The 144,179-nt window shown below is 41.7% G+C and overlaps 1 long non-coding RNA gene across 1 annotated transcript; it reads right to left on the bottom strand.

Annotated features, from left to right (window-relative positions):
- Nucleotides 1-13,731: 13,731 nt before the first annotated feature.
- Nucleotides 13,732-120,560, bottom strand: LOC136793306 (uncharacterized). Its single transcript, XR_010838436.1, has 3 exons — nt 120,501-120,560; nt 80,489-80,657; nt 13,732-13,818 (listed from the first exon to the last, which is right to left on the bottom strand). It is a non-coding gene; the product is annotated as an uncharacterized lncRNA (long non-coding RNA).
- Nucleotides 120,561-144,179: the final 23,619 nt, after the last annotated feature.

The following is a 144,179-nucleotide window of genomic DNA, read 5'->3' on the forward strand; positions in this document are numbered from 1 at the left end:
AAGAGAGATAGAGTTCCAGCTACCTTTCACCAAGACTGAAAAATTAAAGCTCATCTCCATAGTGTCTACTTTAGTGGACAGCAGTTTTTTTCCTGGCACACTAGTCACTAAGTTATGCTAAATGTTTAAGAAGTTATTAATTTCTGGCTTCTATGCCACCAATCTACTGAAACTATTCTTCTGAAATTGCATCCTAGTATCCTCCATGTTGTCAAAATCAATCACGGGAAGTTTTCTACTTGTTCTCTCTATTACACTTGACATGTTGATGTTACCTATTAAAATATCCTACTTCTTTTTCTCCCATTAGCAGCTTTTATCTTGAATCATGTACACAGCCTTTCCTGGTTTTCTAGGCTTTGTGCTTCTTTCCTACCCCTTTCATTGCTGTGTTTTGCTATTTTTCCCATCTCTTAAAATGAGCATGCTTGGACATTTCATCGATACTTGTAGTTTTCAGCAATGATCTCACACTCTTTACTCTTCATCCACCCGTATTCTGACCTCTAGGCTCACATGCTGATAAGAAGCTTCACATGCATATTGGGAAGATCTAATGGAATGACCCACAGCTCCCTAAGCTCAGTATGTTCTTAAAGGAGCTCTGCACTTGTCTCTCAGTATCTCTCATCTGCTTCGTTGCAAATGCCTCTTACTGGTGAGCTTGACCACTGAGTTGCTCCACTCAGATCTCCACAGTTCAATGTGATTTTGCTAAAATACACGTAGGTCTCTGCTATTTCTCTGACTGAAATGATTCAGTGGCTCCCTGTTGCCTATAGCAGAAATCACAAGTGCCTTGTCTTGGTCTACTGAGTAGGATTATAGTGAGTTGTAAGAAACAGACACCTATAACGACGTGAGATTTCCTGCCCTGATGAATATGGAATCACATGGCCTTTAGTGTTTGGCCTATCATGTCTATGACTTTTATTATCAAGGGGACTTCATGGTCTGGGATGTGTGCTCCAGCTGCAGCCATCAGTTCCAATCCCGGCAGCAAGAAAACAGGAAGTGGAGAAAGGAACGGGCTTCGCCTGTAAAGGACACTTCTCAGGAAGCACCGATCCCATCTGTGTCTGTCCCATTGACCAGAAATTGGTTCCATGGACTAAATATTCAGAAGGAAGGCTCAAAGTGTCATCTTTATTGTGAAATCCATGCACCCGGCAGACTTTTGGAAGTCCTTTCACTGTGGAAGGAGAGGAGAGTGGGTAGCGGTGGATGGCTGGCAACCTTGGGTGCTGTCCCCACACTTTGGCCACTTCACTGTGTAAATGGTTCTGTCCACGAAAGGAACACCTGTCTCCTCAAAACCACTTGGTCGTTGCATACAATTCAGCTGGCGTCTCAGTGACGGGCTTATATGAGCTCCTCATGGCTGGTTGTGGCTACTTATGGTCTAAAAATCTAAATCTTAAGTACAATTTTGTTTAGCCCCACTAGTGGTGTCTGAATAAGATAACTACAATAGCAATTCTCTTTTTGGAAGATGAAACTAGGAAACATAACAGTAGTCTTTTGTCAACAGGAACAATCAAGAGTCTTAATCCTGTCTCCTCCAGTGGGCTCCTGGCTACCATAAGGCTATTTTATTAAATGAAATTCTTTTAAGTTATTCTCTAGAATAAATCAAAGAGGTTGAATTTTTTTCCCATGGGTTATGTTTTTGGCTAGACTGGATTTTCTGGGTTTTGCTCGGATCCTTCATTACCTTTTAATTACATCATTTTTTCATATATGCCACACCATTTAAAAATGAACAAGCATTGGAAAATGGAATATTATTCAGAGGTGAAAGAAATGAGCCATCAAGCCATGAAAAGACATGAAGGAAACTCAAATGCATATTCCTAAGTGAAAGAAGGAAATCTGAGAAGGCTACATACTGTATGATTCCAACTATACGACATTTTGGAAGAGGCAAAACTATAGTGACGGTAAAAAAGATCCATGGTGGCCAGAGGTTCAGGGATAGGAGATGGCTAGGTGGAGCACACAGGATTTTTAGGGCAGTGAATCTACCCTGTATGGTGGATACGTGTCATTATACAATACCTTTGTCCAAACCCACAGAATGAATACCAACAGTGAGTCCCAATGTAAACTATGGACTTTGGGTGATTATGACGGATCAATGTAGGTTCATCAATTATAAGAAATGTACCACTTTCATTTGAAAAAAATTACCTGATTTGTGTTTAATTTTCATCAGTTTCTTTTGCTATGTGTTCACATTCAATAATATGTTCCTCTTCAACATCTAATCTGCCACATATCCTAACCAGAATATTTTTATGGCATACATTATTGTTTTTAATCTTTTGAATTATGATTTAAATGTTTTCTTTTCCATGATTCTATCTCATTTTAAAATACGTGAGATATAATTACAGTAACTATTTTAATATTCCTTTTTGCTAAATGACGTCTGTATGAATTCTAGATTGGTTTTGATTGTTTTTTTCTCCTCTTTAAGGATTACATTTTCTGCTTCTTTCCACGCCTGGTAATCTTTTATAGCATGTCAATTATTGTGAATTTTACTTTGTTGTTGGCTGTATATTTTGGTATTCCTATAAATATTCTTGAGCCTTGTTAGAGAACGCATTTAAATTACTTGCAATGAGTTTGATCCTTGTTGTTACCGCTTTTAATATTTCTTTAGGCATTACCAGAGCAGAGTTTAGTCTAGGGATAATTATTCCCCAGCGCTGAGCCAAGGCTGGTCTGTGCATTCTACTGAACGCCCCATGAATCAAGCAGTCTTCCAATGTGACTGGGGGCAGCAGGCACTGTCCTCAGCCCTGTGTTTGTGCCGAATGACTGCTGTTCCCACTCAGTCCTTCAGGTGGTTCTTACTCTGGCTTTCAGTACTTTTCTCACATGCATGTGCTTTACAGCCTTCCGCTGAATCTTCCAAAGGACCATCTGCAGAGCTGCATATTTCTTTCTCCCCGTACCTCTCTCCCTTCCTTTGCTCGGTTCTGTGAATTTTAGCTGCCTTGTTCTCTTTGGACTCTCAGCTCTGCCCATTTCCTCCCTCCCTGTGCTATGGGGCTGGAGACTCACTCAAGACGGCTCCTGGGGGGACCATACGGCCCAACTGATTTGTTTCCCATCCCTCAGGGATCACTGACCTACATTGCCTGGCATCCAGTGTCTTGAAAGCTCATGTTTCATATTTTTTTGCAAAAAATATTCATATATTTTGTGGTATTTGGCTTGCCTGATTTAATTTGCAGACTGCCATTAGCTTCTTGATCACCTATCATTGATGTTTTTAGTTTTGGTGGAACAAATTTAATAATACCCATGTTGCTGGCCCAAAGCTTTAGCACTAGGGATACTACGTTTTACTACCCCACCCCTGACTCCTCTGGCTCAGGTCTCCCTGGCAGCAGCAGCAGAAGTCAGGCTGTGATTCAGGCCCAGTAATCACCTGAAGCAAACCCACGGGAAGTTCTGGAATTATAATGGCCTTTCATAATTGCCTACAGTTGCAGGCTACCCAAGCCTTTATACTTCCATATTGATCAACAGCAGATGTGAAATGCTCTGCGAAGGGGCATGATCTTGGGAAACATGGATCTCAGCAGTTGAGGCAATATCAACAGTCTGTCTTATGTTCTTCGGCAACTTCTCTCTCTCTGACCATTCTTCCTATGTTACCATTTCACTCTCTTAAATCTCGGTCATTTGACTTAACACTGACCTGTTTGTCTGTATTTTAAATCAATGCTAATTTATCTGGCATAAATAAGTCATATAGTTAAACCAAAAAACTACTGGAATAGAGGAAATAGTATTTTCAAATACAATGAAATCCTCTCACTAGCTTCAAAATGTAACTGGTAGTCAGGTTAATATATAATAAGCACACTTTGAAGTTACCTCATATAATAAATCCTCTTAAAATAAGGTTTCTCTGTATTGACAAAAGAGTTATATTTGAAAGTTCTATCTTAAAAAGTCCATCTTTTATAAAGAAACTGAATTTGATTTTGTTTATAATATATAGAGAATAGTGAAAATGGTTAACTTTCTGTTAATTTCACATAATTTCCAATGTGATTCATCTCAAAGCAAAATATAATTTCCTATCCACAAGACATAATAAACACCTAATAAAATTTAATGAAAAACATTATTTCCTATCACCATATGATAACTGCCAAATTAACTGGTATTACCACTAAAAGCATTTTCTTCATTTTCTTTTTACATGTTTTTATGGCTGATACTTGTTGGAGCTTGACAATTTATAGGTCAGATTTAAAATCTCAGGAACTAGTTGACAGAAATTCAATTTTTAGTTTACAATAGTTCAAACTGAGCTTATATATTATCAGAGCGGTAAAGATTATAAAGTTAGGTCTCAAACTTCTGTGACCTACAAAATGACTTATGCTAATACATGAATTATAAATAATAGTGTTTGGGGGAAAGGCTTTATAAATCAAAGTTTGGAATAGGTTTTAATAAGGTCGCATTCATATGTACCATTATTGTGAGAGAAGAAAAATTAATATTTTTCATAGAGATGGAAATATACTTGAGAAAATAATTTTGTTATGATTAGTTAATGGTTCACAGAGACATAGAGAAAGAGAGACAGGTTGATAGAGAGACAAGGAATGTAGCTGACCTCCACTTCCACCCAGGAAATAAGACGGGGCATCACCTAATGTCTTCTGTCAGACACAGCAGACACAGACCCTTCTACTCACATACCACGCTTATTGTCAGTTTTGTTAGGTTGAATGCACATTTCAATATTTAAAGCACATGAATAGCTGTGACTCTATTCTATTTTTTGTTTGTTTCCAAGTCTACTCCTTCAGGCCTAAGAAATATCTTATTCCCCCTCTATATCTCAAATAAACTTTCAACATTTTTTTCTAATCTTTTTTTTCTTCTCAAAGTCCATCTTTCACCCCTTCAACTTTTCTAGCCCTTCCAACATGGTGTCAACAAGAACCTAAATTAAATCTCCTCTCTTGGAAACCTAGAGTGGTCTTCTTTATCCTGACTGGACCCCTGATGCAGTAAACTGTAACAGAAATGGTCTTGGGAGATAGGATTCTGGCATACTGTTGCTTGTTGTCTGAACCCACATGGCAGTGGAACACGGAACAGAGTAAACCCTGGCCAGAAGCAGCCTCCTGGTAATTTGAAGTAGGACTTGTGGCCACTTAGGTTGAGTGGCCTATTGAAGGCACTGGGAGGGCAGAAGGGTAGTGGTGTTTATAACTCTCAGGACTGCGGAGTGGAAGACGTATGTCCACCTGCTCTAGACAACTACAGACAGATCATGAGAAACACAACTCCCAGGTCAAAGCACAATCAGAACCAGAGAGTTTCTATGGAGGAGCTCAAGAATTTCTTCTTATTATTTTTTAGCTCTTAGGAAGACATGGATTAAAACAAGACTCCAAAACTAAGTGTGTGTTTTGCAGAATTATAATGTGAACTAAATTTGCAGTGTCTCAATAGGTCACATAAAAATTATGGCATTATTTGAGCAGTACCAGGCCAGCAAGCTTTAGAATGAAGCTGTTGAGTGAACTCAGACATTTTTTGGATCCATGTCCTGAAATTCCTTCCCAAGCCTTCCGTACCAGCAGAAGCAGTTCTTTTTCTATCTTAGGAGACAATCCCTCTCTTGGTGGGAGACTGCACGATAAGCTGCCTGAAGTCGTTGGGTAGAATGTTCGATAAGCTTCCTGAAGTCGTTGGGTAGAATGTTCGGGGAATTGAAAGAACAACAGTATAGAATTCATCCCGGAGAGTTCTGTGGGAGAAGGGTGTGGACAGACCCCTTGGGATGGGCATTTGTGTTTCATTCCTGTGAATATTCAACAAAGGACACCCATGCAGAGGAAGCTCTCAGAATCTGGTAGACAAGAGGAACCATTGTGTGGGTGTCAGTCTGCCTCTTAGAATTTAGTTCTGATTTTTTTTTTTTGCTTGTTTTATCTTAGGAAGGTTTTGCTGGCATAAAAATGAACTGAGGAGTTTTCCACTTCCCCTGCATCTGAAATAGCAGACACAAGAACCTAACTGTGAGTAATGAAACTAATGAAACTAATCTCCCTTTTAATGATATATCTTTAATCACCTTTCCAGAATTTTCAGTAGTACTTCCAGTGAAATATGCAAATTTTCTATTAAGTCTAGAGTCAATTCTGGTAGTATACAACCTGTGTAGAAAATTATCTAATTTGTCCAGGCCTCCAAATTAAATGATACAATACAGTTGCATAAAATATTAGCCTATAATATTTAATCTCTTTTATATCTGGGTTACATTATAATTATATTTTCCTCATTCCTAATTACATTTTATGTCTTTTTATATTACCTTGTCAGTGTTAAAAACATTCTCTGCTTTGATTTATTTTATTTTTTTAAAGAACCAGGTTTTATATTTACTTATTATTTATATATTTTGCTTCCTACTTTATTAAGTTAAACTTTTTCCTTATTACTTTCATCTTTCTATTTCTCTTTGGTTTATTCTGGTGATCACTGTTCTAATGTTTTATGTTAACAAAATCACTAAAGTCTTAGCACTGTTTTAGCAAGAGGTATTCTGTTATTCATTGAATTCTGTGCAATTTACAATTTCAGCTTGATTTTTTTAAAATTTTGATCCAAGGATATTTAGAAGAGCCTTTCTCAATTTAACAGTAGCTAAAGATTTATTTGTATTTTTTCATTAAAATATTTGTATTTTTATTTTAGTTCAATTTTTAATGCAATCTCTAACATTTCAACATTTTAGTTTGTCATCATTTGAAAAAATTTCTAATTCTTCATACATGTATAAATATTTTCATTATTTGTAGGATATATCATTTTGCATACATTTACTAACCCAAGTGCATCTATTTTATGTTTCAGAGTTTCAATATTCTTGCTGATTTTTGGTTTATTATCTATTAGATATACCTACTAGATTCTAAAAGAGATATATGGCTATAGTCTACTAAAATAATAAATTATAAAATTCCCTCAGAATTTACAACAATTTTTGCTTTATAAATTAGGCTGCTATTTTCTTTGACCCAAAGTGGTCAGTTTCCTATGTCATTTCACTGTACCATTAACACCATAAGAAACTGCTGTATAGGTTTGCCTTTAACTGACTTCATGAATCAGCATTTCAATTTTAAATTTTACCTTATCTGATATTTCCATTCCCATTTTCTTTTTGTTTGGATTTGATCAATCTCTGTTTATCATTTTATTTTCAAACATTCTTAATCTTTGTTCGAATATAGAGTGTGTATACGTTTATGTGTGTGTGTGCATGTACGCACTAAATTTGTTTTGTTTTCATTTCAACACTGTTCTTTAATGTAGTAATTGAACTTTTTCACATTTAATGCAACCATTTATATACTTGATATTAGTCATTGCATCTTGCTTTCTGGTCACTTCCTTAGAAATTATTTCCTTATTTTTTTTACTGGCTTGGTTTTGTGTCTTTCGTTCCTTTTATTTAATTGCTTATATGTTTTGCTTGTTTCCTTGCTTACCCCCTCTTCATATTTGGCAGTTTTTCTGCAATATTTCTTGTTACTAGTGGTTGTCTTTCATTTTCAACACTCATAATAATATGTTTTACTTGTATGTAAGAGACACCAGGCATTTCCCCCACTGAGACCCACTCTAATCCCAATAAAAACAGAACATGTAACCGCTGTTTTATCCGCTCTGTCACCCAGCAAATGAAGTATTTATTAAACTTTGTTTTTCCCATTCTCTGTCCCTCACCCCATCCAATTCCTACATTTTCCTAAAGTAGTTCTTTAGTAACAAACTGTTAATGCAATTTTTATTTTATTTTTGTTAAATGTTTTTTCTCAGATAGATTACTAGGATTATTTCAATACTTGAATATATGATTAAAACTTTTCATCTCATATATGTCATGGTTGTTTATAGATGTTAATGTTCAACTCCTTTTCTAAAAGTAGTCTCTAAATTATTTCATTATATAAAGGTTCAAATTTTGCCCATGGGAAGCCTATTTCGTATGCAGCCAGATTTAACAAATAAAAACACAGAATGCTCAGTTAAATCTGAATTTCCAATCAACCACAAGTTTTTTGGTATAAATATGTCTCAAAAATTATACTGGATACACTTATATGAAAAATGTATTATTTCTTTGTCTCATACAATATTTGGAACAGACGTATACTGAAAATATATCCATTCTTTATGTGAATTTCAAATTTAACTGGTATCCTGTATTTTATCTGGCCACCCTACTACTGTTAGTCTGATTCAGTTTTTTTCTCTTTGTATGGTCAGGCCATTCAGGATGGCTGTTCTCTTGCTTTCTGTCATCCCCTGCCTGACCAGTCCCTGCTTCAATCACAGGACTATCCAATCTCCTTAATTATAGGGCTTTAATTAGTCCCTGGAAACGGATGAGCCCATCTGATGTCAATTCCCCCTATAACTGGTAACCTCCTTCTCCCGAGTAGTGAAGACTGCTGGCTGCCATGTCCTGTCTGCCCTCTGCTGCAAGTGGTGGGGTATCGCTCCAGGAACCTTTTGTGTAAGATCCCCTAGTCTAAGCCACTGATGTCTCCGTCGCTGCCTCTGGACTCTTTCTTTGGTCTCCAAGCAGGGCAACTACGAGGCTTGCAGGCCTGCGGGGTGCAGCCCAACACTCTTGTATATAACTTTTTTTTCACTGTTTGAAATCTCATTAGAAATTCTACTCAGCTTTGGAGGTATTAACATTTATCATAATATCCCTGGGTGTGTGAAGCTTGTGTTTTGTTTTGTTGTGGCTTTGTTGCTTTCTTTTGTTTTTGATCACTAATCTCGATAAGAATTACAAAGCAAAGACCGGCAATTGTTCACCTCCGGTAAACCTCAGATCCAAAGGTCCCTGGGGATCAGGAAAGCCAACCCTGTAGACCTACTCATTCAGGTGGGTGAATCACCTCCCATTCCAGCCTGTGACCTCTGCTGTTGAGGGTTTCTCCGAAATACGCTACGTTTCTCCTAATCCTCAACTTTGATGCCTCTGCCACTGACCAGCAAGCCCTCTGAGCTCTCAGAGACCCTTCAGGCAACATTTGATCTTCTGAGTTGTAAAGCTCAAGAAGCAGAACCCCTTACAGGACAGCCTTCTTTGCTTTGGGTTCTACTCAAATCTGAAAGTTTTGTGAATTAGGTAGTAAATGGGTTGAGAGGCGATTTCAAAAGTGGTAAATGATGGTTCCATCATCCAAAGGGACACCATCATGTGTGCCTAATTGCAGGAGATGCAAGGGAGAACAACTCTTCTATAACTTTGGAGAAATATTGCCACAAGCCACGATTGTCTTGTAAACATAATTAAAAGACATGAGTAACTCCTGCGGACCTCAAATCAAGTCAGGTCTTGCTCATCAGCATGTTCGTTTTTGTTTCTTATCGCGTCCTTTGGAGTACAATCAGGAAACAAATAATGCACTTGGAATTAGGATTACTCAAGAAGAGTTAATCTTCAAAAGGACTCTTTTATACAAACCTGATATTCCTTCTCATACTACTTTGATTAGTCCTTTGGGGCACTCAGGAATAAGGGTGACCCTCACCTTTCACATATGGATAAAGCATGACACAATAATGAATGGCGGCTGGCTTTCTGTGTGAACAGGGGCCAGATGAGAAGTGTGTGTAAATAGGAACCAATTCGTGGTGTGACTTGGGGAAACGGAATGTTAGGGTGATCTAATCAGATCAATTCCCCCTCTTTCCTCTCTTTGGGACTGAGGTTTTGTTGCTCCCTGCATCCCCTCAGGATAATCCCTGCTCTCCAAAACCCAAGACGACACAGCCTATGACTGAGAGCTCCGCCTTAGTCTCTTCCTCAATTCTCAGTCCCTGGCACTCACTACGTGGTGCTTGTACCTTTGCAATGAAGTTAACCCCCAACCTGTGCCTCCCACACTGCTTTCTAGAGGATCTTGGCTAGGGCAGGGACTATTTAAAAACGAGTGGGTAGGATGTGGGTGATGTTCAAGGAGAGTTCAGGAATCCAAGGCCCACAGCTGCAGAGCAATCATCTCGTTTAGTTCTGGCACAATGGGGGGAAAGTTTGGATTCGAGAAAAAAGTACATATTCACTTAGTGTCTTTTTCACTGAGGGGACCAGTTATGATTAATCAAAAGCTCAGCCATCCTAAATGGACTTTGCTGGTCGGGATTTTGAGGGAATATATACACTGAAGTAACTATATTCTTTAACCCCCATTTTCCTCCATTAGTCAGGTATCCTTGCTGAACAAAATGAGCTGAAGACAACAGCGAGGAAGTCTTGCTGATTCTGACCAAGAACACGACAGAAAAAATAAAAACTCTGTCTAGGAGAGTAAATAAAAGATGCCAACCACAGCTTAAAACATCAAGCCAAGCTTTAAGTTGTTGTGTCCCTGTTACATTCCTAGGATAACATCATCAATTGGCTGCAGCTTCCCTACTAACATTCTAAGAATACAAGCACATATTAGCTACGGCTCCGTTTTGCATTCACAATAGTACCACCATCAGTTAGCTGCTGTTTGCTATTTACATACCTAAAAATACCATAATCAATTGGCTACAGCTAACCATGTGCATTTTCTATGATGACATCAGCAATTAGCAGCAGATTCCCATTTTAATTCCTAAAGATACTATCATCAATTGGACACAGCATCTGCAACAGATTTCCGATGATACCACCACCAATTAGCAGTAGCTTTCCCTTCACAGTCTTAGAATACCATCATAAACTGCCCACACTTTCCTTGGCATTCCCTTGATGACATCATGAATTAGCGTCAGATTTCTTTTACATTCTTAAGGAAAACATGATCATGTGACCTCAGTATCCTCTTCTGAATTCCCAGTAATAAATTCATTAATTAGCTGCAGCTTCCCTTTTGAATTCCCTCCTTTGATATCACCAATTTGAGGCAGCTTCCCATTTATTTCTAAGGATACATCACCAATTATCCACAGCTTTCCCTTTGCTTTCTCAGTGATACCATCATCATTCAGCAGCAGCTTCCCATTTACATTCCCAAGGGCACCTTCATCAATGGGCTACAGCTTCACCTTTCAATTCCCCATGATGATATCAATCAGCTGCAGCTTCCCATTTACATTCCCAAGGATACCATCACCAATGGGCCACAGCTTCCCTTTGCTTTGCCAATGATATCAGCATCAATTGGCTGCAGCTTCCCATTTACATTCCCAAGGATACCATCATCAATTGGCTGCAGCCTTCCATTTATATAACCAAGGATACCATCATCAATGGGCACAGTTTCCCATTTAGATTTCTAAGGATGCGTCAAAAATTAGCTGCAGCTTCTGTTTTACATTCCTAAGGAGACCATCATCAACCGGGCCCAGCATCCTCTTTGCATTCCCGATAATACCATCAGCAACTGGCTGCAGCTCTCCTTGAACATCCCTAAGGAAAACGCCATCCGTTGGCTCCAGCTCCCTTCTGCACGCCCACGCTAACCACCAGAAACGGGCTGCAGCTTCCCATTTATAAGCCTAAGCACACCACCATTAATGGGCCACAACTTCTCTCCGGCATTTCTAAGGATGCCATCATATCTGGATGCTGCTTTCCTCTTCCATTCCTAAGGGTATCTATCAATTAGCTGCAGCTTCCCTTCTGCATTTTTAAGGATATCATCATAATTAGTTGCAGCTTCCATTTACATTCCTAAGGATAGCACCATTGACTGGCTGCAGCCCCCCTTTGAACATTGCTAAGGAGATCATCATCAATTAGCTCACCTTCTCTTTTACACTTCTTAGGACCCATCATTAATTAAGTCAACAGGTAGCTCCTCACAGGTCACAACATTAAAACTGCCATCTAACTTTATTATCTGCTGCGGTATCCATGTCCACCTCTTTCCTGGACTGTAAGACTACCTTTCCTCTCCCTGTCTGCAGTGCCATCATACCTACTAAAACCCAGGAGCCTTTTTCAAGTGTCACTTCCCTCATCATCACCAGCCTTCAGAGTCCTGGTACTGCTCTGCTCTTTCAGGATCTTGTGGTTCCCTGCACCAACGTATGGTGATGAAAGAAGTGACCACTGTACTGTCCTTGAGATGTCATGAGACGTGGCCGGTGGGCATTGAACATGATGATCCATTCCAACATTTCTCTCTTTTAAGTCTTTAAGTGCCTTTTTCTACCTCATATCAGGGATGTTCTCTTAATTCAAAGATATTTGATATAGGCCATCAATTAGACATGAAAAAGTAAGTTGCATCCGTAATCCAGCTAACAGGGAATTTGGTGGAATGTAATTTCTATACATCAAACTAAACCAACAGAGAGGACCACATAGAAAGCAGTGCATTGGGTAGGGTGCCAAGAGAAACATGTAGCACAGATGAAATATGCATAACCTAGCGCTTCAAACAGGGTGCTCCCCCTAGGAAGGGACACTTGACCACTGAGGTTAATCCCACAATTAAATGGTATCTTGTAAGTATGGACAAAAAAGTTTCTGTTTATCTTATACATCACATGACAAGGTCTCCATAGGCTGTCTTTATGTTCTTTGATCCTTACGCAGGAAAAGTAAATTTATCTACTGATCAAATATTTGTAATTATCGACACAAAGCATTTCTCAGGCTTGAGTTCGGTATTTGGAATAGAGTGATTCACAAGATAGATGTGGACATGACCCTCACGGTGATCAGTGCGATATGCACTGTTTTGCAGGTAACAGAGGGCACCACAAGGAAGAACATGGGCTCGAGATTTAGATTTGGAATTTGAAGGACATAAAACTTGAAAGCAACACAATTTTCTGCTCCTGATTTAAACAGTTACGCAACTTGGAATAATTTCCTGTTTCTATTAGTATAATTTCCTGTATCTGTGTTAAAATAAAACAAACAAAACAAAATTTTAAAAACCCACCAAGGCCAATCAAAAGTAACTTAGCTGCTTTCTCCACAAAATAGTTCATCTAGGAGGATAAGACTGCATAAAAACCGCACAGAACTAAAACAGCTTACAGAGAGACAGCTTGTTTATCAAGCCTGACTTTGGAATGGCTGGGGTGGTTGAAAGAAGAAATCCACATCTGAAGTCTCTCAGGAAGTTTAACTGGAGGACCTTCATGTCTGCCTGTATGTTTAGCGTGAGGACAGCAACTTGTATTTTATACACCACACTGAGTTAGATGCAATATGCTCCCCTAGTGAAATAGCCGGAGGCCCCTACTGGGATCCACAATGCATTCCTCGGATAGATTTGTCTCTGATGATGCAAGTGTTAGTCTCAGTTTTTATTTTTCCCATACTTCTAGCTTAGACAAGTTATATTTATCATTGGATTTTTATCTACCCGAAAAATAACAATGGCTTTTTCTTTTAATCAAGTATTGTAAATTCAGCAAAGAAAACCTCACATGACATTAGAGAAAAACAACATTGATAAATACTATTCCAGAGTTCAATTTCGTATAAGACTGTTGTTTTTCTCTGCAAGTTTAAGTTGTGTAATTTAAAAACCACTTCAAACCATTTTAAAACGTTTTACCTCATTGAACTCCTCACAGCTGATCCACATGCTAAAAGATGCGCCATGTCCATCATACCTGCTGCCGTCATCAAGCCAGGGTTTCTTAGGAGTTTTAACACTGGGTACAATCCACATAAGGTGCCTCCTGGGCCTTCTCCTTTCCCTCTGCTAAGTTGTGCTGAATTACTCGAGTAGAACCTCCATACAATTTCCTGATGGGATTTTCCTTTTGTAATTTATACATGTGAACCTGTAAAAACAAGATAGAGATTCACATGGACTGACATTATTTATGAAAAAGGGAAAATGGAAACAGAACTTGCATTACCTGGAGACCATAAACATTGTACAGTTTTTTGCACATTTTGATGCTAATTAGATCCGGTGCTTTCCTAAAATAAAGATTGAATTTGTTCACATCACTCACAGAGACGTTTTGCTCTATGGATTTTAAAACTACAATGAAGGGGATTCCCACAGATGGTAATGATGTTTTATACACATATACAAGCCAGTTCATTCAGCTGTCTGATATAAATAATGGACACAAAGAGACTTGCTTTGTCTTGCTTGACTTGCTTGGTCTATTGAAAACAGTGATTTAAAAATACAGAGATAACCAACTGTTACAAGAGATATATAAATTGAGAACAGTTTCCATAATTATAATTATGGGTACCATGCATTGCATATATATTTTGTGCTAAGGGCTTTTTAACATTTTGCATTTAAATAAAGATCAAAAGTAATATATGTAAACACATGTTCTAGTGCCTGGCGCGTTTTAAGGACTCCATAAATGAAGTTTTTATTAGGATAATAGATGCTATCGTTTAATCTACACAAGAACCCTGTGAAATAAGACTTTTAATGCCTCTGTTTTACTGATGGAGGAACTGGACTGAGTGTTCTGACGGGTGACACAGAAATGGTGTGAGAGGCAATTTGATGAAACACCTATAGGGCAGGTGGATCTTATGTGCTGTTCTTTCTTCAGGGAGTAGAGCTAGAGCCCAGGAGAAGCAGGGACCAGAATGCAGTCACTACCTCTTGTCTCTTACCTCCCTGCCTCGCCTCCCATCGGGAGGGCCCCAGCCGACAGAGGCTGCCAGGGCCCTCACGCTGCTGCAGCCACTCGCATCTCTCTGCCCAGGACACACCCTCTAAGGCTCCCAAGGACAGGTTTGTTTTCCTTCTCTTTGTTCTTCTGTCTTTTACCTTTTTCTCTCCCTCACCCCTCTCCTCCTCCTCCTTCATTTTTAAGTTCCCAGAGCTCAGTACATAGTAAGGGCTTCACTTAAAGCAACAACTAAATTAGCTTTCCCTCAAAATTGTACTGGGACTAGCAATCTCCACCTCTGTGTGGTCCTCGGGGACTATACAGCCACATTCCTCCGAGAGTATCGCCACGGGTCACAGAGTGTTACAGCTGGACACTGCAGGGTAAGCCAGGAAGGGACAATGCTGATAGAATGTGTCAAGTCTTTTGGCCCAAATGACCTAACTCTGGTCTTAAGACTGAATAAGCCTCTGTAAGTCCACAGGAATATCTACACTACAGAAAGCCAGAGAGGGAGGCAAAAGAGGGAAAAAACACCTCTTTACAGAGGAATGCCAGCAAATAAATATACAAGGAGTAAAATAATTAGAAAGACCACCATTTTGCAACCACCACTGTAACTGATTGTTTTAAGGAGTGTCAACTGATGCTAAAATCATTCAGTGAAGAATGCTTGCTGGAGAATGGACTATTCACATAATATCAACATATCACAGAACAGAATAATTATTAACTACAAATGGAAAAGGCACTCTTTCAGTAGATAAATCGGGTGGAGAGCACCTTAACAGAGCCATCCAGTGGGACAAACTGACCTTGTCTGTCTCCTGATGAAGACACACTGGGAAGGAGACCAAACATTACCTGTCTAGTTTTATTTCCAAATGTTAGACCAGAACTTACTCATGAGGAAGTAATCAAACAAATGCAGATGTCTAAATATTATAACAGACAAAACTTCCCAGTCTGTTTAGAAACACCGACTCATGAAAGACAAGGAGAGACAGGGGTGGTCTGTAGATAAAAGTTTAAGAAGACTTAATCACAAAACTTAGATAGGATGCTTCACTTCTACAAAAGCACATGTAACAGTCATTACTAGTACAATAGGGAAAATTAGGTTATGAATTCTATATCTTGTAATATTAATATTTAACTTATTAATATTAAATAAAATTAAAATAATGTTAGTGTTGATATCAAGTTTATTGTCTTTGATAATAATATTGGGGGTATGCAGAATGTTTTGTCCTTGGAAAATATATGCTACAGTGTTTGGGGGAAATATGTCATGATATCTGATCATATTTTCAAATGGTTAAGCAAAAGCTGCAAAGTGATAACCGCTGGATCGAGGTAAGGTCACATGGATGTCCACTGTGCCATCCTATCAGGATGGGAGTAGACTGAAAATTTTAATACTTAAAGGATGGAAAATTTTACTGGGGTCATAAGAGGGAGGCATGTTACCGACAAGGAGAAAAAACGTTTAAATAGAACTGAGTTAATGATGTTAACATGATGATGATGTTAGACATGATGTTAATAGATTTCAAATAAAATTTTTTTTAAAATAACAGTTGTATACCTACTAGTATGCAAACATATTCAGATATACTTTAATGTAAAAGGGAAAAAGGAAAGAATGTTGTAGTCAGAATGCTTGTATTTATGTGTAGAAAATAAAACTAACTTTACAATATACTTTTATTTTTCCTCCCAAATAGCCTTCCTCCCAAAGAATCTTCCAAAACCAGCAAAGAGCTCATGAGTCTGGTAAAGGGAAATGGATTTTTAGGGAGAGACAGGAGGGAGAACTTTGATTTTTGTAACTTGTTCATTTTTATCAGATTCCTGTATTCAAATAAATTAAAATTTAAATGATTATTTTGGTATAATTATTATGATACCTTTCAGGACACTTTAAAATAAATCCATACATAAATCTGTTGGGTACAAACTTCAGAAAATCATCAATAAAAATAAACAATATGCAAAGTTTGACAAAGGACTCACAGACTGAAAGCAGGTTTCTGATCAAGAAAAATGATTTTCAAAGTGCATAAGAAAAATAACTGAAAAACTAGAACTTTCTAACCAGCTAAGCTGCTATTCAAGAGGGAAGGTAAAACAGATGTTTTCAAACCAGCGACTCAACACCACACAGGCCTCTCCAGTAAAGACAGTGTCTTACTTCAGCAAGAGATACAAACACAAAAAGGTGTGGGTACAGATTGAAAGAAGTACCTGAAACTGTCCAAGAAAAGTCTGTTAATTTAACTAATACTATGAAAAATGAGAAGGGGGCTGTAAAGCCAACCAAAAAAGGAAAAATATTGTAAACAAATATAAGCAGATAAACTACAAATTTTAATAAACAAGGAAAGCATGCAAGCCCTGGTGTTTGTCCTGAGAGAAAAGCTTAATACATTTATATGTGGTAAGATAATTTTTTGGTAAGTTTATTTGTCAAAAAGTTAAACGTATCCAAAGAATTGTTATACTGGGTTTGCCTGTTCAGTACCACAGCCCTGCCACAAATGCTGCTTGGGGCACTTCCAGTGTGGCCGGTCCAAACGCAGAGGTGCCTTAAATGTAAAATACACACGATTTCAAAGACTTGGTGAGGTGAAAATAGCAACCTGGAAGATCAGTTTTATAAAATTTATTTGTCTCTGAGTTCTTAGAATAGACAAACTATTGTTCCCTGAATGTGAAGGGTAAATTTACTAATAGATTGATGCAATGCTTCTCAAATTGTTTGGATTCAAGACCCCTTTCCAGCTTTAAAGTTTATTAAGGACCTCACAGAGTTCTGTTTATGTTGCCCTATCTATCAACATCGGCTATATTGAAGGTTAAAGAAAATTTTAAAATATGTATTTATGTATTATGTATTTATATACAAATGCATCCATATATGCTATGTTACATATTAACATCAATATATGTTTATAAAAACTGTATTTTTTTTTTCAAAATAAAATAAATGGTGCTGCTTGATTTTGCAACTCTCTTTAACGCTCTTTAATTCCTGGTTGAAGAGAAGACAGCTGTGTTCTCCTATCAACTTCTGCATTCTATCTGCTGTCACACGTTCTGTAGCCTTTGGAAAACTCCATTGTACTTTATGAAAACATGAAGGTAAGAAAGGCAAAGCATATTTTAATTTTATGGTTAGAACTATTTTGACGTCGTGACTCCCTGGAAGGGTTAGAGTGACTCCTGCATGTCGATGAGCCACTTTAAGGGTCACTGACTGTTAGAGTTAAAAATATTCATATTTGGAAACATGTTGGTGTTAAGCCAGCCCTTGGGCAAAACAAAAATGACAGGTTGACTTTATCAGTATTTATTATGCTTCCTTTGATCTCACAGGGATTTGAATAACAAAGTTGAAACCAAAAAGTGTTTTCTCTCCCACAGCCGAAATACAATTGCTTATTGTATAGCAATAAATAACTGGTCTACTTTTTTTCTGTGAGAAATACTCACAAAATTTGAAGGTGAATGTTCTTGAAAATTCCTACTGAAATATTGCCTGTCAACAGGAGGAATATATTTTATTACAAGATGCAACAATGAGCTAAATAATAAAAATAATAACATGATTATAGCATTAGAGTAAAATGAAACAGTAAGTTAACTCAATATAAAACAAAGGCTGCTCACTAAAAAGACTTTCCTTTCTGCATGTTCTTTTTGATAAAATTAAAAAGGTATTTTCCTTTGTATTATTATGCATTTCTAGGAAAATATAGTAAATTTTTATAATCTGCTTAGTCTTGAACATAGGCAATCACATAAAGGTTTAAAAGCAAAAATAAATCAGTCTGGAAAACTATAAAACATTTAAGAATCATAGTTCCAACTTGTGCTTTTTTTTTCCATTTAAAAACTATTAAGAAGGTTAAAAAAAGGCACTTGGTAAATTTTGAGTCTAACATTTGTGCTAATCTGCACCATAACACGGGCAGTACAAAGCATGTTTCATTTGTAAAGAGGAAGCAATTCTTCTTGTCAACTTGGATTTCAATCAATGAACTATAAACATGTGGTGGTACATAACTATCGGCATTTAAAATCATATTCTCCTTTTCAGCCCTTTTTTTCTCTCAAATTTCCACATGGTCACAGAATTTCTGCCATAAAAATATCCTGACTTGCTATTAATACTGCTTAAGAAATGGAGAAAAATGGTACAATGCTTTGGAAAGAGAATAATGCGTGTGCCTCACTAGCTGTTATAGTTTAGTGGTTTCTGCATACAGTAAGGTGTATGTCTCTTCCACCAGTTAGCACATAGCCCTTAAAACATATAAAATGTGATTCCTTTGTTCATATCCTGCTTTAAATTGCTACTGTGCATCATTAATTTTTTAAATATTGTAGAGTACCATGAAAATATTAATAGAAACTCTGTTTTAGAGCTTGATCAACTGGAATGCTTTTCAAATGAGGTTTTCTTATTTATTCTCTGTTCTGTTCTATTCTGAGTTAAACAGCAAATTGAATATTTTTAAAAGATGTGCCTAAATAAATTAAATGAAAAAAATCACATTGGATTGAAAATAACTTATAAATATTGCTGACAGAGCTAGTGTAGTATATTAGGAAAGCATGGTTTCCATGGCCAGGGGTAAGCTGGATTAAACTCTTGGTTTGACACTTCACAGTTCCTGGTGTTTGGCGTTAGCCGCAGTTGCTTAAAGGACAGATCATGCTAATTATCTCATAGGAGAGTCGGAATTAAATGAGGTGACCCACACCGAGTGTCTAGTATATAGTTAACAGTGAATAAAACTACCTCCTCTTTTGTTTTCTCCTTAGTTGACGTCGAAGTAGTTGGGTGAGGATGCCAGAAATCGTGATTAGAGATTGTCTCTTTTTACTAATTAGAGCAAACATAAGAATTTTTAGTTTGCACATAATGACCAGGATTCAATTTAAGCCCTGTTTCAGAAATGTACCTTGAACTTTCTCATTCCCTAAAAAGGCATTTTCCACTAGAACTGGGGGAATTCCACGCTCCTAGACCTAACAAGAGATTTGCATCTCTGAGTCAGATTCTGAACGCATATGGTGGGTGGTCACTCAGTCATCACTTCAGAGAAGCACAAACCCAGAGGCTGAGAACCCAGTAGGGCAGCAGCATCTCCACACAAACCAGGGGGCATTGGATGTTGGCCTCAGAACCACACAGGAGAACCACTGGGGATTGTTCTAATTTGACCATCTTCAGGCAAAAAAGGAGATGATATAGAGAGAGAAAGGGGAAAGGATGAAGTCTTAAGTTGAGGTGAAGAGTAATTTTCAAGGATTCACAGACATTTTTTACAGGATCATTCTGTCCCGTCAGAACTCACCGTCTTTAGCCAACTCATAGTTTGAACAATCAGCAGTCCTGCAGAACGAGTGTGTCGTGTGTGTGTGTATGTGTGACATTCAGTGCTTCCACCTTGCCCACCAGGTAGAGCACAGTCCCTGTGTGAGGCCACCTGAGAGGGTGGCCCTCACCCCCCTCCACCCGGCCAACCTCTCGTGCTGCCACGGTGACCGCCTCACTCTTCAGGATCTATAGGAGCATCTTGTGTGATTCGAGGTGCCCAATCTGTCCCACCACCGAACATTCAACCCTCACCTGCATGTCAGAAAGGGGCCCTAATCTCTAGGTTTACTTAATCACTTTGTGCAAACCTACAATAACATTTTTCACATCAGAGTTAACTCAGCTGACCCAGACTTCTGTCTCCTCACTGGACTGCACATTCTTTAAGGGTCGAGGGCTTCAAATGATCATTCCTGTATCTTCTGTCACAAGGTAGGAGCTCAGAAAGATTAAAAAAAAAAATTCCATTGAATTGAAAGGATAAGCATAATAACAGAGAAACACATACTGTGATGTCTTTGACTACGTCCCTCAGGTTGAGAGCACTGAGTCTGTGCAGGTTTGGAGAGGATGGAGGGGCTACTAGTAAGCAAACCCTGAGCCAAGCGCTCCATGGACCACGTGTCGTGGACTTATCGCCAACAGCCCATGAAGCGGGCACTGCTGCCTTCAGTGCACATGTAGATACATGACGGCGGAACCTGAGGCCAGATGGGTTACTTGCCAAAGGCTCTACACCCTGTGAAGTGGCTGAAACCACGTGGAGACCCAGATCTGTGGGGCTCCAGCATCCGTGCTCTGACGGTTACGCTGTCAGAGTCGCGTGAGCGCTGCCATCCTGAAAGTCTTGGTTGACTCCCAGTCTGCAGTTAACCGCCTTTTCAGCACTGCAATTCATTAACGAATTATGAAGACGGGGCAATTGTCTGCAGCATTAAGTCCTTAATTCATTCCCTCTGCCATCGATTTGTTTCTGCTGTACCTCAAAGTCTCCTCCAGCTGTGAACTGCTTTGACGGTGCATTCAAAGATAGATAAGCTCACTGGGCTGTTAAGGACTGCAGAAGCGCTGTCCTACACAGAAATCTCAGTGCTCACATCCACGCCTGAAATGCACTGTGACATTGCTAGGTCTAGGTCTCAAAGGCAAAGTCATATTAAGGTGATTAGGATAATCGAATGCATTTTACATATATATATGTAAGTATGTATGTGTATATACATATATATGTATATGTACTCCACATTCAATGAAAGAGACAAATCCTGATTATCACAAATATTACCTAAAAAAGAAAATACATTTTTAAAGGACAAAAACATAGAATATAAATGATGCATACAAAACACTGTATTTATGCTTTAGTGAGTGAGCACGTCTTAAGAGTATGTAATGCTATAAAAGACTTTTCTACCCTATTTCTACCCTGTTTAAAACAGTACCTTTGAGAAAACTTCTGAGAGGAAAATAATTTGTCTCTCAAAAACAGTTTCTTAGCATTGCCATAGTTTGCATATTTGGATGCTAGGTGCTTTTGCACATTATGTAAAGCCAAGAATAATTTACTGTATCATTGTCATATTCTTTTCCATATTGTGTTTCAGCTTTATAGGATTACCAAAAAAATACAAATGAATACAAAGAAGAATATATTTCATATGAAAATATTTATTTTTAAAATCTGGATCTTTCTTTTTAAAATGAGCAAAAAAGCAAACCCATTTTTCTGTTTCTATAAGCCTGTGAGAGAGAGAAAGAGGGAGGGGTTCAGCCTGAGAAGGGCGATGATGACTTCGGTGAGGTTCCCACTTGCCGATCTCCTGACCACTTCTGATACATCATCTCAATCGAACCATATTGCAAACATATAGCATATTTTATTAAATAAGTAAAATTAACTATCCTTTCAATAGATTATGCCATCAGATTCAAGACAGCCTATGAAATGTGCTCAAATATTAGCCTGAAGTATTAGCCTGAAGTTTAAAGCTCATACTCTTAACCACTACTTTATATTAAAACCAGTTTTGCCTTATGGGTTTCACCTCAAGAAACTGAACATGTTAGATTAGGTTATCCTTTAACTGATATGTCCATATGGAAAAACCAAAGTCAATAGACCAGGTACATCGTTTGTTCCAATAAAAATGGTACTTTTATATAGTTCAGTTAAATATAACACAGAAAAATGCTTAATGATTTCTAATCTTCCAACTTTTCTCTACCACTTCTGAATTTAATAGACATTAGTCTTAAAATATTCGTGGTTCTCCCACACACACTCTTGGACCATGCAGATCTGCCCTTTCCCCGCAGCTTCCTCACCACGGGCCTCACCCTCCCCTTCAGACATTCCAAAGCCATGCCAGTCTCCCATCAGGAAGCGGGGTCTTTGCCCACCTTCACCTCAAGCTACAGCATCCTGAACGCCCCCGAGGCTAACCCACCTGTTTAGACAGCACTGGACGTGTCGGACCCTCCTCCGCGCTGCAGCCAGTCACGGACAACACCATATGTGACAGAGCTCTCAGTGCCCAGTACAGTGGCTGGATGGAAGGATCTCACAAAAGTATTTCTTTAACTGAACTAGTTAATGAAAAAAATCATCTGGAGATTTTTGGGGACTCTGGAGAAATAGTTTCTATTTGTAAATCTTCCACACATTTTTCTATGAATTTAGATAAGCCAATTGATTTAAATTATATAAATCCTTGATTTAATTGTTATCAAACTAATACATGTCTAAAATGAAGAACTCAATTAGTAGTGAAATTGATTTATCATTAAAAAACACACCTGGGGCTTCCCTGGTGGCGCAGTGGTTGGGAATCCGCCTGCCAATGAAGGGGACACGGGTTCGATCCCTCGTCTGGGAAGATCCCACATGCCACGGAGCAACTAAGCCCATGAGCCACAGCTACTGAGCCCACGTGCCACAACTACTGAAGCCCTTGCACCTAGAGCCGGTGCTCTGCAACAAGACTAGCCACCCCAATGAGAATCCCTCACACTGCAACGAAGAGTGGCCCCCGCTGGCTGCAATTAAAGAAAGCCCGTGCGCAGCAAAGATCCAACGCAGCCAAAACTAAAATAAATAAATAAATTTATAAAAAACAAAACAAAAACCACACCTAACCACAGTTCTTCCTGTTATTTCTCACCACTCCAGCTTACCAGACACAACTGTATTTAATTCTCTTAGCTGAATCGTCCAGTGATTACTCTGTATTTACTTTTTTAAGAGACTTATACTATTCTTTATAGATTCATCAATTTGGGGACATGAATTTCTTTTAAAGAGAGTGACAATGTGGCTCTTTCATGTGCTCTTTGTTTTTGCCATCCTCCTAGTTGAAGCAGATCACTCCATTAGTTAAAACCAGGGTGACTTTTCACTGTGGAGTCTAGTAGTGTATTAAAATTGCATTCACCTTCCTGCAGTTATTTTTCTTGCATTAATAACTACCTTATTTTATTTGCATATTTTCTCATACACATCTTCATGTTCTGTGTATTCCATCTATTCCACTATTTTCTGAGTAAAACATCTTCTTTTCCTGGGAATTCCACATTTTCCATTTTTTTTGCATGAAGCCTTTCTCCAGAATTCTCCAGCTCCCTGCTTCCATATGGAAAGGTCACTCCAAACAGCTACTGCATGGCCGGCAGGGCTCTGCTGAATCCAATTTTCCTGGAACCAATATCTTTCTCTTTCTTGGATTACATCTTTGTTTTGAAAGAGCACATCTTCCAGGGGTTTGTAAATGCCCATACTCAGTCCTGAAGTTTTACTGGAAAATCCTATTCATTTCAATTTCAAAGGATCTGAATAAATCACATTAGTCAGCTCCAGGAAAAGGGAAAGCCATCATCTGGGGACAGAAAGTGCAGCATCTGAAGCACCTGTTCCTGGTCAGCACCATCGTGATCGTTGATGAGAGGATCTGACACCCTTCCTGGAGATGTCCCCCCACCTGACAACCCCACCCTGACAAGCCCCAACACTGAGCAGTTCACACAGGGAAGTCACTACGGTGTGGATGGATTTAGGCTGCAATCATGGTGGCTTGGGTCCATGTGGAGAAAGGAGGCCCATTATATAATGGAAAAAGTACTGTCCGCAGTGTAGATAGACTGGATTTGAATTTGGACTCTTCCTTATTGGCACATACCTTAAACAGGTTTATTCACCTTTCTCCTCAGTTTCTCCACCTTTTAAATCAGTCAACTATACCTATCTCAAAAGTGTGGCAAGGATTAAATAACAGTATATTACATATAGCATAACACCAGCCAGGAACAGGCAGGACTGATGCACTGCAGTCAGTAAGTTAGAGTGTAAGTTCAATGAGGGCAGGTGTTTGGTTTTTTTTAAATTACTGTTATCTCCAGCACCAAGAACAATGTTCAAATTATGCATTTTTTGGTCAAAAGAGTACATTGTTTCACTCTCCTCAGCTTCTTTATCTGTAGAAGATTACATTAGATTATGTTAGGTTAGACTACTGTCTCTAATGGTGAGCCTTCAGGTATTCTAGAAAAGAAGCTTCTTTGTATTCTGGGAGAGTTAATTTAGGATATTGTTTGTCACAGTATCCTAAATTTTAATATTTTTCAAAATAAAATCTCATTTGCTTTTAATTAATTTATTTAAATTTGAATACTGTGCAATTTTTTTAAAGTTAGCTGTTTGAATAACTGGTATAACTACTATAATCATTTAAAAAATCAAAGAAACCAGAGTCAGGGGCTATGCAAAAAATCTTTCTTCACAGACTGCCAACATCTGACAAAAACAACACCTCACACTTGCTCTAAACATATTTGGAATTTATTTTGGAAGTTAATGATCTCTCTTCTATTGAGAAATAATTGTTTAGCTGTGATATCAGTGTAAGACGCAGAATAAAAATAGAGTGCTAAAAGAAGAAACTGCATAAGCTTGAGCATAGCTAGTCATAACCTTTCCATCACTTGTTTAATACTTAAACATGCTATTCTAAGTTATTCAGCTGCTTTAAATTCTGTAATCGTTGTGGTCAAGAAAAGTGATTTGTCACTCCGTGAGGCTGCAAATTATCAACGTATCTCTGTGGTATTTAATCCATCAGGACTACCAGTGATTAACATTAAATCTAGCCCCTATTAATAGTTATGATGATATTGAAAATGTTAATTTAAAGAAGGAATCAGAATTGGAAGCTTTGCTCACTATTGCAAAGCGAATACAGCTGCTCTGCTGAGACACACGCTCCAGAAGTATGTCAGAAACCCAGTGCTGAGAAGTGGGAAGTGTGCTTCAGTGACTGACTGGACCCTGGGAGAAGAGAAACTTCTGGGGTAAAGTAACTTAACTGACTCCAGAGGGAACGGATGGAGAAAGGCCAACTGCTGACAGACCTGTAGGGGACGAGCAGAAACGTCTCAGAGAAAACAGGCTTGCTGTGAGTTTCTGCACGATGCCTGCTGGATCTGGCAGCGTTTGGTTCAAAGCCTTCCAGGACTAAAATGGATTCGCCTTCCCCAGGGCAGTCCCATACAAGAAACACGCAAGCCAGGTGTGCTTCTGACATGAGTCCTGAGCCAAGACTGCCTCCGCCACGGGCCAGGGCTCAGAGGAGGCCTAGGGCGTGGAGCAGGGCTCTAGGAGAGACAGGTTTTATATAGCCACTTGGCATATTTAGACACACCATTCCAGTATCCATGCTATTATTTACTCTCTTCTATTTTCAAAATGCTGATTGCCACCCATACAGTCGTCTGAAAAGCGATGACATAAAAGCTGGCATCCAAATAGCCTTCTCCAAGTGGCGCCCAGGAAGGGCAGCGCCAGTCTGCTGGACTGGTGAAGAAGCACCAGCTGTGGCAGGACGTATCCGAAGTATGTGTCTCAACTTCCCGCGGTCACGAAGGTCACCAGCTTTGACACTATCAAAAGTCCTACTGTCCATATGTTCTCCACTTTATGATCCTAATCCAGATGACCTCTTAGTACCACTTTTTAACAGGTCCCACTCAGGAAAGAACGCACCAAACGCATTCACATTATATTCATCTTTTTTAAAGCAAGTGACAAAGACCCAGAAGTTACTAGTTTCCAGCATTCATGAAAACTCAAGAACATCCTCAGTTTATGTTAAGCCAGAGATGTATTACCGTTAACACATTAACATCTTTCACTACTAAATACTGAAAAAAATTCAAAGTGTTTTTGGGGAAGGTTCGTCCTGGCAATGCTAACTTCCCAGCAGCCTGACACTACTTGTCTTCCATTTCAAACGCAATGGAAAAGCAGACCCATGCCAGGGACCCACCAGGATCCCACAGGAAAGTCATTACCCGATTCAGAGACCTTGACTGTGACACAATGTGGATGGACTACACCCAAAAGGTGGTTTGACGGGTGAACAAATCAAAGAAGGACAACACAGGTGCTGTAGTAGATACGGCTCAGACACCTGAGAAGTGGTGAGGTAAGAGCCAGAGGCCAAGCTGGGGCAGAGGGAGGCCTGAGGGGAACCCCCAGCCCCCAGTGGGGCAGCTGGCTGTTTCTTCGTGTCAGTTACCTGAATCTTATGGCTGGGATGTTGTAGCAAGTGATCCCAGTAGGTTTCATCCCCGGTGTGAGGGAGTGCGACACAGGAGAGTGACTTAGAATCTCACTGAGCCACAGGAAGAGTGGTTTAGGATCGCCCTGGTCTGCCTGCCTGCTAACAAAAAATGTGTATACGTGGTGTGACAGATCTTATGGCTTTCATTTTAAAACTTCAGCCCTGAGACAGGTATGATAATGCAAACTCACTAGTCTATAAAAGAACAAGCTGGATGCAAATTTTGCTTCTGGACACTGAATAAGTTAAAGTTACCTGCTGAGATGTCTAAAGCTTTTAACCAAAATCTGTGGAAGAGATTTTAAGATTTTTCATAGGCCTAGTTTCCAAACTAGCCTTTCTTTTTAATTTCTTTCTGATAAGATTTATCTTGGTTGCTGAAGACCAGGTAGGATGCTTATTTGATAGGGTTTGTTCAAATGGCAAAGAGAAAGAATCCAAGTTCTACCCAGAAGGACTTTTGCTCTGGAAGTCCAGATTTTTACAATATCTGCAAGCCTTTTGACATGAATAGGGGGAAGATTGGTAGAAAGGATAGGCAGGCGGGTGTTGAATTGTTTCTAGAGCTTAATTTCTGTTCTTGTAAAGACTCCATTTGTGAGACAATACAGTTGTTTTTATTTCCTCAAAGAACTGGGCGGCAACCTGAATGGTATGGAGGCTGCCCCATCCAACTATATAATCTTCAATTTGCTTCTTTATACTAGGGAAGATCTTCAACTAAGATGGAAAATTCCCAATTGATCGGTTTAAGATTCTATTTCTGGGAAAGGCAAAACTGTACTTAAGTCCCAGGTTGGTGACTATCCTGGCTTCTTCTTGTTCCCAGAGCCCCAGACTCCGGGCATGTGGCAGCATCCCTCCCAGCTTCACATGGCTTCTCTTCGTTTCTTCACATCATCTTCTTACCGTGCGTGTCTGGGTCCAAATTCTCCCTTTTATAAGGACATCAGTCATATTGAAATAGGGTCCACCCAAAGACCTCATTTTTATCTTGATAATCTCTGTAAAGATCCTATAAAGGTCCAATAAGATCACATTCTGAGGTGCTGGGGGTTAAGATTCCAACACAGCTCTTTGCGAGGAATACAACTGAACCAAACATAGCAATGAGATTTAATTCTGAAAACAGGAATATAAAGGTTAATTTATACATTGTTTGCCTCAGACGTTTCTGCAAGTTAAAAATAAATGTCTTATTATGAACCATTTTAATTTAACTGATGTGTCTCTAATCTTTGTGTTAAATAGACAGAAGCAGGAAATAACAGTTCTTTCCTAAGGTACACATTTGAACAATAACCACATTGCTAAATGTTTTTAATTTTCCCAATTTTCCATCCTTGCTTTTATTTAATATGAAGCATTTCAGCCAACACATCTTCATTGATGTGCCAGGATTTTTTTTAATTTGTGGCATAAAATTATCATACTCAATTACCAAAAGTTAAAGAGACAACTTGAATAGAGATGCAAAATTGAAAAAGAAAAGGCCCACAGAAGCATTTTGTATTTTTAGTCCCCACATTAATTAAAAGCATATTTCTGTTCTCTTAAACACTGCTCTTCTGCCTTAGAGCTACCTGAACTCTTTCTTAGGCTTTTCCATAAGGACCGTATTTCAAAACCTATCATCTCAAATTTCTAGTTGAAATGATTTGTTCCACTAGTATCAGTCATAGTCTCCTGGTCTATATTTAACTGTCTCCAGTCTGACTATCCAATTCTGTCAAGCTCTGTGCTTCACAAAACTATATTTATACTTTCAAGGTTATTAAGGCTTATTTTATATGCCCTGATTTAAACTGACTTTCCCCCAAATCCTAAAGGCAAACGTTCTCGAGAGAATGATTCACTTCCAGACACCTGCCTGGTGTCCAGACGTGAGCTGAGGCATGCTAGAGTGACTCCATTTCTGGAAAGGATGGAAGAGAGAAGGTGTCTGCTGCCTAGCAACACTGTCCTCAGGACCACAGGAGAAAAGCCTCTATGTCAGAGGGACAGTGTCAGTAATTCTGCCGTGCTAGGGACACAGAAGGAAAAATCTACTTTAGCTACCTGGTACAAATCCAGGACATGTAGGTATGTTTGTAGCTATCATGGATTAGACAGTCATATGCCTTCTCAATTGTATGAAGTTTGTAGATGGAAAACAATTTGTATAGTCAAGTTACTTAAAATTGAAATTATCAGGCTCTTCTCTTCTGCTTCTAGCTCCTCATCTTCAAGTTATTTCAGGAGATATTAACTCATTATTAGTAGGTACAGTATGAGGAGTGAAATGCAAATGCTTTTCTCTTACTGAAAGATGTCCTGAAAACAGAACTAATGAAATCCCCAATTTTAGCTAAAATTGGCTGAGTATTTGCATGGTCTGTGGGTGTCATTCAGTTGTGACTGTCACCCAGTACCTCACATAATGCATCAAGATTGTGAAGTAGATGAGGCATAACAAGCCATAATCTTTCCCCTGTTAACACTTTACTCAAAAGCTTGAGTTGAAAACAAACCCATCCAAAATCTTGAAAATTATTTAAATGCATAGACTATACAAGCAGAAGCCTTGACACCCACTGGCTATTAAAAAAAAAGTATGTAAAAAAGAGCTTCTTTATGTAAAGCTTGTTTTCAGACCTTAAGAATGGCTCCAACATAAAAGTTTAGTTTACTGATAAACAACAAGGTCCTACTGTATAGCACAATGATAAATCTGTGCTATACCATATGGAAAAGAATTTTGCAAGAACATATGAATATGTATAGTTGAAGCACTTTCCTGTACAGCAGAAATTAACACAACACTGTAAATCAACGATCCATCCTTCAATTAAAAAAAGAAAAAAGTTTAGTTTACTAATAAATCACATCCATAAACAATTTTTCCCAATAAATAAATGTCACTGAATTTGCCTAATTCTTCTTTTGAAGAACAACAGATTTTGCCTTCTCTTCCTTTGTAGCCTGAGATACAATTAATTAAGGCATTAGGACTTGAATACTTTGAAAGTATTCAATGGTTTCCAATGCAGATTGATTACCCCCTCTTTTTTTGTAAAGCTAATGTAGCAGGAACAAGAATGCCTGCCCTTCCGACCCATTTCAAAGTAATTCCGTGTTGACAATGGCCAGTCACATTCAGTAGGAAGGGCTGCAGTTATCCAGGTGTGCCCCTTAATTGTTCTGAGGTCAGAAACACTACACAGGTGGCTAGGATTATTAATATGTAATTTCTAAGTTATAGACTAGCAGCAACAGTTTAATTCTTCAGAGGAACAGAGGAAGGGAGGAAGAATGCTGTCCTTAAACTCAGGACGTGCGGATATGAGCTGTGGACTGTGTAAATCAATTTACCTGGGTTTTGAGGGGTAAAACAAAGACTGTCACCCACCGTTCAGTTCTACAAGATCAAGTCATTAGCCACTGCAGTCACTGCCACGAGACAGAACAGCCTGAAAGGAATTCAGGACGAAAAACAGGATAAGGCACACTGTGCTTTGGAAAAACAGGCCCCTTAGAGAGTTAGAGATATCTCAGGAAAAAAATGGCAATGACCCCAGATTCTTGCACCTTCCCATGCACAGAAAAGCACTAAAATCATTACCTGGGATACCTGTCCCTGGGGACTAGCAGTGGCCTTTGACTGAGATGTATGTGTGCTAGACTGAAAGCAGCGCTCTGGCCAAAATCACTTACATCCTGGCTCCTCCCTTTCCTCTTGGGAGCATTTCCTCAGAGCTACTGAAAGGCCCTTTCCCTGGCAGTAGCCCCAGTACGGGCCCTGAGTAAGACACAGCTCTTAGGTTGGGTGTTTTTATTTCAGGGGACAGAAGGTAATTTAAATTAATGAGGCTCCTCATTCTGTCCTTTCAGTGCTCCTGGTCTGTGTTTCCTTCCCTCAGACAGGCTTAGATCCTGGAAAAATAGGAGGAGAAAACCAAAGGACTTCTACCTTCAGATGCTTCCCCATCTTTCTGCTGTATCCCGAGAGGACAGGCATCTGTTCCCCCCAAACCCCCTATCTGTTCTAATGGCAGGTAACTAAGACCGTTTGGGCACAAGACCATCTGATTTAGATCATTTAGGAGGCTCCTTTTTTCTCTATTAGGGATCTTTACCAGCAAGCACCTCTGAAAAAGGCATTTTTTTAGGCAGAAAACACTCATCGGAAATACAGTTCACCCAGTTGGCCTATTATACGCTATAGTATTTTCTTACAGGGAAACGGGCAAAGAATACCTATAATCACCTGAAATGCTCACCAAGCAGTAAAATAAAACTTCCACTATCTTTCTGATTGAAACTTTTGTACTTTCGTAAAATTGTACAGCCCATGCAACCTGTGAGGACAAATACAAACTATGAATAACGGGCTTAATTCTCCTCCATCAAATAATGAGAGAGGTTTCCACCTCCACCCTTTGCTCAGAGCAATTATTTTAGAAAACTTGTCATTAAGTACTTTCTCCTCTTTTTTGAAGTGTGTATAAATCTTTCTGATAGGACTTTTCTCAGCTTTGTGACCCAGGAGTGTCCTTCTCAAGGACCTGGGGACTATGTCTTTGAAACAAAACCAGGAAGGGAGAGGGGGCCCATCTCCCAGGCTCTGTGGGAGGTGAGGGGCTGAGCTTCTGTGGGCTCCTGGCCCCAACTTGCAAACCTAAGTCTTCTCATCACAAAGACAGGAGCAGTTCGTCTTTCCTCTAAACGAAGCTGATTAACTACCACAGCCGGTCCCCACAATTCGCAGGTGAACTCAGGATGGCTGTGTATATGTATAGTACATGCTGCTGCCAGGTCTTGCTGAGGCCTAGTCAGTGCTCATCTTGACAACATTCATAGAAGGGGTTCTAGCTGCCTGACCACGTAAAAGGGTGAAATTTTCTTCTGTCTTTGCCTCTCTTGGCGAATTCCCTGTGGTGTGCACCACATTCTGATTTAATGCTTATCTGATAACAAAACTGCTTTCTTTCTCTTCTTCCTTTGTGGAGAGGTTTTCTGGGCTGGGAGGAGATTTGGGTTTTAAGTATATTTCCCAAATGAACCTCAAATCCTTTGTGGAATAGGTGAAATACAGAAACATAAGCTACTATACATATATAAACACTGACTATATCTACGTACACTCAGATATTCTTTGAAAGAGTCAAAATCATATTTCTTATTGCTAATTTCATTTTTATCTACTGCAATGAAAACTGTTAAATTTTTATAGCATATGCTATTTGTTAAATTTCCACTGGCTATATCATCTATTCTCTATGCTACAAAAAATTCTATAGTAATTTATTGACAGATAAAAGTGTGGAGCAATTGTATTACATATTTGACACTAATGGAACTATTATTGCCTTTTCGCCACACAAATTCATCCCAGGAACTCCACCATCTGAATTCTAGGGTTTCCAGGAGCTTAGCCTTGTTAATTACATTCACAAATTGTGCCCCCATCTGTGCCTTTAATATAGATTTAGAAAAACATAGCTGTATTATAAATCTTCAAAACATGGCTTCTTATTCTCTTTGTGTAAAATGCTACGAGCAAAGGAGAAATACTTTCAAAATGATGGAGTGAATTCATCCATTTGTTCATTTATTTTAAAATATGTATAAAGGTTACTAGGCATTAGGAGTAACAAGAGGAAATGTCTCCTCAGAGTGACCACAATTCCTTGGGGGCAAAGGCAAACTCTAAAGTGTCAACTAAAATTGATGTGATCTATGGGAAGTAGAGGAAGAATCCAGCCTGGTTAAGTGAGGGAAGCCTGTGCAATTTCAGATGGAATAATTGTAAAGTGACCCTAATAGTATGAAGGGGTTTTACTTGAATGAAACAGAGGGAAGACCCTCTCTGTTAAAATTCTGTTCTTACAATACAAACAGAAAGGTGAACGAGGTTATTTATAGTGGTGCTCTGAAGGACAGTCTTATTCCGAGTGTTCCACACTGACTTGCACTTCAACTCCTGTCTGCAAGGCTCTCTGGGGAGGGGGGGTGCTCACCGTGCCCAGGGGGCTGCCCCCAGATGCGGGACCACCCGGCTCCTCCGTCTTCCTTGGGAAAGCCTGGCCTTCACCTCGGAATCCCACACTGCTCAGATACTTTGTGCCCATTAACTTCTTAACCTGGTCCATTCTAATAATGCAAAGCAGTTTTACTTAATGATTATTCTGAAAGTCCAGTTAAGAATTTAATCATTTCTCATCAAATCACTTAAATACTAGTGGGACTAACAATGGTGCAGCACTTACGAATTACTTGGTCTCTCTCTGTAGGAATATTATTTAGTCAGAATTGGACATCTCCTTTCTCTCAGCCAGTCCTCCTCTTAAACGACGATGGTTTTAAAATTCCAATTTTATGAGGTAGTTTACCACTCTGCACTGGCATTAAAAGAGTCATTTTCTAAATTAAGTGTCTGAGGTCTTTTCCATGCCTCTCAACTCGGAGACTCAGAGTTAGAGCTTATGGGTAGATGTAAGATTGTATACTGGATATTTCAGAGAGACAGTCCTCCAAGATTTCTATGAAAGTGCACCTGTTTCTTTTGACAACTGGAATTGCCCTCCTCTACTTCTGACAAGTACTACACCCTATTAATTTTATTTATTTTTAAAAAATTTTCCTCCTATACTGAATGTTAGCTGGAAGGTAGGAAACTTGCTCCTGATTTAGGAAAAGCAGACATTCTAGTCCTATTCAGTGCTCTATAACATGTCCTAAAGTTTCCATCTCTTTATCTATCTGCCTTTCTATCTACCTACCTATTTATCTATTTTTTTTTCCTTTTCCTCCTTCTTCTCCTCTTCCTCCTTCTTATCTCTGTCTCTGTCTCTGTCTCTGTCTCTCTCTCTCTCTCACACACACACACACACACACACACACACACACACACACACACTCCTCATGTATATCTGGGGAAGATGCTGATGATATTGCTATTCTTTACAATCCCTGAGTCTGTAGAGATGTCAAACTTTAAAAGACAGTTTGTAATCTCTTCTTTGAGAACCTGTTAGCCTTCTGGGAAAACAAGATACTTGCTGTTTACCAGTGATGAGATGTCCCAGGAGCTACTAAAACCTAACTACCATATTTTTTTGAGAAATGTAATCATCAACACAATTTCTAATTCAAACCCTGTAAGTTGTCCTCCATTTTATGTTACAAAAATGTTCAAAGCCAATAAATTGAAGTCGCAAGTGCTCCACTCTCAGAGTTATTAAACATAAAAACTCTTTTATGTCCCCAAACAGTCTGCTGAATTCATTGTACTAAGTACTTGCTTGCATTCCTGGAAATTAAGGGCAAAATTGTGTGAATTGGTGGGTGTGGATTTATGTGTCTAAGTCCATTTATCTGGTACAAAACTGATCCTGTCTTTATTTAAAATCTTAATATCTTGTTCATCATGTATTTTGCATCACTTTTGAGTTTTTTAAATATTGCATTAAATATTATTCACCTCGATTACTGAATTTTTTGGGTGCACCCCTAAATTTTGTATCCAACTTAACAGCCTCACTTGCCACCCTGTCCCAGTCCTGGCAAGACCGCCTGACGTTAGTTTAAGCTCTGAAGTGATTGAGGACTTCACTCTTGTTTTGCTTTTTCTTTGTTTTTTTATATAGTAAGTAGTGTTAAGGGTAAGAACGAGATAAATCGCCACTAACAGAGAAATATCAATAGAGACATAAAGTGTGTCCTTCCTTTATGTGCAAAATATCCAAACCCTGGTTTATTCTGAGCCATCTCAGTTTTTTGGTGTTGATTTAAGTTTAACGACATTAAAATATTGATAAAAAGTAGCAGGTTGTGATAAAATATAAATGAAGTGAGTCAATGCATTAAGGGCATAGTCCAGCTTTATCGCACACTATCCACATAACCCCAATGCCTTTAAACCTCAGCCGCGCCGCCCCCTTTTGGGGACAATACATATCAATTTTGTGAAGAAGCTTTTCACTCACGATAAAATAAAAGCAAGCGTAATGAGGTAGAAAGCGTGGACTAGGTTATATTTAAGAAGAGAATATGAGTACGTTACAATCTGTGATGTACACAGTTCTATAGGTATTAGTCATTAGTCTTTCAGTTCTCACACCAGAGGTAAAACCTGGAGGCATGGCTGCGCCCCCATCAGGGGTGTGGGGTGTGGAATCCACTGTCTGAATTACTCGAAGCCCACGCAGTCTGGCCACCCACGGATCCCCGCATGAGGCCACCTGCTTGCGTTTTGTTTCTGGTCTCCACGGCTCCGTGCTTTACTGCCAGACACACATGTGGATTCCTCCTTCTCTTTTTCTGCTTCACGGAGACAACTGCCAGTGACAGAAACCCAGGAAAACTTAGCACAAAGTAGAAAACCCAGTCTAAAACTCCCAGAGGGGAACTTTTTTAAAGGCCATTAAGTTTCCTAAATGATAACGTAAGTGTGAAAAACCTCACAGGTTGGTGCTTTCCGTTTCCTGACATGTAATAATAATAATGATCACAGCCGGTGAACGACACCGACAAATGACACTCCTGTCGTCTCTCTTAGCTCTAAGCTCATGCACGTGTATCGTTCCATCTTCGTCCTCACAACGAATTTGTCAGATTTCCATCCCAAGGAAGAGTAGCCCTCGCTCGCCACAACTAGAGAAAGCCGGCGCGCAGCAACGAAGACCCAATGGAGCCAAAAATAAAATATAAATAAATTAATTTAAAAAGAAAGAAATTCAAATTAAAAAAAATACACACACACCTGTGAGAATGACTATTATCAGGAAAAAATAAAAGACAGCACGTGGTGGGGAGGACATGGAGAAACTGGGACCCTTGAACATTACTGGTAGGAATATAAATTGGTGCAGCCGCTGTGGGAAACAGTATGGAGATTTTTCAAAATATTAACAGTGGAACTACCAGATGGTCCAGCAATTCCATTTCTGGGTATTTATGCAAAAGAACTGAAATCAGGATCTTGAGGCGATATTAGCCCCTATGTTCATTGCAACACTATTCACATTTTACAGACAGAATTGTTTGAATAAACAAATGAAAGACTAGGCTGCTTTTTCCCATCAAAGGGTCTTTATGATTGATCCTGCCAGACTCAGCAGCACTAGTTACCTGGGATCTAACCAATCTAATTTCAAAATCTGAGATATTATAATGCTGAACTCTAAGCGCTGCAAGTATATGTCTTTTCCCGTTCATTTTCATTTTCCAAGTGCAACACTTCTGGTGCCCAATCTGCGTCGGGTGGAATTCACCTCTGACCCCAGTCCTGGAGGCCTGTACCCCCCTCTCCCTGACCTTCAGAAGTGGAGCTCAGCCTTCGCGTTGTCCTGTCCGGAGCTGGCGTGTGAGCTCAGTGTGAAGTGGCCCTAAACGCTGGACCCCAGCCTCCACTGGGCTCTGGAGTTGTGATTCCTGCCCGTGCTGTTAGCTCTGAGGCCTTCAAGTGGAGTCTAAAAAAAGTTTTTTCTGCTCACGCAGCACCTCAGCAGGGAGACAGGCTTGAATTAACTGGCTTCCAATTATGAGAATTGGGAGTCCTGAGATATACTGACTTTTCCTCTGGAGGCAAGAATCCATCGTATCCATCTTTGTATCCACAGCCCAGAGCAGGACTTTACAAAAGAGAACTTCATTACGTATTTATTGAACTGAATAAAACCTTGCACCGTTTAAAAGAATACAAGAGAAATGTGTAATTCAAGGAGTTACAGCATTCACCTTAGCTTCACTTCATGGTTTCTAAATTATCTCACATTAAATTCAGATAGTTATAAAGCAGACAAAAGACAAGAATTGATTTTTGAAAAATTCTCATAAAATATTCTGTAGTAAATCGTGCATCAATAACAAGGTAAAACCATTTATTAGGCTTTGGGAAGTGCTAGTCCAATCATAAAGGAGAAAATAAAATTTTAATGTGGTGAAATTAAAAAAAAAAAAAACTAGAAGCAAACAGAACATTTTGTGATTCAGCAGAAGTGCCTTGTTTAATGGTTCCATGGGCTGTATCTTTGGGGGTTGGGCACTGGGTCCACCACAGTCAGATAAAATGAATGTCCATTTATGACCACCCGGAGCGAGTTTCCGCATAACCTCAGTGAGAGTGACGGGAGATACTGGGGCGTGACAAGCACAATCTAACAGAATGAACGTTTGGAAAGCCAAATTTAAACTGCAGATGTGAGTGTTAGTATTCATGTAACTCTGGCATCAAGTAGCAATGAAGCATTTCTGAGAGGACATTTGTTGTCTGAAATGAGCTCATGGCCAAATTTCCCAGGTGTTGGCTTCATTTGACAAGTGATGACCAGGGTCCTCGGGGCTCACAGCAGCCGCCTTCATTCTGGGGACTCGAGGGCACCTCTGCATCATCGGACCTAGAAGCCATGTCATGACCCTGGAATTAGCCTCCGAAGGTACTTTGTGAATTGGCCATTGCACAGAAAGATGCTCAGAGATGTTCCAAGCGTGATTGGCAGCAGGTAACTCTCAAAGGACTATCAGCTGAATGGAAAGGAAATTAGAAAATGTGCACTGATTTTCCTGTCCGTTTCCCCTAACCCTCATGTTCTTCACGTCACAAGGTTGACAGGAGTCTGGCAGATCCTCCTGTCAAATTTATTTATGGAACAATGTGTGCTAATGGTTTGCATTTACTAAGCAGGGGAGCACGCATAAAACTATGTGAAGGTTTTCAATCACCTCCCAGGGGACACAAATGTAAGTAATGTTCTCTCATTTTTGTAGTTTCAAATAATTCATGGGCAATGAATTACATGATGATACAAGGGAATATGTTCAAAGATGGAGCTGTAATTTACATTCCAGAGTCCCAGAATAAGTGATTCAGAATGCAGTGATGTTATTACATAGGGATATGCATGAACTTTTTACTTCTACAAAAACAAAATAAAATATGTTTATCAGTGAAAAGAAGGAAGGCAAAGGGAAAAAATCACACAGGGGTTTTGTGCCACCCCAAGATCAAAAGGAGCCATATTTGTGATCTGGCTCCAGAAAAAGCTGAAATGAACCCCAATTTATTGTCAGAGAGACCTACCATTCACAAGAGGTACCTAGCACCAGAATGTATGTGTTATAGCGCGATTTTGGTGCGTGACAGAGAGGGATGCGTTCTTAATGGCCAGTAGGTTTTTACGAGTTTATTGAATCACTGTGAGATTTGGGTTAGCCACGTTTGAAGGACTTCGTTGTAAACTCTGCGTGCAAAGCAGTCCTGAAACATGGTATTTAAGAAATTTCTCACGTCACTGTTTTTGGACAGATGGCCCAGTTATGCAATATAAGCAGCTATGCCCTCTGCAAACTGCTGATTGATTTCAGGAAGACGAATCTTTGAATAGTGACTAACGGTGCTGGTGAAAAGGGCTCCTTTAAAAATGTCACAAGGTCATTTTGGGTTTAGATTAGAGAGTCATCATTCTGTAGGTAAAAAAGTGGAGAATTGTGGCAGCCGTGGGTCTGGGATGAGTTTAGAAATCTTATTTCAGAGCTTGTGGGGCAGGAGGAGACTGGGCTGGACAAGGCAGACCAGAAATTCTAAGGGGAAAAGGCCCAAAGTGGGCACAGCTGCAAACAAATGGGGAATTTCTGGTAATGGAAGTGAGGGGTTAATCTGATCTATGTGGGCAGGGATTTACATACAACTTACTGTTCTGCATGTTCTGTTTTGTTTTCTCTAAGGCAGAACTAAAATAGTTTGAAATGTGAATTCTAAGATCCAGGGAAGCTAACATAAACCTTTAAATGCATGAATTATTCAGATCAGGGGGCGAAGACCATATTTAAAATTATCTGTTGATTTTATATATGGTCATAAATATGATATATATGTGGCATATATTGTATCTCACCCTTAGATTTATCTCTTTTGTTTTTTATTTCCAAGTAAGCTGATGGAGGATGCTTACATTATCGTTCACCTGATGGCAGATTTGATTATTATTGAAATGCTGCCTAGGGATCATTGAAATTGCGCCTAGCTCATTATCGGTGCTGTTGCAGTAATAACCTTCCTTAACTGAACTCAGTAACAGAAAAAGCACAACCGTCATGGAGTTAAAAAGTAAAGATACAAAATTTACCTTCCAGCTCCTGTTTAGCAAAAGCATGGTCCACACGACCTTGGGGACATGGTTAATAACTAACTATTCAAACAGAGACCTCGTCTCCTGCCTGCGATGTAATGACAGAGATAACCAACAAATCCAGTGGCAAAGAAGTACGTGCACACCTGGAATGGAAGTGAGGTTTTGTTCCTGTTGGGTTGTGGTTCACGAGGCGCTGACAGTGAGCCAGACCTGAAGGTTCCTCTTAACGATGAACGTGTGGCTCATCAAATGCAGTCACAGTCCAACAAGAAAATTAAACACATTACCAAAATATCGATGTCTGGTTTTAAAATTCAGAATAAATGGCAGTGTTTTATGATGGGCCCATTTTAGTCCAGGAATTCAATAAGTATTAGTTCCCTTGATGTGGATGTATAATTGGTTATCACTTGGTACATACGAGCTCTCTCAACAAGAATATAAAACAACATAGAATAAATATAGAAGATAGAATCAGACTGCAAAAGACTTTTCAGAAGATTTGAGTATTTTGCAGTAAATTACAGTAATGATTCAACAGATATGCTTGCACTCTTTATGGGAGCGTTTTCATAATCCCATTACCTTTATAATAAGTTTTGGTGGTGATATTTAGACAATAGCATATTTTAGAGGTTCTAAAGAATGGCCCATCGATCCCTGTTTGTATCCGAGACGCTTACGTGGTGAAAATTATTTTAAAAGCCGTATTAGCATGTCATTTGTATTTTTCACTGTGCCGGCAGCTGTTCCAATGATGCCAAGTAGAGCTGGGGTCTCAGGACAAATGAAGACAGCCATGCCACATGAAAGGATGCTCAACATCGCTAATTATCAGAGACACGCAAATCAAAAAACCACAACGAGGTGTCACCTCACACCGGTGAGAATGGCCATCATCAAAAAGTCTACAAAGAACAAATGCTGCAGAGGGTGTGGAGAAAAGGGAATTCTCCTACACTGTCGGTGGGAATGTAAATTGGTACAGCCACTATGAAGAATAGTACGGAGGTCTCTCAGAAATCTAAAATTAGAACTAGGACACCATCCAGTAATTCCACTCCTGGGTGTACATCTGAAAAAATTTAAAATACTAATTCAAAAAGATATAAGCACCTCAATGTTCATATATTCATAGCAGCATTATTTACAATAGCCAAAGTATGAAAGCAACCTAAATGTCCATCAATAGATGAATGGATAAAGAAGATGTGGTATATATGTAAACACACACACACACACACACACACACACACACACACACACACACACACACACACTGAAATATTACTCAGCCATTAAAAAGAATAAAATTTTGCTATCTGCAACAACATGGGAGACCTGGGGGGGGTATTATGCTTAGTTAAATAAGTCAGACAGAGAAGGACAAATACTGTATGATAACACTTACATGTGGAATCTAAAAAATAAAACAAACTAGGGACCGTAACAAAAAAGAAACAGACTCACATATATAGAAAACAAACTAGTGGCTACCAGTGGGAGAGGGAAGGGGGAAGAGGCAAGATAGGTGTAGAGGATTAAGAGGTACTAACTATTATGTATAAAATAAGCTACAAGGATATACTGTACAGCACAGGGAATATAGCCGATTTTATAATAACTATAAATGGAGTATAACCTTTAAAAATGTGAATCCTGTTGTATACCTAAAACTAATTTAACACTTTAAATCAACTATATCTCAATTAAAAAAAAAAAAAAGGTGTCTATAAGTAAGGTATCATGGTTAAGCCCTGTTAAAATAAATCTCATCATTGTTTACTGTGATGCATCATTAGATGAGCAAAACATCTTTCCAGAAGTATCCATGTGAGAAAGTAATCGTATTATCATTGTTTTGTAATTTTTTGCCTAATGACTGACCTGTGGGAAACAACCTTACATTTCTGTTTAAACTGTTCATATTTTTTAGATTGAGTTCCTTGAGGACTTTTGGAGTTTTGAATCCAAATGAAGTTTAGTTCTTATGTAACTGGTCATCTCTGACAAGCTTTAATTCACGGGTCATTATTCATTCAACTCTGAAAAGACAGATGGTTGAAAGAAAACGAGAGGGAGCCCTGCTGATGCAATCTCAGAACCACAAAGCATCTGGCATCATCGTTTCCCGGAGCGTAAGTAAATCAATGCTGGTGCTATCAGGTCAAGCTGCGGCTAGACTACAGCTTACTAATGTTCTCTTCAGCTGGCTCTAAACTGTGGTTGATCCTGTGTCTTGAACTTTTTAGTGAGCAAGCTTTTCATTTCTAGAAGCTCTCTTTTATTTTTTCTCAAAACTGCTGGGTCAATTTTGATACTTTCCTTTATCATACTTTAAATTCCCTCTTCTAATTATTTAAGTACCATAAACATGCTCTTTTTATATTCTATGGCTGATAACTCAGGAATCTATAAATTCCAGCAGGCAGATTCTACAGTTTATTGCTGCGCTGACTTTGGTACATGATGGCTTTTCTCTTCGTTTTAGTAATGCTGTGCATTTGTATAGCTGTGCCTGTGTTTGTGAATTTATGCGTGCGTGTACACAGGCATGCTTGGATTTCTTGAAAAGTCTACGTGACAATTCCTCTGGAGATAATTTACATTTAATTCTGTTAGGTGTCAATGGCCACCACCAGTCCAAGAACTCTTAAAACTCAACAATAAGAAAATGAATAACATGATTAAAAAATGGGACAAAGACCTTCGCAGACAACTCAATAAAGAGTTATACAGATGGCACAGAAGCATATGAGATGCTCCATATCATATGTCATCAGGGCAATGCAAATCCCACTCAAAATTGCTGTGAACTTAAAACTGCACTAAAAAAATAGTAAAGTCTAAAATTAAAAAATAGGGGGTAGACTTGGGGCTATAATTTTGGTACTATAAATTTATTACTAAACTCCTAAGAGTACAGGATTATGATCAGGATAATATACAGCAGTGTTTTCTTTTATTCTGCTGCTTCAACCTGAGGCAAGCCTTCCTTGTAAAGCATTCCTTGCCTCCACCTGTGACAGAGTGTATTTAATTCTTTTAGTTTATCCACCTATGTTTTCACTGTTCTGGAAAGCTTTACTACGTGGGGGGCTCTAATCTAATCTATCAACCCTCCCCAGAGTTTTGAGTGAGCTGAGTCTCCTGTCTCCAGTGCAGGATACCTTCATCGGAACACAAGTCCTAACCCTCAGCTGCTCCGATGATGCCCTCCAGGTAAACATCGCCTCCAGGCTTGCTTAGGCCCCGAATTCAAGTTTTCTCTTTGCTCTTGGACTCCAGTTGTTTCTGATCCTTTTACCGCCACCTCCGACATGCTTTTGAAAGATTGGATGTTTTTTAAATTTTGTTTTAAATCCAGTATTTCCAAGTTTTGTGTACCAGAATGAATTCTCTTGATCACTTCTTCAAACATGATGATAGAAACACATTAAATTGTATATTAACTCAGTGTGGAGGCCTTAGGTAATTTCAAACACAGTGAATGACATACTTACTGCAAATACCTGACCTAATCTTTATAGCATTTTGACTAAGCTCCCAACTGTTTGTGGGCAAAGTCTTCTAAGGAGCTATTATTAGTGGCACAGATTAATGAGGACCCTATGATACAAACAGTAATTTAATTAATCTAATGATTACCATAATTTTAAAATATCTCATAGCACAACAGTTTTATCTTAGATTTCTTTTATAATTAAGAGTAAAAAAAGAGGAAGAAATTTTAAAAAAAGATTTTTGATGGTGAAATTTCCTTGTCATATATCCATCAAAATATCTAACACTTTTTTAAGCCTCTTACATTAATTTAAAAAGAGGTTATTATTGCCTCGTTGTTCTATTTTATTCTCTTTCCTGTGCTTATCTTTTTAACCTAATTGTTGCTTGCAGGAAGGTGTTTTTGTAGATTTGCAGCGGGTCAAGTCCAATCTTTATACCGAGTCCCTCGGGGTGTAACCAGAAGTGGGGTCCGGCTGCTTGCAGCTCAAAAGCCAATGAAGAGGCCAGGTTGGTGGAAAGGAAACCTGGCTTTATTTTGGAGGCCAGCAACCAACGGGGGAGGAGGGCGGGCTCCTGTCCAAAGGCCGAGTGCCCCCCCACTGGCACCCCACTGGCACCCAGCGGGCAAGAGCTTTTATAGGCGGAGGGAGGAGGCTAATGGCAGAAACAACACAGGCAGCTCCGACGGCCATCTTGAAATTGGTCATGATCAGCGTCGTCTTGACTCTTTTAGGTACAGTTAGTCTTCAGTTCCAGGGTCGGTTTGTTCCCATTTCTTTGAGGCCAGTTCTCGGAATTGAGGCAGCTTATGTCATGGCTACAGCCTGGTCATCATGTAGTTAACTTCTTCCGCCTGGTGTGGGTTTCTGTAGCTACAAGACAGCTCACAGGATACGCTCAGGATATTATCTATAGCCCTTGAGGAGGAACTAAAGGTCCTTGACTTTGCTTAATGACTAAACCGTTATTATTTGGTCTCCTTTGACTGTTTTCCTTCCTTTGTTTCTGCATTTTCTCACTTCTCTGACTAAACTTATTCTTTGGCTAAAGTTTTTCTACAGACAAAAGGCAGGCTGAGGACAGGGGGACGCCCCATAGGGTCCTGCTCCGCTTCAAGGGGAGGGGATGACCCAACCTCAGCCCAGCCAGGAGTGTCTGCGCTGGATTCCCTGGGGCAGAGAGGAAAGAGGCGTCCCCGCCTGCAGCCCCAGGCTGGCCTCTAAAGGCAAAGAGGAAGTGAGTTTCTCATAAAATGCAGCCTGACAGGAGATGGAAATGCCTGTCCATGGAGCCTTGCTAGAATTCTACTCTAAGATCCACTGGACCCAGGTCAGGGTAATGCAAACAAACAACAAAATAATTGTGTCTGTGAGCTGTTTTTGCAAGTGGTTTAAAAATAAGAAAACACTTGAAGAATACCCAAAAGAAATTACCTGCATAGAACATAATCTGCATTCCTAGCCTGAATGAATTCATTCCTTTGTTTATTTAACTAGTTTTGATGGGTGGTTTAAGGGAAAGATTCATGGCTTCTAAATCACAAGATCTGGGTTCCAGTTCCCACACTGCTCTGAAGAAGCCGGGCGATTTCGGCAAATTAGTTCAAACATATGGTCTCAATATCCTCACGTGTAAACTCAGAGGACGGACTGTATTATCCTTAAGTCTGTCTCAGATGTGACCGTGGGCATCAGCAGTCCACCCGTGTCCCCTCTGCTTCCATTTTGTCTAGTGTGCCCACCGGCCAGCCGCCTCGTCTCTATAATTATATTTTCAAATGATCTAGTGAAAGCAATTAGCCAATTTTAAAAACGTGCATTCCTAGAGAGAAGGGCATGGCTTTGTTGTTGTTAACGGACCACTTTAATACAGAGCCACACGTCATAGGCTCCTACTGGGAATATACTGCAAATTTCCTTCCAAAGACTGGCTCTTCTAACGACTCTGAGCCCCAGGAAGCCCCACACCTTTTCACATTTTAAGGATCCCTGATGCCAGGTAAGTGAACTTTATGGGCAGAGGCTCTTTCTAGCAAAGCTTGGGCTGCCCCTTGAGTGTGGGATTCAGCGTTGCAGGGACGCTGCTTATCCTCTAGGTCAGGTCTGAGAGTACCTGAGGCCAGGACCTCGGGCTCTTCGGTGAGCTTCTCAGCCAACTGGTTAACTTTCGAGATGAGCACAACCTTACAGGAATTTTGTGACTACCGAACGTTTTTGCCTATTTCTCTTCAGACAGCGTTAGACAGTTTGTGATCACCGCAATTACAGTTCACACACCACTCAGCTTCCTGCTTTTTTAAGTTCATGCCTCTATCATAAGCATGTCATGTCGCTGCATAGTCTTGGGACGGCATGTTTAACAGTTTTTAAACCATCTAAATGAACAGATGCCACAAGAGTGTCTGCGATGGAGGAAGAGGTGATAAAATGTGAGGGATAGTGAAAGTCCCTGTGACCCTGTAAAAGCCCCCGACCCCATCTGAATATAGAGATTTCCAGAATAAATGCTCAGTTGTGTTGCTGCACACACACATTCTTGTAAAACCAATCTGAAGGAAGCTGGCCAAAGAGCACCTTATCTTCCTTATGGCATTTTATGAAATCACTGCTATCAAGGAAAAACACTTTCGGTACAGAAATCATAATATTTAAGACTTCAAATTTGTAACTTCTTATTTCAAATAATACTATTTCATTATATTTCAGAAACAAGTTTATTGTCACGCTGCATAAACGTGCTGCTCACATAGAAACCGACTTATGGCTACCAAAGGGGAAGGGGGAAGGCATAAACTGGGACTGTGGGATAAACAAATGCACACTACAATATACGTACTAAACAAAAAGAATTTACTGTATAGCACAGAGAACTATCTTCAATATCTGTTAATAAACTATAATGGAAAATAATTTTTAAAAGATATATACATATATATGTATAACCAAATCACTTTGCTGTACTCCTGAAACTAACACAATATTATAAATCAACTATTAAAAAAAAAAAAGAAGTGCTGCTCAAGTTTCCCATAAAGTCCAGGTAAACATAAAGTTCACGCAGTGTTACACAGACAATTGTATGTACACTACATACGATCTCTTGAGCTCTCACTACGTGCCAGCATCTCAATGTTCTCTTGTCAACGTTTCCTTTATAGTATCCCATTTAATTAAATAAACACGACACCACTTCATAGTAAATTCATATTTAAAGTAACATGATAAAAGACATAGGTCTGCTAATTTTCCATTATTCATTTTTTATCAGATAAGCAGCAACCATTTCAGTTAGCGTTTATATAATCTTCATTATTTAAAAATGGGTCTTGATTTTCTCATTCAAGATCAAGCTATCAGATTTAATTTTAAAAGAGAAAAGCAATCCAGCTGCAAGAGAATTTCTGTTTTCTACATATCCACCTGATAATTGCATCAATCTCAGAAATAGCTCTGCCCTGTGAGAGGGGAGACAAATAAATTGCTTCCAGTCATCGGGTAATAAACAGCAAAGGGGTTTCACAGTGCCATCTGAAGTAATTTTTAACAATGTCACTTGGTGAGAGTTTGAAAATACGTCTGTAATTACTGCGACAATGTCAGGAAAAGGAGCCTTAAACTGTCCAGACAATGCAGCAGGCTCCACGTCGTAAGGGATGCAACCACCAGGTGTGTCCTGGTCATGGTTACCAGCTCTCGCCCTGCCTTAGGGTGAGGCTTGTTGTGCGGGACCAGCCTTGATGGGAGTCCTCTCCCCCAGAATTCCACTGACCTCAGGGCTTCTAAAAATGTGTTTGCATTCATAGTGGATGACATTTTCTATTTACCATGTTGGCGCCACTAGGAGGTGATTTTCATACCAAGGCACCAGTAAATCAGGAGAGAAACCATCACTGCGTACCTGGGAGTGCTAAAACGAGCTCAGTTAAGGTAAAATACAAGTGATATTATTACTGATACATACATACTTTAGGGCAAGCTTTCATCGCAAAACACAGAAGACTTGTGTTTTACGATTTTGTACTTGAAACTGCTGCCTTATGCTGACGTGCCCTTAAGTATATTTACATGAATGTTAGCACCTGCACGGAAATTGCAACATCACAGAAATGCAGAATTCATGGCCAATGTCACTGTTAATAAGGAAAAGCCTTCTAACCAGAACATTGAAAATATTCACAATGGAAAAACAGATTAATATTTTAGTTAAACGAGAGAATGGTGATGTATCTGAGAGGCGGTTATCATCTATGACCAAGCTGCTCAACATCAGTAATTATTAGAGAAATGCAAGTCAAAACTACAGTGAGGTATCACCTCACACCAGTCAGAATGGTCATCATCAGAAAATCTACAAATGAGAAATGCTGGAGAGGGTGTGTGTGCACTGTCGGTGGGAATGTAAATTGATACAGCCACTATGGAGAACAGTATGCAGGCTCCTTAACAAACTAAAAATAGAATCACCCTATGACCTAGCAATCCCACTCCTGGGCATATACCCAGAGAAAACCATAATTCAAAAAGACACATGCACTCCAATGTTCATTGCAGCACTATTTACAATAGCCAGGTCATGGAAGCAACCTAAATGCTCATTGACAAATGGATAAAGAAGATGTGGTACATATATAGAATGGAATATTACTCAGCCATAAAAAGGAACGAAATTGGGTCACTTGTAGAGACGTGGATGGATCTAGAGACTGTCATACAGAGTGAAGTAAGTCAGAAAGAGAAAAACAAATATCATATTTTAACGCATATATGTGGAACGTAGAAAAACGGTACAGATGAACCCGGTCTGCAGGGCAGAAATTGAGACACAGATGTAGAGAACAAACGTATGGACACCAAGGGGGTAAAGCTGCAGGGTGGTGGGGGTGGTGTGATGAATTGGGAGATTGGGATTGACATGTAGACACTGATGTGTATAAAACCGATGACTTATAAGGACCTGCTGTATAAAAAAATAAATGAAATAAAATTCAAAAATTAAAAACAACAACAACAAAACCCCATCAGTGAGTGGCAAGTGACAATTAATTAAGCTGCATCTTACGGAATAGACTGGATATAAGCAACACACTTTAGGTGTCCCGGTCTCCCATCACCCCCAGATGGGACCGTCTAGTTGCAGGACAACAAGCTAAGGGCTCCCACTGATTCTGCATTATGGGGAGTTGTATAATGATTTCATTATCGATTACAATGTAATAATAATAGAAATAAAGTGCACAATAAATGTAACGTGCTTGAATCATCCCGAACCATCCCCCCGCCCCCTGTCTGTGGAAAACTTGTCTTCCACGAAACCGGTCCCTGATGCCATGAAGGTTGGGGGCCGCTGCCTTAGGGGGGACGGTGACAAGCTGGGAGCCAGCACGCGTGGTGCCTGGACGCAGCCCCACTCCCCTGGCCCCGTCACAGCCCTCAGCCCTCTGCCTTTCCCACTGCGTCTGCAAAGCACAGCCCAACCTTCAGATCCCCACAGGTGCACACTGAGCTCCTTCACCTTTGCCCCGAGGGCCTCCTCCATAGCCAGCGGCCAGCTCAGCCATGCACAGACTCTGCTGGAAGTTCAGGCTAAGCGTGGCCGGCAGCCCTCAAGCAAAGGGGCAGGGATGCAGGGGATGGAGAGGCTGGCGTCCGGTCCTGCTGGGGAATTCTAGGGCTTTCTGCACCCTCAGAGGTTGGGTAGAGGCTTTAGTCCCTCCCTGCCTACCCGCTGTCCCCAGTCCCTTGCTTTTGCTCCCAAGACTCACAGCCCCAACAGACTCTCACAACCCCAAGAGATCACCCGCCACCCAGACCTCGTCTCAGACTCTGCTTTCAAGGGAAGTTAAGCAAAGACGCGTGATAAGCATGCAGAAGTTTTTCCTAACAGCCAAGCGACCGCATGGTTCACACAAGCGACAGCAGTGTCTTTTCAGAAACACTCTGATGTGCTGCACACCTGCACCATTACAAAAGTTAGAAATTGATGTTGATACACGGATTCTTCCCCTCAGTTTCAACTGCATTTGCACCTGGGGATCTTAACAGCTTTTTCATCAGAGAGTCAGAGACACAGAGACACAGAGACAAACATTGAGCACCTACTCTGCCAAGATAAAGCAAATTAAGCAACAGCAACAAAAACACAAGAAAGAATAAAACAAAGAAGGAGGAAGGGAGGGGGTGGAGGGAAGGAAGAACAAAGAAAGGAAGGAAGGAAAAGAAAGGAAGGAAGGGAGGGAGGATGGATAAAAAGTCAGTTGAATGTTTTGGCCTATGCAAGATCTGAAGTTTCATATACCATTTTGGTTAAAATACAAACTACTTATAAGTGAATTCAAGAGTTTCTAAAAGGCACTGTGACTAGGCTATTTACACTAAAATTCTACAGAAGGACAATCATTTTTGATATGCCAGAGATGTGTGTCATGATAATGAGAAAGTTAAAAGGCAAAATTAAATGATACATTTTAATACATATGCATGTGTTTGCTCATCAGGCACCCGTGCTTAAATGTAGAGACTTAAAATATAAGCGATGTTGTGCTCTACGGTAAGTAGTAAACCTATCCTATGACTATGATTTGGTGTCGTAAGAATGTTAAGATTTCTTTAAATGCAGAAACTGACTTGTTAATTCCCAGTTACGTTTCGCAGGTTACGGAAGCTTAACTGTTCATGTTGAGATGCATGTTGAAGGTTTCTTTCAGATGGTACAAAGCTCATCTCGTTTTATTTTCTGACTAGACTTGTGGGTCAACAGATACGACTCTTCTCTCTATAAAAGGTAATCAGCTCAGGCCCATAGCACAAGTTACGTATTGAAAGGTCCCTAGTGTTTTATATTAGTAGAGTTTGGAAGTGTTTGCAAGTGAATTAAAAAAATAATTATCAATAAACTCTTTTTTACCTTAAAAAGAGGCAGTGAGGCAGGGTATTTCACTTGGAACCAAATGTTCTGTCCAGTTGCTCAGAAGGCAGAGGCCCAACACCCGCCCAACTCAGAAAAGATTCCGTAGGTATGAAAAGATTTGTCAGCGCTGTTAAAAGGTCTGTTTCCCCTCCTCACAGCCCCCATCAGGCCTTTCAATAGGGATTTACAGCATCAGGAGCTCCCTGACCTACAGCGCTGCCTCCCTGTCCTCCACCCCCTGCCACCCCACCACCATCTATGGAAAAACTGTCCCAGGGACCTGAGCAGGAAGGTCACCCAGTGTCCCTCCCATGCGAAACCGATTCGGCTACATTGGTTCTAGTTAAATCCTCTTGCAGTAATCTTTGATTAAACCACTCTGAGAATTAGCAGGTTGCCCTTTATAAGAAAAGACAGGGTCCAGCGTTCTATGTTTAGTACATTTGTGTGTAACTGCTTCTTGGACGATTCTGCTGAATGAGGGCTGCCGAGGCTCCCGTTGTAATGATTTTCTTGGAAATCGTTAGAACTTAGTATAATGGGCATTAATTTTTCCCCTGTGCTTTGTTGAAAGTAGAAAATTTCATGATGGCCACTCTTTTTTTCTTTAGAATGAATGTTAAATGTGTATTTAAATGTAATTAAAATGAGACAATCTAACTCATGTTGTTTTTTTCTGATCCAAATAAGAAACTGTGTGTGTGTACATATAGATTAGGCTCCCCTTATTCTCAGGGGAGGGCATGGAGCTAGCCCGGCCATTTAGTGGAGGGGAGTGCGTGACGGGCAATTTTATGTGTCAAGCTGATCAGTTTAAAGGTTGTGTCAGGATGTGTCTGAGGGTGTGTCTGGAGGAGATCAGCACCTGACTCGGTGGACCCAGTAGAGGAGGTCACCCTCCCCGATGTGGAGGCTTCATCCAAGCCACGGAAGATCTGAATAAAAGACAAGGTGTAGGCAGGAGGAACGTTCCTTCTTCCCGTTTACTGCTGAGCTGGGACGTCACACCTCATCTTCTCCTGCCCTTGGACTGGGGTTCACACTGTCAGCTCCCTGGTTCTGAGGCCTTCGGACCTGGATTGAAATACACCCCAGCTCTACTGGGTCTCCGGCTGGCAGCGGGCAGATGGTGCGGCCTCTCAGCCTCCAGGATCCTGTGCGCTGATTCCTCACAATCCATCACCCAGCACAGAGCTCTTCTTCGTTCCTTGGAGGCCTGAGCGCCCACAGGGCAGGAGGGGAGGCCGGCGCAGGTGAGGAGACCACGCAGTCGTCAGGGAGGACGAAACCAGGGCTCAGGTCCCCCCTGCCCCTTCTTCCCATGCTTCATGGCCCCAGGCATCCTGCCGTCGTTCCTTCCTTGCACGCATCCAGCTCGCTTCAGGCCCTGCACACACTGGTCCCTTTTCCTGGAATCCATGCCCCAATATCTACAAATCTAAGTCTTTCCCATAATTTCGGTCTTTGCTCCAAGATAATCTCCTCCAAGAGGTCGTTCCTGACCTGGGGGAAGTGCCTCCATAGCACCCTCACCAGCCCGGCCGCTTCGATCATGTCACTTCACTCCAGTGTCAGACAACTAATGTCTAACACAGAGCAGCATGCGTGTGCACACGCACACACACACGCACACACCACCGCTGAGTGGCGGGTGCAGATGAAATGTGTACATGCGTGTGTACATGGGAAAGAAGAGTTTATGTGCCAGTACGTGCTCTACTTTGATATTTCTGTACACAATGTATTTATCCCATCAGGTTCTAATCCACTGTAGAATTTTATCTAAAAAACTGTTGGTTGCAACCCAGTAAGTCAACTTCATGAAACAAAATGGGTCACTATTAGCAGTCTGAAAAACACTACACTATCATCACTGCTTTATTTTATGATACTTTTCCAATATATGAAAATACGTATTTACTTATTTATTTACAGCTTGTTTGTGTTTTCACAGGAGAATATATGGGTTCCTGGAGGTACCAGCTTTGTCTATCTTTTCTCCCTTGTGTTCCCAGCACATGAAATGGCATGTGACACAGAGCAGGTTCTCAATAAGGGTCAGAAAATAAATGACTTAATGAATCCATAAAAGAAATGTTAGGTGGAAAGTGCATATATAAGCCCCTAATAATATCGAATAGGTTATGGATGTAGGTTGTCGTTATAACGTAATTAGTAGAAAGTGATGAATAATTGTAGGTATTTTTCTCCACACCAGATTTCTCCATAATTCTAGAGAACTGAGAACAATTGCACAAGAGTGGCCATGACAGTAAAAGAGTTTCCACGTTCTGGCATTTCCAGTCCACCTTCATTCAGCTAGGAGGGCTCATCCACAAAGCCACTCCCTGGAATCACCACCCCTGAACCCCCCAAGCCTAAGTCCCGTTCCTTGTCCACAGCGTCTGTATTTCCATCTCTACTTTCACGTCACACACATGGAATCTGCTCTTTCCTTTCATAAAGGCTTCAAGCTTCTGGAATTTTTCCATTTCTCTTGTTCCCCCACCATTCCCTAGTTTCTTCTCCTCCTCCATTTCTGGTTTCTATGGGTGGATCATCGACACGTGTCCTAGTTGTAGATTCCTTGTAGCTACAGCCTTCTGCCAAATACTCTTTGCTTCCGATTATTTTCCTCTAAACAGTTTGCAGTTTCTTCCTATCTCATTTTGTTCAGATGAAAATTAACATTGTTTACTTCTATGAATGCTGTCTAAGCTACAACAGGCCACTACATTAGGCCACTATTAACCCACTCTTGATCATAGCAAGTCCTTATTTGTCAATGAGGTATTTTGCCTACATTCTGCATCTAATTTGGTCTCCCTGATCTTGGGCTGTTATTATTAGTATTTTGAAATCATATATAAGCTATTTGTATTAAGTATATGTATAGATCATAGTTCAGATATATAACCCATATTTCTAGTCTGTCAATCAGATCATCTCTTTGCCTCCTGGCTTCATACTTTCTAGGATATTTATAAATTTCTCTTACAAGTGCCCATCAGTGTCTATGACTAAACTGTTGAATTCAAGTATATAATGAAATATCCTTAGTATGCTGCTGAATGGAAACAGGACTGAAACCCAACTTCTGACCATTTCTTTCCTGAGTGAATCTTTATGTTTCATAAATAGGATGGGATGCAGGATACAGTGAAGTGAAAAATACCACTGGGTTGTAATCAGCACCTGCTACTTACTACCATCCCCTGAAACCCAGCCCAGCTGGGTCCCATTTCAGAACCTGTTTCTTCATCTGTAAAAACTGTAAAGTGAGGCTAATGGTTCTTAAGGGACCCAGAGAACCATGGGGAGGATTAAATTATATCATGCAAGGATTTAGGAGGCAGTCAAAACACATTAGCTTCCCTTTTTACTTTCTTGACCTAAATTATGTTCAAAGTCACGTAATAAGATACTTTTTTGATAAAGTCATTCATAATTCAAAGGAAAATACCAGTGTGGATTTCAAATCACTGAACTTCTCTTGTTAATGTGGACTAGATCTAATGAATATCTTATATATGTTCTAATATGGGAATATTGCAAAAACTCTTTTGAGACACATGACTGTAACGCATATTTTAAGTGAAAATGGGTTAAGTCTGTTGTGGGACTATAAAGTTGAGGAGTTCATTTGAGAAAAAAAAGGATACCAAGAAATGTTAAAAAATGAATTATAGAAATAAAAGAAATATGTAGTGATTTTCAGAGGAAGCCAGACGGAATTGCAGTGAAGTTAGAAAAATATGTACATAGCTATATGCAAAGGAATTAGTTCCCTAAGTAATAGCAACACTGATCACCACGCACTGAGCAAGATTTTACATCTCATCAAAGTCAGTCCAAGGAGGCCTGTGCCCTGTGTGCCTGCAATAAATGCCCAGTGATCAGCTGGGGTTGATCAGCTGTGCCGGTCGAGGTGCATGAAGCAATGTGGGTTTATGTCAGGGGTTCTCTGAGTACTAGTTGGGTCTGTGGATCAGTGGGCATTTGAGTGACCCCCCAGGCTATGCCTGGCCACTGGGTTAAGCGATACGGAGGCTTCACCTGAGAATATCAGCAGGAAGACAGTCATAAAAGGAGAAAACAGAGACCTCATGAAATTTGAACTTTCTCCCACGGCACAATTTGTGAAACCCAAGAACGAGAGTTCCTTCCAGGATAATTTGCCATAATTCCTGCATGAATTTGCCTCAGGTAAGATGAGACTCAACAGGTCTTAACAACTCAAACAAGAGACCTCCCTTCGAGGGAGTGTTCAATGGAGGGATTCATAGAGGCTGGGCTGGCCTGGCGGCCGGTCAGGGGCTCATGAGATCACCCAGAGCTCCATCTCCATCTCGATCATCTCTGTCCTCATCAATAGCGCCTACATCATTTATATCTATTCTATCTTTATCTGTATCCTTGTCCATACCTACACCTACACCTGTATCTACCTACATCTACATCTATCTCTCCCATCTCTGTCTCTCTCAGTATCATCTCTATCATTCATATCTATGTCTATATTCATTCTAAATCTATTTTATATCCGTATCTATCTATAACATCTATTCTCCATACACACATAATTTCAGCCATATCTTTTCAGATTTTATCCAGCTAGCTTTCCCTGCTTATACTGGCTTCAGAAGAATGGAAACAATCTCTGAATCGTTTTCTTCAGCTTCTCGAGGGGTCAATGAACATGCAAGAAGGGCATGTGGCGTTTACTGTAACAACGCCCTGAAGTCTGTTTGGCTCTCCCGGAGAAGGAAAAGGCTGTTCCAGACTGTTTCATGCTGTTCCAGGCTGAGAACCTCATCACCTGGACTGATCCCGCATGTGAAGGACCCCACCCTCCAGGATAATCTCAAAATCAACTTGTCACCATGCTGGCAATTCACAGCATTAGGCCATTAATTTGTGGCCAGAGAGAGTGAGGGCCCTGGGTTCTCAGTGGAGGAAGCATGGATGCACATGGAGCGTGAGGGGCATGGGGCAGAGAGGCCTGGGCTGAGACCCTGCTGAGCTACCGGCTGTGTGGCATTGGCGCCGCTGCGGTGGGTTCCGTACCTGCACAGCACAGACAAGGATTCTGCCCTTGGAGTTGTTGTGAAGCTTCCACACTGCTGCTGGGCGTCTACTCTGGAATTGCTGTGTTATTTCCTGCTCCAGTACAGACAGGAGAGACTCTGCTATAAAAGCAAGTCCTGTGGGGATGGGGGCTGGGCGCTGACCTAGTCTGAACGATCACAGCATTCCCCTCTGGAAATGACGTGACCTTACCCGTGAGCTCTGAAGGACCAGACGGAATCAATTTAGCGTGGAGAGGCGGAGGGCAGCTTTCTCGTCAGAGGAAACAGCATCTTCAAGGGCCTCACGGGGAACGGGGCAGCGTGTTCAGGCATCTAGCGTGGGTGAGGCCTGGACGCAAAGGGCCAGACGCTGTGAGTTCGGGAATCAGAGGGGGCCTGGCCCTGGGGATGTTTGCCTAGCCCCCCCGGCAGCGGTGGGCAGCGCTGAGCACAGAGGCTGGGGCTTAACAAGCGCTCGGGAAATTAGGAAGCTTTCTAAGACGAAGTGAGCCGTGGGGAAAGGACTGGGGAAAAATCACATCTCTAGTCACATAGCGAGAGCTTGGCAAGTGTCCCTAAAATATCAAATTATCTACCTTGTTTCTTTTGCAAATTTAAATCATGATACAGTCTCATAGTTGAAACACATTTTTAGTTGCATACAAAATATTTGAGTATATCTCTGCATTCAGCGAACAAATTGGATGATATATGGACTTTGCGAGGTGATGGATTCTTTAGCAGAAAATTAGTCAGTTTCAAGTTTTTTCCCCCCAAGCTGCTCAAGCTTTAGCTCATCTCATGTCACTTAGCTGATGAGGTCCGTATTTATAGATGTGACCTCAGAATGACAGTCAGATTTCTGACGTTTTAAAACTAACATTTTTATTTGCTCTTTGCTCGCGTTTTCAAGACAAATATACTCTGATATTATTTATTTTGGTCAGGTGTTGGATCTGGAAAGACTTCCTTCAACGTTTTAAACTGGAATTTCTTTGGAACTGCCTAAGATGGGCTTACCCAGTTAGAAATCACTTCCCAAAAGAATAAAGACTTTGAAAGCACACATTTTCTTAGAACCTTATTGAGGAACTCACAACGCCTGTAGCTTTGATAAAATAATTGAATAAACTGGCTTTTCTGGGATTTCGCCCTTTTTTATTTTCACCACACATTTATGTGAAGTAAGTTGGCATTTCTACATACCCTACCATCGTAAGAGTATAATGAAAATACAAATTCTATAAAGGCATATCAATAAATATGTATGCACACAATATTTCAAGTTTAAGAGAGGCCGCAGTTATGTTATAAAATGTAAATTATCGCTAAAAAATGTTTTGTCTTTGGCTGCTAAAGTCCTACTATAGGTCTTAAAATATGGATCAGGTCTATTTAAGAAGAGCTCATTAATGGATGTGTTTGTGAAAGAAATCTTCTAGCTTTGAAAAAATGTCAACCTGGCCTAGGCCAGTCAGCTCGTCATCTTGAGATGGTGGGCTGTGTGTCGATGGGCGATGTGGTGGGATGTGATGGTACCTGCCCCGGGAGCTGGGGCCCCACCTCCCCATCACAAGCCTGTCCTTACCGTCTGACCTAGGAGGCCTGCCCTCTGTGGGCCCCAGCTGTGCCCCGTTGGGTACCCGGATGTTGTACACACTCTGTATTCCCATCCTGATGGGAGGGGCATTCAAGGGCAGATACAGAGCTTAAGCTTTCAGGCTTCTCCCTGTACCGGGGCCCTCTAGCCCGGGAGGCTGTTTGTCTGTAGAGGACACAACACCTGGAGAAAACTCCTGGGCTGGAAGGAGGAACCCACCCACTACCAGGCATGCACTTCGGGGATCTTTTAAGCTGATTCTGAGATCACAAAAGCTTTCTCAGGCCTCTCACAACACTATGGCTATTAGCTTTTCCCAAGTTTTGCCTCTTTGAGAGTGAGTTCTCTTTTTGCCTTGTAGATTAGTACTGCGCTGCAATTTTGTTAACAGTCAGACATTCAGAGTTGATGGGTGAGTTAACCATTCGTGCGTTGCTTACTATATTTTCAAAAATTGATTTTCTTCTTAATGGGAAGTTTTGCTTTCCAAGAGGAAAATAATTTTCTCTGGAAAGCACAGACAACGCAGAAGAGTCTCCCAGACATTGCGCTTTTGGAAAATAAGATTTACAGGTGAGGAGTTTGGGGGCTGATGTCCAGCTACAGGGAGGTGCCCCCATGGACGAGGGGGCAACATAGGATCTGCTGTTATTTGTGAAAGTAGCAAAGCAGAGATGCTCTGTACATGAGCTGCTCCCCGTGTTTAGCTGCTAAGGGGTAAAAATATTGAGTCTTTTTATAACGGATGTTTAAGTTGTAGCAGAATAGTGACTTTTATTCACAACAGTAATTTCTTAAACAATATAAATAAGCGACACCAGCATACCTTATTATACTTTTGTAAAATATTTAAATAATGCTTCATTGACAAATCACTTAGATCAAAATTTTAAGTGTACTGATCTGATTTAATTGCTATATTACATATGATTTACATATGTTTGAAAAATAATTCCTTTGGTTATCTTTTAGAAATATGTTCTAATCAATTGTGGGACTTTAGTACCAGGAGAACCCAGAAAATCATGTAGTCCGACGTTTTCATGGTACAGAGCATGACACTGAGACCTGGGTCACACGGCTAGAAAATTTCAGGTTTAGTAAGTAAGTCAAAATTACTTTTCTCTAATCACGTTGTCTCTTTCCATCAATAATTACGGCGCTCTTGAAAACAAATCACGTACAACAGCCCGTGTGGTACAAAGAAGAGGGCAATATTTCTAAGGTTTGATTCTGCCTTGACCGGGAAGGACAATGTGAAGAAGTCACCGTACACATAGCAAATGAATCAATTTATCTGTTGTTCACCACTCTGCCTTATACCTTTCACTGCTTAATACACAGGATTCCAGTGACATGTTCATTGCAGTTTAAGGTTTTTGTGGTCCTTTGGAAACACATCTCAGTTCTATGCTGAAATTTATGAGCAAATTTTCAGTTACTGAGTTTTACTGTAAGATTTTTTTCTACGTAGGATTTGCTGGTGCGAAATGAACAGAGGGAAGATATCACAGACCCCGTAGATGCCTGTGGGGCTGCTGTGTACCCCAGCGAGACTGTTGTTGTTACTTATTTTTGAACTTTATTTTACTTATTTTTTTATATAGCAGGTTCTTATTAGTTATCGCAGCAACAAGGCTGTACCCCAGCCTCGCTGTGAAGTCAGTGAATTAAAAGGGGAGAAATAATGGAAACTTTCCCACTGCTGCTTCCCTGTCACCAAGAGCTGCAAGGCCAGCCTCTTCCGTCTCCGTCTCATGACTCCCTCTAAACTGACAAGAGTGTACCCGTCAGTCTCCAAAAGTTCTGTTAATGGCTTCAGCAACAAGCAGCACACGAAACCAAACAAAAAGCAACCTGAAGTTTGTATTTTCTCTATATTTTCATTAGATGTTATGAGAAGGACTGCAGAAAATTAAATGCCACAGTCTGGTGCACTGTGGTGCCCACGAGGAGGTGCACAGGGTGTGCAGGAAGGTGAATGAACAGGGTGTGTGGGACTCGAGGCTCCGGTGCCCACTGCCACCTCCTCTCCTGAGAGCTCGTGGGCTCTGGGCACCTGGCTCGCCACTCTCTGCCAGGTGATGACATGGTGAAGAGCAAGTCCCTTCTGACCACTCGGTGTGGGGGGGAAAGTGTTGGTGGCAATCTGGCGAGCCAGGTGGGCTACGTGGAAAGGGTAGCCGGAATCTCCAGGTAAAGGGGAGAGAGAAATACGGCAACTTTTCTGCCTAATGGGGGGTGTGGTTTACCATGAAAAATACCTGAGAAGTAATCAGCCAGTCCTGTCTTTCTACTGTCTTCACTCACTTTGAAACGCTGTACCTTGGGATTATTTCAGCTGTCTGTCCGTCTGGCAATTCAAGAAGTAGGCGGCGGGCATCACCCCTTGACAGATCTCCATTAAATGTCCAAAGTCTGGAGCCGCTCTGTCTAAAATCTTGGCTTGGTATCTTCAGCTGCATGATTTGGGCAATTCACAGGTCCTGTCTAAGGCTCTGTGCCGAAAACAGAAATGATCTAAAATAGGAATAGGGATGGTCCTTATGTCCTGGAGCTGCTGTGAGATTACGTCAGTCAACACACGCTATTTGCACACGAAGTGGCCCATCGTCGGGTCACTGGTACACAGTCCGTGCTAATTAACACTCCCTTATAGATTTTTTACTCTGCTATATTTGCATCAAACGGAGATAGAACCCAGGCAGAAATTGTGTGACGGAAAGACGGCTGCGTTGGTCTCCTTTGGGTTCAACTGGAATGATAACCATCAGTCCTAACTAAATCATTTTATAATTTTGATTCCTAAGTTGAAAGGCGCATTAACTATACAAAAAATGTTTATAACCCTGGGGTGACATTCTGTACTTCCTCAGTTGTTTAATTGTGCTTTGGGGTAAATTCGTGTTTACGGGGTCACTGGACACATGCCAAACTGCAATAAGAGAGCTGGGAAGCAAAGATAGGAGGTCTTGATGGGGTACTAGCAACGCGGGCGCTCAGCGGCTGTGAAATGTCAGCAGGGCTCCCAGTACCCTGGCCGTACTTTCCTCAACTGTGAACCGACCCTGACCCTTTACCTGCCTCTCCCACAGACACGAACGAGGCGATGTGTGTACACGGCCTAACACGTAGTGAAGCTTAATATGAGTAAACGAATATCATTCTTTGATATTTTCAGATAATTTATTTTATTCACCAGTCTTTTCTAAAATTTGGAATTTAGATTCTTGGAGGTGTGGTAGGATTTGGGGGTGAAAATGGATAATACGTATCTTGTGCGTGTATCGAATACTGCTTGAAATAAAGGAAGTAATCCGTAAAATGCCAGCTCCTCTTAGGGTGTTCCTGAGTGCGCTGTGGTTTGAGTCCTTACCCTGTGTTTACCCTGCACCCTTCCCCGCTGCCCCCCATGTTCCCGCAGGGGGAGGGGAGAACGGGCTCCACCAGCCTCATGGGATCTCCCTTCTCTCCCCTCAAAAGGCAGCCCCCTCCCCTCCCAGCTTTCAGGTGGGGGCACTGCAAACTGTTTCCCTGTGCCGGTGACGAGGTGACTGGCCACTTAATCCAGGGGCAGGAAGGGGGACTCGGAGGTAATTTCCACGACCATCCTCAGTACTGCTTCTCAACTGTTTAAGGTAGGGTGGGAAGAAAGGGCGCCACTCTCAGCTTCAGAGAGCCCTCGACATCTTGATTTCGTATATAAGAATGAGGAAGCCACTTGTCTGCACTGTATTTGTATGCAACAGGCAGGCTTTAAAAAAATAATTAACTAATTAATTAATCAACTTTTGGCTGCGTTGGGTCTTCGTTGCTGCGCACAGTCTTTCTCTAGTTGCGGCGAGCGGGGGCTCCTCTTCGTTGTGGTACATGGGCTTCTCATTGTGGTGGCTTCTCTTGTTGCAGAGCACGGGCTCTAGGTGCACGGGCTTCAGGAGTTGCGGCACGCAGGCTCAGTAGTTGTAGCTCGTGGGCTCTAGTGCGTAGGCTCAGTAGTTGTGGTGCACGGGCTTAGCTGCTCCGCGGCACGTGGGATCTTCCCGGACCAGGGCTCGAACCCGTGTCCCCTGCATTGGCAGGCGGATTCTTAACCACTGCGCCACCAAAGAAGATCAAGCAGACTTCTTTTAAACTAGCCTTGCTGACTCTGGAGAAAAACCCCAGCCTGCAGTATATCTGGGACATTGCTTAGGTATTGGAGGCACAAGAGAAGTGCTTGACTCTTGCCACTGTCAGGGGAAAGGCCTTTGGGTTTAATAAAAAATGATGTGAGAATGTGAATAAAGATTACGGTCACAGATCTGACAGTGGGGGAGAAGATAACAAGACAGTTGACCCAAAAGTCCCCAAGAGACAGAGGAAATCCTGCTTGAGAAATTAAAAATAAATCTTTGTTGCCTTTAAAAAAAAATTGATACTCTCCATTTTAATTTTTTATATCTAAGACATAATATGTATTTTAACTAATCTTTCCAATAAAATGTAATCATTACAATGATTTTGATTGAAGATGCTTGAACATCACTTACTTGGATAACTGTAGGATGTATATGTAAAAATTACATGCATTCATATTTATAGAATAATATATATAATATTAGAATATATGTGTATTAATTTTCAATGTTTTTAGAGCTTCCTTTTAGAAGATTATAGTCATTTCTTCTCAATGTATAAGTGATAAATTAACTTACAGTTCCTGTCAAAATTACTATTTACTTTTAAAATTAATCCTTTGATGATACATAAGAGATTAGTAACAATATTTAACTTTGCAGAGGTGAGCTGGGTGAACAGACGAAAGGAAAGATAATGGCACTTCTTCTGTTACTTTTGGATTTTATAGTATGTACATTTATTACCAATTTTAATGAAATAAACTTTAAAATTTAAGTGAAATACTTCTTAAATGATAATTTTATTACTACCAACGTCTTTAATTCCACCCCCTTGTACATAGCTTCATATGGCAAGAATAATGACTAAAAGTAAGTAGGTGAAGAAGTGGGAGAAATTGGAGAAATGGGGCGGGGGGGTCCAGGTGACAGGATGAAGGGAACATGGGGCCAGTCTTTCTGGGGAGCGGAGGTGCCATCTGAGGGTTCCTGGCACCAGGATCAATGTACAGAGGCCTCTGTTTTCCTTTCTCCTCACTCTCAACTGTTGAGAACTGAAAGGCTCTGAGTTTGGTGATGGGGAAAGTGGTGGATCTACTAGCTGGACAATCACATCTGGGAGAATCTGAATCCTTTGCACAAGAAAAGCTGCAGCTCGTCTGCTGTGGACTCAAAAGTTTGTGTCCCCCAAATTCATACATTAGAATCCTAACCCCTGATGTGATGGTGTGTGGAGATGGGGCCTTTGGGAGGTGATGAGGACACGAGGGTGGACCTCCCATGATAGGATCGGTGCCCTTATAACAGAGGCCCCAGAGAGCTCCTTCACCCCTTCCTCCACGTGAGGACACACAGAGAAGACGTCGTCTGTGAACCAGGAAGAAAGACCTCACCAGACACCAAATCTGCAAGCATCTTGACCTTGAATTCCCAGCCTCCAGAACTGGGAGAACTACATTTCCGTTGTTTGTAAGCCTCCCGGGCTCTGGTATTTTGTTCCAGCAGCCTGAGCTGACTAAGACACCATCTATTTTCCTTGTCATCAGGAGGGTACGGTGGCTGGGAATTATGCTCCGTTATGACACAGCTTGTGGGCTGGGCTGGGTATACCTTCACCATCAAAGAAGAGAACGTCTGCTCTGGGGCTCAGCACGAGCTGGCTGTACTGGCCACCTTCCCATTAAAGACCTCCTGTCCTACAGGAGCTGTCCACACGTTCCCTGGCCAGGGCTCCTGGCGTCATGTTTAGTGTTCGGAGGCACTTCGATGGTATCCTGATAGAGGGACAGCAGGAGGATGCTCATTGTCATGAATGTCACAGGACAGTTTTGATAGTAGTACAATGAAGAGGAAAAGAAAGCACTGAATTCTCATTACCCAAGATTCTGAATCTTTTTGTTAACTATGACTATTCCCTTATCAGAAATCTCCATATTGACAGATACGTTTGAAATACTGAAGTGACTCTCTTTGTGTACATACATGTCTACATTTGACATTTCCTACTTATTCCTATTTCGTATGAACTCATTTTCCAACTTATAACAGATTGGCTCTCATCCTTGTAGAAAAAACATGCTGCTCTTGTGCTCTTTGCCATCTTCTTTAACTACTGACATCAAACTGAAATTTTAAACTCCTGGAGGATAAAAAAAAAATAATGTCCCTGTTGAATCCTTCATTGTTACACACAGCTTGGGGGCTGTTCACAGTCAATTTGATGACCCAAAGGAGCTACTGTGATTTAACCTTGCTGAGTATCCATAGCTTCAGGGCACAAAAAAATTTAGGAATTTTGAATGGTTTAACAGCGTTCAGACCAGTAAAGCAGTATAAACATGACCCATTGTGAAGTTTTTTGAGGTTACGATGAAAGCATTCAGGTTTTGAGAGTGACTTTAGAAATTAAAAAAAAAAAGTTTATTATCCAATGTTTAGATCTCTTCTAAGGCATCAAAAATATGTGAATAAAATTTCTATATTTCCAACACCAAGATCCTTTTCAATATTTATAACTTTTAAATATCTTACAAAATTATAAAATAAGAATGGGATCAGGAAAAGACTTAAAGCATTTTCTAACTTTAAATCAATTTTAAATACGTCTCCTTGGAGATCGATGAGCTCCACAGAAGCTCTCTCTCAAGCTACCCAAGGCTCTGAAGATATTACAGGCTACGAAGTACGGTGAAGGTGTTCAGTACCTATTCAAATATAGATCTGTTCCCGAATGGTCCCTTACGAAACATGTTCATTTCATTTTCTAAACCTCACATTCATCTCCCGCCATCAAAAGGTGGCACCATCTGCAGTCGCTTTCAGCAAAATGCCAACAAATGCAAAGCAAATCACTGTTTTTGACGAGATTTTTATGGAGAAATTCTCTGGGCCTGAATAAGACCTAGAATAACTGTGGGTGGTATTTATCTTTAAATGCACTTCTTCAAGAGTATGATAATTTTTGCAAAGTAAGTGAAACATTTAGTATTCAGTCATTATGATAAAATATAAAATATGTGCATAAAAATGGAAACACATTTGATCCCACAAACATTGAACAGAATTGGAAATGGAAATAGAGCTATTCACATTGAGCACTAGTGACCGCAAACAGGGGTGTATTTTGACAGGAAGTTTTGTTTACCTTTCTTTTTTCAAGGATGTTACTTCTTCCTGTCTTTTTTTCCCTCTCTTAGCTCTTCAGAATATTTATTCATTTTTTGCTCAGCATGTGATATGAACATAGCAACTATTTATTGAATTTACAAATGAGTGTTCTGGGATTGCTGAAGTTTTTCAGAAATTATTCAACACCTATAAATGTGCTAAATTCTGAAAAATTTGAATTCAGAATTGAAAATCCTCTATCTACCAGAGTTTATCTTGCCGCAGTGTTCATTGCTCTTTTCCCATCACGCTATGCTGGGAAATATTCCCACATAGATGTCCACATCTCTATGTCAGTTAGTCTAGATCAGGACCACAGGAGGCAGGAAGAGAGGAGTTTCATCAGAATAATCCAAGGAAATCTTCGATTAAACCATAGGTATATTAAATTTATTTTTTTACAGCCCTAAGATTGAATCCAATGTCTAAAATTCTTGAATGTTTCTCCCTAGTAGTGAAATTGTTCTTAATGTCTGTGGTGGAATTAACAACCGAGAACTTATAACACTGTCTGAAAAGTGGCGTGCAGAATCAGTATTTCTTAACTGAATTCATTAGCAGAGAACAAAGGGGAAGGATTTCCATTTCTTCCGCGTCCTGCTTCTATCCCTCACACAAAGAACCTAAGAGAAAGGTGAAAGAATCCACACCAGTTTCTTTGCTCAAGGCCAGGAAAGACAGAATTCTATGAGTGACGGCAGAAAATGCAGAAAAACCTGGGCTTTGTGGATGAAGGAAGAACAGAAACACTACAGGAGAAATGTAAGGGCTGATGTGATCTGTGAGACTGCCCCCAATTTGGCAGGTTGCTCTAAGTCCTTTTCCGTTCAACTGGGGAGAGCCCAGAAATGGCACAATCATACCCAGAGCCTTGAACTCTTTATCCAAACTTAAATTTTCATTTAGAAAGTTAGTTCCATTTATTCCTTTAGTCAATAGATGTCTAGTGAGTTTTCAGGTACAGGCATTGACCTAGATACCGGGGGATGCCATGTGATCCAAATGATGTCCCTGTCCTCGTGCAGCCTACGTGGAGGGCCAGGATGAGTACCAGGCCATAGTAGGCGTGGAATATGCTCTCAGTGAAGTAGGCAGTCCTATGAAGGAGAAGGAAGCTGGGTAAGGGAACAGAGAGTAATACGCTTCAGGTGCTTAAGCAATATAGGTGTCTTCTTCCATCTCTAAACCTCCTTGATTTGAGTACTGACCCCAGTGTTTCAGGTATCAGGTAGCCTCGTGGAAAAGGCACTTTCTTACGCTAGGTCATGAGGACCTTTGAAAGTACCTGACTGGTTAAAATTGCTTTCATTTAGGAGAGCTCCTAAACCAAGACAGGTCAGAATCAACTGAAGCCATGGTTTCCTATAAACATTCCCTCAGAAAGATGTTTGGGTTACTTCACTTTTGCAGGCAAATTACCTAATATTTCAATCATAAATTTCAATTGCCTAAGTTATGAAGCAATCACAGAAAGTAATACTATCTAAGGGACACTTGGAGTTTGAACCAAAAATTGTGCCGCTAGGAGATTATACTCATTACATTGATGACAGTGGCAGACGATGTAGGAAAGTCAGACCACTGATGCTGGGTAACAAATGGCACCAGGAACGGGCACCTCAGGAGTGTTTCCCTCCATGAGGATTTTTTTCTTTTTTTTTTTGCAGTTGTGAATAAAATACACATCTTTCATGTCTAAATACACATACTTTAGTAGTCAGTAAGATCATGAAGATGATGTCAACACCTAACGCCTCTCTGTTTCATAAAGTGATAATATTAAGAGCACACGGTAAGTTCTCATTCTCCACAGCCATCTTTGGTCCTCACACAGCAAAACTTGGGGCACGAAAGAGCCTCGTGTGGATGTACTGAAGAGGGGAGTGATGCTCCAGGAGATGCAGACCTTGTCCAAGTTTACTTGGCTGTTAACTGCTAGAGACTGACTTTCCCAAAGTAAACATAGGGGATGCTTACCAAATTGTAATGAATTGACGTGTTACAGTCAGAAGCTATTTTCCATGCTTAATCCCCATCGCCTTGGAGGTGTCATTACATTCACTGCCTTGCATTATAATTGCACATTCACTCCTGAATTCTTTAATACATCTGTGTATCGCTAGTGCCTGACCGAATATTTAGCACATATGAACTGTTTAGCACGTGGCTGGGTGACGTGCTAAAGGCCTTAAAGGCCTCCCGGGAAAGTGAGTGAGCCACGGAGGAGTGTGGGACTGGGTAATACGTGGCACTTCACAGCGGGATCTGTAGGAATCACCCACCCTGCTAGCGAGGACCTTTGTCCTTCCTGTGAAACGAGATGATTCAGGGCCTTTAATTCCAGTCTGTCCGACCCAATCCCTTAGCTTCTCTTGCCGTAGTTACTTGTCACTGAACTGCCCTCCATGACGATTCCAAACTTGGGAGCATGGGGCCATGTGCTGTTCCCTCTCTCATTCTGCAGAGGTGGTTCTCAACCCCGAATGCTCACTGGAATAATCGAGAAGGCGTGGGAAAGATACTGACGCCTGAGGCCCCAGCCAGATCAGTTAAATAAGCATGTTGAGGCACAGGAGCAGGCTGTCCACGTGCCTGTCATGCACTGTGAGGGCTGCACTCTGGAGAGCTTGAATGATAAATTATCCTCTTCAGATTTCTCTTTTTTATGCCCTGCACATTTAACAGGATGGCTTTGGTGAGCAGCTTTCCGTACTCATGCACTCCGTCAACGCTGTGTGTTCTCCAAAGGTGGACTCGCGCTCAAAGTGCTTCTGGCCAGACTCCTAACCCCTCCCACTTGATGCCAACACACCTTCTCCAGGGGTGCAGTGTGGAGCAGGGTGTGACGCTCCCAGAGAGATGGGGCAGTGGGTTCTCATGGAGCAGTCCCATAGGTGACAGCCGAGGTTAACACTGTGAAAGATTAATTATTTAAACCAGTCCTCTCCGAAGGACTTTTGAATTGAAAGGTAAATATGCAAGGTATTTCAATCATTTTAATATCAGACCCTGGGTGGAATTATCCTATGTTTCCTTACGAATTCCCAAATGGTTGTTTCTACTCATATATTCATTCCCACATATTCATGTACATAAATACAAGCAATGATAAGTTCTTCCAGTGGTTGCACGAGTGACTACATGCAACACTTATATTTGATAATGGAGTTCAGCAAATTTAATATCTATGCCTGCTTTAAGAATGTCTGAAAAATGGATGTATTAAAATAAGTTAGGGCTTCCCTGGTGGCGCAGTGGTTGAGAGTCCGCCTGCCGATGCAGGGGACGCAGGTTCGTGCCCCGGTCCGGGAGGATCCCACGTGCCGCGGAGCGGCTGGGCCCGTGAGCCGTGGCCGCTGAGCCTGCGCGTCCGGAGCCTGTGCTCCGCAACGGGAGAGGCCACAACAGTGAGAGCCCCGCTTACCGCAAAAAAAAAAAAATAAGTTAAATTTACCTGTAACTAAAATTTAAGAGTAATCTCTGGGGTCAACCAAGTTCTATTTTTGGCTAGAAAACGAAAGGCACATCACTATTTAACACAGACATTAACACTGATTCTGAAAAGCATGTGTCATCATGTCTTGTAAAATATGTTCCTGTATAGTTATACAGAAGCGCCTTTCAGGGCTCTTACACCAGCCCACAGTCGGTCTTTGAAATCCTGTGAATACTTTCCTTTCCCTTACTACCGTATTGGAGATATTTATGGAGGTACTTCTTTGTTCATACTTCACTCTAAATTCCTTTCATGTGTCTCTCTTTCAACCCACGGAAGGTGCAGAATGTGGCTCAAAACTCACGCATGAAATGCCTTCCACGGCTCCTCGTCATGTGACGTCCCGAAGCCCTCTCTGCAGGCGTGTTGAGTGACAGCACTTCCACGGTGTGTCATCAGCTCTCTGTGTGCCTCACCCCTGCTCTGTCTGCCCGACTTCTAGTGTGTTGACAATCTTCATATTTTTGTCATTTCTGTATCTCAGGGTTTAACATAATGCTGGGCACAAAAGAGATGCTCAAACCTACCTGATCTGCTCAGAGAAATAATGAATACCTAGATGGACGTCATTTCCTGCTGACTGAGGAGCCCTGGCACTAATCTGCCGCGCTCTTATTGTCTTTCGGCTCTGCTTAGGCCTTCTTTGTATTTTAAATTCATCGGCCCCTGCTCGTGGGAGGAAGCAGCTATGTCAGGTTGGGTGGAGTGGCTAGAGGCAAGGAGAAGGTGCAGCTGTGTAAGGGGTAGGGCTGCTGCTTTTCTGCTGCCCAGGGAGGCACTTAGCACAAGGATGCTCAAAGCATAAGCTGCATCTATTACAAGCTGTCCCTTTGCTGGTACACGCTTCACAGAGATGTACTGGTCATTTAACAGAATCACCTGCTGGCCGCTACTTTATGTTGTTGGCAGAAAAATGCCTTCTAACGAGGGGCCATGTTTATAGCATCCGCTGGGTGCCTGGGGTCGGCTGTCTGGAAATGAGAGTTTCCTCTGCTGGACACGCGGCTTCGGAGCGTGTCAGCTGAGGGGGGCCTGGGAAGTGCTAACTGACGATTTCTAAGACTTGGTCACCCTTTCCCTCATGAAATGAACCCAGACCTGCACCTCCTTTGCCCTGGCTGCTGATGGCGAGTCCATGGTCCCTCGCTACAAAGATGGAGCTTAGTGCTAAGGCTGACTTCGATGTGAAAATTCTCCTGCTAATTCTCAAGTTCTCCTGCGAAGTCAGTTTAAGCCGCCTCCTTCCTCACCTCGTTACAGTATTTGAACGGTGCCCTTGGCACAGATTCAGGGTAGCATGGAAAGTAATGAAACCATCCTATTCTGTAGCTCTCAGGGTAAATATTAAAATAAGATATTAAATTTTAAAAATATGGATAATAGGTTTAAAATACTCTCCCTGAATATGGTGCAACGAATGGGGATTTCTCCCTTTTCTGTCATATTTGACTTTATATTGCTGTTCCCCGGTCCTGGGGTCTGTGTAGCTCAGCTGAAGAGAGCAAACTGCCCACCCTCTGCCTTTTTGTTCTCTTCAGCCCTCAGGATTGGATGATGCTGCCCTCGTGGTGAGGATCTGCTTTACTAGGTCTACAGATTGAAATACTGATCTCTTCCAAAGACTCCCTCACAGATATGTCCAGAAACAGTATTTTACCAGCTCTCTGGGCATCTCAGCACAGCCCAGTTGACATAAAACTAGCCATCACAGTCCTCCTTGAAGGGGTGGGTCTGGAGAGAGGGAGCCCCACTCCAGGGCAGGGAAAGCAAACATCTCCCTTTTTCCTCTCGTTCCCTCTCCTGCCAACTCTGTCTCTGCTGCCAGGCATCAGGGGTTCTCTGTCAGGGACAAAATTCTTAAGGCCATGCCTGCAACTTTCCAAACGCTTCGTAAGCATCTTTAAACATGTTAGGAACACCCCCCCTGCTGTTTGCAGAAGAGAGCCCTGCTAAGTTATAAATGAGTTTCTGCAGCCAGGTAGCACCTGTCTGCCCGGGAGCTTGGGCAGACAGGCACAGTCCCAGCAATTGACTGGTTCACCTGAGGGCGTCCTTTTGTTGTGAAAGCCAAGGAGCTACCTGCAGAAACCCTCCCAGCCCAGATGCACAGCTGCTACTCAGGAGGTATCGAGCCGGCGGAGGGAGGGAGCGGTTCAGGGAATGCGCGTGCGCAGGGAGGTTGGTGGTCTGGGTCCGGGCGCTCTCTGCTCCCGACCTGCCCTGTGTCTTCTAGGAACCCCCCTCTGATGCTCGGCGTCACAGTTTTCACGTAGGTTATTGAGAGCATATGACCTGTAACTACACCGCACACTTGGCAATAACACTGAATGTGAGCTGGGCTGACGCCGTGCCAGACCTTCTGTCTGCACTGGCTCAGTCATTCAACCAGCCCCACGAGGGTGTCACCTCAGTGTGCCCATTTCACATAGGAAATGGAGGCCCCGGGGTTTCTTCATCCGCCCCCCTTTACTGCGCTATAATTGACATAGAACGTTTTGCTAAAGTGTGCAAAGTAACATTTTGATACACTTGTATACTATGAAATGATTAGCATAACAGTTAGTTAACACCTCCTCCAACATCTCCCCCAATTACCAATTTTTACTGGAAAAATCTGACATGCAACATTGTGTAAATTTAAGGTGTACAGCACGTTACTTTGATATCTTTGTATACATTAATAGTCAATGTAATGATATTTATCACATTACACGCTTATAGGACAGTGTTACTGTCCATGTTCAATATACTGAACATTAAATCCCTTGCTCCAAGTTTGTACCCTTAAACACCATCAATCCTATACCCCCACCGCCATCCCCTGGTAACCACCATTTCATTCTGTTTTGTTTGTTTTTACTGGTTTGACTGTTTTAGATTCCACAGATAAGTGACATCAAGCAGCACGTGTCCTTCTGCGTCTGCCTTATCCCACTCAGCCTGATGCGCCAAGGTCCATCCACATTGTCCCAAGTGGCAGGATTTCCTTCTTGCTCACGGCTCAGCCTAGGGCCATAAGGGTTTATGTTTCCATTTTCAGAACCCTTTACCAGGGACTCTGCCCCTGCCCTGGCACAGCTGAATGGGCCACGACGTGGGGATAGGGCCACATCTCCCGTCCACGCTAAGGAAGCCAGTACCATCCTTGGCGAGGACCTGGGAGAACCCCTAAGAACCTGGTGGCCACCCAGGTTGTCTTGCAGGAGCATTGACCCAATTGCCCCTTCCCATAGCTTACTTCTTCCCCAGGATGTAGAGTCTCAGAAATATGTCTGGGATTCAGCTCACTTAGAGCTGCTGGAGAAGGGGCAGGTGCAGTGTGGTTCAATTCCTAGTCCTTTCAGAGAGGCGGGGCTTGTCCCGGTCCTGGGAGTGACAGAATTCACAGCCAATAGGAACACGGTGTTGAGGCTGCCAGATTGATTTCGTCTTGAAAAATACTAGGGAAATTCTATAATTACCAGTCCTATGAAAAGGAAGTTAAAAATTCGTAAATTATATGTTGCTACTCTAATCCTTTTTACTTTATATTTCTTGAATATATAGATATTCAAGAGAGATAGTGTATATATGTGCATGTTTGTGTATCCTTGTTTTAATTTTATTCTAACAGCATGCATTCCATATATACATCTAATAAAGTACATTTTACCGTTTTGTTTAATATTTTAGTGCTCTAATTTACATGCAACTCCTTACATTTTAATAATTCAACTGCTATTTATTTTGAAGAATTTAAAAAATCAAAAATGTAATCAATCAACTAGATCTACTGTTATATTATTTCCAAGGTAATATTTTTCTAAGAACCAATTTAGCTATGCAAATATATGTACACTTTATGTCCAGAAATTCCATTTAATTTTAATAACTTAGTAGACAAAAATCATATATTGTTGAATTAAAAGGATTATGAATAAAAAATGAAATAGTGATCATCTCACTAGAGCAATTTTTATTATTCACTTACTTTGTTATGAATTAAAATGAGAAAGGGAGTGAAAAAATTGAGTTGATCCAGTCAAATTACATACTCTAGGAGTAAAATCCTTATAATTAATTTGCTACAGAGACCAAACCATACTCTAAACATAAACAGAAAATGGCCAAAACAATTACACAACTGTTAATTCTAGTTAAATGTCATTCTAATTCTATAATATGGTTTTGGAACTTTGAGCTGCTCAAAAAAAAAAAAACCAAACAAACAAAAAACCACCATCATTTGGTATTTTTAAAAAAATAGTATTTCCTGAGTACTCATAAAATAATCACTTACTCTAAAACCTCCAGGATATAATTCTCCTAACATTTGCAAAAGTTTAGGTGAAAATGTTTGCAAAATCCATGCCAGACTACGGAAAGCCTAGTGCAACTATGAATTTCAAAAAGGAAAAGCTGCTGGAAACAATTAGTGATCAACAGACTGCGGGCCTGGGCTATGCAGGCAATCCCCACTGTAGCGTCTATATGGGCCCACTCTTCCAAGGCTGGCAGACTACAGTTTTTCTCATGTGGCATCTCAATGAACTCACAATCCCAGGCCAGCACCAGAGATGCTAATTGCAAACAAAGCTCAGGCTCATTTTCCTACATAACAATAGTGGGTAAGTCATAAAAGAGAAACTTAGGGACTCCAGTATGTGCCAGAGTTGTATGGGCTTTAAAGATCTAACCAAGTCTGAGCAAGGTTGGGTTAAATATATGCAAATCTGGTGTTTTCTTTCTTTTTTTCTTTTTTTTAAAAAATATACTTTATGTTGCAGGTTGGAAGTAGCTTTCTTCTCATATTATGTTTTCCAGTCTGAGCTTTGCTATATGGTTCATTTTGTGTCGTGGTTAAAATATTTTGTATTTAATAGTGTGATGATGCTGTTTTTTTTTTTTTTTACTTGTGGCTCTTTTAGCAAGATTCTCCATGGTCAACATTAAGGTACAATATTACCATAATACTAAAATAGAATCTGTTATAAGGCACATAATTACACATAATGTGTAATGTGTATTGAGGGGATGTTTAGCGGGAAAGTGGAAGGAGGGTTATGTATGGATATTTTTAGCTCAAAGCTGTACAGCCAAACCAAGTTATTTAAAAATTACTTTAAAAACATTTTTTGGTAGCTATAGTAAAAGTGAAATGGAAAAATTCATGCAATGATCCTTTATTAGAGAGAAAAAACCCTCTTGAATAACCAAAAAAGTCACATTTTTGTGTGTGTACAGTTACAAAAACCTGAAGAGGCACAGAGTAAATTCTCATTCAATTATTTAACAAATATTTATTGAGTCTTCTCCCAGGGTCAGGAATTGTTTTAGGGACAAGAGTTTCAAAGAAAAAAGAGAAAACTGTAATAAGAAAGATTAACTACTTACTACATAGAATTACATATGGAAACTACTAAGAGGCATGCTTGGGGAACATTTAATTTCCTAGTAAATAGTCACCTGTTTAAAATAAAAAAAAACCTTCAAATAATTTATCAATATGTTAACTATTATACCTCAATAAAGTTTATCATGTTATATAAAATATTTCATATTTTAATTGCATAGGCTTTTGAAAACATAATCTAATCTCCCTATAATTCATGAGTATCTTCACCTATTCATAAAGTATGTACATTTCAAGACTGTTTCTTGCAAAATGTATTTTTGTTTTCAACGCTATTTTGAATCTGTACCAGGCTGAACATGAACATTTCTAACAAGTTTAGAGGCATATCGTATCAACCTCACTTTCCAAATTAACGTTTTCCGTCACACTGAGGTTGAAGGGCATCCCCAAGGCTACGTGACTGGTTTGTGTAGTAAAAACCCAATTCTCCTTTTCATCACATTATATCAGAACAGACTTGAAGCCATGGATGTTGTTGAGAGATACAATGAAAAACAAAATCTCCTTCTCACCCAGAAAGACACTCCACAGAGGAAGAAGAGAAAGAAAACAGTTTTACTATCAAATAAGCATTAAACCAGAATTGCACTGCGTATCACAGACAATCTGCTAAGAGGTGCAGAGACAGAGGGAAATCTCACCGGTGACTATTATGTAACCAGGCAGGTAGGACCCACTACGTGCATGTTCTCAAGGTGACACTAACCGATCCTCAGGTGAGAAGACATGGCAGCACTGTCTGTCCCATGTGGGTCATCCTAAATTCACCTGGTAGTTGGGTGACCATCTGTGTTAGCTCATGGGCTTCATCCAAAGGAAAAATCAACTTCCTTAGGTCTTTACCGCAGGTGGCGATTTTGCAACTTGGAGCAGGTGCCCCTGAAGGAGGCCTCCCGTCTCCCACAGAGCCTGGGAGACAGGCTACCATGTCCCTGATGGTAGCATTTCAACCTGGTGGCTCTCTTGTCCTTGAGAAGCATATTCCTGGGTCTGAGGTTGACCGACTTATTTAGACTTTAAAAAGATTTACACACCCTTCAAAAGACAGATAAAGTAATTACAAGTTTTCTAAAGTAAATGCTCTAAGGAAAGGGAGGGGGTGAATTAAGCTAATTTACTTTGTATTTCCCCTTAGGCATCCACTGTGCAGTTATCCCTGCTCCATCCCTTCTGTCCCTGGGCATCTGTGACAGCCTGAGGCCGGGGAAGAGACCTAGGGGCCAGTATACGTGTGGACATGCTGTAGACATGAGTCCAGAGCCACTGTGGGTGATCCCACGTTTCCTAAAATGGTTTACTTCCCCATCTCAGCTCCGAGGACTTTTGCCTTCATCTCACATTTTGGAAAGATTGTTTCACCTTAGAAGGCATCCCTGTCCTCATAAAACTGTTTTATCTGGGAGACAGTGCTTTTACCTCCTGTATCACCCCTATATTCCACTACCCAGCAGTGTTCCTGGGAAGTGGTAGCCACTTAAGGTACGAATTTGAGGGATACATAAAATAATAGTGCGATAAAACTAAGAGTGTGTGTGCGTGCTCTGCACTCTGACCTTTGACGGAATGAATGCTTTCACAGTCCCTGAGAATTGGATTATATATTTATATGCCTGCCTCATAATTACCTATTTTATAATGAATATACACATTACAACAGATGCTTGTGTATTTGTACTGCACGCAGGGGTGACTCTTTTTCTGAGAAAACTGACTGCTTGTATCACGGAGCAGAGTCCACGCCTGCAGGAGTCAACATGGCAAGAGGGGGAGGGCGCATGAACAACAAGTGCTGGTGGGGGCGGGTGCTCTGCAGGAGGACCTGGCATCCTGTTTCTGACCCGTATCGGGGAGGAGAGGAAAGGACACACACTTTTCAGAAATGATCCCACTTTGGAAATGACTCTGCCCCCAAACCCTAGAAACACATAGATTTTCATATTTGGGATTGTGTCACGTTTGATTTCTTTCTTTCTTTTTTAAAAAATTCTTTTGGGTGTTGCCATAAAGGATTTATCTCTCCTGAGGAATATCAGGATGCTTTTGTTGAGGGATAAGAAACCAGGTTGTTGAGACAATGTGCACAGTTAGACTCAATTCTGCCTCTTTGTTCTGTAAAAAATACAAATGTAATGAAAATTTGTTGTCTTTTTTCCTAGAAGAAACAATTTTAAATTCATACTTAACTGCACTGTAGAAATCTTTCACTGTATGATCTTATAAGATGAAGGTCATCTGATACCAAAACTGGGACAGAATTTAGGAATATAATGTAGCCTCCCTCCCCATCCCTCCCCTCCCCTCCTTCCTTCATGCGGGAAGAACAGAGGGTGAGAACGCACTATGTGATTACACTTACTTTAACCCCTTAATTTCAACTGCAGTAACACACTGAATCAGTGTGTGAATGTTGTAATCATCGAAGGAATATTAGAAGACTGTGTAATTAATGAATACAGGAAAAATGGAAAAATAAAAAATGTAGCACATTTAAAAAATAAAGAAAATGAATAAAGCATAAAGTAGGAAAAACAGAAAATGGATACAAAGATACCAAATTTAAATCAATTTTGTCAGTAATTACATTAAATATAAGCTGTCTGAACAGCTTGAATAAAAGGCAAAGGTTGTCAGATGTAAATAAATCTGCAATCATGGTGGGACACTTTAACAACGGTCTCTCAATTGCTGATAGATGAAAACAAAAATTGGGAGAATACAAATCTGAAAAACATGATTGTAATGTATGCAACACGGAATTCAACAAAACCAAACTCACATTCCTTTTTCATGTGCACATGGAACATGTACCAAAATTGACAATAGCCTTGCTCATAAAGTGAGGCTCAACATATTTCAAAAAATGGAAACCATTCAGAATATGTATTCTTTCCACACCTGGGTTAAGCTAGAATTTAATTACTAAAGAAATGACTAGAAAATCTCCAGTTACATGTAAATTAATTCAGACTCAAATAATGTGTTCAAGAAGATATCACAGTGTTTTTAAAATTTCAAATATTTTGAACTAAATGATAATAACAAGACAGCATATAAACATCGTGAAATGCAGCTGAAGGCTATTGTTTGAGAGCATGTGTAGCCACAAATGCAAAGTTTAGAAAAGAAGAATGGCTGAAATAGCAATAATTTAAATTGCTGTCAACAGAAGCTAGAAGATGGCCAGCAAATCAAATCTAAGGAAATTGGTAAGATGGAAATAATCAAGATAAAAGCAGAAATCAAAGAAATAGTAGGAAATATATAATAAATAACATCTACAAAGCCGCCAGCTGGTACTTTGACAAGATTAATAGAATTGTGAGTAACTAACAAGAATGATCAAGTGCAGAAGAGAGAGAAGACAAATTCCAAGTACGAGGAGTGATCGAAAGCACTAGAACTGATCATGTCCCCCTCAGAAAGGAAATGAAAGGAAATTAGGCACAATTTTACACCAACAGAGTTGGCATTTTGGTATAATAAATACATTCTCAACAATGCGACCTGTCAAATCTGACAGAAGTAAACAAAAATCTAAATAATCCAATACATATTTTAAAAATTGAGTCCATAATTAAAGCTTTTCAAAGTAAATTCCAGACACAGATTTCTTCACTGGTGAATTCTTTGATCTTTTAGGAAACAGAATACAGCAATCTTATACAAAGTCTTCCAAAGAACATAGAAAGAGAGAGGAGACTATACAACTCTTCCTAAGATCAGAATATTCTACACTGAAAACAGCAAAACCCTACCGAGAAAAATTAAAGATGACGTAAGTATATGGAGTAATACACAGTACTGTGGCTGGTAGGCTCAGTATTATAAAGATTTCCATTCCCCAAATTAACATATATATATGAAATCCCCATCAAAGTCCACAAAATAATATGCATATACATTGCTGTTTCTCTTTATGGTGTGTTTTAAAATATCTATCAGTAATTTCCTTAATATTCAATGCTTTTCGTGGTGTATTTTAATTTTCTTTCCTTTCACTTTTAGATATATATTATATTTGGAATTTTGGAATCAATCTATATTTATATATGTGTGTATATATATATATAATGTATACATTTATAAGTTAATAAAAAATAAAAATTAACTTAATAGAAAAATGAACACTCAAACAGACCCCTTACAACAAATGGAAAAGTGATATTAAAATGACTAAAGATGAAAATACACTGAAATTCATTTATCACCTTGAACATGAAAATTAAAGCCATACATTTTTTTTTTTAAGTCTTTATTGAATTTGTTACAATCTTTGCTTCTGTTTTATGTTTCCGTTTTTTGGCCGTGAGGCATGTGGGATCTTAGCTCCCCGATCAGGGATCGAACCCACACCCCCTGCATTGGAAGGCGAAGTCTTAACCACTGGACCACCAGGGAAGTCCCAAAGCCATAAATTTTTAGACACCCAATAGAACAACTAAATTTTTAAAAGATGCCGACTTCCAAGAGTTAGCAAGGATTTGAGCCACTAGAAGTCTCCCAGACTGCTCGTGGAGTGTACATCTATGTATCCACTTTGGGTGACTGTCTGGCAAAATCCTATTGCACAGGGGTTCCAATCCTGGAACAGAATTCCAAGAGGTGTTTACCAAACGACAGGTGCTGGGTTGTCCCGCACTTCACTGTTTATAACATCCCCACATATAAGCCACCCAAGTGTCCTGTACAAGGGAATGTGTGTATAAATCCACATACGAATCATGGAAGCAATTCACCAACATAGGGCTCGGCGAAATGAAGTGAGGTGCGCACGCATTATGTAATTACAATCACATAATGTGCCAGAAGAGGCAGCATGGATTTATGGGGTCAAGGTTAGGCCAGTGTTGTGGAGGAAGCAGACGGAGCCAGGTCAGGATCAGGACAGAAGCGCCATTCCTGGTGGAAGCTGAGCTTTTTATCTGACTCACCACTTACCTTGTCTCAGGAAGAAGGCACTGCAGTGGTGCTTTGTCCATAACTCTAGATCGCTCCATTATTTGATTTTGCCAGCAATGTGAGAATCATTTAGCTTGCAACTCTACTTACTGTTAGCGTCATTTTGCCATTTTGTGTGAACTAATTTTATATATCTTTTTCCCCAGGTTACCAACCAAAAATTTCACATGTGACTTTGAGTGGTTAAGCTTTAAGTAAATTCATGCAAGACAGAGTGTAGACAATGGAATATATAACTTGTTTCTTTTGTAGACTATATTCATAGATGTGCAAAATAATGATATATAATGATTCTCCCCAATTTTTGACAATTTTAATGAGTGGCAGCTCAATTTCTTCAGAAATCATTTGCATATCAACTTAAATGCTGAGTTCATTTTTTAAAAAGTTTTTAAAATAAGCTTTTACTTGGTATATGGTAAGTAAAAAATACACGTGAGTTAAATTAGTGCATACATAAACAAATATATATTTGTTGAGCACTAACTAAATTATATCATTTCCCAACTATTGAATCAATTATTAAATTAATTACACCTAATTTCATTCCAAAAATTATTCAAGATGGCTTTCAAAAAAATACGTGCAGCACAAATAAAACTAAGGAGAGGTAATCTGAGCAAAGCAGAAAATAAATGAAGAAAACATCGGAAAAGCCAAAGCAAGTTAGCATCACAATTCATTCTATCAGCTTTCACACTTACTAATAATGGACTATGGATTTGGCTTAGCACTTCCTAAGCTTCCTAATTACCGGGACACACACACACACACACACACACACACACACACACACACACACACACAGAGAAAGCATGCCTACCTAAGTAATTCACGATGTCTTCACAACAAATCACATTTGTGACTGTGTAAGATTCAATTTATCTCTTTAACTGTAACTAAAAGCCAACAAACCAATCATTTCCATTTTGCTATCTCATTAAAAAAATGGCTTTTTAAATATCTCTATATTATCCTCAATCACAACCCCATATGAGGTACAATAAAATGTTCCATTGTATTTTTTTAAAGATTTCTTTTGATGTGGACCGTTTTTAAAGTATTTATTGAATTTGTTACAATATTGCTTATGTTTTGGTTTTTTGGCCGTGAGGCATGTGAGATCTTAGCTCCCTGACCTGGGATCGAACGTGCACCCCAGCATTGGAAAGCAGAGTCTTAACCACTGGACCACCAAGGATGTCCCTCATTGTGGTATTTTTAACTGCTCATCACTTTAAATTTTTGAAATGTCAAAGCACAGCTAATTTTAGATGAGACTCAACTATCATGGTCCAAATAGGCGGCTTTGGGGTTACCTGGCATAATTAAAGATAAAGTCTAGAAGATACAAGGGAAGTAAGTGGGGGAGGTCAAGAGCAGTTAAGATTTGGAATCAGAAAGTCTGTATCCACGCACTAGTGCCAGGCAAAGTTTGTTTATCTAACAACCAGTTTACTCCTCCGTAAAATGGGAATCAAAATAATACTTTCCTCATGGTTTTGGTACTAGTTTTGAATCAGATAACAAAATATAGAGGACTTAGCTCAGCAAACTTCAAGTGTTAACTTTTACTATTACGTGGCACATGGCGAGAACTCACTAAATGGAAGCTATGTTTTTATGTGCTCTGCTTCCCAAAGGACGTTTTAAACCCATTCACGAATAAAGGCAGAAGATTTTGTAGCAAATAGCGTTTTTCATTTTTATAATCTATAGACTGACATGGAATTTGATATTCTGTTACTCTGTAAAAGAGCTGCACAGGCACATGATATTAATTTGTAAATTATTCACTTAAAATTTTCATTAAAGCAAATAAAAGCAGTTGAGGTTTAGATTGAGGAGTTCTGCTGGGGCAAACGAGTTTTGGGAATTTGCACTGTGACTTCCAAGTCTCATTAAATTACTTCTTAATAAATACCCAATACATTTGATTGCTTGAGCACCCTCTGGAGGAAGGCATCCCTTATTCTTCCCACATCTGGGATTCACAGAGAAACAATAAATGCTTGAAAAGGATGGATTCTAAGCACTCACTGAAGGGCATGGTACCCGAGGACCGATTTTCAGAGGCGAGTGTGCACGGCGGCGAGACTCCGTACCATCATCACTAATGCTTGACAATTGTCATTGATTTTTTTTTTTCAGCTACTGAGTACAAATCAAGTACCAGACAGGTATTGAAGATACTTCTAAAAGGATGGTTGTAAGGGAGAAGTAAAACGATACCTGAGCCATAGGCTGGGAAGAATCCCTTGCTGAGATATTCCGGGGGGAATGGAGTCAAGCCCTCACTACAGTTTGGCCCTGTTTGTCCTTCCTGCTGACGTGCTCCCACCGCTGTGCCGGCCTCACCCTCAGTAGTGGGATGGCCCTCCATCACGGGACGCCGGCCGTGTGGCTGTGACAGTGGGAACCGCTTACTCCTTCTCAGTGTGTCTAAAGCTTTACTCCCGAAACCCACCTTCCCCAGGCAGCCCCGGGGGTCACGGCGACTCCATGGTCTCCAGGTTGAGTCAAGTTCAAGTGTCCATGCTCCACGCGAAAGCCGCCCACCCCCGGCCCCGCAGAGCCTGCAGGAAGACCAAACTCCTTTTCCTGACACAGGCAGGAGCCCTCAGGCATATGCCCTGACGGTGACTTGCATTTACAAATTCGCACCTTCAAACTCAATTGGCAACAGTCACATTTTATCAAATTCACTGTCATACTTCAAACACACTGCGCTTTTTACGCATTGACAATTAGGTGCAGTACGCTCACCCTTCTCCTGAAAATAACCTTTCTTCCCTGTGTAGCTAACGGAATTCATCATTTATGAAGTCTTAGTTTGTCACATCTCCCTGATTAAGGCAACATTAGCATTTTTCTTTGCCTGTTTCCATGCCACCTTATGATGATTCTCTTAGAACACTCATCTTGTGCGCAATAAATGCATGAAGTGATTTAGTGTTTTTCTAAAACAAATAGATAAGTGGATTAAATATTTGATCTCAAAAGCAAAGGTTGAGTTCCATGATTAATAAGGCAAAACAGTTGAGGAAAAATGCATTCTTGATACGTTTTCTCTATGTATATAATCCTGTGACAAAAGTTACTTTCTTCATCTATTGTAGAATTTCCTGTTTCTGTAAATCTCTTTTCTGTGTTTCTTAGGTTCTGGAACACTACAGAAGCACATTTCCCCCACAACGCAGAAAGTTATTAGACTGAGGAGAGCTACTGCAAATCATGTCATAATTGCTGTGAGTGTTGACTGTAATATCACTGCCTGAAAAACTTTAAAACTCATTCATGTTTCAAGCTCCCTAGAAATAAATACCAGGTTATGTGTGACAAGGTTAAATAACTATTTCACAAAATGTTTTTCTCTGAAAGAGTAGGCTAAGAAAAACATCTCCAAAATGCAGAGGGAACTGATTACAACTTCAGATACAACAAAGCATCTTCCTGACTTTTCCTTGAATTTCAGGTATTGGAGTGAGACTTTAGCATTCTGAGTTCTAAGTGCAAAGCACAATCCACTCACCGGCTTGACAGGATGAAACAGGGAATTCTTGTCACAGTCGGGTGCCTGCTGTTCTCTCAGTATCATTTCTATTCACAAATCAGTGTGTTTGGGGCTTAAGTCTCCCATCCAGTTACATGCCCGGCATGGATCTGGGAGTTCATTCCACCTCTGGGGCTCAGTTCACCATCTGAAGAAGACAAAGGAAGACACAATAAGAGAGTGTGATGAATCGTGATTCTCTTTCTTCAGATGGTCTTTTCATCCTTAAAAGCTGGACAAACTAATGATAGGAGCAATTTATTAAGTAAGCAAAAATAAGTTTTAAAATTTAGTTTCAAAATAGCGCACAACTCAGAACACGGGAGTGTTACAGTCATCTAGTAAATTAAATAGATGCATTCATAGAAGGTATGATTAGTGTAAAGGAAAGAAATTTGAATTTTCTTTAAGTAATAATTATAACATGCACAGGGAATGCTTGTATCTCTTACCAAAGGTGAGATTCATAGAAACCAAGAACTTAGTGAGATAATTATGCTCCTCATTTTACAGATGATGAAAATCAACAACAGAGAACCAGGAGCTCCAGGGTGATGTACTGGATTATGTACAGGTGACAATGAGAGTACTTCTGATTATATGATCCTGACTGGATTCAGGTGTATGAAATACATTCATTGGTTTAGGACCTATTGTCCACGTGTACAGACAGTGCTTAAAACACAGATGCCTGGGGACATTTATATTAACTGTTAGTCTGTAAAGCAGTGATTTAGTTTTACTTCAACTTTACTGAGGTGTAATAATATAAAATTGTGAGATACTTAGAGTGTGCATCGTGGTGATCTGACATCTACATACATTGTGGACGGAATCCCCCATCTAGTTGATTAACACGTGCATCACCTCACGTATTTCTTTTTTTTTCTTTTTGGGGAGACCATTTAAGCTGTACTCTCTTAGCAAATATCAATTATACGCTATAGTGTTAACAGCTAGTCACCGTGGTACACATTAGATCCTCAGACCTTGTTCATCTTACAGCTGAAAGTCTGTTCCCTGGACCAAGGTTTCCATCCACGCCTGCCTTCCTCCCACGCTGCCCCCACTGCAGCCCCAGGCAATGACTTTTGTACTCTGTTTCTATGAGTTTCAGATTTAAAGAAAAATTCCGTATGTAAGCGACGCCTGTGAAGTGGGGATTTTAAGCGACGCCTGTGAAGTGGGGATTTTGAACGGAGTTGAAGCACTCTCCTCCAGGTGCCTCGGAATCACCCGCGTGACTTTTACACGGACACCTGGGCCCTCGGTGGGTGGGCTCCGGCCACCTCCCACCTCCTTCCCGCTTCAGTGGACACAGTTTCCCACGCAGAGTCACGGACCAAGTGAGCCAAGGTCAGTTAGACAAGCGTTAACAGAGAGACTCTGTTGTATGAGCAAAGAAAGCAATGCTGAGAATCACACATACGTGGTCCAATTCTTCCCTCACAGTTACTAGAAATTCAGGAAAGACTTCTATTATTTCTACCCAAATTATTATAGGAGCACCTTCCCAAAGCCTAATTACTGGAAATCAGACCGACACACAGACTCCCTCCATTTTCCTATGAAAGCTTGTTTCACATTAACCCCCAAACCAGCACGTCAAGGCCTCAGAGAGCCATGGAGGCATAAAATGGGGTCTCCAGTTCCTGGTACCCCAGATTTCCCCTCCCTCGGGATGCTGGAGCATGAGGGGAGGAGAGCCTCCCCTGTTTATGCTGGGGTCCACAGCAAATCTCCCAGGATCAACAGCCAAGATCCCAGAGCCGCAGACCCCGGGTTTGCTGTGATGTCGTCCTCTGCCCTCCTCCCCTCCTCCTGGCTGAGGGGCGAAATCCCCCTCCCAGAGCCACACACCCTAACCCACTCCCCTCTCTGTTAGGCTCTCCTCCACAACAGCAACTGCTCTCTCCTCTTACTATTACACAAAAGCACCAGAGGTACCAGTGGACGTAAACATTCTTCAGGAGAGGGAATGGGAGTAATTGTAGGAAAGGAGTGCTGAGTCACTGCCCAGAGCTCCAGCTCAGCCAGCCAAATGCATCATGAGCAGAGATGAACGTCCTTTCTAGCCAACTGATGTCCATTCAGCCGCAGCTGCCAAACCTGCCCCCATGTTTATCTTGGATGTCTCACCAGACTTCTCAAAAAACACAGATTTATGAGGCAAACATCGAAATCTATAGTCTCTGATTTCAACTTCAGGAAATGTGAATTTTGTGACATATGTGCACTTTTCTTCAATTCATTGTTTTATTTTCTTGAGAATTTTCTGAGGAAATACTAAAAAAATCAGAATTTCTGAGGGGAATTTTGAAAGAGGTGATCAGAGGACGTATTATAAAACAAATATAAAATAAATTATTTTATGTAAATATAATTTTCTAAAGTCTCTGCTCTGCATGGCAGAAGAAAGAACACTTGATTGTAAAGAAAACAATGGATTAAGCAAATGCAAATGATTTACATTCTTCAAAAATCAATCATTGTTCGTTTATAATGAGGATGTTTATAGATTATCTCTTTATATCATATTTCTGATCGATTTCATGAACGTGTCATGACATATTTTCTGGCACAATATTCCCAAAACTCTTATTAGTTTTAGTATTGTTTTCTTTCACTGCTATAAGTACAGATTTGATTTGCAGATTCAACCTTAAAGGTGACTGACTTTGCAAAACAGAAAATGAAAACACTTCTCTGACCCACACACTAAGTCTGCAATTATAGCAGACTCTGGATAGGCCACAGTATTTGCAGTAATATATAAAGTTTTGGTTAAAGCCTTATGTTTAGTCTGCATGAGAGAAAAGCAATACCGCTGTTTCCACTTTGCTTCTCAAACTCGTTGCTGAGGCTGCTGAGGCTGCCGCGTGGGTCCCTGTGGGTGGTGTCTGTTGTTGCTCTGTATTACCATATTGGTGAGTGAACAGCAGTTTTAGTTTACATTTCCCCAAGATCAGCCTACCCCACGGTCCCACAGATACTCTCTTATGTCTCCTTCTAGATGCACTATGGTACATGTTAGTTGGATGACAGACCTAAGTGTAAGAGCTACAACTGCAAAATTCATAGATGAAGACATAGCAGTAAATCTTTGTGACCACTTTACATGCACAAGGATGACTAAAATAAAAAAGACAGAGAATAATAAATGTTGGAGAGAACGTGGAGAATGTATAAATACATATACTGCATCTGACTGGGAACCAGTACGATATTTTCTCCAAATGATAAACAGAGCTGCCATAGGCCCATCAATCCCACTCCTAGGTACACACCCAAGGGAATGAAAAGGTGTGTCCACACAAAAACTTGGAAACAGTTATTCCCAGCACCATTATCCCTAATAGCCAAAAGGTGAAAGCAACGTAAACGTTCACCCACCATCACATGATGAATGAATAAACAGAATGTGCCCATCCATACAATGAAATACGACTCGGCAGTAAAAAAGAATGAAGCAGCGCTCCATGCTACAACATGGATCAACTTTGCAGACATCATGCCACGTTAAAGAAGTTGGTCCCCAAATACCAGGTGTTCTATTACCGTGTTTATGTGCAATAGCCAGCGTAGACATTTCCACATGGACATCCTGTGTCTTAGTGTTTGCCTGAGGTTGGGGGGGGGGCAGAGGAAAGGAAATGGGAATTACTGCTAATGGGTATTACGTTTGCTCCTAAGGATATGAAAATATTCTAAAATTAGCTTGTTTTGAGGGTACCACTGATCTGTACTCTTTTAATGGGCAAATGTTTTGTGTACATGAAATCTGTCTTAATAAGGCTGTAAAAAACCAAAACAAAACAAACTTTGGATGAGATTACTACCATATTAGGCACTGTGAAAAATTTAAGACACGGCAATAAAATTATCTGAAAAAACACACAGAAAGAGAATAAAACAAAATAATTAGTTCATCAGAGAGCTGTGGAATAAATACCAATGACTGAACAGATATGTTACTGATGTCCCTGAAGGAGGAGAGGAGAGGAAAGAATGGGAAAGTATCTGAAGAAATAATGGCCGTTCTTTTTCAGATTTGATAAATTCTGTAAAATATACAAAGTCAAGAAGATCAACAACCTCCAAGCACAAGAATATAAATCACATACCTAAGGCCTATCATAAGCTAACTGGTTAAAACCAGTAATTTAGAGAAAATTTTAATTGTGGTGAGAACAAAAGACCAGAGGAGCAGAGATAAAGATGCAGCATGTTTCCTATCCGCTCTGATGCAGGTGAGGACAGAGGAGGGGTCTAGCCGTGTGGCCACCGCGTGGAGACCACCTGTTACACGGGCGGTCAGGCCGGTGGCTGCGAGGGTTACTGGCCATTGTAGGGCCGTCACATCCATTCCAAAGAACTGAGGGATCCTGAGCTGAACACTGGTCAGCCTTCAAGAAATTAGTGTTTGGGACAGAGGATTATAGGCTGTGTCTATACACATTACACACATACGGAAAAATATTTCTGAATATAAACATTCTTATTTGCATCGAACATTTTAGGAAAATTGGGTAACATAAAAAATAAAGAGATACATTTATGTCACTCACAGCCCCATTGTACGGGATAGTCTACATTCATATTTTCATACTTATTTTTACTTTTTAATATGTGCATATTGATGTAGAGACACCTGTTTAAAACAATCCCAATTAAATAGCATTTCATGCATATTATATAATACAATTTAGCTCAGCTTGAAGATCTGCTGTCAAATAGTACATTCTGTAAAACTGATCACTGAAAGAATGAAATAAATGGAGCAGAATACAAACAGGAAACAAAAGATGCAAACCAATGTGAACAGTATAATAAATTATGAACAACAGTTATGACAAGGGAGATATTGACATGCATTCTAATTTAATTCGTACAACCTAGAACTTCCAAAATACAGTCTGTGAAATAAACTTCAGTCCATAACATTCCAGCATTTACAGCTCAAACAAAAAGTTCTTACTACTGATCCTAATTTTTCACTACGTAACATATGTAAAAGTCACTACCAAGCTATAATTGCTGCTGTCGGATGCTCTCGCCCTTTTGGGGGAACCCAAATGACAATGTGTATCTGATGGTGCAGGTAAAAACTGCCGGAGCCCAGATCAGAGGGGGCTGATCGAATGTGAACGAATGACGGTAGAAAGGCAAAAGAAAAATGAAAGAAATCAAAGGAAAATGTCTTCGCCTTGCACATCTGCCTCTCTCAGCTGGAAAAAATTCCACGTTGCCCAAAAGATCTCTTCTTGCTAATTCACAATTAACTTGAGGGAAAGTTTTGTGTTGATTCTGATGTATAGGAAAGTTTAAAGCAAAGATTCTCAAACTTGGAATAAAAAAAATCTCAGGCCTATGCCCAGCATGCCTGAAGAAATCCTTTAGTAAAATGTGCATTTCCAAATCAGTTTGAACATTACCATTTCGTATTTTATATTTGAGATTTTTATACTTTAAGTGCACTTCACATACCAGCAAAGTTTTTCTTTTGTTTATTTTCAGCTGATATCCCCTAGCACAACTTCTATGCAATTCTATAAATGGCATTCTAAATTATCCAGAGCAGCCCTGAAACGTGGAAGCCAGAGAAGCGTCTGGCACGACGATAAAAGGCTCCTCGGTATTCAGAAAGCTTCTGCCTGTCAGGGAATTCTGCTGATGCGTCTTGAGACTGAAGTATGAAACCTTGTCTTGCTTGCCTCTTTGATTCCACGGTCACATATCCTTTAGACAGAGGTATGAAGGCACTGGTCGTCCACAGTCTGGGTCTGTAAATGCAAACCTGTGTTTCAAACACCCTACAGTTAGCTTCATATTCATTTTATTTTGTATTCTAACTGGCTGATGTTGATTTTCCCTCTTTAGGATGAGATGATTGAGTTGAAGTTGGAGGAAATGTCTTAAGTGTTTTTACAGAATTCACACAGATTTGGAAAGCAGTGCCCAAAACTAAAGAAGTAACTTCTCCCAGAGTCAGGATGGCGGTTTGGTGGGAATCGCTCTGCAATGCAGAGCACGGAGATGTACATGGAGCTCGGATCCCTGGTACATTCAGGACTTTCTGGGCACGTTTTCGGGAATCCAGAGAGAGGAGGCTCTTGAGTGGCTGTCTCAGGACTGGAACAGGAGACGAGTGTCGGTGACGAGTGAACCGGTGAGGACAGCAAGGGCACCTTGGAGAAGAAGTGGGCCCCGAACCTCACCGACGCCACACCCCCGCGGTTTAGTCCTCAGATGTCTGAACTCAACGCGGGGCCAGGTGGTCTACCGAGACCTGACTTTCAGGACGCGGCCAGCAGCCCCTCTGATCTGGGCTCCGGCAGTTTTTACCTGCACCGTCAGATACACATTGTCATTTGGGTTCCCCCAAAAGGGCGAGAGGATCCAAGAGCAGCAATTATAGCTTGGTAGTGACTTCTGTGCACACACGATCAGTCCAGACTCACCACGTGGTCACACCCAACTCCAGGTCCTGCAGGGAGAGTCGTCCTCTGTGTACCCAGAACCAGAGGAGAAACGATGGAGGTGGACACAGCAACCCATCCCTCAGCACCCACTCCCACTCCTGCTCTGTTGGGATAGTACACCCCACCATTCAGAGCTTTAATTCCCTAGATGCCAAGGCCCAGTGGTGTGTATAATCTCACAGCTCAGTAAGATGGAGAAGACAAGGTAAATTGTTTTTTTGTTTGTTTGTTTGTTTTTTAACGGCAGTGTTTTATTTTATTTTTGGCTGCGTCAGGCAGCATGTGGGATCTTCGTTCCCTCACCGGGGTGGGCAGGCAAACGCTGCTTCCTGTATGGCCATTCTCCAGAGTGTAAAGCAGATGTTTCCACTTTTACAATGTGGCTTATAAGTCTTACCTCTGCAGTGATGGGTAGAAAAGCAAGGGTAAAATCTTCCGAACTTGCTAAAATGGGAATCTTCAATAACCACAATACATACACCAGGAAAGTTACCTTCCTCTGTTTATTTTAACACCAGGCAGGGCACACTTGGTCCCCACACTTTCGGCAGGACACAAGCTGAAATATGTAACAGACAAGACTGAGTATTCACCGTATGTGAGGATTTATTGCATTTATTTGCTTAGCTATCTAGTTTAGACAGCACAATATTTGAGTGTAGAATTGCTTATCGAATTCTAAAATTTTCACATTGGAGGGAACATTAGAAGTTATGTCATCCATTTCTCTCTCGGAACAGAGAAAGAATGTGAGTCCTCAGAAAGCTACCTGACTGGACCGTGGCTACACGGTCGGCTAGTGCAAAAGGCAGGGTTCAATGCAGGACCCCCGAGCGGCTGCAGCCCTGGCAGGTGGGGATGGGGACACGGCTGCGTCCTCGTTACAGGTCACAGCCGTGGTTCTTCCACCTGCTGCCCCAGAAAGGGCAAGTTCTCGGGCTCTGTCCTCCGACTTTATCCTCTTTAAAAAACAGGTTTGAACAAAATTATTTGATTCCTTTCTAGGTATAAAACTGAAGAGTTCTAAGACACGCCCTAAACTGCTCCATAGAGGCAAAGAATGATTGATGGTCTAGCAAGCTTTGGGTACAGACTGGTAGTCTGCCTATCCATCTGGAAGTGGGCAGTTTTTGTCATATTCTGAGAACAAATATGTTTGTCTGGGACATTTCATTGGCAATCTATGAATTAGTTACAAGATTTTACCAAATGCCTTCCATGTTATCTATCCAAATAAAATTGCACTAATTTTCCTTTTCACGTTCTTGGCAGAGTTTGACAGGTAAACCGCAGCTATTAAAGATGTTACTTTCATCTGCGGTGTTGAGGATGGCCAAGTCGCGAGTGTTATTTCATTGGAGCCCAACTGGTCATTTAGTAAAGGCGACCACGTGCAGCCCTGGCTGAAGCACTCCGGACTGTCAGAAGGGCAGCAGATAAACCCAGGACCATGAGATCTGGTATCCAGGAGAGCCTTGTGAAAGCACGGGAAGAAACTACAATTACAACGTTTACACATAACCCCAAATTATAACATACGGCTTCCACACTGGAACTATATAATTTGCCAAAAAATCCAGATCATAATGAAATAAAGGCATATGAAACTTTACCTCACACGAAAATGATTTTCTGAATATGGAAGACTCGTAATTGGGGCAGATTCTTTACTTTTCCAGTGAATATTGTGTCCATTCCCTTTCCCGTACTTTCTTTTTACTGGAACGGAAAACGGTTGGTTGTGTTTGGCTCCATTTCCTTCTCACCTCCTTGGAAGGCCAGCTAACAGGGGAGACTTTGATTCCTTACTGAGTCCCGAAATTCTCCTGGTATAGTATATCAACACAATACGCTATGCAGACTCCACCACTTGTTTGCAGCGAAGGACTGGGAGGGAAGCTGTTTCCATCCTGGCCTGAAAACACTTCCCTCCACCAGGTCCTTTCTGCACAGCCCACCATCCCAGGCCCACTCTAGCCTCAGAGTTTGGCTCCCTCTCTAGATCAAACATTTTTATTTGTTTATTATAACGTTACCTTTTTAGGACACTAGTTTTATCTTACTTTTCCCCTTTAACCATATCTAATAGGGTGAGTCTTGAAAAATAACGACAATTGTGAATGTCAGAGGGAATTTTCAGTTTTTGATTATTCATCTAATCCCAAAGAGTTGATAACTCTTAAAGCATCACTATTTGAATTTGAAATATATCCATTTTGGTGTGCTGCTAACTGCCTTACTAATTACTTTTTATCAAAGCTAATATTTACATTAGTTTGCATTCCCTAGGCACTCGCCAATTAATTCTGGGTTGAGTTATGTGAATTTGATCAGCAATTTAAAACTGTCAGATAGCGATGCAAACACCAGTGCTACTACATTAAGTTGATTTTAATATTTCATGCTTTAAATTTCTCTCTCTTGACTTCTACTTGGAGGAGGGTTTAGTAGAAACACCTTTTCCTATTTCTCCCTCTAAGTACAACCATGGATTTGAAATAAGAAGCAAATATCAGAAGACTCTGCATGGTAGAAAGAAGAAAAGTCACACTGGTCTGGGGCCTTAGGACCCAAGGAATGACATGATGGTAAGTTTCCTGGGCCTTCTTTCGCCTTATTTAATCCTGAATTGGAGTCGGAGAAATACCGATGGGAATGAAGAAAAGAAACCCCAACATAAAGCTGTTCTCTCTGGCCTTAGAAATGGGAAAGCCCAGCTGGACAAAAAGCTTTTAGATCGTAACTTCTATACTCCAGCCAAACACCACAGGAAAAATGGTGCCCTGCTACCACCCAGAGCAGAAAAAGCCAAGTCACCCTCTGAATTTCCACTCTCTTGAGGCACCCCAAACCCTTGTGGGTCCCCGTAGGGCACCCGGGTGCAGTTCTGAGGCACACCTGCCAGCCAGAGTGCCCCTGCTACCTGCAGGAAGGAGGACCCCACGCACACACCACGGGTGTAAAGGCAGGCTGGGGGGGAAGCCAGACTTCTATACCCACTGGTCGGTCATGAGGCGGCGCCCTCCTAGTCTCCAGCTAGATGGCGATGGAGAAAGCCGGCTGAAGCAGAAGGTTTCAATAGGATCCACACTCGCATAAAACAACGCAGAAACGTCCAGATTTCAAGTGAAAGTCACATGTCATACAAGAGAGAGAAAGTCTCAAGCTGAATGAACAGGACAATCAATCAAGAGTCAGCTGGGTCAAGAGTGAGGTGACCAGTGTTAGAATTACATGATACTTGAAGGCAGCCTCCCTCAAAGTGCTTCAGTGGGTGACACAAACAAACTGGAAACAAATGAAAAAACAAAACGTCTCAGATATGAAAAAGGAACCAAAGGAAAAGTTTAGAACTAAAAAAAATCAACAACCAAAAAATAAAAAAAGTTCAGTGGGCAGGCTCCTAAGAAGGAGCGAGGGACAGAGGAGGTGGCCAGTGAGCTTGGGTCTGGACCAACAGGAAGTCTCCAGTGTGAGCGCCAGGGACCGAACAAAGGACCTGTAGACTGCAACAAAAGGCCTAATGCTCATGTCATCTGGTTATATTTTACTGCAAATGTACTGTACATCACTGTGCTGTGCTTCTGTGTCATGCATGAATTTGCTGTGAGAACTCTAACTGCGGTCATGATATAATGTGATACAATGTGAGCTACCGTTAATCGAGCACTTGCTATATGCCAGGCCCCTCAAAAGCCATCTGCCATATCTCTTCGCGTACTTGAAAAGCATAGTTGGGGCCAAGTTTCAGGTGTCCTGCCCCCGGGATCAGGGGTCTTTCTGCTCCACGGTCCCCATCCTGCAGTGTTATCACTGCTGCACGTAAACAAATGGAAATGTCTGGAATAGAGAGCGTTTTGCTGTCTTTGGAATCTTACAGTGGTTGGAATATAATAGGGGCTCACAAGTCTCCTTTGAATGTTGTTGAATTGTATCAAAACATACGGGTTCATTGTACATTGTTCATTGCTACATTGTAGAAGAAGATAATTTCCACTGACATTACTGACAAAAGCTTAGGATCCAGACTAAACAGGAATTCATACAAATCTAAAAACAAACAAGGCTAATAATGTGATAGAAGAAGAAAGGCAAAGGAAGTGAAAAGGAAATTCAGAAAGAAGAAATTATGTTCCCAAAACAATAATTTCCTTATCCTGATTAGTAAGCAGGGAATAGCAAATTCAAACTGAAGTGAGATACAATGCAACATCCAACAAATTGCCAATAAAAATAAAAGGTTTGCTAAGGCTGAATATTACTTAGCAAGGGAACTCATCCACCCATTTAGATTGTCAGATCTTGCTGACAAAAACTCAGAGGGATATCGGTAAATATCAGCTCTACTTGAAGACGTTCTGGGACACATCAGTCCTCTCCTAGTATACATCCTAGAGAAATGTATGCACGCAAGCTGCAAAAGACATTTAGATAAATATGCTCGGAGTCGGTAACAGCGAAGAACTGGAAAAATGTTTTTATCAACAGGAGAATGAGTCAGTAATGGCACATTGTGTGTGGTGGTTCAAATAAAAGAGCCTAGGATACACTGTGTGTATGACCAAGTGTTAAACGTGCGTTGAGGACAAGCTTCTGCTGAGGCTCGCAGTCTGCTGGGGCTGCTGTCACAGCAGCACAGGCTGGGGCTCCTTTCCCCAGTTCTGGAGGCTGGCAAGGTGGAGGTGCTGGCGGATTCCGTTTCTGGTGAAGGTCCTGCTCCTGGCCTGCAGGCGGCTGCCTTTTGTCCTCCCCAGGTGGGGAGACCTCTGTCTTCCTCTTTCTATAAGGGCTCGAATCCCATCATGGGAGTGCCACCCTCATGACCTCATCTCAACCTAATTACTTCCTAAAGGCCCCACCTCATTGGGGTTTTGGGCTTCAATACATGAATTTGAGGTGGGGGGGGAAGCACTAACATTTATTTCAGAGTAAGAAGGCTACATGAATATATCATGTATTGCATACGCTAAAATCAATCATACATATACTATGGCTGTGTGTATAAGTAAATTATTTAAAAATATTCACGGGAATAATAACCAGAGTTCAAGGTAGGAAGAAAACAGAAAAAGAGGATGTGGGAGAAAAGCACAGACATATCTGTTATGTTCATTATTATTTTTAAATCTAAAGCGTATATGGGAAAACAATAATGTTTGCCAATATATTGGGGGAAGTTATGAGTGTTTATTATAATAGTATTTACCTTCTTTGGGTGGCTGAAACATTTCAAAATATAAGAGAAGTTCTGGCAAGGGGGCCTCTTGTGAAACTCCACAGAATCCTGTGAATGTAGCATACAGCCCAGCCCTGCAGGGAATCACCCCTTGTAGAATGCTGAGATTATGAACTGTTACTCCATCAGACTGCAGCCACCAGACTTGAAAAATCTGTGATGGCAGAAGAGGGTCCGGGGATTCTGCTGGCTGTACTTCAGAGCCCACCACATGGGGTGCGGAAGTCTGCCCTGCCGGGGTGATGTGAGCTCCCAGGGTGATGAGGCGTAGGGGTCCTCTCCTGCCCTGACAGCCTCCTTCATGAGCTCTCCTACAAAAGGCACTTCCAGGACACCTGGGCATTTTGCTGTCTGGCCCTGGGGTCCCTGTCTGCATACAAAGAAGGAATCAATTCGTGAGCTCATTCTCAAATTTTAAGAGAGCACAAGTGTGTTATGTAACCAGTGTTAATAAGAATTGTGTTTCTCTTTATATACTCTGAAATCTTGAGATCTCCAGTGCTATATGTCTGAATTAATTTGCTTAGTCATCGCTTGTAATGCATATTTAAAATCTGATTTCATGGTAACACATAAAATAATCAAATAAACATATTTTTAGTCATATTATACGCATGCTGATCAAGATTGAACTGATTTTTTTTTGAAAGAGAGAGATAAACCTAGGAGTCATCGAATAAAACTAAGCAAAAAGGAGCAGTAAATGCCCTGCTTTCTAATTAAGTGATAATAGAATCTTCACACTATTTTATGAGTCAATAACCCAGCTGCCGGGTGGATGAACTATAAGTCTGAGGCCAACTTCTATGTCCTAAGAATGAAGTAGATTTCCTCATAAAAGAGTTCCTCAGAACCATTACTGCCGTAAAACTGTGTTGGCAAATCCTTTCGTTCTTTTCCAGAAGCCAAATAAGGAGGTGAATATCTAATCTAAACGATGTGCAGCCCTGGCCCCTCCTGGGGGGTCTGTCACTGTGCTGAGCGAGGACACAGGAAGCCAATGAGGAGGAGAGACAGTGACTGAAAGCAGGTGTAAATCCCTGTGTGACTCTTCTCCTAAAGCCCTATTTTATTTTTAATTAGCATATAGAAGACACATGAACAGACAGATCCAGCTGGTATTAGGAATTGCATTACTAGGGATTAGCAAAATTGAGGGTTTGGTTTTAGGTTAATATACATTTAGTCGCGGCCAAGCCATGTTTGGTATTTCATAGCAAATCTTTATATTATAAAATGATTAAACAGAGAGAAAAATGATGGCACCTTAATGATGCTATAGAAGACTTGGAAGATTTTAACTGATTACGTTAATTTTTAAACAACGAAAATATAGATTGTATTTCCTGTTTTCAGAAAAGGGACTAAAAGGAGTAGTGAAAATGTAGTTAAGTCAAAATGTATACGAAGTATATTATCTTCTCAACTCAGAGCTGTGGTGAGATAATCTGATTATAAACACAGATGTCTCAAAGTTTCATTACACAGGTTGATGATTAGGGAACACCGTTATCTAGCCTTGAGTCAAGCACAAGAACTGATAAAGCTACTCCACTTGGAATATGTTATTTTCATTACATGCTCAATCACAATGTGATTAAAAAACAAAGTTGCATTTAAATTGTTATGTTGCTGTTCCTGTTCTTCATTCGGGGACAGAGTGGAGATGGGCACCCCTACATCTCACAGGGCACTGTAGCTCACCTAGGAAACTGCATTTGAGCCCGCAACAAATGAAATGATTTTTGACATATTTATCATAAAAAGACATAATGGAAACTTATATGCAGAAGATTGTGACCCGCTGCAAATCCTGCTGACAGTCACATCCCCCATGGGGGTGACTCAGTTAGCGGGGGTGGTGCCGATAGGAACACTCACAACAGGAAAGGGTGGACTGGGCCTTCAGGTGCATCAGAGGTGAACAGTTTTGAACCTGTCTCTCCCACACTTACGCCTTGAGCATCAGAGGTGAACAGTTTTGAACCTGTCTCTCCCACACTTATGCCTTGAGCATCAGAGGTGAACAGTTTTGAACCTGTCTCTCCCACATTTACGTCTTGAGCACCAGAGGTGAACAGTTTTGAACCTGTCTCTCCCACACTTACGCCTTGAGCATCACTCTGATTTGGAAATAAATCTCTCACTGCGTTTCTGTGTGAGTGATCCACATCAGCATTATAAAAATGCACCAGCAGTGCAGGAAAAGACAAAGATAAGAGCAAAATTTTACCACGAATCTCACCATTTAGAAATAAAGTCTCAATCTCTCTAGGCATGTTGGCAGAAACACACAGAGCAACAGAAAGAAAAAGAGAGAGGGAAACAGACAATGTGATAATATGGGATCATACTCTACACAGTGTGTTTCTAGGATCAAATTTAATGACTGAATTTACTACAAGAAAAATTGAAAAAGATCAAGGAAATACTGAAATTGAGATGAGTGTCTTTATTTTAAGATGCATGTTACGACAAGGTATTTAAAATAACACCAAGCTTATTGGGACTTTTCTGGTGGTGCAGTGATTAAGAACCTGCCTGCCAGTGCAGGGGACACGGGTTTGATCCCTGGCCTGGGAAGATCCCACATGCCATGGAGCAGCTAAGCCCGTGCACCACAACTACTGAGCCTGTGCTCTAGAGCCCACGTGCCACAACTACTGAGCCCGTGTGCCTAGAGTCCGTGCTCTGCAACAAGAGAAGTCACTGCAATGAGAAGCCCACGCACTGCAACAAAGAGTAGCCCCCGCTTACCGCAGCTAGAGAAAGCCCGTGCACAGCAACGAATACCCAATCAATGCAGCAAAAAAAAAAAAAAAAAAGAATAAACACACCAAGCTTATTATAAAAATATGAAGAGGGTTGCAATCATTATTTTTAGCTACAGATTTCCATTTTTAGATTGTGTGTGGATCCCTGCTATAAAGTCAAGGGATTCAATGTTCTTCTCAATTCACTCTTCAGATCAACTTCGTTAGTGTGGCAGCAATGACCTTCATAACCAGGACCATAAATCTCGCTGTCGTTTTGTCTTAGTTCTATGTTTAGACAGATGCAATGCTCCTGCTTTTCCAGTCTTAGTTCCTCATTTTTATTCACTTTAACTTGGTGGTATTTATGCCTGTTTTCCCCGTCAAGGCCTACAGCGGGTGACGCCTTTCTTCCTTCCTTGTGTGTCAGACTCTATTGCCTCCTTGAGTTGCTACAAATGCGTGACGAAGTTTTCTTATTCCCAGATCCCTTCAGTCCCCCTGTTCCTTGCTGTAGATGTGTATTTCCCGACTCCATCATCCTCTTTCTACAATTCGCTCTCACTGCTCTCTAAGTCTTCTATGACCTTGCATGGCGTTTGCTGCATTGTTCTCTGGAGTTGGAGCGAATCTTCTCTGGATGCCGTCTCCACATTAATGTACCCTGCATGCTGTGTGAGAGAGCGTGAACTCAACAGGCCTGGGCTGGGCCAACCCTGTTTATCCCTAGAGAGGCCAGTTTCAGATCCAGCCGTTGGGACAGCTCCTGGAAACAGAACTCCTGGAACATTCTGTTTCATCGTGTGTGTAAACCCGAGGCCTTGAGCCACACCGAACCAGTGTGTTCAGAGAGTTTATGCTGACGATGCGACAGATGGTGAATAGCTGCCATCCTCCTGGGCTCGGGAGCTTCAGCAACTGAGGCCACCACACAGGGGCTGCACGCTACGTGACTGACTTCCCAGTAAAAACCCTGGACACCGTGCTCTTGTGAGAGCCCTGGTTGGCAGCACTGCAGAGCGTTGCTTGACATCAGTGGGAAAGTTGTGTGTCCTGTGCGACTCCACTGGGAGGGGAGCACCTGGACGCTTGAGTCAGGTTCGCTACGAGCTTTGTCCAGAGCACCGTCTCCTTGGCCGATTGGATTCTGTGTCCTTTGCTGTCACGGCCACATAAGACGTTCTAGCAAATCAGGACGTCTGAGGGCGCTTTGGCGGACCCCGGCACGCTAATTAAGTCATTTCACTCAATGGCATAGCAAGTGATGATGGTGATTGAAACTCATTTCCGGAGAAATCTGAGACAGTGCTCCGTTCTCTTTTCCCGTCCTAATCTACCGTTCAGGAAGCTGTTGATAATCTGGATTGTGTTCTTAAGTACACAATTCTTCTCTCTCTAGAAATGCTTTGAAATGTCTCTTTATCTTTGATTTTCTGGCTCCATTTGTTCAGTTCATATTTGGCAAGCGCTGTCTCGCAGTCGTGAAGTGGTCCTTGCGGCTGTGACACAGGCTGTCCTCCAGTGGGTCACCATTCCGCCCTTTGTACCTCCTGGGTCTTGCTCAGCAACCACCAGGCCCTTTCTGCACAGAGGCTGACCCCACTGCACACCTCCTGTGATTCTTGCGACTTGCGTCTTTGTAGACAGCTACCCGCAGAATGTGATCCCCCAAATTCATGTGAAATCCTGAAACTCTAGCCATTGGAAGGTGATGAGGTCATGATCGAGGAGCCTTCAAGAATGGGATTAGCTCTTATAAAAGAGACCTCCGAGAGCTCCCTCGCCCCTTCTATAACATGAGGACACAGTGAGAAGATGCCATCTATGAACCAGGAAGGGGGCTCTCAGCAGACACCGAATCTGCTGGCACCTTGACCTTGGACTTCCAGCCTCGAGAAGTGCGAGAAACAAATGCCTGTTCTTTAGAAGGCATTCAGTCTATGGTACTTTGTTGTAGCAGCCTGAGCTGACTAGGACATAATTTTTCTTTCATCCATCATTGGGATGAAATTCACCTTGAATTTCTAGAAACTTATGCATCTCTTTTATTTAATAGAGATACTCCTATCGATCTATCTTAGGACATCTGTGACTGTATTTTCTTTTTAAAATTTATTTTACTAAGAGTTATGAGAAAGATACGTTAATGGCTCCATCAACCACCTGGGACAAAGTCATTCTAAAGTTTGTAATAAGATTTTTACCTAATGACACTTATGCTAAGAGAAGAAATAAAAGGCTGAAATGGAAAATCACTGGTGAGACTGCAAAGGCACCTGGATTATTGCAACAAGCAACGACTTAGGGTCCAACAATCAGGGCTGAGGTCTGTTTCATCATGCAATGGCTGTGGACCATCTCGAGGCCTCAGATAATTTGTCTTTTAGAGGCACTGTTCTCTCACCAATGAAGTAAAGATAAACTGGCTTAATTTGGAAATCTGGTAAAAGTTCTTTGTATTTCTTTAAGCTGATGCATTTAATAGAGCTGTTTAAATTCAAACATTGGACCATTCATGTCAGGTTTTAGCAAATTTCTCTAACACACCTAATTAGAATTTTATAATTTTTTTTTTTACTTTTTAAGAAATTAATTTAGAATTTTACCATTCTTGCCCATTTTTTTAATTGTAGGGAGAGTCTTCTTTATATCACTTCTAAATCAGTGTTTAGTAATGTCATGATTTCTAGGTTTTTCAAAAAATTTCCTTAAAAAAATTTTTATTTTTATTTATTTTGTTTTATTTTACTTTTAAATAAACATACATATTGAAGGTGTACAACATGATGATTTGACGCCCACATTCACAGTGAAATGATTATTACAGTCAAGCTAACATGTCATAATCTCACAGTTATCGTCTCTTTGTGGCAAGAGCCCTGAAATCTAGTGCATTTCCAATGGTCAATACAGTGTTATTAACTGTAGACTTATTCATCCGACATAACTGCAACTGTGTACCTCCAGACCGGCATCCCCCCCTTTCCCTCACCCCTTGTCTGGTCCCTGGGGGCAGCTTGGTGCTGGGGTGGCCTTGAGCCTGAGTCACTGTGGCCAGCCTAGCACTGGGGGTAGGGGGGACTGGCAATTGGGCCCATGGGGGGGCCTGGCCCTCAGTCTGTGGGGCCTCTGGGTGCTGGGGTGGGTCCTGGGTACAGACCTGGACCCTGGGTCCACTGGATCCAGGGTCCATGGCGGCCAGCCGGAGTTTGGTGTGCAGGAGCCTGGCTCAGTTCACTCTCCCGGCCACAGGGGGGCGTCTCTCTCCAGCTGGGCGATGCAGCCGAGGCAGGTGATGAGCCTGCCCTCCCTCCTTCTTCAGGCGTCTGCTCTCACGTCTGTGCTCCCCAGGGGCCGTAATCCCTCACCTGGATGGAGTCCTTGGCTCTCGGGTAGGTATTCTCGTGCCTGGATAGACGTTTCTGCAAAGGGACGAGCACTGGAAACCCCCTTTTCCTCCATTCTGCTGACGTCACCCACCCACACCCTCCCCTCCCTTTCATTTAGTGAAATTATTTTTTGTTTTCTTTCTCTGGACGTTTCACCTTTTTTCTTTCAGCCTTTTAAAGCATTAAGGCTCTGCTCAAAAAGGGTAGGGAAATCCCAGGGCACTTGACGGTGTTATCTGGGAGAAGACCTCTCAGACCCTACTTTACTTTCTTTTTATATTATTTACTTTTTCCACTCTTATGTCAGAAGGTAAATAATTTTCTTTTTTAGGCATTTATTGTATTGTTCTATTGTTGTACTATTCTATCCAAAGCATTTCACTTATTTCTTCCTTGACATTTCAGATCCAAACCCTGTTTCAGTCTTGTCTCTTATGCACAGCTGCTGTTTGTCACCACCTTTTTCTGCTTGTTTTAATGTCCATTTTTCATGACAATACAATTTTCATATTTCCCTCTCTTTCTCTTGGTGAGCTTTATTTAATACCTCCATTCTTCTCTGATATCTTTTTTTTCTTCTTACCTGGTGTCAGTCTATGTAAAATTCTCTTACTTGGCTTTTTCTGTAATATTTTGACTATAATGCTTTTTCTTTCCTATGAGAGTTATTTCTATAATAACAAGCAAATCCGCAATAAAAAAATCTTTAGATCCCAAATTGAAATGTGTCTAATAGTGGATTTTTAATTTTCTTTCCACTTTTATTTTAACAATAGAAGCACAGAATTCCAAACCAGCAAAGCAAGTTGAGGCAGGTCTGCACACATCTTGGTTTCCTGCGGTAATGTGGCATCAACGGTCCTCCCCCCAACAGAGTTGTGGTGGGGATTATTATCGTGATATACATTAGCACAGCTTCATACTATGAAGATGTTATTGTTGTAACTTAAGAGCTCAAGGAAATGATTTTTAACCTGAAGAAATACTTCAATAATCTATTAACCTTATTACAATTTCTCTTATGTTCCTTTATATTCTTCCTTTCAGTTTTTAATTTTTTTCTCATCATCCACTTTGTCTTTCTACATTTCCAACCCATTCACCCTCTGCACGATGTGCTAAGAAATGCGATGACATAAAATGAATGATTTTCTTTATTTTTATCTGTATTTTCTATTCAAGGAAATGGAGGCTCAGGCAAGGTTACAAAATACCCTATTCACAATAACAGTAAGTTGCAAAGCTGAGATTCAAATTGATATCTCTGCACATCAGTAGATGTTTTTCTGTCCTGCACTCTTAGGCCAGCATGCTCCCTCTCTGGCTTCCCGCCCCTTCTGGCACCATCCAGCCCTCAGGTAGACTGTTCACTCCTTTCTATGTGAGGACTTTGGAGAAAATCAGACTCTGGCTGACCTCAGGCTCCATGGTCTTATTCGGAAACTCTCAAAATCAGGCAACAAATGTCTCAGGTTTGATTACTAGCCAGTATGCTATACCCGGTCCTAAAGGAAAAGACTGATTGGATAGTATTAAAATTAATAACTTCTCTTCACCAAAAGACACCATTAAAGAAGTGAAAAAGCAAGAACAGAGCAGAAGATACTTGCAGCAAATGAAACCCCATTAGGGCATAAGTCCAGAATATAGAAGGACCTACAAATCAACCAGAACTCATCACCATCATCACCAACATCATCATCACTATCATCATAATCACCAACATCATGACCATCAATCATCGTCATGACCACCATCATCACCATCATCATCACCATCACCATGATCACTATCATTGTCACCATCACGATCATCATCATCACCATCATCATTATCATCACCATCACCAACATCATCCTCACCTTCATCCTCATCACCTTCATCACCACCAACACCATCATCATCACCATCATCACCATCATCATCACCATCATCATTGTCATCACCATCACCATCAGCAGCAGCATGGTCACACCTAGAAACAGGTATCTCACAGAAGGGGGATTCCAAACACACCACGCTGGAGAATCATGGTGCTCCTGAGTACCATGAGGACATTTTCTGGAATATTCCCAAGTAGGAAATGCACAAGAAGTATATTCAGATGTTGAGTTGGTGTGGAAGGGGCACAATTTTCAGGCAACATTAGTATCTATTCTCTAAAAGAGTTTCATTAGAAAGGTTCCTTCTCCATCTGACCCGACCAAGACTGACTTGGGGTATTTCTCCATGGGATGCAGTGCCTGGAGGACGTTCTGTTAGACTCTAACTTCCCAAATGGAGGCTGGTGGGGCAGAGTGGTGTACAGTGCCTTAGAAGATCTTGTCATTTGTGAACAGAGAAGCATTTATCTGCATGGATTAAAGGGTTTGAGTTACTAAACTGATGAAAGGGAGAGACGAGAGGCAGCAGAAGGGAGACAGAATGTATTTTTATGATGAACAGGCACCTAGTATATATTATTGCAGTTACTTTTAATGCAGTTGCACAGTGCCATGTTAGCATTAGATAAAAGGAATTATGGGATTACGAGGAAAGAAGATTCTAAGAAGTGGTGATCTTCTGAAGAACTACATCTGGAACCCAGACATGCTGCTAGCGGGGCATCTTCCATTTTCCATCCTCAGGTGGTTACGAGTTTACGTAGTGAGAGTTTCACTAAGTCCAATAGCTACCCTGGAAATACAATTCACTTTTCTGGTGCTAATGCTTTATTCTCTGGAAACTTTGGAGAACACAATGTGCTTAAAGGCACAACAAACTTCTGAATAAAAGAGCAAAAGCAGAGTGTACTTTTTAAAATAAGTTAAGGGCTCCCAGTGAGGACTAATGGCTTCTGACATTTGTTCATTCAGTGAATTAATTACCATGCGGGCACAGGAGGTCAGCTCCGTCAGACTAATAAGGTGCTGTGTCTCCTACTGGACGTGTGCTGGCTGGTGGGTTTGGCTATGTAATTGCTCAGACATTGAGAGAAGGGAAAGAAAATGTTCACAGAATCAATGATTTAATATTAGATTTCTCGGGAGATTGGGATTGACATATATACACTAATATGTATGAAATAGATAACTATTAAGAAACTGCTGTATAAAAAATAAATAAAATAAAATTTAAAAAATAAAAATTTTAAAGAAAAATTACAAATAATAATATTAAAATATCTATCAACTAATAAAGAGATAGTATTATGTTATCATAACATTCAGGATATGAATATACAATAATGGAATAATACATATAAAGATCCTTGGAGCACCTCCTCACTTCCATTCCCATGTCCTTCTCTCCAGTCATTTCCCAACTGAATTTTACAAGTAGACTTCTGCTTTATAGTTAATGGACCTTTCCAACATGGTGTTGATCTTTAATTTTTATTTGGATGTAATAAAGATGCATAACGCTAAAAAAATAATAGATTTTTCAATGTTTTTTCTTTACTGTGATAAGAAGATCGGAACATTTTAAATTACAAATTTTACAATGATGAATAACATCTTTAAAATAAAATGTGCCTGTATTGATCGCTTTCATTTGGGAGTAAACCTATGCCATGAAATCAGTCCCTGTTTTCTGTGTAAAAAAACTGAGCCACAGAGAAGGTAGCTGAGCTATAAGGACCAGGCCAGCTCTTTCCTGACAGAGCTGGGGCCTGGTGTGTGTCTTGTTTCCCAGTCCAATGTTCTGATGCGTTCACACTCATCAGATTCAGTGTCATTACAATTTGTTTTGTATTTAAAACCTGATGGCTTAGAAGTTGATATTGGAAAAGTGCTTTCAAGTACCTCAGGTTGTGCATTTTTTCTAGCAGACACATCACTAAACAGGCCTGACAGTAAAATGGGGGAAAGCCTTGGCCTGACGGCTTCTGCCCTCTCTTGATTTTCACCCACTGACGTTACTGCGTATCCTGTGTTACGTGAAATACACACCCTTGTGTTCCACATTTTACCCAGTCAAAAAACCCCTAGTAATCAGGATAATCAAATTATGGCAAGCCTATGAAATTAAGATATCAAAAGATGAGAAGGTCATTGAAACGAAGCATCAAAATAATAATAAAAATAAAGTTTTAATTTATGAATCAGACACTGTTCTCCGCACTTGCCCAGTCATCATCTAACCATTTCCCCGGCCACATAGGCCCGCACACTTGTTATCTCCACTTTATGGTCGGCGGCATTGAGGCACAGAGATGTAAACGCACTGTTTAAGGTCACACATTCAGCCTTTGGTAGAGTCAGGTTTCTAAACAAGGATTCTGACCCCAGAGTCTGCTACAAGTACCTAAAAGCAACAAACCTGTCGCTCTTTGTTAAAATAAACCTGACTACACACAAAACAGAATTGGCTGAATCTGCAGCCTAAGAATCGATGCTGTGCCCTGCCCCCGCCCCACAAACACACATACAGCACGCCCACCGGCGTCTGTTTATTCACCCTCAACTCCTTGCGGGAATGACTGATTACTTTCCGTTGCTGTTCTTTCAGCCAAGTGCTCCAGAGTAAAGGTTTAAAAACAGTTTACTGAACAAGAGATGGAAAAATGTGTTGACAAAACTAAGTTATCAGTAGACATTTTGTATATAATAACTTCTGAAAAGTCTTCTAAAACTTAGAGCCATATGTTTAAAAAAAAAAAGAAACCTGTTCTCTTCTTGGGAACAATTTTGAATAGAAATGAAATGATTTTAGAATAATCATGACTTGCAAATTAAATGTAGTCACTCTCAAAGAAAAATTAACCTTTCTGGGCTTCCCTGGTGGCGCAGTGGTTGAGAGTCCCCCTGCCGATGCAGGCGACGCGGGTTCGTGCCCCGGTCCGGGAGGATCCCACGTGCCGCGGAGCGGCTGGGCCCGTGAGCCGTGGCCGCTGAGCCTGCGCGTCCGGAGCCTGTGCTCCTCAACGGGAGAGGCCACAGCAGTGAGAGGCCCGCATACCGAAAAAAAAAAAAAAAATTAACCTTTCTTTTTTCAAACTGCCATCTGTTAATTTGGAATTTTATTCTAAAATAAAATGCCTTCTCTTTCCCTAAAGAACTGGGATCCCTGAAGGATCCACACATGTGAAGCTGCTTTAGTTTTTTACTTTTGGAAAACAAACTCTTCTCTTGAATTAATTAACAAATAATTGCTTATCTTATGATGAATTCCGTGGAGGTAGATGACTTGGCCTCCACATTTAAAAAGTTGTTAAGTAAATCCAACTGCACACAGCATAAACTGAGAATTAACACTGTGGTGCACCATTCGGTCTGGTGTAGGTGGGGTTGTGTGTGATCACCCAGGACGTTACACCAAAGCATCAGCCCCATCAGGACATGACCAGTCTTCCCTGACCCGGGCAGTCATTTGAATCCTCACAGACTCAACGTTTGCACACAGGAAATGGGGCAATGGTCCCTGCCCTGATACCTGGGCGTCCCTATGAGGATCAGGTGTTACCATATCTGGGAAGGGTTACTGCATGGATTAATGACCAAATCTTTATAGTAATTAAGCAGTAAGAAATGAAACTTTGATCAGTAGTGGTATTATTTCCCTTTGCCTGAACTACTTAGACTCTATACTCAGAGGCAAGGTGACGTCTAGAATATTTCCCTTAGCTACTTAAGAGTTGTGCAGTCACCGCCACGTGTGCTCAGCCCTGCGGCGGGAGCTCACAGGCCCTGCTCCTCTGCAGCCGAGCGTGGCTGTGATTTATCACTAAACCCGCTAGCGTCGTTAGGTTTCGACTCATCCTAGTATTTTGTGGGTACCTCTTTTTTGATATGAGACTTACTCATCTTAGTACCTTGTCTGCCCTTCTTCCGAACCAGTAACACCAGACAGTTATCTGACAAGTCCCCTACAGCTGCCTAGACCAGAGCCGCCAGAGTGAGGTCTGAGATGACTGTAGGCTCGGCAGCGGGAAGTTACACTGGGAACAAGATGTGTTGGATCACAGGGCGGGGGGCAGCCTGCTTCTGAACGTGCAGAAGATGATGGAGAACAAAACGGCACACCTGTTTGTCCCTCTTTTTGGATCCAAGACACATTCCACCTTATCTTAACGAGCTCGCATGGTGGGCAGTGTGCCTGGCTGGGCAGGATGATTCTGGAGACCAGCCAGCCTCAGGCTTGGCTCCCAGCCAGGCTCAGCCTAGGGCTGCATACCTGGAAGCCATGTTTCTTGCCTTAAAATGCTTTTGCCTTAAAATATTGGTATTACTATTTCAGGTGCAGCTGCCACATCACATTCAAAATTTCCTTTTACGTTAAAAAAAAAGATACCGTAGTGATCAGTAGATGGCAAACTTGCTACACCTAAGCGCTGAGGTTTGGTTTTTCTGTTAGAAACTTCATCGACTTTTGATTCTAAATATTACTGAAAGCTTCCTTAAATAACCAGTGTATTTACTTTATGGTAAAGCAGACCCCTCCCTCTGCTAGTTGATGAATGCATCAAAGTTCTGGTCTTTAAGATACTGTGGGCAAGGAAAATCCAATTCCCAGTTCATATAAACAAATGGTATGCTTTTAATTGACAAAGTCACTCTGTGTTTTAATCCTTATTAATTAACCCTTTCTCTCATTTCCTTTCGAAATGCTCTCGGTAGTTACCCAACACAACAGACACACCATGTGAAGTGAACACAGATGGTCACCAGAAACACAGCCAAGAGTAGCTCCATGCTTTCCTACGTGTGGGGCACTGTTTTTGTCACTGCTTTATTACACTGCAACCAAACATGAGGAGGAAATTAATATGTTGAGATCAGCTAAGTGAAAATAGAAAATAGGAATTCAAGAGAGACAAGGGTAATTAAATTCTTTAAAAAAAGCAAATTAATCTGATTAAGAAAACTAAGAGGCAGCCTGAAGACAAACACAATCTAATTGACTGTGATCAGAAATACATTCTGCGGTTTGAGCTGTTTTCTACTTTGTAAGGCTTTGCACAACTGACAGTTTGACCTGAAAAGAAATTGTGACTTTTAACTGATAGTAAATAGTAGTAATTTCCTGTAAATACTTTAGTGGGTCTTTAACACTAAACTTTATACTGCAAGGTCTAGATCACAGTAGAACAAGAGGGGACTGTAACATGTATGTAAAACAATAAATGACAGCTGAGAAATAGATAATTTCAGACACCCATGAGATAAGTAAATATTCCCTTTTGTGGGATATTAAAGAACTAATCTGGTTGAAGATACTTATCCGGCTTATCTGTTTTAGAACCACCTGAAACACAGGGGCATGAAGCCACAACTCCCTTACTCTAGTCCCAACCCTGTGGGTCAGAAACGCAGGCGGGACACAAGGGTGCTGTTCCAGCTCCCGTGGACAGAGGTACGTGGGGTACCCGGCAGATCAGTCCTGGCAGCTGCCTGGTTCTTCTGTTTCCCATGTGGCATCTGTTGAGTCTGGAAAGCTCAAAATGGCTTCTCTGTGGTTTTGACTTGCATTTCCCTGGTGTTTAGTCTGTATACTGTTGGTGGGAAGTTAAAAAATGGTGCAGCTACTATGGAAAACAGTATGGAGGTTCCTCTAAAAGTTAAAAATAGAACTAGCATATTATCCAGCAATTCCACCTCTGGGTGTACATCCAAAGTAAATGAAATCTGGATCTTGAAGATGTATCTGCACCCCCACAGCATTAATCACAGTAGCCAAGACATGGAAATAACACAAATGTCCATGGACAGATGAATGGATAAAGAAAATGTGGTTTATACATACAGTAGAGTATTATTCAGCCTTAAAAATACAAGGAGAGTCTACCACTTGTGACAACATGGGTGCACCCAGGGGACATTGTGCTAAATGAGGTAAGCCAGACAGAGGACAAATACTGCATGACCTCATTTATGTGAGGAATGTAAAACAGTCAACCTCACAGAGGCTGAGCGTAGGACAGCAGCTGGGGCAGTGGGGAGGGGAGGCAGGAGCGGTGTTCACTAAAGGTTCAGGTGTGCAAGGTAAGTAAACTGTGGACTTCTACTCTAGGACACAGTGCCTGTAATTCACAACAGGGTCCTATCCGCTAAAAATCTGGTAGAGGGTAGATCTCACATTTAGTGTTCTTAAAACAACACAACAAAACAAATACGATAAACAAAGAGGCAAAAGGAAACCTCTGGAGGTGATGGATGTGTCTATTACTTTGACGGTGGTGATGGTTTTAAGTCCAAACTCATCAAATAAGATAAATTAAATATGTGCAGGGCTTCCCTGGTGGCGCAGTGGTTGAGAATCCGCCTGCCGATGCAGGAGACACGGGTTCGTGCCCTGGTCCGGGAAGATCCCACATGCCGCGGAGCAACTAAGCCCGTGAGCCATGGCCGCTAGGCCTGCGCGTCCGGAGCCTGTGCTCCGCAACGGGAGAGGCCACAACAGTGAGAGGCCCGCATACCGCAAAAAAAATATATATATATATGTGCAGCTTTGTGTATCAGTTATACCTCATTAAAGCTGCTTAAAAAAATTAGCTTCCTCAGTCACCTGTCTGGTGCCTGGGCTCTCCGTGCGAATCCTCTGTGCTTTCTCACAGCCCGATGGTTTCTGGATCCTGCTCCATCCGTGGAGGCTGCCTCACCCAGAGGCAGTGCTTGCAGATTCTGGGAGGAAAGGTGTAGGGCTTCATATGGCCTGGCCTTGGGAGCCCCAGGATGGCCTGTCTGCCACAGGCAATTGGCAAAGAAATCCCTAAGGCCAGCCCTAGCTCAAGCGGAGGAAATTTAGACCCCTCTTGTTAGTGGGAGGGGTGGCCAAGGATTTACAGCCATCTCGAATCTTCCAAAATAAGTATGGAAAAAGGAAAATTCAATGAGTTCAGAGGGAGATTAGAATTTCAGAGTAGAGTTTCAACTTAAGGATTTCAGCAATGTGCTCTTATACATAAAACGGACAGACAGAGTTTTCTGCCCCACGGGTATTACAGCTGGTGGGTGGCTTCACCAGGAAGTGTTACTACTATCTCATTGGTATCACAGTTTGCAGTTTCCAATCACATGTCTGGCAGAAAGCACTCATCTCTTTCCTATCAGCCTTGTTTAACCTTCCCGTTGATGGAAAAAGAAAAAAACAATCGAATTCTACTCATTTCCTCTTGGTTACACTGCCTCCCAGGTTGCGAGAATTTCTGTTCTGTCCTTTTGCAAATTAAAATGAATGGTTAGGAAGTTCATGTATATGATGCGATCACAAATACATGTTTGTTTCTATTCATTTAATAATAAGGATATTTTTATTACAATATAATTAGACTCCACTCTTAATTTATGAAACATTGGTCCTTTTGGGTAAGAACTGTCCATCACCAGTCTCAGCTCAAAGATCAATTAGACAAAAATCCATAGACTGGTCTGGAATGTGCTAGCTATTTATAATTAATGGCCTTCAGAGTAGAAGTTGTTAAAGCAGAGTTTACCTGTCTTCCTTTGTCTTAATCTAGAATGTGATCTGTTTTGAAACATCAGGTATATACTTGAGATGACATTTATATTTTATCCACTCTTTTTTTCCCCATAAGTGAAGACTCAGCAATAACATTTTTCCTATCCAGTAAAATTTACTTTCTTGTGATATTGATTTTCAGAGGATTTTTTTTGTGTGTGTGGTACGCGGGCCTCTCACTTGTGGCTTCTCCCGTTGCAGAGCACAGGCTCCGGATGCACAGGCTCAGCGGCCACGGCCCACGGGCCCAGCCGCTCCGCGGCATGTGGGATCTTCCAGGACCGGGGCACAAACCCGTGTCCCCTGCATCGGCAGGCGGACTCTCAACCACTGCGCCATCAGGGAAGCCCTAGAGGATATTACTTTAAATGAAGTTGAGAATTTAACGGTTTCTTCTGATTGCAGTTGACTGACTGTCCTATATAGTTCCTTAGCATTTGAATATAATGGTCAATTTTGGTAAACTGCAAATAAAGAAAATGTCTTTTAAAATACATCAAAAAACATATATTCCTAAGGTATGGAGAGCTAATTTTAAACTCTGCTTTTGTATATTCCAAGACTGACGCACAGTGTGATTTAGGTGATGTACACGAGTGCGTTCAGCTGCTACGAGAATGCGTGTCCCGAACAGGACCGGCCTCCTGACGCAGGTCCGACGGAGGTTCTAACACACTTGCCGGCCCGTGAGAACAGGAACATTTAATTCTGCTACTTCACCTGCACCAGAGACTTGTCAGCTTCTGATTGTGGCTCATAATACTGCCTCAATTTGCGAAGGAATAAGCAGTGTAAAGATATTTTGTTGTACTAACTTGGAAATTAATGTTCTGGTATTAGGCTACTGATTTGGCCTGCAGAAACCTTATGGATTTTTAAAAACTGGAATAATAAGGACATTAATCAGCATCTATTGAGTGCTTACTGCATTCCATGCCTGGTGCTGAGAGGTTTATGTGTGTTTTCTCATTCCATCTACTTTACAACATTTTGAGTTCAAATTGGTTGTTAATCTAATTTTGCAGTTGAGAAAACAGACCCACAAGAACCCGAGCTTGGATTTAAACTGAGCCTTCTCTGCTTCAAGTGTTCTTGCCACTGGGATTTCCTGAAAAACGTTCATAAGAGCCCTGCTCGCTGCCAGATCCTCAGCTCTGCCAGAGGTACCTGGAGCCTAGTGGTTAGAACTGGGCAGGAGAGAGCATGGGCTGGGGAGGTGGGTCTCACCGTCCTCACAGTTTCCCCACTCTGTATGTGCAGGGAGAAAACGTGCAGTACCTCGGTGCAGAATGCCGGCGAAGGTTTCCAGTGAAAACCAAGTATCTGAAAGCTCTGTCTCCATTTGCTTTTCTTTTTCTGATAATTTAAAGGCTCATTTAATTCTAATTTTTTAAACTAGTTTCATTTTCTCCTGCGTGATGGAAGCAGGGAAGGAGAAAATTTTTAGCTGGAAAGTGTTATTAATTTGGATATAGAAAAATAGAAATATAATATGTCTCTTCAACTCTAATATGTATGATCTATAAATAGGCAAACAGCTATCTGTTCTTGTTGCTATAGTAAGTAGGAATTTTCTTCAATATCTCTGTTTTTTGTTTTTTTATACTGGACTCAGGTGCAATGGAAATTTTTACAGTATGATGAAACTGATCACGGCGTTAGAAAAAGAAGTGATGCTCACCCCTCTCGCAATCTCACTCACTCACAGAGTCTGAGACTGCTCTGTGGCTTCATTCATCCATTCTAAAATGTATTGAATAGCTACCATGCGTCACACATATCGGTGTGTCCCGAGGCCTCAGGAGTGAGCAAAGCTGACGATGTAAGCACCTCAGAGAAGCCATTACCCTCTACCCTCACTGTGTCCTAGGAACTCCCTCACCCTTCCTTCCCATCAGCTCAGAGCCAGGCAGCTGCAGCCTGGCAGCAGCAACATAACTGATACCTATTCAGCTTGAAACAAAAATATGTTCTTGCTACGTAAGTGTTTTCTTAATAGGAGCTGGCTACAGACAACCGTTCTGCCCAGGTGTGTCTGCAGTGGCACGGGTTAGACCAGTGCATATTAACAATGGAAGCATCCCTGGGGATTACTTCAGCCCAGCATCCTTGATACTAAGCAAAGGCAACCAAACTAAAATTCGCAGAGCTGCCTAGTGGCAGGTGATGGCACCGGGCTGGTGCTGTTTCTCATATGCCGGCTGGCTGGCCTCCTTGAAAAAACAAGGGGCAGAGGAGAGCAGGGGACGTGGCTGAACATTGGATCCGTGTCTCCGTTACTCTGTCCTAAATTCTTCCACCTCCGCGCCAGGCTTGGGACAGGCTGCTCATTTACGTTGCTCACGTACTTTGAGCTCTGGATAAATCTGGGCACTGCAGTAAGAGCTGGATTTACCTCCAAGCCTCTTATGAGGCCTACTTGATAGATGTTATGTTCCACCATTTTCATTCTCTTTGCATTTCAGTTTTGAAAAATTCTATTGACTGAGCTTCACACTCACTGATTCCTTCCTCAGCTGTGTCCAGTCTACCAGTAAGCCCATCAGAGGCTGGCTTTACTTCTGTTAACTCTTTTTTAAAATTTCTACCATTTCCTTTAGATTCCTTCTTAGAGTTTCTAGCTTTATGCTCACATTGCCCATCTGTTGCTGCATGTTGTCTATTCTTCCCACTATAGTTTTATTTAATTAAAGTGTAGTTGGTTTACAATATTATATTAGCTTCAGGGTTACAACATAGTGGTTCAATATTTTATAGGTTATACACCATTTACAGTCATTATAAAATATTGGCTATATTCCCTGTGACCCTATTATAGTCTTTAGCATATTAATCATAGTTTTAAATTCCCAGGCTGGCAATTCCAACATCTCTGTCATATCAGTATGGTTGTCTGGTTCTGATGCTTGCTGTCTCTTCAGACTGTGTTTTCTGCCTTTAGTAGGCCTTGTATTTTTCTTGTTGAAAGCGGGACATGGTGTACTGGGTGAAAGAACTGAGTCAGACCTTGATCATGAGCTGTTTGTCCACAAGGCTACGAGTTAGGCTGTGCTCACTGTTTGCTGTAGCTGTTGGTGTCAGAGGCTAAAATGTCCTCTGCTGTCCTTGTTGTGCTCCTCTGCAGTCTTTGGGTTTCCTAAGAGACTGTCTTAAATAAGAGCTGAGGAAGGACATTCATCCATTTGTCTTCCTCCTGTGTCTGGTTCTTGGGCATCTTCTTCCTTGAGATATAACTGTCTCTTTCTGCCTGTCTCTCCATTTTTTTTAGAGGTTGGGGGGGGACAGTAGTTTGCCTTCTGACCTCAATTACCAGATGGATCTAAGGAGAGTTGTTGACTTTCAGCCTGCTCAGCATTTTGGTCCTGGTGAGGATGGGAAAGACAACGTCAGAGTTCCTTACCCGCTGGGCTTGGAACTGAAAGTTCAGGAATTATTTTATGTGTCTTTCTGAATAAGTTGAGGAGGAGGTTGAAACTAAGAACTACATAGTCATGTAGGAATTAAGAGCTCAACCCCTTTGGAGTCTACAGTTTTAGAGTGGAAGAACATTTCAGTTCACCTGACCCAGTTCCTTCATTGTAAAGATGATTAAGACCCATGGAGATTAACTGACTAGTTCACATAAGGCAGCATGTTTTCTGAGGCAGAACTGGGGTGTGACTTAAGTATCCCAACTCTTTGCTCATGACTTTTCAACCGAAACAGCTCTTTTCAGCACAGATTTATGAAAGGACTTCTTGCATCTGTAGGAGAAGTGTAACTATAGCAATTTTGTCATCGGAAAGACAAGGGAAAGGCACACAAGAAGTAACTTTAGAATATTAAAGTGGGTAATCCTGAAATCTAAGTATGCTTTGGGGAATTAGTCCTCTTTTTTCTTGTCATAAGCTTGACAAGTAGGTCTTTGAATTTTACTCTATCTCAATCCCCAATTAGCATGAGGCAATTAGATCTCTGGCTAAAAATCACTCATGAATGGACAAGGTCAGGAGTCAAGTCCCTTGTGAAATGTTATATTCACAACTGTAGTTGTATTAACTAAAAATAAATAAACCAGTTGTGTTCAATCAATTGCCAAACAGTAGTGTCTGGAACAGTGTCAGGCAAATAATAGCTGATAACATTTACATTTTTAGCTGTTGTGACTAGTAAGAAAAGGCTGTCTGTTCTGTTGTTAGTCTACATAAACATATCACTGGCTCAGTTTGAAAGGAAAAGTTCATATTATTTGCATTAGCTCATTACTTATTACAACTCTACAAATACCTTATTATTTCTAAAGTCCCAATTAAGCAATTTCATCCCAAATAATTTGCTCAAGAGCCAGCTCTGTGAAAATATGAGTGTTGCCTGATGGAATCTGTTCACCTCACTTGAGAATAGGGTCCTGATGTGGAACACACCTGCATGAAGTCTGGTTAGCCTTACTGCAATCTACCTTTGAGTATTCAGGGTGCTAATATATGTTGTGGACCAGGAAGATGGAGGTGTAAAACCTGGTTTTTCTTGTATTTGTCTTACATCAACCCTCATTCCACCTCCATTTTTTTTGGAATGCCTTTGGGGACTATTGTTTGAACACATTTTGAAAAATGCTTTTGTGGAGAAAAGCACATGGGTTTTAAAATCAGCTTTGAATTCAAATCTAGCATCTAACAGTTACTATCTATTGGATGAAGAGCAAATTATTTAACCCCTGCATATACTAATGTCTTCATCTGGAAAATGGGCATAATGACATTTCTACTGAGTTGTGGTAAAGAGTAACTGTAATAACATATAAAAACTGCAAATTACAGTGCCAAACACATTTTAGTTTATCAACACGTTGATTTTCATGCCCTCAGCTTTATCCATGCCTCCTAATATCACAACCCCATTTAATGAAAAATAATGATTCAAACTCAAATCTCTCTAATTCCAATGTTGATGCTTTTCTCAGCTCTGCACATTTTTAGATAAGACAAAAATAAACAGTAGACATTTATGATGATAAAATTTATATACACCAGTACGTGATACAGTGTGTGTGTGTGTGCGTGTGTGTTTGGGTATGTGTGTGTTTGTGTGTGTGTGTCCATAGAGCACAGAAAGGTAGGGACCAGCAGACACTGGAAGAAGAGACAAAAATTTTTCTGAGCACACTCTCTCCAGCTCCCAAACTCATGATTTTTTTGGTAAAATGTGGTGATAGTATGAGTTCTACACCCTCATAATTTCATTCAATAATGGCTATAAAGACAAATAACTGTAGTAAAAGTAAATTTTTGTTTGGAAAATGTTGAGAAGAAACATATCTTTTTCCTCTACTTTTCCAAGTTCTTGCTGGGACAAATGACAGATTAATAAAAGCCTACAAATGTATTTAATGTAAGTTTTATGTGGCACAGGGGCTGTCACAAGGAAAGCTGTTAAACCTGAGCGTGTTTATGCTGGGTTTGATGGAGAGTGGAGTCCTGGGAAGGCATGACAGGTCAAAGATGAGCCAATGTGGAAAACCAGGGAAACCTAGAGAGCCTGCTCATTCAGGTCCTCTGTGTGTCCCCTCTTCTTCAAGAAGGATGCTCTGCCCCTGCAGGGCACGGAGGCCCCCTCAGGTGAGGGCTACAGGACCGCCTCACGGCACGGGCATACAGCCTTCCTGCACCTGCTGTTTCTTGGATGCCTTTAGCCTGAAATAGTCAATGCTCCAGGGTGCCATGTTTAGAGTTACTGTTCTGAAGCCTATCAAAAATAAACCTGGGGCTTCCCTAGTGGCGCAGTGGTTGAGAGTCCACCTGCCGATGCAAGGGACGCGGGTTTGTGCCCCGATCCGGGAGGATCCCACGTGCCGCGGAGCGGCTGGGCCCGTGGGCCATGGCCGCTGAGCCCACGCGTTCGGAGCCTGTGCTCCGCAACGGGAGAGGCCACAACAGTGAGAGGCTCGCGTACTGCAAAAAAAATAAATAAAAATAAAAATAAAATAAAATAAACCTGGTATAAGATTTTTTACAACAGGTGTACTTCTAAACTAATTCTCAATGGCACTAAATCTATGGTCAACATGCCACATTTATTTTAGTTCATAGTTGATATTTTTTAATCCTTTATAATATTTGTTATTTATTAGAGCAATCAATTTATATTTATTGTGATTATTATTATAGCTGTCTTTAAATCTTCCACTTTACTACCTGCTTCTGTTTTATAGCCTACACTTTTTTTCCTTTTGTATTAATTATACTTTTATTTTATTCTCCCCATATATTATCTTTGAATTTATATATTTTGTTTATAATTCTTAGTATTTATCCTAGAGGCTAAAAGATACTTTCTTCATTTATCAAAATCTAATGTAAAGTGATTATTTTACCTCTTTCGGGATGCTGAAAGATCTTAAAACCCCTGAACCCAGAAGAGCTTACATTTTGAATTCTATTTGGAGTTATATGACCAATTATTCAAAGACAAATTAGAGTTTTAAAATGCCATAATCTCCCTGGGGGTAAGAGTAAAAATTGCTAGTAATGATGCCAATTCTCCATCTGACATGAGAAGAAGGTTTTAGCAGTTTGCAATGTTCCATTTATCTACAAGGGCATTCCTTTGTATATAAGATTCTCAGATCAGTCACATAGGTAATGTTTATCATTGACATTTTGGAAGACACAAGATCACCACTATGCTCCTTACTCTTTTCGAAGTTCATACCAAAAACTCCTCAGTGCAGAAACTGTCTTTTCTTTGCTTCCTTATTTTCCAACAACTTGCAAAATAAGCCTACCAGATGGAGGGGAGTCAACAATAATAGGATACAAATTCCATTCCTGCCCTAACTTTTCTAATCTGATCCTGATTCTATCAAAAAGAAGGAGTCCGGCCCTCACTTTCACACTGCTTCTGACGTCTTGTTATTACTGTCATTGTAGAAGGAGCCTTTTTAGGAGTTCGTGCTCATGAAAAGCGCTTTCCCAGATTCCTCTCCACTCCATATCTAGACCTAAAGAGCACAGTGTACGAAAATAGAACTCGTTCAATACATTAATAAATTTGTCTTCATCTTTGCCTTTGCTCAAGTCCTTAGTTTCTTGCAAGAAAGGAAAAATGAGTTGATGTTAGGGAAGCAATAAAAGCAACCCCCTCTGGCTAACACGGGGCGGGTCACACACTGTGCAAATTTTTCTCTCTTGTCCTGATTTCAGTAAAACATGAACCCAATCGTTAATCCACTGAAGACATCAACTGTGGAAGACAGAGACCCACCTCTGATCCCTCCCACGCAGCAGGGGCTGGAGATGGTGCTGCCCCCCCCCCCCAGGCCACCTCATGTTCATCTTTTCACCTTCAGAAGAGGGACAGAGCTCTCCCCCTGCTGCTGTCACTTTGAGATGCTCCCCACGATCAATCACTCCCCAAATGCTAAGGAGACGGTGACCAATGAATATTCAAAGTGTGACTACTCAAATGGAAATTTTAAATGTTTTTTAAATACCAGGAAAACACGGAGGATATGCTTTCAAAATCTGCAACTATTTGTTGCTATGTCCCTTTTTTACGCTGGATTGAGTGGATGTCTTCCACACTCGTACTGTAATGCGTGAAGAGAAGCAGCCATGTGACCCCTCAGATTCTGACCCCATAGGAGGAACAACAGGACAGAAAGAACACAAGAGAAAACACGAGAGAACACTGGCTTCCTTTACTCTCCAAATGACACGGTGTTTAGCTTGTGATTACAAATCACTTCTCTGAAAGGACATCAGAATATAACACTATGACAGTAACACCCAACTAGAACAGGAAGCCTCCTTAACACCAAGAGCAGAAAGGCAGAGGCTGCTGCCTCATAGAAAAGAAAGGGTAACGGGATAGAGACCTTGTCCAGGACCACATCAGGGAATAGGTTTGGGAACCTCTCCTCCCAGGAATGCCATCAGGGTGGAAGAAAAAGACTAATATTAAATTAAATTAAATTAAATGTTGCCAACCTCTGAGCCAGGCCGATCCCACTATCTAAACAAGCATGCTTCAATCCTAAGCGTTTGGTGTCAGTTCCACTTGATGGATGAGGGAGACATAATCTTGGGCACATAACTAGGGTCACCCTTGAAGAGGGTGCAAATTTTGACTACTGTACGGTAATAAATTTGAGGGGTGACCTTATGATAATTGTTGATTTTGTGATTGCACGATATTTTCCCATCATTTTTTCTTAGATTCACATTGCTAATTCCAGAGGTCATTTTCTGGAATATTTATAATATTCGTCATATTTTTATATGACGTCATATTTAATATTTGGCGAATATTATCCCAAATCCCTGGCAAGAAACGATGGATTATTCACCACCTAACTGTCCCCACCCCATAGAGATCCTCCTTCCTGAAGAAATGTAAGGAAACAGTTTTGAAAAGGAATATCTCTGTGTCTTATTACAGAAATCGCTTTGCATCATTTATTTCTATTTATTTCAGTTAGTTTCAAGCTTAGCTCTTTAAGATAAGGGTATTGTTTTCTTCTAAGGCACTAGCTTCTGAAGGAACAGAGCATGATTTTAGCAAATGTATGGTGAAGGAACAAATCAATGAATAAAATACATTTCCTGTTTGTTCACAGAGCATTTTTAATCCTAATTTTTATTAGTTCTGTAATGATGTTCTCAGGATTCAATTTACCTTTTGAGTAGCTGCAGAGTCTCATTTTCCATTAAAATATTTATTGCTTAATTATACACAAATTTTTCTGTACTGAGGCCTGATTTTGAAAATTACTTGAGAAATAACTCTAGAAACTCTAAAATAGGTAAACAGAAAGAGAAATTTACCAATTTCAGTTTCATTTTTTATTCTATTATTTATAAAACATTTCCAATTCATCAATTTGCATTTATCCCAATCTGATACTACCTGCTACCTGGAATCACTGACCAGCCTAAAATGTAATGACTAAATTAAAAGGTGGGATAATTAATGCATAACAAGGGCTTTTATAATTTGAAATCTCCCAGAAGTCTCTTCTCTCATAGAATCACTGGTAAATACAGAGACTGGCAGGGATCAGAATTCAGCTCTGACTGACACTGAGCCCCAAACTACCCACCCTCGGCCGGCAGCGACCGTCTCACGATGACAAGGCTGACTCAGCCCATCACTGGGGGGGTTTGTTTCTTCATCTTCAGCTGTCAATCACCCATGCAGTTGGGCATTTGGCACAGATGGTGGTACCGACCCTCGATAAAAGAAGCAATTCTTTGCAAACATGTTTCCCTAATTTGGTTTTGATGTTGTGCCTTGTGTTTGCATGTCTCCTCAGGGACTGTCATATTTCCACCTTTGGATGGCTTTCCCATATGCTTTCTGTTGTAGTTGCTTTGTTTTTATAACACTATTCTCCTTTTGCTTTGTGAAAGGCAAGTAAGAAAATTCTCAGTTGTTTTCATGCCTTCTCTCTTACCTGCACACCAACAAGCTATACAAAAGCCCACCATTAACATGAGAGGTCTCTACGAAATTTTAGATAGCTGAAGGTCACAAAATGGACCAAAACTGATTGGTGCTATGGCTTATATTTGCTTGTACTTTTTTAAAAAGTTGAATTAAAAAAAAATTAAAGGAGTAACAGTTGTAACTGGGGGCTTACAAACAACATTTTAATTACAAAAAGAGAAAGCTCAAACGGATTTTGAAACCTCAAATATTCTGAGTTGGCCTCTTGAATAATCTCCCTTGTAAGGCTCTCCACTGGGGATGAAGATATAAAACTGTAACATTTCTATCATCTTTTCTGTATTCAATAGGAACGTATATAACACACAAATTTCAGCATCCGAGTTCTAAGCTATTCTATGTGGTCATTCATTAATTCATCAAACATTCTTGGAAAAAAATATTCCAGGAGTGAGTTAGGGTCTTAGAGGAACAAAAATCAAGACACATTTCTCATTCGTAAGGAACACAAGCTTAATAAAGAATGTAGTTTTACAAACAGATAATTATAAACAAAATCTGAAACGAAGAGCATTTGATGTGAAGACAATGAGCAGCGTAAGAGACTGCTCTCGGGAGACGTGGCTGGGGAGCGCCTTCTGAAAAAAAGTCAGAGAGCATACGCAGTGCTGCTTCTTTTTTTTACAGTCATTTTGCTTTCTCTTTTTGTATGACTACAACATCTAGTGTTGATTTTCTTTCTTTGACTTTCTCATCAATCATAAATCCTTAGATAGAGGTATAGAACGGATGTTATTATGCTTTGGTTTGCCAATCTGTACACACATAAAAATCTCTTAGCCTCTTAAGAGACACCTAAAATTAACGCGTAGTCCTTTTACATTATGTGTCCTACACACTAAATATCAAGCAGAGAACTAAATAACAGGCGTTCCTATACATTGTATTTCTATATAGAAAAATCGGAAAAGGATGGAATACAGCCAGGAAAAAATAAACTCACATTTCTAGATTTAAAACCAGATTTTATAAACAAATGTTCTACTGTGTTGAGAAAAAGATCCCAGTAAAACCTAAGATGTTTTTCCTTTAAAGAAAGACCACAGATGAGACTATCTTAATGAATTCTTGCAAAGCCAAACACAATAAAATGAAACATTTTATTACATGGCCTTCCCTTTTGTTGTTGATGTTTTCCTCTTTTGCAGCAGAGGTTTACAAAGCTTACAAAGCCTTGAGTGAGCAATATCATATAATTAACAAAATGAAAGTTAGAGGTCAATAATAAGATCACTTTCCAAGCTCAACAGAGGAGGCTGTGGGTGTTCACCCAGTCAAAGTCACCGCAGGGGGATGAGGTCCCTGTGCTTGAGAAGTAGAAGAGCTAAGACGAAATACAACCAATTTCCAGTGATTTTGCTCTGATTATAAATTATTGAGAATGGGCTGCATCTCCTTCTCCTCTTTAATCATGTGGATTTTTACAGTTTTAATTGAAGGAATACTTCTGTCAGGCCAATACAGCAAGTACTCAAATCTATCTGTTCCACAGACATAGCAGCCACTTCCATTTCAGAATTCTGGAGAGTTCTGCTCCATTCGCACTTATTTTATGACAGGACCTGAGCTGCCCTCCTGCTGTCTGCCCACCTCCCACTCTCAGTCCGGCGGGGTTTCTGTGGAGCTGGGCCCATCCTGAGAGTCTTGGGTGGACAGCACACCAAGATAAGGCAATTGGCTCTCCTCATGTCCCTGCCTACAGTGATCATTTCTTCCATGATCTTATGGGAAACTCAAGCCGACCGGGGCCAAGGGGAGCCACGTCTAGTGTTCTTGCAGCCGGGAAGCAAGCTGGTCCACGCAACCCTGTAACTCTTCCAACAATCTAGACCCGTCCTAGCACCTGACTCTGAGCCCTGCACCTAGCTGTGACTGAGGTCATTGGTGATTTTGGAACATTCACTTATTAAGAGGCAAAAATCTTTATTTTTTAAAATAAACATTAGTGGATGCCTGAAAGAACTTTACATTATAAAGCACTGAACATATATGTTTATACATGTATCACTTCAAGCTCAGTTACCAATAAACTTAAAGGTACACTCAACAAATACCAAACTCACAATAAATTACTTTATTGTAAGTACAGTATTAGAATAAATTTTGCAGCATAGTCCTAAAAAATTTTCAGTATTCTTACAAAACATTCTATTACCTTTACAGAAGATTTATCTCAAACACTGAAGACTTCCCTTCCATTGTAAAGCAATTTTTCACATCTTTGTAAAAGGGTTATACTCTCTTGATGTTGTTTTTGCTCGTTTTCTTAAAAGTGTCATTACTCATTGGTTAATTGGTAGGTGTTTTATGAGTCTATGAAGATTTTCACTTTGTTCCTCTAGATATTTGAACACATACTGCAAGAATATCAAAATTACTTATAATTCTTAACATCTAAACACGTTTATTCCTGAGAGTTAGCACCGTGTGAGAAGCTGTTACGTCCTTTACTCCATGCAACTGTCGTTGAGGAGCTGCCGGTCTCACTGAGACATTATTCGGTGGGATGCATTCATGTGTGCTCTGTCACTCAGTGAACACGGGTAGGATATTTTCTATGTGCCCAGTACTGTTCCAAGTGCTTTGCAATCTCCATTCATTTTTTACAAATTAAATATATACATATAATATGAAATATTGATTCATTAAATATTATTTCACATCAGCTCTAAGAAAGGCATCCATCAGCTGCTTCAAGTTCCTGGGAAGCTAGTATGATTTTGCACAGCAATCTGCAATTACTGGTGTAACGCTGCCTATAGGAAGCATGTTATCCACCCAGTCAGAGGCTGTCCATTCTCCCGTGTATTTTAATTAGAACTGATATTACCAGATGGTACAACCCCCTTCCCATCTACTAAGCAGCCAATTGCTGTATTCAATAATAACCTAAACATATCTTTAGCAACTCAATTAAACATCAAAAAGCTCAACAAACAAAACATATTTTAATCCCCTCATATAAGAATATTTGATGTTATGGCAATATTTGTTACACTTATGATTCTCAAGTTATAAATGACCTCAGAGGTCATTTATAAACTGAAACATCTTGTAAGTGTGTCTTCCAAGGTAAAATACCATTTGCCACTTTAGTGAGCTGAAACATATGTGGCTCTAATTTTAGAATAGTAAATTAATCATTTATTTACTAGCATAGCGTAATGATATTAGAAAGCAGTTTGCTTACATGTAGTACTTCACCACGTGGCAGGCGAAGTAATGGTCCCCCGAAGACACAGGCATCCAAATCCCTGGAACCTGTGAATACATAAATTATGTTACGTGGTAAAAGTGAAGATGTGATTAAGTTAAGGATATTGAGATGGCAGAGCCCTGGATTAGCCAGACAGACCCAGCAGAATGGCAACTGTCCTTCAGGGCAAAGGGAGATCCGACTACAGAAGAGGCCTGTCAGAGAGACGCAGGGCGGGGAAGACAGGGCAAGGGGCACGAGATAAGGGACGCAGGGCGGCTCCAGAAGCCGGAAAAGGCAAGGAAGCACACGCTCTCTGAAGCTTCCCTAGGGAACAAAGTCCTGCCAGCACCTTGACTCCAGACTTCTGATCCCTAAAACCGTAGGATAATAAATGTACGTTGTTTTAAGCCACTGAATTTGTGGTAGTTTGTTACAGAAGCAATGAGAAATTAACATGCAGTATGGGAAGGAAGACGGTGCGACCCCTCGGAAACATAAAGCACAAAATTGCAAAGGCTTCCAAATCTCTAGTAATCATTTATTTATGTGCTTGCTAATATGCCCTGGACGGAACTGTGTCCCCCGAAAACTCTTATGTTGCAGCCCTAACACCCAAGGCAACAGTGTCTGAAGACGGGGCTCTTAGGAGGTGATTATGATTAAACGAACTCATAAGGGTGGGGCCCTAAGACGGTAAGAGGGGGAGGAGAGACACCTCTCTCTGCCTTCCTCTGTGCTTGGAAAAGGCCGCGTGAGCAGTGGGCTGGCAGCCACCCACCTACAAGCCAGGGAGGGGCCCCTCACCACGAGCCACACTGGCCAACGCCTGCATCGTAGCTTTCCGGCTCCCAGAACTACGAGGAAACATGCCTGTGGCGTGGAAGCCACCCACCCACTCTGTGGTTTTTGCGCGGGCCCCTGTGCAGACCGCTGCATGAGCAGGAATGCAGTCGCACTGCCTCGAAGCAGTGAGTGTCCGCGCCCCTTCCCGGGAGGCAGGATGGCATGGGGTCCTGGGCTGCCTGACTCTGAGTCCAGGAGTCCCTGTTCACCGCGAGCGGCTAAGAGCAAAGATCAGAATTTCTCTGGGCTTCGGTTTCCTGATCTGTAAAGTCAGGTAAATGGGAACCACGGGGTTCACGTTCAGGATGGGGACCGAGGAGGATGCTGAACTCGCTCCCCCGCACCCCGCAAATACGGGATGTACAGCTACACTTGGAACCACTTCCTCTGAACACCCCCAAACCCGGCTGAGCGATGCCTACTCTGGGACGCGGGCTCGCCGTAACCCTGGGCTGCTCCCTGAAGAGCAGGGGTTGAACCCCACACGCGGCACCCCGACTTCTAAGACCTCCTCCCGCGTCCAGCGCCAGAACCCCTGGCTCTGAGAACCGCCAGGGCCGGGCCCACAAGGCCCCCGGGAGCCGCTCTCAGAGGCCTAGGGACTCACCTGCCGGCTGCTGCGTGACAATGGGGACGCGGAGCCGCCGGAGGGGGCAGGGCGGTGGCCTGAGGCGCACAGGGCGGCCTGGTGTCCTCGGGGTCAGAGCCGGGCCTCCTGCGCCGCCCGCGCCGCCCAGCACGCCAGGGACTCCGCCTGGCCTTGACAGGCGTCTCCATTCCGGCTTTCCGTCCGAGGCCCTGGCTTTACGTCTGACGCCCAGGTTTTACGTCAGTGACCCCAGTTTTACGTCAGTGACCCCGGCTTTACGGCTGAGGCCCCGGCTTTAAATCTGAGGGCCCAGTTTTACGTCAGTGACCCCGGTTTTCTGTCAGTGACCCCGGATTTATGTCTCTGACCCCGGTTTTACGTCAGAGGCTGTGGCCCCAGTTTTAACTGCCGCCGGGGTGCACGGCCGGGCGCTGGTGGCCGAAGGGGCTGAGGCTTGACGTCCCACAGGACTGTCTACATTTGCCTCCATGAGGAGCTGCCGCCTGAGGGCCAGCCCGAGTCTGGTGCTCACGAGACCGTGCCCCTGGGGCCACCGACGAGGCTGGGCAAACCCTCAGGGTCAGCACCGACTCTGCCAGGCGTCTGCAGCTGCGCGTTCACCGCAGCGCTCTTCGCAGTAGCCGCGGCGGGGCCCCTGCGTGTCCGTGAGCGGAGCGGATACAGAGGAGGGGCGCTCACGCGCGCAAGATGGCTGCCACTCGGCCGTGAAAAAGGAGGGCGTGCCGCCATCTGTGACGGCGATGGACCTGGAGGGCCGTAGGGTGAGTGAAAGTAGCCAGACAAACAACGCACAGCTTCTCTTCTCCGTGGGATCCAGGCCACAGACAGACAGAAAACCAGCTCCTAGACGCAGAGAACGGAGTGGTGGTGGCCAGAGGCGGGGGCGGGGCGGGGCGGGGAGGAGATGGGGGAGAGGGGTCAGAAGGTGTAAACTTCTAGTTGTGACAGAAATAAGCCCTGGGATGTGGTGTCCCGCACAGTGACCATGGGTAGCAATACTGTGCTGCGTAGTATCTGAACTCTGCGGAGCGGTTCTCACCATTAAATCAGACCATCGTGCTGCACACACCGTAGGCTTACGCAGTGGTGGACCTCAGTTACTTCTCAGTAACACCGAGTGAAAAACGGTCTCACTGTCGGAAGAAAAGTGCACCTGTGTGTCGTGACAGACGTTAACTAGGCTTATTCTGGTGGTGATTTCACAGTGTATACAGACGTCGAGTCATTACCGTGTGCCCCTGACGCTAATGTAAGGTGTGTGTTAAGTTACACCTCCAGCACGATGTCCGCTGGGCACGGAATTTGTGAGGGTCAGACCAAACCGTAACGTAGGTAAGTGTTTAGAGCAACGTCTGACCTGCCCCTACAGAGGTTCCTAGTATTGTAACGTTTCATTTTACTGAAGCAGTTACTTAAATGAACGTATTTTTAAGTAAAACAGCAAGGCGTGGTTGGAATAGAAAAGGACTAAGATACCGGAAACGTCAATTCAGATTTCTTCTTGGTGATCTCGCGTTAAGTCACAGTCTCTCTGTACGGTGCGTGGGCTTCTCATTGTGGTGGGCTTCTCTTATTGTGGAGCACAGGCTCTAGGCACAAGATACCCTGTATCTTTTCTTTACTCTTCCGTTCAACTCACGGAGGGTGTCCTCAGCATCGCCTTCCAGGGCCTCTGATGACGTTTCCATTATATCTGCCGTCTGATTCATTCCTAAGAGTTCCCATGGGTTCCCCAACTGTTCACTTTTATGCCGTTGATTCTTGTCTCATGGGTGCAATACTTTCCCTTATTTCTCTGACTGTTAATTCTAGTTCTTGGTGTCGTCCTGTTTCCTTGGGGCTCCGGTGTTAGTTGTTTTGTGTTTCTGTTACTTAGTGATTTTTCTTCTTTTGTGTCGTTAAGTGTCTGGTAACCCTTAGTGCTCGGTTTATACTTAAGAATGAGACTTTAATCATGTCATTAAAAGCTTTGTGGGCCCCGATAAGTCTTTTGACTGGGAGAACCTCACTTTTCAGGTAAACTGGATTTTTGTTAGGGAATCTCTGTATCACTATTATAGGATTTTCCCTCTATTTGCATCCGCTTTCTCCACAGAAGAATCTTTCAGTACTTTTCCTGGGTGACTGTATCGCACTGGAGATTTGCTGGTGGAAGGGCCGCACGAGGGTGATTCCCACCGCAAGTTTACAGATGTTGAACCAGTCCGCCTGGTCCGCATCTCTTGACCCCCTCCTCCCTCCACTGGCCTGGCCTGGAGAGCCTGTTGTTTTCATTTCTTAAAAAGAGGAACCCACCATCTCTTGCGTGTGCTGCACACGAAATGGGACACCAGGGACGGAGCCAGCTGGCAGCATGAGGTAGGGGAAGGATTAGGTCCTCACTCCCTTTCAGTCCCTTTCAGCCGCTTCTGCAGACGTGGACAGTCCCCAGGGACCCTTCTGGCGGCATGATTAGGAGCCCAGGTTCAGCTAGGCCAGCTAACACTCCTCCATCCATTTCTAACCTTTCGGGAACAGAGGCGCTTCTTTGGTGCACTGTTCTCCCTACCTAGTTGCTCTTGTCATCCTTAATACTATTATTTTATTTCTTGGCATTTGGGGAAGACACATGATTCAATGTGTAATTTAATTGGAATATCCTGAAATGTCAAATTTAGATTAAGAAATGGCATGATACCAAATTTGGGTGGTAAGCACCCCCCCCCCACACACACAATGCCGTCCTTTATTTTCTACTGTTTCTGTTCTTAGATGTTCTGTTATGAATGGCAATATGTCCATTTTTTCTACCATATCTTTTTGTTTTAGTAGCTTGTGTGAGAAGTGACATATTGTAGGTAACACAGGGTAAAACAAAAGAAAAGTCTTATGCAATTATATAGATAGTTACCAAGGTCAGAAGTTAGACTGAGTTTGGGATTGCATTTCTAGGCTAAGCCAGTAGACAGACTCCCAAAGGCATCAGGACAGCAGCATCCTGGAGCTGATGTATCAAAATTCTTAAACACTTAAGGCTTAACGGAGCTCAAGAGGAAATGACATGAGCAGCTGAGAGAAGCATCTTTACCATCAGAGGAGCAATAATTTTATAGTTCCGCAGTTCATGAGGGTGTCCTCATGAAGCAATGATCTGATGGCAAAATACATGCCGTTGCCACCTTGCTTTATGAGAACGATACTGAGGTACGAAAACTAAGGCTGTTTGGCTTAATTAGCGATGTTCAACACCCATGGCCTCATTTCCCCAACAGCACACGAGGGCAGCCACCTGCTCCCTTGGGCCGTTAGGTCACATCACGAGCTTAGTCCATTGTGTGGAATTCCGCTGCCCAGAGGACGCTGGAGAGAGAGCCCGGAAGCCAGAGAGGCTGGTGCTGCTGAGCCAACACCGACCTGGAAGGCCTTTGAGGAACAAAAGAATAGACACTGCTACCAAGGATGCATGATCAAGTCAGCGCTCAACGTTCACCAAGACAGAGAGAAAGAGGTCACAGAAGGGTTCCCTGATATGCGGTCTTAGTTCTTAGTTAGGATTCCCCTGAGAGAAACGGGACACACACACACACACACACACACACACACACACACACACACACATATTCCTTATTTATTGAGAACGTGATGATTATTTTTAATTTTGTTTCTTGCATTTTTTTCTGTTTCCTACCATTTTTTTCCTTTTGATTGTAGTCTTTCCCCTTCATATTAAAAAATTACTGCTTTGCTGGAGATTATCTCAGGCAATAAAACAAAACTAAGAAATGTTCAATTTTATCCTTTGGTAGAACGTATAGAGTACTATCACAATTTTAGGGAATTGGTAAAAAATCGACATAATATATATTTTCATTGTTTTTAGATTATAACTCCATTTATCTATGCTCTTTATAGCTTTGTAAGTAATTACGTTTCCATAAAAGTTTACACACTTCTATTTTAAGTCCAACAAATTAGTATTATGAATACAATTTACATAACTGTGCGTATCTTACCTTCCGTGTTAAATGTAATTGTACCAAGCAAAAGCTGGTTGAAGAAAACATTATGGATATTTCAGAGAGAGGGCATCGAAGGGATAGAGTTGAAGGAATTGGCTCATGTGACTGTGGGACCTGGCCCTGGCATGTCTGTGAGGCCTGTGGGAGTCTGGAAATTTAGGCAAGAATTGATGTTGTCCTCTTGGGTCTGAACTTTTCAGGGTTGCAGACTGGAAACTCAGGCAAGGTTTCTGTTTCATGGTCTGGAGGCAGAATCCCTTCCTCAGGAAATCTCAGTCATTGCTGTTAAGGCCGAGTAGATGAGGCCCACCCATATCATGGAGGCTAAGCTGCTTAGACAAGGCCCACCCGTATCATGGAGGCTAAGCTGCTTAGATGAGGCCCACCCATATCATGGAGGCTAAGCTGCTCTACTCAAAGTCTACTGATGTAAATGTTACCTTATTTCAAAAAATACCTTCACAATGATATCTGGACTAGTGTTTGAACAAACCACTGGACCCCATGGCCCAGCCAAACTGACACATAAAATTAGCCATCACACCTCTAAAGAGTTCTGTGTCTGCTCTCACATGAGGCAGTTTTTTTTGTTGGGTTGTCCCTTCCTTTGGAAGATGCAGAATTTATTTGTCATGACCACGTGGACCTTTAAGTCAAATGAAGTCTGCAGTGTCTTCAAATCCAGCACTTGTTAAGTGAAATGTGCTCTAAATCATTTTGTAGCAAGGTAGAGTTCTTATTTTAATTGGATTCGTGTGTCTACATTAAAGTAGATAAACTTACTATTAAATTATCCTCTCCCTCAGAGACAAAAAGAAAGGAAAATAGAAGGATAAACACATACCTAAGGAAGAAAAAAATGGGATGGGATCTGGTTTCAAGGAAACATTTCTGGCTTCGAATCCCTGCAAACAACCCTGCTTCTAGCAGAGATTTTGAAGCTCACTTTCTGCACAGTCAAATCACATAATTTGTTTGTATCTCAGATCCCTAAGCGTAGAAAATAGCTTGCTTTCTTTTCTTGCCAAACTCCCCAAAATACATAGAGAAATCCTCCAACAACTTCAAAGATCCTGGAGCAAGATGGGAAGGATAAACAATGAGATGGTAAAGCCCCTTTGGAAATTCACATCTGAAATGTTGATTGACATCGTCTGCACAGAGGAAAGAATTATGCCCTTATTACAAAGCAGCTTATTTTATGGTTCCTTGTCCAGTGTGAGGGAATTAGATTCTGACTTGCCTTTATAGTGCCTATCAGTGAAATACATAAGAAACTCCTTACTTAACCATATTGAGGAACGGATAGGATTTAGTTCCTTTGAAATTATATATTTGATTTTTTAAATTTATGTATCTTCATTTGCACATTTTAGTAGATTGCTTTTTCAGTTATATTTTATAGGTTTGTTGTTTCATGGTGAGAAAAGGATTATTGCTATCAGCCCTGAAAGGCAAGTATCCATTTGCCTTACATTTGAAGGGAATGCTATAGACTTGATATTTCTAGTTCATTCTATTAAAATAAATTGTTATTTATCATCTGAGGTTTCAGTTTTACATCAACAGTTCATATTATTTATGATCTTCTGGGAGATCTGTCTGGAGTGTGATTCAGTGCCATATAAAGTCATGCTTTTCACTAATTTACTAGTAATTGCTACTCCCTCAAAAACACATTTAAAAAAATTGATGTATAATTTTTCATTTGGAAAATAAGTAAAGACTTTAAAAAGAAAGCAAAAATAAGGGAAGGACATTTGTAGTTGCAAAGGTTTTTGCCTTCAATGTATCTCACCAGTATTCTGTTCTGAAAAGATAAATAAATCATTTAACCAAAGGTACAAAAAATACCTCAAACATGGTTTCAGCAAAAAGACAGCCATTTTGCAATATATATTTATATAATCTTACAATTAAAAAGTTGCTTTCTTTTAAATTTCATGAGCATAAAATTTCATATTGAACATTTAAATGTAAAAAATATGAGTTATTCTAAGCGTGTAGTTTTTACTCTCGAGGAAAGTCTACATTTTTCTCATGCATAAAAGAACCAAAAAATGTTCCTCACTGTGTGATGGGTTCTTTAATTACTTGAAACCAGACCTCTTCAGGCCTCTTATAATTCGGTTGAAAGTCCTGTTGCTGAGCTCCTATGAGCCCCTCCCCCATCACTGTCATTCAGACTAACGGAAGCGCCACCGTCTCAGGACACCAACAGGGCTCCACATCTGGTGACAACTCCTGGGAAAAGGGGAGGGGGGACAGAGAGTGAGGCAACGCCGCCAGATGCTTTAGCCGTGTTAGCTGTGGCCCACGTTTCACTGACCATACCTGAGGTCAGGGAAGCAGGACTGCCTGAGACAGATGAGGACCAGATACTGTGAATCTCATTGCAACTGTCCCGGCCACACAGTGTAGGCAGGGCTAAGGGCAGATACCCTGGGGCAGACGGTCAGGGCTGGAATCCTGACCCCGTCCTTTGCTGGCTGTGTGATCCTGGGGCAGGTTCCTCAGGCTCACCACACCTCAGTTTCTTCATCTGTGAATCTAAGACAGTGTAACTACTCCTGGGGTGCTAGCGAGAATTGAGTTAACGGGTATTAAGCACTTTGAACACTGCCTGGGACCCACTGAATGCCCCGTAAGCATCAGCTGATATCGTGACGCAAGTCAAGCAAAGGCCCAGTTACACCCTAGCAAGACCTTATTGCTTAATTTTAAGTGCAATAAATAGGAAAGTCCACACGAAGTTTAGAATTTCCTTCATCACACTGTAACTATACTACAGAGCTCAGGCCAAGCTTCGTTGGGCTTTGGCACCAAGTACAGGATGATAGAGGCAGACCGGTTTCACTCCTCTTGGCCTCCTCTCCCAAGGAATACGTAATGGAACACTTTGGCATGACGCTCACAGAAGGCTCCAGACATCTGCCTGAGTTGGAGATGCAGAGGCAGCTGGCTTTGCAGGAGCAAGTGTATCCATAGAAGAGATAAAACTTTGCTGCAAACAATTCAGATTTTGCATTGGAGAAATTCAGGAAAAAACAGAACATTATACAATTGTGGTACCAAATACCAAATAAAAGAGCTTTTTTTCCTTTTCTTGGGACTTTACCCATGGTTCAATAAAGGAAAATTATTTTGCTACAGTTCTATAGCTGTGAGCATATGGTGCAATTAGCAAATACATACGTTGTTCAATAATCTGTGTTCATGGATGCATGCATCCAAATACTATATTTATTTCCATGCAGCTAGTTTTAAAAATGACAGCACTCTTCCTCATTACTGCAAAAGGGAACATTTTTCTCAACCCCTCTACACTTCGGTAGCAGCATTCATCTGGAAAAATGTATTAGTAGGTAATTTAAATGTAAAGGGATATAATCATGGAAAAATCATCAACTTTTTTCAAAAAAAGAATGAATGCTTTCTAAAAGTATTATATCGATTATTTAAATCATAGCATCAATAAATAATTGATATTCTGCTTTAAGTTATTTTAATAATACATAAAGACTACATGAAGAAATATCTGAATATAAACTGAATCCTAAAGTCAGTAGCCATAGTTTCATAAATGAACAGTAGCGCTTCTTTAGAAAGTGATTTTTAAAAGAAGGGCTCCCAGAAGAGCTAATTAGTACCTATATTTTTTTGTCTGGAAAAAAGTCTTAATCTACCTTTAATAATAAAATAAACTTTAATTTGTTTCTTCTTGAGTAATTTGATAGTAATGAGTCCTTTCACTACTCTTTCGTTGTTTCCCTAGAAACTGCAATATGCACCCCTCACTCATTACAGCCCAACACAAAGTGCACTCACTGTTGCACAAAAACCTGGAAACTTCAAGCACCTTCACTCCCTTTACCTTCCTCTCTGCATTTCTGTAGTCATGCATTTTTATTCTACATATATTTTAAATAGCATAGGAAATTATTATTGTTTTTACAGCTGATACTCATTTAAGCCATTTAGCAACCAATTTATTTTTAAAATTGTCCTTGAGACTTCCCTGGCGGTCCAGTGGTTACGACACCACACTTCCACTGCAGGGGGCATGGGTTCCATCCCTGGTTGGGGAACTAAGACCCCACATACCAAGCAGCACAGCCAAAAGACATTTTTTTAATTTTACTTTTTTAATCCTCTATTTCTCCTGGTCCCACATTTATATAGAAGGTAAAGTGGTTAAGAAGAATTGGAGGCCTTCATTTTATTCTTTTGTATTTTATTGCTTACTGTGTAGCAAGCATTCAGTGTATCCTCACACAAACATGAAAGAAGGTAGAATGGAGAAATTGTGATAAATCTTTAATAACTTGCTAATGTTTGCATAATTAGTAATCAGCTAGTCTGTTAAATCAGCTGAACTCAGGAAGGTGAAAAGAGAACTTAACTTTATTCTTCCTCAGTACCTTCACCTATAGGTTTACTGTGTAGATTTATTCTTCCCCCAACCTTTGGAGGGAATCTTGAGGAGAATCCATACTTTTTCATTTTACCCTCAAGTAGTCAAATGTCCAGTTCAAATTAATATAAAAATTCCAATCTTGCATCCAATTGAAAACTTCTGACATCACTTGAATCAGCCCAACTTTAGATCTTTCCAACACGTTCTAGTTCTATGTCCCAAACTTACTCATAGAGAAAGGCACGTCAGGGAAAAAAGAGCATCAAGGCAGGAAGAAAAGTTCTGTTCACACTGCACGTTTGCAGGGTGGCTTTGGGATTGTCTCCTGTGGGGTGCTTGATGGATTCTTTGCAAAGCTCCCTGAGAAGGACCATCAAAAGGAGTGCCCGTGGTCACAGTTTTGTGGATCGCCTGGTCAGTTTTGCATTCTCACCTGCTCTACACAATGATACTCCTGCAGTCTTTTTCTACTGACACCCCCTTCCCCCCATAGGAAGCTCTGTGGGGAGGATATTTCAAGATGGCGCACGCGACCGTTGGGAGGCTGGTGGGCACCCCGTCCCTCTGTTAAAGGTGAGTGGAGTGCAGCTCCCTCCCTCTCCAGCTGTCTCTCTTCTCTCTGCCTCAGGACCTAGTCAGCTAGGGCCAAAACGTCTCAAGTCACGAGTCTGAAGCTGTCCCCAAGTGTCAGAAGGAAATGGTCCTGAGACGTTCTCCTAAGACCTCTCCATCTGATAAAGGTGACAGGGCTTCCTCACTGAAGAATGACAACCAGTGTGACCTTTAGCCCTTCAGTCCCCCATGTCTCCCTTCCCCTCAAGGTATGTGACAGGAACACAAGAGCAGTTCCAAGATATCTTAGCAAATCACGCTTAGACTGTCTCATAATTAATGCATTAAACCCAGCTTTTGAAAAATCAGCCAAAACACAGTCACTAGATACTGTTTTCAACTTCATCTTACAGTTGGAGAAACCAGAGTTCAAACCAAGTTGGCCTAATTCTTAATTCTGGGCTTCTTCCTTTAAGAAGCTGTGCACACAATACATGTGGGTGAAGATCCAGGTAAAAGAGGAGAAATGTGTGCTATGGCGAGGACACGTTCCCAGATAAGAAGGGCTTCCTGGAGGAAGTGCCGTTTTTAAGCGGAACTCTGAAGGATGAGTAGGCATTGCCCAGAGGTCAAGAAAGGCAAATCTTATTTCACGCAGAAATGGGATGTTCCAAGCCTTTACCATAAAGTAGAGCAAAGTAAATTTAAGAGACCACAAGTTAAACATGGCTGAGGCAGAAAGCACAGGGTGGGGAAGGATGGCGTTGAGAGAGGAAGCAGGGGAAAGGCTCCTGCAGGGCGTTACACGCATGCGGACGAGATCGGCCTCTGTCCTGGTGGCTGTGGGGTCGCGGGAGGGTTTTAAGCACAGAAGGGTTATAATGAGATGTAAAATTTAGAAAATACCATTCTGTCTACAGTAGAGAAAATTGCTTAAGGCTTGCGGAATTGTGAGCAGGACAGGGCTTATGACACGGGGGACGGAGTAGAGGTCAGTGAGGATCGAGGCCAGACGCCCGTGGAGGGGAAAATGGGCATCTGGGAGCGTTCACGAGGATCCAGGCACTGGTGGTCCAGTTAACGTAGAGGCGTGGTAAAGAGGAGGGGCTTCGAGGCTTCTTTGGTTTCTGGATGGAGAAACTAGAACGCTGATGATGCCATGTGTTCAGCAAGGAATACCAAGAGGGGTCAACCAGAAGGACAGAGATTATTAAATTTGCACTTGAGGGCTTTCCCATCATGTCCTGAGCGCTCTTAGATGGGCAAAAGGCAGTGCTGGGGGTGGGTTTACTAGGATGAAATATCCTCAGATGTATTGGCAATGATCAGTCATCCACCAGGAAAATAGGGAATCCGTGTTTAAGAGGAAAACTCTCATGTCTCAAACTACCGTTTCTTCCATTCCTGACCTTGTGGCTTGGTGCCTCAGCCCCATTCCACCACCAGAGTTTGGTTCTGCCATCAGGAGCTGGAGCAAAGGCACCATTCTGATAGCATCTAAACTCATTTAATCTGTGTTTTCTCCAAGTACATCACCCAGGGGGGGAAAAAAAATGTGTTGGTCACATGTCTTCCAAAAAGAGGTGATATTTTAAACTACAGTTTTAAGTTATTATTTCTAAAATGCTGTCATTAAAAAGTCCCTACTTAAAAATTAAATATTTTGGGCTTCCCTGATGGCACAGTGGTTAAGAATCTGCCTGACAATGCAGGGGACACGGGTTCGAGCCCTGGTCTGGGAGGATACCACATGCCGCGGAGCAACTAAGCCCGTGCGCCACAACTACTGAGCCTGCGCGTCTAGAGCCTGTGCTCCACAACAAGAAGCCACGACAATGAGAAGCCCGCGCACCGCGATGAAGAGAAGACCCCGCTCCCCACAACTAGAAAAAGCCTGCGCACAGAAACAAAGACCCAACACAGCCAAAAATAAATAAATAAATTTATAAAACAAAAAAGTAAATATTTTTCCCTTTCATAGTTTGTTGTTGTTGTTTTCAATGCCATTTTCAATTATTCAAAGTTTAGTTTTAAAAAATATTTCTCATTAAGTTAGGGTTATGTCCATTTCAATAAGCAAACCACAAAGGTACAGGGTTTTTTTTTTCCAGAAAGGCTTTGGGTTTTGAGGAGGCTAATCATGAAATATGCATGGTAGCCGAGGTTTCAAAGCAGTGCCCAACCTGTATGCAAAATCCCAGGCTGAAAATCATAACTGTCTAAATCAGATACAAAGTAATTCAGAAAGAAAAACACATAGGACATTGCAACTGCACAGATCTCTTCCAGGTGGCCTTCCGGGGCCCATAAATCAGCTCTGAATATGTGCTCTTGGCTACAGCTTAGCACACTGGGTCAGAGAGTCTGAGCCTTCCTTTTACCAAATGTGAAAAAATACAGCCCAGTTTTTTGAGTGAGAGAAGGGAAGAAAAAGAATGTATTGCTTTGAAATGCGTTTTGGTTCAGTTATCATTCAAAACCAGCCTCAATAGTTACTCTTTTGTTAGCAAAGCTTGTAGCTCAATCTTCAAATCCTCATTTTTTTGGACAAAAGTCACAAAAATGGCCATCACTTACTGCAAACACTTAACAGCAATTCATGTCCCTGTGGAGAGTGTCTTCCTAGCTTTAAACTCTGCAGCAAATTACCTTCCTTTAAGTTTAATGAGCGCTAAGTTTCTTAGCTTGAAAACAGAAATGTCTTCTCGATGTCAGTAAAGCCCGCACTACAGTTTAGCAGCATCACTCACAGAAGTTCCTCGGGAACCCTCTGGGGCGGGCGTTCTTAACCTCGAGAAACTTACCAACTGCATCTGGCGGGTGGGTTCCACGTCCAACCAATGGAATCCGAATTTCTATGTGATTGACCGAGTCGTGTTTCAAACACGCCTGTTTCTGTGCCGCTGTGGGGTTGGAAAATGGCCGCTCTGGCGAGTGATTTGTTACATTAAGGTTGAAGAGAGGCCACATTTTGCTGAGAAAGTTAAAGCAAATGAATGAAATTGCGAGAACACAGGCAAACTTTACGTTTATCGCTTGTTTAAATCCTTCAGATGTTCTCTTTTCTCTTCCTTTTGAAAGGGCCTGCTGGGGACTTGACGGCCCCCTGGGCCTTCCGCTCCCGGAACCACGTACCTGCGCTCGCCGAGGGCTCCCCTTACCCCGCATGCTCCGCGGACCACCGCCAGCTCATCAGTCCGCTCTGCCTGCAGCCTCGCCCCTTCCCAGACGCGGCCGTTCTCAGCTCGCTCTCAGGTCACATCCAGCCCTGCCACCCGCCCCAGACCCTCTGCCCCTCCCTGAGGGCCGCGTTCTCCCTGCGCGTTGGCCGAGTCCATCGCTCATCTTGCAAGTGAACTGTAGATTCTGCAAGGATAACCATCTCCCCTGAATTCCTAGCAAGACTGTGTCCTTTCTACTCATTTAACTGGCCAAGAGGCACCTGATCAATAAAGAGACAATGAGAAGATTATTCACGGCAGACCCTGATTAAGTCCCAGGTCACTGCAAGTGCTGACTTGCTTCCCGACTAATTCCTAAGCTCCCTGAGAGCACAGAATACAGTTTGCGCTCTGGCGCAGTCCTTTACACTAAGTGCTTAACAAATACATTCGGACTTAACAGGAACAAATCCTCTTCCCCACGTCTGAGTTGTTTAATTTCTCTTCTAACGGAGCAAATGCTTTCATTCCTCTGTGAGTAAAGGCAGGTTGCACAGACCCGCAGAGCGCACGCTTCCCCCTTCTGTGCCCTCAGGTCCTGGGAATTGTGTTAAGTGACCCTCCTTTTTCAGGGGTTAGCGCCTCCCAAATCCCACCAGGAATCAGATTTCTCTTTAGAGATTGTTAAAATAAAGGCACAGGTTCTAGGCCCCATGGCAGCCTGAATCACAGTCTCCGTGTTGCAACCCTAAATGAGCATTTATTATGATCCGGCTTTGGGATCATCCCTGAAGATAGAAAACTGGGCAATTATGGATGATCCTTCCTCTGAAGAGCTTAGAGGTAAATGGGGAACGAGGTGTTTTCATACAAATGAACAGGTCAGTACAATTCCATGTATTTCGTGACGGGCACCCAACCCAGCTTGGGGAGATAGGGAAGCTGATGGTCTTGGATGGGCTCGCAACCACTGCACCACCAGGGAAGCCCGAGATGAGCATCTTTTTAAGACAAGATCTAATACAAAAATCATCTCTCTTTGGATTCCTGCTCTTATAGCAACTGCAGGTGTTTCTATTTTGATTACTTTTGTCCCTAAGCAACTAATTACCTGTTAGTGTTCTTTTTTTAATCAATTAAGCTACAGTTCTTCATGTCAAAGAATCTCATTAGAAGTAATGGTCTTGTCCTGCGGGAAGTTAATCTTGTTTTCTTTATTCAGATGTGTACTTCTTAATGCCTTCAAGGAAGGCTGAAACGGAGCCGATCTGATTCAAATAATTTTCTCCTGTGTCATCATCATCTCGGGGGTTATCCTAACGTCTGTTTTACGAAAAGGCAGTATCTTCCCATATTTCACAAATCGGGAACTGTCACTGCATCGCATATGCATAAGAAATTTCAAGCTACAGAATCTGAAACGACATGTAAAATCATTTTTCAATTTTATTTCTAGAAGTCCTACAGAATTCGCAGTGCAACAATCAGGGCCTGTGTTGTTATTCCCTGGAGATTCGAGGGTGCAGCAGGAGGTGCCGTGTCTGCCACGCCTGGTCTTGCAGGAGCCTGAGAATCACCTCCCTGGGAAGTCTAAGTCTAGGCCAAGGCTGCAGGGTATCCTCAGATCTCGTCTTTCTTCTCAGCAGAAGATCTCTTCGTTCAGATCGAGTTTTACCTGGAACATTACAGAGATAAACCCGCCAGAGCGGTCTCTTCAAAACCCTAGGATCCCCTGGAGCAGATGTTGAACTTACTGACTAAATAACAAATCTGAACTTTACAGAGGAGGAAATTCAGGCTTAGGAAGCCCAGCCAATTCACCTGGCACGTCCCCGGGAGCTGGTTCACAGCCGAGGATAGAACCTTCCTGCTCTGTGTGGTCCCCGAACGCCCTGTGACCAGGGGCTGCCTGTTCAGCAGACAGAGGGCTGTGGTCCTGCAGACGCATCCTCACTGGTGCAGACCCATGATGTGACGGCTGGCGGAGGGCGGGTAGGGATATAGGACCCCCCCGCCCAGCACGAGTTCTTAGCAGGACACGGGCCACCTCTGCCTGGGGCATCCTCCCAGCCCCTCAAGGAAAGCCAGGAGAAGGGCATTTCCCTCACCTGGACCCAACCCAGAGGCCCTGGCCGCTCAGAGGTGAGAGTGCCCACCCCGCAAAGGGAAAGTCGTCAGTGTAAGACCCCTCCCCATGGCCCAGGTCTCCTGAGGGAGCTTCCAGGCTCTTTTCAATAACAGAAACCTAAGTGTTTGGTCATAATCAAGTTGGCGGCAGGAATGACGTCCATTTCCTGGCTGTCTTAGAAAACCACCAGAACGCAACTTTGGCCTCATCAGAATGTTCTTGGGCCTTTCATCAGCCAGGCTTGACTATTCCAAAAGAAGGGATTCATGCCGGGAAGCGACTTTGTAATGCAGAATAATTTTTAATTCAAAATAGATGAAACCTCTGTTGTCTCTTTTACGCCCTCAGTATATAAAGAAAAGTGCTGACTTTATCAGCCAAGAGATTGAGAGCCATCACCAGTTAACGTGAAATCTAGAAAACACGTCATAGAAGGCCAACTAAGAAACGAAGAATTGAAGAAAATTAAGGAAACGCATACAAATAACAGAACACTCGGATATGTTCGGCTCAAATATAAACAGGTTCGTTTCGTTACATAATTGCTGGAGTAACTCTTTTTTTAATAAACATAGGAAATATGCCTTATAGATCATGCAGCAAATTGTTATTACAATCGAGTCATTCTTAAGTAGCCAAATAATTAATACAGTGCCTCTCCTTCGATTGTTCCCTGTATGGAAGATTTTTTTCAGAGTCCAGCCATCTGAGGGAAAGTAAACATCCCACTAAAATGTAATGTCACAATCCAGTCCCTCTGAAGGCTCTTGTGGCCATCATCTTCTCCTATCAGAAATTAGTCCTTGAATTCTAAAAACTACACATTCACAATACAGTCTAAGCAGCCCAAATGGCAGGTGGGGTTTCCCTACTAAGAATTACAGTAGAAACGGTAACATCATCTAAGAGGCAAGTGTCTTTTTGGAAATAGCCTGAAGTAAAAACCTGAATTCTTGGGGAGTTCCCTGGTGGTCCAGTGGTTGGAACTTGGTGCTTTCACTGCCAAGGCCCCAGGTTCAATCGCTGGTTGAGGAACTGAGATGCTGTAGGCCGTGCAGCGCGGCCAAAAAAAAAAAAAAAATTGAATTCTTTTTCTAATTTAGAATTCTGCTCAAACTGGAATCAGAGCTTGTAAAAAGGAGGAATTAAGAGTATTAGTAGACTTTTCCTTTCAATAGCTGAAGATTTTTAATACATAAAAGGAGATTGTTTTGCAGTAAATACAAGGTGGCAGGGACAGTGATTAAACTTCCATTTAAGAGAGCAAACTATTTTCAAACACTTTTGTTTTAAAGTTCTGATTTTCATTAAAGTAATTAATATGTTAATTATAAACAAATCCCATCCATGTATTAATTCAAACCTTATACACTTTTAACCTACCTCAACTTTCTGTGTGTAGAAAAATGTACAAAACCTCCTCTTTGTACTCCTCTCTATGCTGACTAGTACCTATTCGTGATGCTAACAGAGAGAGGGGTACCAACACTAACTCAGGGCTTGGGATGCAGCTGGCACTCTGTCAAACATCTCACTGGGGCTTTATGGGGTCCTTCATCAATACACAGACATTGAGAGCCTGACTCTGCTTTAAGTGCTAGTGATAAAATAGTGACCTGAACGGATATGGTCCTGCCCTCATCTGGGACTTAAACACTAGTCAACCAGAAGGAAGATAAATGCACAAAGACATAAGACGCATAGAGCGATAAGTGTTGGGGGGTGGATATGCCTTTATAAGCGAGGGGCAGTTAGCGTGTCCATTTTATAAAGGTGACACATCCGGGGTCAAAGTAACTTGTTCCAGGACACAGAGTTAATGGCCACAGACCCAGAACTGAATTCACTAAATTTGCAGTTTGTCAAACTCTACAGCCCAAACTCTTAATCACTGCACTTTTATATTACTTTACCATGACTTGTGCAAGGTAAATGTACATATATTGGGCTTGCTTTCTGTTGACTGGGATAAATTACTAATCAACTCATTCAAAACCTATATTGAGCACCTACCATGGGTCAGACATTGGAAATCCAGAAATGGATAGATGTGGGCTTTGCCTTCTTGGGGCTCATCTCCAAGAGACTTCAGAGGCAAAAAAAGGGAAAAAAAAAATCCCAGATTATTATCAGGGCATGGGAGAGAAGTGTAAGTGCAGACAGGAGTGAGGGTCCTGACCAAGTCCTGCGCTGCTGTTTTACCAACATTGCCTCAATCCATCACCATAATTATTTAAACAGCTTTTTTAAGACTAAGTAAAAGAAACATAAGTCAATCATAAAAGAACCCTATGGGTACGTAGCATATTATCATACATGATATTAGTTGTTTGTCCCCAGAGTAAAGACTTGACGATGAGAGAGAGATGGGCTGGAAATACTTCTCGGTACCTGGCAGTCTCCTCGCTTTACTTCAGTCTGATGCCTTGGCCATCCCAGGTCTACAGTCACCAAGTTCCCTAACCTTAAAAATACCCCAAAAGAGCAAGCAGTGGTTTTCAGGTCTGGCTAAATATTCTTTGTATAAAAATGTGAGTAAATGTCGCAGTTGTCCTTTCAGCCTCATTGCCTACTAATAATTATTTTTTTCAAAAAAGAAAAGAAAACATAATCGTTTATAAGCGCACTTTCAATTCGCCATCCCAGCCCCGAGTTTTAATTAACCCTACCCCCCGCCCCCACCGGCCTCTGTCACTCGACTTCTTCTCCTGAGATATGCCTGCTCAGCTGCACATCCTTAGGGAGGGAACATTCTTCTTATTTTAATCTCCCTTCCTCCCAGTTCCTTACTTGCACTGTTTGGATAAATAACTGCAGCTTGGAGAGGATGATAAACATGGATCAAAAACAACAAAGGAAGCAAATTACTTCCCGCCTACAAAGCAGCAGAATAGAACTAATAATCCCCGAAGACACCCCCCTGATTTACAGGTGCAGAAACTGCCTGCTCAGGACATGTCTCCTTCCTGAACGTGCGGGAACGCAGAATATAAAGGAAATGAACTGGGTGTCTAGATTTCTAATAATGGCATTTAAAATGCAGCCCGTGCCTGGCACACACGAGCGGTTGAATAAGCAGAGGGGTGAGCTGGAGTGGCCTGGGCAGGGCCCGGGACCACACGGGGGCTGTGGCCACGGCTGCCAGCGCAGAGGGCGCCATGCTCTGGAAGCAGAATCACCAACCCACCCTGACCGGGGGCCTGGACGGCCCCATCGGCGGCTCTTAGCGGAAGCCAGGAGGATTCTTTCCTAAGCTTCCATCACCCGGCTGTGGACGACATTTGACTATGAAAATGACTTCTTCTCCCCCAAATGCCCCTAAATCTTGACTTAGGCAGCACCTTCCCTCTTGTCTTCAGAACAGCCGACACAAGCTTTGAGCCGACACCCGAATCTGACCGTAGGCCCGGCCCTTCTGCGGGGAAGTTACCCCTGAACTTGGGCAGCCCAGGCCTGACCATTGCCCCCCCCCACCCCCAGCTCCCTGCTCACCCCACCTCCCCTTCCCTTGTCCGCAGCCTCCCCCGCCTGCCCCTGGCCCCTGGGAGGCTCCATCTATTGAGACTTTATAATTCAGTTCTAGTCAACCCTGCCAGCTGCTCCTTAATTTTAATTTTTATTTATTTATTTTTGGTTGCATCAGGTCCTCATTGCTGCGCGCGGGCTTTCTCTAGTTGCGGCGAGCGGGGGCTACTCTTTGTTGCTGCGTGAGGGCTTCTCATTGCGGTGGCTTCTCTTGTTGCGGAGCGCGGGCTCTAGGCACGCGGGCTTCCGTAGTTGTGGCACGTGGGCTCAGTAGTTGTGGCTCGTGAGCTCTAGAGCGCAGGCTCAGTACTTGTGGCTCACGGGCCCAGCCGCTCCGCGGCATGTGAGATCTTCTCGGACCGGGGCACGAACCCGCGTCCCCCGCATCGGCAGGCGGACTCCCAACCGCTGCACCACCAGGGAAGCCCTGCACCTTTCTTTTTAGGTGAATAATATCCCACTGTTTCGATGGACTACAGTTTATCTGTCCATTCACCCTCTGAAGCTCATCCTGGTTGTTTCCAAGTTTAGGCAATTATGAATACAGCAGCTGTAAAAATCTGTGTGCAGCTTTTTGTGTGGACATAAACCTTGGACAAAACTTCTTTGGAGAAATACCAAAGAGCGAGATTACCGGAGCATACGGCGAAAGTCCGTTTAGTCTGATAAGAAACGGCAAACTGCCTTCCAAGGTGGCTGCACCATCCTGCATCCCCCACCGGCAACGATGAGAGCTCCTGTTGTTCTACCGGCATTGCTGTTGTCAGTGCTCTGGATTTTGGTCCTTCTCATAGGTGTGTAGTGGTATCTGCATTTCTTTTTAAGGAATTTTTAAAGAAAGTTCTCCTCTCTCACTGTCCCTTCATTTTCGTCCATTTGATTGACTCCCTCAGAGGTCTATACACATGCCTAGGTCTCCTCTATGTGGAAAATGCATGTTAAGTTATTTTTTTTTAAATCTGGTTTTCAAACTTCAAACTTCCTATTTTTCTCATGACATTTGAAGGAAGAAAATACTAGTGGATAAGAGCCCTTATTTGGGGGCCATATTGCTAAATTTACTGCCTATGAGGTCTTCGGCAAGTAGTTTAACTTCTCAAAGCTTCAACTTCCTTTGCAGTAAAATGAGGATTAAAATAGAATGTACCTATCAGATTTCTGTGAAAATTAAATGAGATAATACATGCAATTAGCTTAGTAGGCTTCCTAGCAGGTATAGTAAGTGCTCAGTAAGTGTTTACAGTAATAGTACAAAGGATCTTTGGCTCTTGCATTCAGAAGTTCAACAATAGCCTCCTAATTTCTTCCTTGGAATTTATTCTCTTCCTCTTTGTAGCTCATGATGATTTTGGCTACCCTTCTTTCTCTCTCTCTCTCTCTCTCTCTCTCTCTCTCAGAACTTACCATACCAATCATAGGATAAGGAAATCTTAAGTTCAACATGATGACCAAGTTACTACTTCTGAGTGTGAGGCTTCAGGGCAAATATAAATCCCACTTCAACTTGAAACAAGATAAAGGGAAGCATTAACATAATGTTCATACAGACTCACGGCAAAAAGCCAAGTGTGAAAATATAAAATTTTGAAAACAAAGTACATGTCAGTTTCAAATTTCAAAAGGAAAAAAGTATACGCTAAAATATTATGAAATCACAAGCATAGGAAACACTACTTAAAGGGGAGAGAGTAAAAACCCCACCGCCAGACAAAACAGGGAGTTGAGTTATCTGACACAGTGGAGCCGAGATGGGGCCAGTTTTGGACGATGCATCTGCCAAGTAAGGAGGGAGATTTTCTGGCAGGAAGAATTATAGAAGCAGATTTCTCTCTATCCCAACACCACTCTCAATGCCAGATCTTTCTGGTGCACGTCTTTCTAAGAGATCTTACATGCAGCTTGTGTGAGTGCGGTGCGACAGCCGTTCCTCTCCAGCACGGGATCATCCGCGCATTTTGTTTCTTCCCTATTCCTCCTGTTTGTGACCTTGCTTGATCATTCACCCAGGCGGAAAGAACGCGGGGAGGATGGAATCGGAGCCAGTCCAGTTTGCTGCTTGTTAGCGGTGCTGGTCGAATGCTTGCGGGTGGGAAAGGGGGAAATAAATGGTGGGGGGGCGCTTCTGAGCGCTATGGATTTCACTTTCTCAAGTCAGCTCTGCTTCCATTAGCACGGATAATTCAGAGTTGGCTGCATGGGTTCCCTGTGTAATCGGATCATCTGTAGGGAGATGAGAATTTGATTCCCGCATGTCTCTATTTAGACGCTAAGAAACAGCCTCCTTGGAAGCTTCGTGCTGCTTAATTCCGAGCAAACTAGGAGTGGAAATGAGAGGCGCTAATGAAGATATTTGTTCGTTCATTATGGAGGAAATCTCAGTTAACAGAGAATTGAAAGCAGGCAATTTTCCTGGTCTCAGGGAAGACCCCAGGAGAAAGCAGGATGCATTTACATGCTAACCAAAGAAACATTAAAAGCATAAATCAAGCATGAGATTCATTTACAACCTATTCAATAATGTTTAATAACTTAGGACCTTATTCTCCTCACCTCCCAGGAACCATAGGAAGACGTATGCTACCATACATATGCCAGAGAACTCGGTGAATGAAGATGGCCTGTATTTGTGAATTCACACTCTGCTTGTGCCTGAGAAATTACCCTGAATGACTGAAATGCATGACCACCATCATGAATTAGCGGTGTGGGAACCTGCGCTGTGTTCTCTGTACCAAGGGCAAGCAGCTCAGTGACCTTGAACGCACTGTGTTATTTCCCAGGGGTCAGACCCCCGCAAAGGTGTCCGTGAGATTCTCGCTGTCCCCTGGATGTGCTCCTAAGGCTCTCCACCCAGAAGGAGGCCATCCCGCTCCTTCTCGACAGCCACACAGCTCAGAATAAAGTGACTACGATTGGCCTGCCTGCGGGAAACGTCTCCGAGTCCGTCCCAGGGTCCCACGGACGTGGCAGGCCAGCCGAGCCACCTGGAACACAGACCGTGTCATCGCCGGCCAATCCAGAATAGGGGGATCAGAAAGCGGTGCTTCCTCCCAGGAGATAAAGGGAGAAAAGAGGAACAGACAAAATGGCCGGCGTCAACCAAATTATGATTACAGCCTCTAAGACCTCCAGCAACCAAAATAGTCTGCGAATTTATGGATAAGAAGAAGAAATAAGAATACACATATACTTACATATATATGCATAAATCAACTCTTTTAAAGATACTGAGAGGGAGTTCCCTGGCGGCCCAGTGGTTAAGACCCCACACTTCCACTGCAGGGGGTGCGGGTTCCATCCCTGGTTGGAGAGCTAAGATCCCACATGCCTTGCGGCCAAAAAAGAAAGAGAGAAAGAGAGTGAGAGAGAACAAGAGCAGCGACATTATTATTTAGGGGGCAGCATCGCACAGCTGGTTAGGCTGACGTGATGGCTTCTTTCAATCAGCGGCTGCCACACAGAGGGAAATGCCCTCCCAGCCCCTGGTGCACCCTGCCCGAGCCAACGTCTCTGTCCTAAGATGACCCAGAAGCTGTAATGACTCAAGGCCCTTCTCACCCTCATCTTCCATAGGGCAACTCTGGTGGCTGTGCCCAGAAACACACAGGTCTGCCTACAGATCCTGCAGAGGCCACTGGATTCTCCCCCTCTCCCCGCATCCACCATCCACAAGAGAAGGGACGGTCCCAGGTTGGGGAGAAAGTGGAGGGTAAAGCCTGGAGCTGGAGACAGGGTCCCAGCCGAGCTTCTCATCCACGAGCGGTGGTGATAAGCCCATGCCACACGGGGCTGTCTGAGATTCTAAAGCGGGACTTGAAGAGCTGGAAATACATATACAAATTGCACATAGATCACTTGCGTAATTGCACTGACTCGTCCAGAATGCGTCCCCACAGGACTTCGCTGTAATGACTACATCATGACGTGGTTCTCACTGTCAGGCTGTGAAGACCTGGGGGTCAGGACCACCCCGTGTTTGCTTGTGTTTCCCCAGAGCTCCGTGTGGGCTATTTACAGCATCAAAAAGTTGGCCTCCTAAGGTAGCGGTTAAGACGTGGGCTAAACTGTCATCCACTGGGCACCTTAGTGAGCATCCTTCTACTGGAAAGTTGGATGGAATTCCCCCCTAGCACACGTTAACGCACACGCCGCCAACAGAGAGACCAGCAGGTGGAAAAAGCTGATTTTCTAAAAGGGCTCAGATGACCTCAGACACTTCCAAAGTGCCCGGGAGAGACCTCTGCTCTCTGAGTAATGCCCTAGCCTTCACCTGAGCACCGGGTCTGACGCCCCTCCACGCCCCCACCTTCCCTGAGGCCCCGGAAGCCATCCTGACTTCCGGGCATGTTCCGGAGCCTCCCGTTTATCTGCTGGGGCAGGCGCAACACCTCAGGCGCCATCTGCTTCCACTGGTCTCCTCCAGCCTTGGTCCCCCGCACAGCAGGTCCTC

This window comes from Kogia breviceps, chromosome 20 (genome assembly GCF_026419965.1).
Source record: "Kogia breviceps isolate mKogBre1 chromosome 20, mKogBre1 haplotype 1, whole genome shotgun sequence".
NCBI lineage: Eukaryota > Metazoa > Chordata > Mammalia > Artiodactyla > Physeteridae > Kogia > Kogia breviceps.